General features: G+C 42.3%; 1 protein-coding gene across 3 annotated transcripts; it reads right to left on the bottom strand.

Moving 5' to 3' along the window:
- Positions 1–2448: 2448 nt before the first annotated feature.
- Positions 2449–98663, bottom strand: pdzrn3b (PDZ domain containing RING finger 3b). Of its 3 annotated transcripts, XM_069512784.1 has the most exons (10): positions 97762–98643; positions 91586–91672; positions 89071–89178; positions 10374–10627; positions 8774–8861; positions 6609–6707; positions 6406–6468; positions 5999–6100; positions 5532–5648; positions 2449–4824 (listed from the first exon to the last, which is right to left on the bottom strand). In XM_069512784.1, the coding sequence occupies exons 1-10, from the start codon at positions 98473–98475 to the stop codon at positions 3325–3327; spliced, it is 3132 nt and encodes a 1043-aa protein (XP_069368885.1). In that variant the 5' UTR covers positions 98476–98643; the 3' UTR covers positions 2449–3324. The 3 variants fall into 3 exon arrangements, with proteins under 3 accessions (XP_069368885.1, XP_069368891.1, XP_069368896.1); XM_069512790.1 differs by lacking the exon at positions 91586–91672 and having other exon boundaries at positions 97762–98663; XM_069512795.1 differs by lacking the exons at positions 89071–89178; positions 91586–91672; positions 97762–98643 and adding an exon at positions 22062–22272.
- Between the last annotated feature and the right edge of the window lie 45516 nt (positions 98664–144179).

Consider the following 144179-nt stretch of genomic DNA (forward strand, 5'->3'; position numbering starts at 1 on the left):
GATGCAGACCTGTGACAATGAATTCATGAACTATCTGAAAACTAAAACAAGCTGAATTTATGTTGGTATTCATTAAACAATTAAAGGCCTTTGGCATTAAAGAGATGGAAGGAACATTTTGTAGGAATTGATTTTGACTGTGGGGTCAATCAAAGCTTAACATTTATGTTAACAGATTAACCTGCAACATTGTGAAAAGATGTCAAAGTCAATTTGCTGTAATACTTACTTAAGTTCTACCAAGAATAGCATAATGTACACAATTTTATTTGTTGTTAATAGATTTTTATAATCCTATGATTTATAGATGTTTTGTTTCTGTCTGTTAGTCCTCTGATCTGGTATCAGAGAGGGTCTCATGAAATATGTTCTCAAGTTGCATCATGGGAAGTGTAGAATATGGGGTTTCATAGCTTGATCCAGTCAGAACTAAAAGTTTATACAACTTGGCCTTAACTGCTTCAGTTTTTACTATTCTTTTATTTGTGTGTGACTTGCAGTTCATCCAATCTAAAGTGTCCAAGTACATAATATGCACAGAAAACTATCAGTTATCTATTTTTGGTCACTTGGGGGCAGCAGAACAAGCAGCAAACTAAACAGTGATGCATTACAAAGAAGATAATGGCTAACATGTTAGCTAACATCATCTTATTTACACATCCAGCAGCAGTAGAGCAAAATGACAATGTATTTGGAGGTGTGTTTCTGGCTACCTGATGACCTTGAGTTTAATTTTCAATCTCTATTTGCTCTGTTTTGGTCTCTACCACAGACTGTATATAAAGATGGATGACACACTTCCTTCTACTATCCAGAAATGAGGCCAAAACCTTGGATACCAACGCTGCATCCAGTTCAATTGGAGCCATTCTATGCAGTAGTGAGGCCCCATACTGCTCGACCAATCGTGACTCAGTCACAGGTGTCAATCATGACATTACCCCCCGTTTTTATAGACTCAAATAACTAATAAAAGCAAACTTACAGGAAAAATGAACACATGGACATACACTGCATCAGTCTGACAAGTACCACTGTAAATGACAGAAACCATCTTTGAGAAATAATATTTCATTAACGTGGAGGAGGCTGGATTTTCTACTACATTGTAATGCTTTGGCCTCATTTTAGAAGACACATGTCCATTATATACAGTCTATGGTCTCTTCTAACTCCTCAGAGAAACATCTTCTTAGCAGCTGAATGCTATGTTCTCCATCTGTGTTTTTCTTTTTGCTATTTGTTGCTGCAGGCAGTGTGCAGTGTATTATCAGACCTTTAAAGTAGTGACAGCTACCGGGTGTTAAAGGAAATATGCTGTTTGAGAATAGACAAACCCAAAACAGCAAAGCTGTGGGCCATGAAAAAAATTGGCTTAAAGATGCTAAAATCATCCGTAGAGCTTAATGCAATAGAACAGTTGTGTCAGAGGATTTCAAATAGTTCATATTTATTTGTATGTTTGTTTTAGACATTTTAGCATTTCATACACCTGAGTTAGCAATAGTACTTGAGTTTGAATATAATAAACTAAATATCTGAATGCTGCCCTAATTGTTGTTGCCTCATTAGACACAAAAGATGTGTTTGATGACTAAGTTGTGTGGATCAGAAGAGACATGGAGCTGCTTTTGTCCTCAGTAATGATGCACTAAACTGATAATTGGAGGATCATATGGGACTGAGGGTATGAGGTCCCTCTAACAGATGGTCAGAGTCTGGAGTCAGATAAATAAACCATTAGCTCAGCAAAGAGACGCTGCCATGTGACGGTGCCTCATGCCACGTTCACTAACAACTTTCACTAACATGAAACCACACAGTGTGCTGTCTGATCTTGGTTTTACACGGATAGGCCACTTTTCCTCGGCTGAGGAAAAACTGTGGGCGATGAACAGAAGCCACCACTGTAACATCCATGTGTTGTCATGACGACAAGAGGAAAGAAAAGATACAAATCTTTGTTGTCAGCCTTCATGTGTCAGATCTTGACAGCAGGATTCTCTGCTGATTGGACTGATTCATGTTGACGCCAGCCAGACTGACTGACTACTCTGGATTTCACTTGAATCACAGGCAGTAAACGGACTCCTGCTGCTTCCATCACTGCAAGTTGGCAAATGTACATGAATCTGACTTTGATTCCAGAGGCGGGTTACACCCTGGACAGACAACCAGCATATCGCAGGGCCAACATACAGAGACAAACATTCACTCTAACATTCACACCTCGGTCAATCTTCAGTTGAGTCTCCAATCAACCTAACCCCAATCTGAAATGAGACAATGCAAAGATCCTACTGCGTTTCTACACCATGGTCCATAATGTTTTTACCGTCTATGCAGAGTTTTAGCTGTAGGTGGAGCATGCAATGCAGTTTCTTCTCACTTCTCAATAATTTTTTATGATGCAACAACGCTTAAAAATGACAAATCCCAACAACGTTTCAAAGCTCATCATATATAAAACAATAATTTATTATTTCTCTCATTTTACAAGACATCAAATTGTGTGGCTAACTAAGGATTTGTAAAGCTGTTATTCTGCTCAATACATGTAAACCCTAAGAAAGCAAAAGCGACTACAATGTGTGTTTCGACAAACAGACATTTCAGTATCAACAATGTGAGAAACATCTTTCTTTCTTCTAAACATACGTACAGACACAATGATATCATGTAATGTTTTTCTCCTCATTATGTAACAGATGGTATATATCGCTGGTGGTATCGACTTTGGTAGATCAGCACCCATAGAGAGAAATTCAAACTAAAAAAAGTGGATTTGTTACAAAAATTTTATTTTTTAATTTACAAAAGTCCTTTTGAAAAGGATTATGTGTTCTACCTTGCAGGAAAAATAGCATTGTTTCCATAAAAGCATTAAGTATGCATAACAGTAAAATACTGATAAGAGATATATAGTACAAACAAAATAATGTATAATAGTGTAAATGCTGGCTGTTTTATGAATGGCACACCGTCTTTACACACTTCTGAAAACCTTCCAAAATTATTCAAAATGAGCAAGCACAAAGGTAGAAAAGGTTATTGAAAGAATCTGAAAAATGTTTCCAAAATCATCCTAATAGCCATGTTGAGTTCATGTCCAAGTCCAACCCTCATCTACAGGAGCTCCTCTTCACCGCAGGGGTGGAAAATGTCTGTCCACAAAAGGCTTTCCTTATTTCCTATTTACAAAATGTTGCCACATTGAACGAGGCAGGAATCTCTACCCCATCTGGTAGTGTTCTATGTACAGTCCATTACACTCCAGTCTGTCCTCCTCGAGCTGGCCTGACACTGAACTCAAGGCAGGACTTAGACTGTAGTCACAGACAGGAGTGAGTTGTAAACCCTGGTGCCGTCTGGTGACTTGGTACCATGGGTCAGCAGTTCCTGGATTGTCATCCAGTTGTCGAATATTTTCTTATTCCTCTTTTTCATCATCTTTTTGTGGCTGAGTTCGATGATGTTGGGCTCCTTTTTGTCCTCCAGGTAAGTCTGCTCCTTCAGACAATCGGCTCGGCTCTGCTTCATGAACTCTCGGCGCTGCCTCTGCTCCTTGGCCCGAACGGCGTGCTGCTTCCTCTCCTCCTTGCTCCAGTAGCGGCCCATCTTCAGCTCGCTTATGGCGTCGTCGTCTGTGGTCATGCCGCTGCGCTCCTCGTGGATGCGGAGGGCGCGCTCCCTCAGCAGCTTATCCCGGATGGGGCGCTTGGTGATGTAGCGCGTGCCGTCGCTGCGGATCTTCACCTTCCACTCCATCTTAGGATCCAGGTCACTAGGCGTGATGGGGTCGCGGCACATGCTGACCAGACTCATCTGGCTCTGGGCGTACTCCACAGCTGATTTTTGCTGGATCAGCTGCATGTAGCTCTGGTAGTGCTGGGCGTGGGCGGGGATGTGAGCGTGCTTGTAAGGTGAGTGTGGATAGCTCCGCCCAGACTTACTGGACTCTCCCATTTTCCTCTCCTTGCCCTCCGCCTGCAGTGCTCCGTCTTGATCTTTGGAGGACCCTCTGCTGCGGCTTGGGCCAGAAGCTTCCTGCACGGGGGACAGGAGTGGTTTGAGCATCCTACTGGTAGAGCCGGATGCCCCGGCCTGATTCTCCGCTCCTCTGCGGAGCGAGTTGTCTGGAGAAAGCTCCAGCGTCAGAGGCGTGCTACGGCAGCTCTCACCAGTGTTGTAGGCACTGGAGCTGTCCTTGTCTGATTTCTCTGGCAGCTCTGTGATGTCTGAGAGCTCATGGCGATGAGCATCACTGCTAGTATTGTAGTTGCGGAAACCGCTGTTGTGCAGCATCCAGGACTCACGGCACTGCTCCCTCAGTTGCTGCATCTTGTGTGCGCGGACGATGTTCAGGCACTCCAGCTCGATGGTGCGCAGCTCCTCATTGAGTAGCTCCAGCTCCTTGTCCACACACTCCTGGTCTTGACCTCCTGCCCCTCCGCCCTGGCAGTACAGACCCTGGGCTCCGCTGCTCCTCATCTGGCACTTCAGCTCCAGGAGTTCCCTGAAGCGCTCGCACTCGTCAGCCGGGATGCCCAGGAAGTCGGTGTCGGTATAGTCAGCGGAGATGAAAGACTCACTGCTAAAGGGCAGGTCGATGCTGCCGAGTGTGTCCTGGCTGTAGGTCAGCTTTCTGCAGCTGCCCAGTGTGTTGGAGGCTGTGGTCTGGTCATCTCCGAGGTTCTCCTGCTCCGAGCTCTCGTCATTCCGCGTGCTCTCATCTGTGCGCCCAACCCCACTGTCCTTTTCATGGTGGTTGGACAGAAGCGTGGCTGTGTCGGTGGTGCCTCCATCCTCCTCGTGCTTCTTCTAGAAACACAAACAACAAACAGCTCAGAGACAGTGGTGCATCTATAGCTGCTTTCAGACATGCACTGGACTTATTTGGGGGCGCTGTATGTGAGAATGCAAATGTCTGAGTCAGTCACAGCGGACATTCTGCGAAGATTCTCCTGCCAGCCTCTTGGTAAAAACTATATGTCCGAGTGAAGCAGTGTGAGACAGTGATTTTCCAGAGGAAAAAGAGACACAAAAAGAAAAGAGGAGCCACATGCGCAGAACGCACAGATGAAGATGTCAACTTGAAAAGACTACAATATTTGATAGCTTTTGGTGATCAGGGCCAACGCCAGTATTTATACTCTATGTCCTGTCTCTGCCTGCTGAGCCAACCTTCTTCAAAGCTCCAGAGATTTCTGTGTTGTTCCGAATGTGTCTGACTGGAGAATCTCCTGCTGTGTTTTTCTTCTTGTTAAAAAATTTTTTGGGGGACAAATGATCAGAGGAACAGGCTTCCTGCTGAGTTTATGGGTGAAATTATACCAAAATGTCACAGGCTCTCTTTTGTGTAAATAGACATTTTTTGCTAATTACGACTGAGCAGCTGTTCAGCAGATCTGGCTCTGCAAAAATAATCTCTAGATGAACATACTGTATGTAGTAATGCAGATTGATTGTACAAGTTTGCTTCTGGAAACTGTTTGTGCGTGCGCGTCACAGAGTGAGAGTGAGTTTACCTGCTGAAGCATGCTGGCAGTGAACTGCATGGCCTGATGGTGCTGCTGCTCCAGCATGTCCATGTGGAGGTCATCCAGGAAGTCGTTCCTGTCGTCATCCATCCAGCCCTCATCCAGCTGTGACGCAGCATGGAGAAGATAAGCCTCATTAGGCGCAAACATTCATATGCAGAGTTGTGCTCAAACAGTCCTACTCTTGTTTGTTGCCATAAAAACATAATACTCACCATATTTGCTTCAAAGATTCAGCACATGAGGTTTTTATTGCCTTGTTATCATTAACCTTTACTAAGCTCTATAAGTTTATTTAATTCATCGACCAAACTAAACAATTTAAATGCAAACACAAAATCGCAAATCTTGAATGAAAAGGTGTAGAAAGAATAATAATCGTATAAAATCTGCCTTGACATTAATTAACAAAGCAAATAATTAAAAGATCACACCCGTGATGAGATCCTTATTACCTGCATCTCTGGTCTGGCCACCAGCAGGGAGATATTCTGGTTCCCCTCACTGGTCAGCAGAGCTACAGCATCCTCCCGGTTCTGGATCTCAATACCATTGATCTTGATGGACACAGACAGAATGATTTAAAAGCCTGTCCTTATTTATTTTTAAACATGGCTGTTTGTACAGTCACCAATAAATCAATCAAATGTTATTTGTATAAACCATATTCACAAATCACAGTTTGCCTCAGACATCCTCTGCCATCAAGAGTGAGTAAAATACGCCATTTCGATTATACTTATACCAACAAGCTTAAACTTAATACATGCAAGAAAACAGTTCCCAAAGTACTTTGAAATTGAAGTAGAATAGGAAGTGTGCAGGTGGGTCATTGAAAAACACAAGATTACAGAAATCTTACCTGGATGATTTTGTCCCCTTCTCTAATCCTGCCGTCCTTTGCAGCAATGCTGTTCGGATCAATCTGAAGAAAACAGAGAATAAATTGATAAGAGAATAAGACTAATCTCCATCTGTCTGTCCACTCAGACCTTTTGGGGAATATCGCTTCATTTGTGCTTTACTGTTAACATCATCATTTGAGAGTTACGGTGCACCACATACCTCACTAATGTAGATCCCAGCCTCGTCCTCGTCATCAGTCCTGTAACAGATGGTCAAGCCGAGCTTGTCTTGGATGTTGGCTCGGTACAAATCCACCTCCTGGTGCAAATGAACAAATGGACAAGTTAATATCCACGGCTTCTGAGATGATTTTGGTTTCCCTTTCTCAAAATTGAGAGGATAACATTTTTATTTCTGGACAGACTGAATATATCGACTATGTAATGGGATCACAGAGCAACAGTGGTCCATCAATCACTGTAATGAATCTTTCAGACGGACTAGAGGGAAGCCATTGGTTTTTTTAGAGGCCCACTGACAGAATGAGAGATGATGTGGCCCACTGCAGACGGGCAGAGTCCCGTCTCTCAGTTGTCAGCACCTGTAATCTCACAGATACAGAGAAAGATACGAGCAGTGCTGTTCTTTCAGGGCAGAGGACGGCCTCCGGAGGTTTAATTAAATAAAAAGAGCTGTCCAAGAAGAAAAGGTAAAGCTTGACATTTTGTGAAAAGAGTTAATTTGCATTCTTTAAGAGAGTTTTCAGGTTTTCAGGAGTTAGCTAGCTCAGTGCAATGATTGGCCTCAGGGGAGAACAGCAAGTAAAGTTCTATTCAACAGTGACAAAGCCAGCACCTATAAAGCTCACTAATCATCAGTTTACATTTCATTTATACAAAAAACAAAGTGTTGCAGGGTAAAGGTCTTTCAAATTATATAGTAATCACAGACTATTTTCAAACTAGTGATTTATGAATGGAAAATATTTGTAGCACCCTCCAATCAAATGCATTCGACTGTGTAAACAGAAAGAGCGTCACAAGCTATAATATAACTAACCAGAAATATCACTTTCAGAGGACAAAGGAAACATTAATATATTTATATCTGAGGTAGTATATTTCTCCATTTATACAGAAACAAAAAAAAAACCGCATTAAAAAGGTTGGCAGTTTAGTGTCAGGTCAGATCTGTTGACATTCATTTCACTCTTTAAAACAAACTTATGTTAGATTTGTCACTTGGCTCATGTAGCAGCAGTTGGGCAAATGTAGTAAGCAGTTAGACTCCACCTGGAAGTCACTCTGTGTAAATAATTCCTAACAACTTATTTTTTTTATGCAAAGATTTTGCAGAACATATCACAACATCATAAACGTATCTCACTTTCCTAACTAACAGCATGTATCCCAGCAGAAGATGCATGGTGCTAAAGAGGGAAATATATGATGTTGGAAAGAGCATAAAGTAATCTGCTCCTATACATGAAACTTTTGACCAGTATCTTTTAAATTAATTATTATTTTTTATTTATTTATTCATTTCTCATATTAACACATTCCCTAGTAAAATATATAGAGATCTATATGGGGGTGGGGGGGTTAATATCGCCATTATATGGAATATATAGAAACTGCTTTATCCTGCTCAAAATAATAGCAAAAAAGCTGCTATATGAGAAAACCTATTACTAAAATAATGATTTATAATGTGAGCAATTTTAATTCATTACTTATAGTTACAGACATACTATCATTTCTAATTCATTGTTGGGTGAATTAGAGACAGACACTTGGTTAGTCTGTGTTGTTCTGCTGTGCATCTGCTATTAATCGTCCTGAACGTCCCCTCTCGCCTCCTCGTCTCATACTTCTTCCGTGGTTATTATTAATATTGAGCAGTAGGTGGCTGGGGTTCACTGGGAGGGGGTGTGGGGGTTGGCAGAGGTCACAGAGGGAGCACAGCAGAGGCTTGATCAAGACCTCATCATGGCCTCATCCAGGCATTGTTAGCGTGCATCATAAGATTCATCACTGCAGACCCATTATCTGTGCCATCTAATTATCCACCGGGCCACATCTCCACTGCGCTGCGCCCGAGGAAGACTTATTAGACCTTGTCACTAATAAGTAATGATGTCACCGTTGTGCATCTGCTGGAACAAACCAACAACTCGATTCCTGTCTGGCCGACATCTCTGTGTATGTTTGTAGGTTGAGTGCTCCATCAATAACCACAATACATCAGGAGCTGTGGTGGCCAGCAAGGCCACTGCAGTGGAGACACAGAGGCGACCTCTGGTCTGCTTATGGACTAATAATGCACATTTGTCTGAATGTAGATCTTCATTGAGGAGACAGGGAAGGGATGGAGAAGCTGTTTACCTCATATTCCAGCTCCTCCCGTTCTATGTCCTGCTGAATGCCCTCCAGGAAATCATTCGGGTCAAAGTATGCATGTCCTGCAGGATGCCTGAGACAAGAGACAAGAGTGTAATTGGAAAAGAGGGAAACGCTCGTTTAACATTTACACAGTAAAAAGTGAGACAAGCAACACATTTGTCAATCTGGATTTAAATTTGGCCCCAGAGTTTGAAAAATAATTGAGAATTAGAGAGGGAGTAATAAGAAGTCAATGCAGAAATCAGTCTTGAATCAGATATATTGAAGCTACACCCGCAGGCTAATCACAAATTAACACGCTACGTGATTAATTTGACTCTGAAATCAATTATAGAAATCTTGAATATTCATTAAAGGGCAACTGCTGCTGCCACAAACAGTAGAATGAAGCCAGACTCAGAGCTGCAGGGCCTAACACACACACAAGACACACACACACACAGAAAGAGTGAGAGAGGGAGAGAAAATGAATGAGCAGAATCATCATTCTAATGTGGCTGTGTGCCTCGGAGGAGCTGTCATCCTCCAAAAGTGACAGGGACACTTTGCCTTCAGGCTTCAGACACACCCTGTGTGATCACAGCACTGTGGGCTTGAGGAAGAAGATAAGGAGCCACTCTCTTAATTAACTATTAGGGTGAGAGGTCTGATTGTGTCTGAGAGAAAAGTGACCTTTTCAACATAGCTGACATTTGAACCAATGATTTCCTGTATCTTCTCATTTAAAGTGGACTTTCTGGAAAAGACATGTCTTCGGTGCAGAGACAGGGATATTTACTTGGCACACCAGCAATTCTGCAACTCAATAGTGTGTTTTTTTAAAGTCTGGTTGAGGTCTGTGGACTCAAACTGACCGTGAGCTGGATTTCGAAAACTCAAAAAATAATGTTAGGAATAAATAATGCTGGTTGCGCATGTTGTTTGTGGAGAGATGAAACATGGTTCAGAAAGACTGGTTTGAGTCATCAAACCATTCGTTTGAAGGCTGATGCCATAACACAGCTATCAGAGCAGAAATCATTTTATCTTCTGCCTGGAGATGTACTTATAGGATGGAGTGTGAAGGCCACGTTGAAGAAAAAATGATCAGAGATTTAAAGAGTAAAGTCACAAAAGTGCATTATGAGAATAAAGTCACAATTTTACAATAACTAAGGAAAACATTTTTTATAGGAAATAAGCAGCGAGGAGAACCCATGTGTGGAGTTTCTCTCCTTCTAGAACCATAATCTTGAACCAATCTCAAACTATAAAACCTCTTTAAACAGCTCACAGATGTAACGATGTACAGTCACCGTTGACCAAACATTTCCTCCTCTACAAAAGAGTACTGATAGTTATGGTGGCCTAAGGTGTTGCTGATGTAGCAAAATATTAAGTATTATACTTTACATTCCTCATTTTAACGCAGACAAGGGACTAATGTCCTGATGGTAAAATGACTCGTATCCTAAAGTAGACTTAAAGACTTAATTCTCATAAAACCGTAATTTTTTTCTTATTTTTCTCAAAATCTCAAATCATACTTCAAGGCCATTACTGTTCTGTGAACGTGGTCTTTATCAACCGAGCTGGTACTTACTCCTCTGTGAGCAGATACTCCTCCAGCTCCATCATGGGTGGTGAAGGAGGAGGCAGCTTGGTGAGGGCCATGATGTGCTGAAGAGTGATGTCAGTCTGAGTGCTGGTGTCCGACACCTGGGTGTCAGTGGCGGGGCTGACCGATTTGGGGTGAGGGGCCCGGCGCAGGACCTGGACCACGATGGGCTCCTTGGCGGTGCGGAAGGCCTCCACCGCCTGGTCATGGGTGGCCTTGGACAGGTCCTTGCCATTGACCTGGAAGAAGGTTGAGAAGATGAGGAGATGAATTATACATTTTTATCAAAAAATACGAAATAATTGCGCTGATTCAAAACATGAATCCTGTTTTTTCCCCATTTGAACTCAAGAGGATGCTTATTACAGCAGACTGGACGATTAAGACCTCACATGAAAACCGTGCTCACACAAACTAGAAGAAGCAGCGTTATTCTGTTTGAGAAACGACTCATTACTGCCTCGGCTTGTTTTACAGGGTCACAGTCAGACCAAGCAGAATAAGACCTTAATTAGCTGCCGTCTCCTTTTAATTAATCAAGGTCGCTTGCCGAAGCTGCACGGAGGAGCTCTCATTTTGCTAACTAATTTCTCAGCAGACGACAAATTTGACCTCCCATCAGAGACAGTGGATCGGGAAGATTAATTTGAGCAAAATGTCGTGGAGAAGAGGCTAATTAAGCCTGGTTCGAGGCACTTAAAGTTCTCTGTGCGTTGATGAAAGATGAGAGCGGGCCCTCTCAAGTCCCCGCTTTCTACAGAATGTATCAGCGGATCCAGAGAGAGATTCAAAATGAAATGAAGGAGACTTAAGTCTGCACACACATTTGTGATGTCCAGAATGTCTGGATGCGTGCTCAGATTAAATCAAAGAATTTCCGCTTGGGCTCATCGTGTCACCAGGAGTTCACAAAGCAGCTACTGTGGGAACAAAAACCTGCGGATGTGAAATCCTGAAAAAGCGGTGGCATAATGAATTTTATAAAGAGCAGCATCAGTTGCATATTGCATTCTGGGTCATCCCACTGGCCCTTCGCTTTATCAGGATTTACAAAGAGCTACTGGTTCTCGTTCAGTCGCCACATCATACGGATGCTTTTGTTGGTTTGTGATTTGGGGATGTGTTGAGAGCTTTGATAGGATCTCAGCCCGCGGCTCTTCCCACTGCACAGGACTCTCCTCCTGTCCCTCCACACACACACACACACACACACACACACACACACACACACACACACACACACACACACACACACACACACACACACACACACACACACACACACACACACACAGAGCCTTCTAGGAATAACGCTCGCCATAGCACTGCAAGTAATGCATCTTTAGCATCCTCCCTCACTCCCTCTGACATTGAACATATGTGCAAGTACATGTTTCAGGATTCATTTTCTGATAAACACGTAGCTGGTTTGCTGCGCCTGCCTCCGGCTACGACTGTCTCATCAGAATTCATGTTGCATGTTCATGTTAGCTCACAGACTTAAACTGTGGTGCTGCACACCAAGAGTAGCAGCGACATTAAACTACCTCCAGGGGACGAGGGCAGCATATATACTAAACCTGACATTGAACCAGACTATGTACAATATTAGAACATATTTGTTTAAAGGAATATGTGTGTGTGTGTGTGTGTGTGTGTGTGAGGGGAAGGAGAAGGGCAAGGAAGGCTGGAGAAAGTGAGAACTTAATGCAGAAGTCAGAAGAGGGTATATGCGCCCACTAATAACCAGAGAAGATTAATGCTAATCTTGGGTCTGCAGTATAATTGGATCATCTCAGTGGACTCAAACTTTTATTCCTCCTACATCAAAACTTGGCCAAAAAAATTAATAGCTCATCTATTTGCAGTTTGCTTGGAATAATTTGACACTGAGAAAAGCCAGTTCCCATATCACAGAATAATAATGTGGAAATCCTTAAAAAACAACCTTGAGACTTGAGACCGCTGGCCTCTGATGAGAAGAAGAAATGGAAAACTGGCCCTGACTGTGAGCTGAAACTCAACCAGGACAAATAATATCACCATCTAAGAGAGCCATCTTAATTCTTATTTGTTGTTTCTGCTGGTATCAGGAATGAGCCGGCCTAAAATCACACACATGCTCACATCTTCAACACATCTTTGATTCCCACATGGAGCCACGATGTTGCACATCAGCTGAGGAATACAAGCGCCTTTGTGCTTTCTTCTCTCTGCGCGCAGGCTCCAACAGTCGAACCTGGTTGCCAGGAATCCCAGGGCTTCTTGAAGGCAGTGAACCAGAGACAAAGCCTTTAGCCCCCGTCTTGTTGAGCCCTCGGCATTCTGCCTCAGCGCTCTCAATGGGGGGAGTCTCCTCCCAGCTTCAGAGGGGGTCCCGCGGCCCCTATTCACCGCGCTCACCTCTGACACGGAGCGGCCCTTTGCGGTACACTGAGAGAAAACACACAACACTCCCCCCCCGACACAATACACAATGCTTCACCACCGCTGAGCTCTCCGACAACGCCACGCTAACCCTGCGCTTTAACACAACTGCAGTCCAGCTGCTTGTGCCCAACAGAAGAGTCAAACAAACGTGACTTTAACAGTTTCACTATGAATACGTTCTCAAGTGTAGAGAAAAACCAGGATTCCCACTTGAGCTGTTGTTCGTGTTGACACAACGCATCGGTGACTGACAAGCTGAAATTACTCTGTCAACCTCTGCTGCATCCTCTGAGAGGCGTCTCTGTTAAATCCATTTTAATGACAAGAGGACAGTACTTAAGTGTCTGTTGTGTCGCTGGCTGGTGAGGAATTTACACAGCTGTGGCTTTTGTTATTCACAGCCTATTTTCTTTAATTAAAATGTCACATTTGACCTCCGCAGCAACAGTGCACTCGGGGACCTGTGTCCCTGCCTGCGCACGACGACTTGGTTGAGTCTCCTTCAGAGCAATTCAGGATTTCAGCTTTTCTCGACGCCTCATGTGATAGTTATGTCAGTCGTCAGCACTCTGGGTAGTAATTAGGGGCAGCAGAGGTGAGCCGCGCTGCGAGGCCCCGGCGCAGTATCATCCCTGGAACGCAAATCGAGCAGGATTGAGATGTTGATCTGGGAGTCTGTGTGTATGTGTGTGTGTGTGTGTGTGTGTATTCCGTGATTGCTAATCCTCTGCCTCAGGTTTTCATGCATTATTTATCTATTTTATTATCTATTCAGGAACTGAGCGCTCATATTCATGAGAACCCTGGTAACAACAAAAACGAACACCCACCGATAACAGAAAACTGAATTTCATTTTTAAAGTTAATTACAGCTGCCACTTCTGCCAGGCTTTCAAATTCAAAACACATTTTTACAGAATGGCTTATACTTGATTGTTTTTTACTATAACTATTCTTTGCATTCATTTGCTTCTAGTCTCGTTTATATTTGTCCTGTTTGTGAAGCACTAATGGCTGTTTTGAAACATGCTTTATAAAAAACTATTATATGATTATGACAACTACGGCAGACTTTCTGATTACTAGGGTTGCATATCCTGTTAAAAGGTGAAATTCTGCTCAAAAATGTAATTAAAGGCGACAAAACTATACCCCAAAAAAGTCCCTGAGCCACCGTATCACTAACAAAACCCACAGTTCTAATGATTATCATACAGAACAAGGCATTGCGGGATATTAAGTCAATTCACAGCCTGCGTTGTGACATTAGTCTTTGATATGGCCTTTCAGTCGCCACGTAATCCTTTAATAAAGAGGAGGACATCATTACCGAGCCAGTCTTTCTGTTCCTTAGGGAAACGCACTGAGGTGAACAGAGTGGAAACTCTGCCAAGCAAACCTTTGAGAGCTGTGCAGAGAAAACCCCGGGAACTTCACTCTATAGACAGACAGTTTAAAGAGCTTCCAGAGCCGGGGCACGCTCGCCTCCTTTTTCTGGTTGGATACACCTCTTAGACGAATTCTTCAAAGTCTGAATTTTGGAACGGAGAGGAGCAGCTGACGTGATGGAGAGCATGAAGACTCAAAGTCTTATTTTCGTGGGAGGCCTGTATAGTTTGAGAGGCTGTGTGAATGTGGGTCATTCTTCTTGAAAAACATGGTTAATCCCTCTTTTATCTCACTTTGAAAACATTTTCATATGAAAGAAAGGAACCTGAGGGACCAGCCAATGAGAGCTGGAGGATATGCACACTTGTAAGTGCGTCTTTAAACGTGCACGTACTGTTCTTTTACCTGACTGGATGGAAATCTCCAGGGTGTGGGTGTTTATAACACAGCATTTTTTATTTACCTCAGTGCGTGAGCTTACTGAGGATTACAGAACAAAAATCAAAACTTCACACTGGCTGAAAGAGACACCACCGTTCACTTTCACCTAATCTGATTCCGGGACACTGTGTTATCCTGAGCTGATCAACCAAGAATCCGAATCACTTCCAGTAGCCAATGTGCTGCCTCTCTGTAATCTAATGAGGTGTGAAGTCAGCCCTTTAACAAATAGATGAGATGATTTTCAGTGCCAAGGATTTACGAGTGAAATCTGTTTCAGACTCTATTCTAATCTGCATCAACCAAGTTTTTAAGTGGAATCTCATCCATTTACCCATTAGCTACACCATTCATCCTTTCAGGAGCCAATCCCAGCTAACAGTGGCCGAGACCTGAGGTGCATGATGGACATTGGTCGATTCTAAATGGAAACTTAATAAAATATGAGTGAGCCACTGCACAGTAGAGCTGGGCAATAAAACAACAATTATAATTTCATCAATAGCAATATGATAAGAGTTCATTAAATATCGATATATTGCATATGCATTGTGTAAGCACACTTTCACTGAGAGATTCAAATCAATCTTTCAATGTATGATATTGTACTATATCATTGCCCAGCCCTAAATAAAAAACCCTCTGTATTCATACAGTGTTTTAATAGTCTTAATGGCCACTCAAAGAGCTTTACAATACAGTTTTTGCCATTTACACACACACAGTGCATCTTTGTGCAGTACTTTCTCTACCACACATCACTCACACACACTCTGCCAACACAGCCATCAGAGGCAATTTGGGTTTCAGTATCATGCCCAAGGACACTTTGGCATGCGGAATGGGGAATTGATTCGAACCGCTGACCTTCTGGTTAGTGGACGACCCGCTGTACGACATGGACGACCCACTCTGCCTCCCTACCACGCAGCAGGTTCACAGCATATATGACACAATGCTATTGTAACAAACCAGATCCACTAATAATCTTGTAATCACAACAGGCCAATATCATGTAGTCCCACTTGTCTGAAAAAATAAATGTGCTTTTTAACACTGGAACTATAGTATCATATTCCAATGAATGTGGCTGCCTTCATCAGCCTCAAAATTACGTGAAGCATTGTGTGTTACAGTAAAAAGGAAGAGCTCTCACATAAGCTGAGAACCAGTGGCATCTGAAGTGTGCAGGCCGAGTGCCAGGTGAGTTAATGGGCAGAGTTCATGGGAGAGGTAATATCAGCAAATGACCCTGGTTCAAGTCATCAACTCCTGCTGAACCAAGCTTCTCTTCAGAACCTCAGTAGCTCCACACACAAACACGCTCGTAAACTCACATGATAAACAAACCAAACGAGTGGTGACAGTAACATTCAGCTCTATGTCAGGGACAAGTCTGTTTGTTCAAGTTTTCTCCAGCAGCGCTCAACGGGGCTGCGCAGAGACGGACTCCACTGGAAGAAGACATCAGTCACACACCAAAAACTCAAAGCATGACAACGCCACAACAAATCCCTTGGAAGTCTCATATCCAGGGAGATCACAGTTCCCTCCGTGCAGCTGACATCCACGGTTAAGCCTGAGTCATGCTGTTACTGATACATGATGCCTGTGTGAGAAACACACTTCTGCAAAAGGCTCCTTTTCACAGCTTGATCATCCTTAATCATTCGAACGTGCCTCACAAATTGGAGCTCTTGAACAACTGCTCGCAGTACACGCAAGTGAAGCACTTACAAGGTGTATGTAAGCTTGTTTATGATCAGCAAACTCTTATCATGAATGAGATTAATGCAACAACCGATTGATGCAAACTAAAAGCGCTGAACGGCTGGAAACGATTCAGGATGACGCCTTTCCATGATCGCTGATGCGTCTGCACGAAGTTGAACTCATCCTGTCCCTGTTTCCTTGTAAAAAGATCAGAGTGCCTCGTTTGTGCGGCGCACCGTAAAAATAACATCTGTGACTTCAATATAGGTCAGAAATGTCCTGATTCCAATTGTTTCTGTCCAGTGAGTCTGTGAAGTGCTCACACATGGTATGGCTTCTTTGTCACTCTCACACTGTCTGGTAGTGTTTGCTGTCCTGTCATCACAGGTTTATAAAAATCACACGTGGTGTCTGGTGAGCCACCCGCTCGACATCTATACTGAGTGAAATCTGTAAGATACGGGTGAGGTACTCCTGTCATGGTATATGTCACTTTATATTGTATGTATAATATGATGATACATTTTCTTGTCAAAACCTTTTAAGATGAAAAAACTGGATGATCATGTCTGCTTTAGGCAAACTCAGTTAATTAAATATGTGAAATAGTTAATAATATAATACAATTTATCTCTTCTGAAATGTTTGTTTTCACAATACATCAATATGTGTTATCATATACTCAAAGCTCATTGGCAGTTTGTTTTCGGACTATGTTCCTCAGTACAGTAATCCTCTGTGCAGATAAAGGATCTTGTTATGTCTCTGTTGTGGCTGTGATCCCTCTCTGTCATTTACTGTGGACCAACAGTAAGAACGCAGGCTCCCGGGAGTGCTCCCCTGTGGCAGCCCGCCACCTGCTCCAGAGTCTAACAGATGTGACGCCGGCACACCACGGCTGGTCTTAGCCGTTATTAAAAACACACAGTGTCAGGCTCCGGTGGCCACTGGTGATCCCTGCTTTGTCTCCGTACACGGCCTGTGTCAAGCCTCATTACAGGAGCGGAGACGAGCGGGAGCTGCGTCTCAGGAGCTCTCTTTTCTCTTTGGTAACTTCTTTGATGACAGGGTTGTCTAAAAGTGAGATGAGGGAGGAGGTAGTGGCTGGTGAGGAGCTCTCTTGTACAAATATTTACATCTCATCTTTCTGTCTGCGTGTCAGACTGAGACCATCTGGCACCACAACAACATGGCTTCCTGAGCCAAGGGTGACATCTTTGCAGCCTTCAATCACAAACTTGGCTAATTAGGCAGTGGCATGAGTAGAAAAAGCTTCAGCGGGATCATTTGTAAACTTCTTAAGCTTGAGAGATGAATCAAATTTTGGTTTGACACGTCGTTGCTCTGCAGGTAAGAGAGAGAGAAGAATCGACAGAAAACGACAGATACACAGAGGGAGAGAGAGAGAGATTGTTGTCGGATCAGTTCAGCGCGGATCACAGCCTCAATGGTCGGCTTGTGTTGAGGCTCTAATTAAGCTCTGGCTCTCGTATGAGCCGCAGCACGGCGCCACAGCCATTACAGAGTACTTCTGGAGAGATTAAGAGCCCTAGGACTGTCAAACAGAGTTTCCAAGGCCTCTACCTTAAAGTCCCTGACAAAAGCAGCTGAGCTTACGTCTCCACATGGTGCTTACCTTTAGCTTTGAAGCAAAGACCGAGGGTTCACCGCTGTCAGAGGGGTCAAGTTTAAAAGGGAGCACCGAGGCCGGTGCAGCTCAGGCCTTAAATAATTACAGTGAAAAGGGAAAACACTTGTCTAAAGCACTGTGTTGGCTGTGTTTAAAACCTTGAAGTTTGATCTCCAGTACGGCTGTATTTGACATTGAGTGGTGTAAACAAAAAATGGACAAAAGTGCATTTCCTTTGAGAAAATAATGTATGCAGATAGAAGAGCTTTTCTCCATCTAAAGCGACTGTTACCATGTCAGCAGACTGTTGCCAGTGATCCTGCCAGGACTGATAAAATGCCTCTAGGAATGTGCAATCTGTTGACTTTTATAAAACAGAGCAAAACCATATTTTCATGCCTACAACATGGGAGTTAGAGCTCAGGTGTTTAATGAACTGGAAAGAGTTCAAGTGTGCATGGATTATTAAACCCTCAGAGAGATGGGGCAGACAGCAGAGTGGGCTCTGTGCCAGGCTCTGATCAGAAGGATCTGCCTGTTTTATCAGTGAAGGAGAATTAAGGCCTCCCAACCATCCTGCAGGAGGTACATGCTAAGGATGTGCTGGCATAGATTTCGTACATTATTGTCAACTGTGCAGCCACAGAAGAGCATACAATATAAAAATGCTTTGCATTCTCACTAGATTGAGCTTGATCATGAGTGCGTTAGAGCTGTGGCCACACCCAAGCTCCTCATGATCTCAGCAAGAATGAATCCAATGTTTAGTGGTTAATGAGCTCTCAAATTCAAGAGTCCATACCTGAGGACACATTTTAGGGTGCCTTCTCCTCTACTTAGTTTGGTCTGGTCAGTTTAGTCTGAGCCAACAGGTGTGAGAAGCTGAGAACAGGTCCCTTCATGGCATTTTATAATGTACATAAAATATGAAGATAGTGCAACACATACACTTTGCCCTTGGAGATGGCAAAGGAGGAGTCACTCAAAAGTCACACAAGTGACTGACAGCTCATCACTTACACAGGAGTCAGGGTATTCATTCACAAAAATAAAATCAATGGATATAACTTCTTGAAATTTACCAATCCAATCTTTCCCCAAATTTAAAATATGTGTACCACACTGTGTGGGACTTGTGGCAATCGTTTTATTCAAGATAACAAGGTGCCAGGATTTGTATTGGCACAAATAAAAAAATAAAACGCTGACTCAGCAGCCTGCCATGACTGAATGAATCTGCTGGTGGAAGCACTGAATATTATATTGACAATACAGTTAGAAAGGTTTAGGGTTAGTGTCAAAGCTGAAACTAAAACACCACATCCCTTCAATACGTCACTATCTAGTTTAAAAAACTGCTTATGACTAATATATATATATATATATCATGGTATTGGATGCAAGTTAAGCCAAAATAGTGTGGCCATTATTAACCAGTGCTAGTAATAGTAGTTAAAGGCTATGGGTGCACATTGCTGTAGGTCAGATGTAATGATTAAACATACAGAGTGTTTCAGAGGGCTGGCCGAGCTGCTCTCTGATGTGTAATGTGTGTGTGCTGCCTGAGATCGATCTTTGTGCTATAATTGATCAAAGGACATGAAAAACTCACAGTTTCTAATAAATCAACTTTAAATAGACACAATATCAAACTCCCAGTCACTCAGTCACTCAGTCACTGTGAATAGGTTAAAGAAAGAAAGAAATTCAGCCTGGGAACTTTACTAGGTTAACAGGTCAATACTGAGCTTTGACGCAGAATACAGGGGAAAAAGCATGTTTTTTTTCAAGCTTAACCATAAATAATCTACAGTTTGTTGTCTCTGCTGTCACATGTCAGAAGCTGAGGGCAGCTAAAAGACTTGGGAAGTTTAAACCTGTGCACTGACTTTAGCATCATCCATACTGAGACATTTTTAAACTAAAATATCTGTCCATACCAACACACCTGAAAACCAATATCACATGACCATTCATATATACCAGGCATGTGTGTACCGATGTGAACAGGAAGTGGATTCTCTACTCTACAGCGAATACTTACATCAAACGCTACAAATGACAAAGAACAATGGTGAAAAGTACGATTATTTATTATCTTGGACTGACGATGGAATGGAACTGTGAGCCTTTACAACGTTTTGCTTTCACTGCTGGTAGTGAAGTTGTGACTGATAAGAATCACCCAGAAAGTGAGTGCTGGTGACAGCATCAGTTTCTAAACATCTACATTCAGGCCTGTCCAGACTTCGACGGAGCCCAGAAGATTTCAAACTGGGCCAGCCGCGCTTCCAAACTTCTCCATTTTAGACTCTTGAAAACTTGTTAACGTAACAACAGTGCTGCGTTTGAAAGCCTAAACGTTTGGTTGCAGCCTTTCTCAACAGTGGCAGAAGCAGTAGCCGGGCCACTGGAAGATAAAAACGGAAGTATAAGTGCAAAGAGTCTGCCAATCCAAGATAATTGACACATAAGATGACACTGTGACCGAGAGAGAAGGCAGAACAAAAGATGTGACAGCGCTCTGCTAAACACCATGTTTTTGCTGTTAGTGGTCTCATGGGGGTGGAGGAGTGGAGGGCTTTCTGACCCCGATGTTAGCACCCATAATCCATTTATTATGCCACTGCATGACAGCCATCTTTTCTTTGAGACGAGCCAAAACCTTTTAGTCTTTTTTCCCCCCATGAAAATCAAAGCCAAAGTATTTGCAGGCACAATGACAGACAGCCCCCTGTTATCTTCCCCCTGACAGTAGTTTTTTCTGGGGGAGAATAATGATTGAGTTCCACAGAGAGCTTGATCATTACGTTCAGTTAAAGCAGCCACTCGCCACCCGGCACCCGGTGCAGCAAATGGAGATGTAATTTGGTGTGACAGGAGGATAACATTTGGCTGGGGTCCATTATTATTATTTTTTTAAATCACATTTGCGCGTATGACAGCGAGCTGCCCCGAAAGATGTGTCTGTCAGAGTCATACACGCTCTCTGCTGTCTGACAGGTCGCTGTTTTCACTCATTAGACCGGCCCTTGAATCCAAACACTCAGATGAATGAAGCAGCGCTCCCCAGTGTGTCGTCTCAAATAAAGTTGACAAAGCGGAGCCTGAAGGAGCAGAGAATGGCAACATGCTACATAGGGTTTGTTCCTGGGCACCACATGCCACTCACAGAGCAAGCGATACAGCAACATCATCATTTTCTACATGAATCTATCAACAAAACAGTATTTTTTAATAAAGTATAAGAACTGGAGTGACCGATGATAACCTTTTTATTATTTATTCACCCATCAATTACTTTTTAAATAAGGAAGTTGTGAAAAACGCCAGTCCAAGTCCAAAACCATGTGTTGAGGTTGATATTTTTGTTTGACCATCTGATATATTTAAATTTTTTTGCTGCCAAATAATCCATAAATAGTTTCAGCACTAATCAGGTTTGTAGTCTGAGGTCTTGTTTTAAAGAAACTAGAAAAAAAATCAATGAATGACAAAAACTTGTCCTGGACTCTCATGTGAAAACTTCATACATGTTAATGGTGCATCCCTAACACGCCTGCTCTATTTTCTTTGGAGGAGAAAAAAAAAAAAGAAGCTAAACAGGCAGAGGAGCGTTAAACATAAACTTTGGTGGAAAACCAAACAGGGGTTAAAGATCGAAAAGCACAGAGTCAGCATTCAGCTGACAATGAGGAGGTGGGCAGTGATCGGTGCACACACTAGCAGACGCATTGAGAGAGCTGTCACCTCTTCATCACCCCCTCCTTTAAGCCACAGCGCACCACCTCTCACTGACCCCTGCGGCCAGAGTTCACGCTGCTCAGCTGCAGGAGCTCCACGCGAAGCAACTTTATTTTATGCTTCTCCCAATCAGCCAGTGAACGCCCCCCCCCCCCCCCCCCCCCCCTTCTGCTCAGTGAGTAGAGCAAACTCACAGCAAGTTAACAAGTCGGAAAACACCATAAACTACAACAACATACTAAGCGAGAGATAGAGAAGCACAGCAAAACAACTAAAAGTGAGTTAGTGAGTAAAAAAAACTGCTGCATGAGGCTTGGTTACTGTACCTGGCAGACTTCATAGAGTAGTTTGTACTGCTCCTGAGGCTTCTGCAGGGTACAGAGGCTGCATCCCATGGTGGAGGAGATCACACCATCCAGGCTCCCCCTGCAGCCAGTCCAGGCAGGAGAAGAGAGAGAGAGAGGGAGCAAGATATTTTTCTTCTTCCTCTCCTCTCTGAAATGCCTCCCTCTGTCAGCTCCGTGTCTTTTCTTCCACTGCCACACAGCGACTTTGGCTGACAGGACTGACTTCCCCCCAGCTTGTGGCTCTATCTCTGCGCTCAGCCTCCTCTCTCTCTCTCTCTCACACACAGACACGCTGCCCCCCCCCCCCCCCACCCCTCCTTACCCCTCCTCACCTCGCACACACCCTCCCTCTTGGTCATTCTGCTGAGCTCACAGAGGCTGGTGCTGGGGCTCAGCTACGTAAACCCCCTCATGTTTATTAAGCATCCTCTGGTTGATCATTTGTGGAGGTGGGTGCTGACTTCATGCAAAATAAAGTCCTGTTAATTAATAGGCATCATTAGATCTATAGAATCAAGTGATGGAGAGGCTTCCCACTTCATGACGGCATGTTTCTCTCGCGGGGCTCCGGATGCTTGTTTGTTAACAGCTCCACGCTTTTTGAAATCCAGCTGCATATGCACCAGTACTACATGCAGGCATTTATCCGTGACAGTGGATTAAGGCGCTAACTCATCGTGACTTACACGTCCAAATATGTACAATGACTCTGTTGGAGCATGTCCTTTCTGTGCCCCAGTTAAATTCAGCACTTTGTGACCTCTGGTAAACTAATCCAGCAGAAAGAGACGCCGAGTATCCTTTCCTCGTGTATCTCTCTCCCCACACGCACAGGCAGCACAAACAAATAAGGCAGATAAATATTTATGCTGTCCCTCCCCGAGTGCAGCCGAACAAACTTTACCCAGCACGTTGACAACCCAGCACGGTTCTCTCGATCCTTCATGGAGTCTGCAGTTCTGTGTGCAGACAAAGGATAAGTCTCAATAGTGTTTGTTCCGGTGCCACACAGCCAACTGGAGAGCTGGTTACAATCCGAGGGGTTGCAGAGGTCAGAGATAGAAAGGTTTCCAGATGTAGACAATATGATGAAGTGTCACAGCAGCCCGAGTTCATGAATTCACCATATGATGCTTCCATTCCTGATTTAGTAGATGTGAATAACAAAGGATTGCTTCAACATAACAAAATACCTGGATAGATTTCATGGCAGCGGGGGGGGGGGGGGAGAGATCCTGCGGTAGAACCCTGACTGCTGGCGATAGTGGTATTTCCTCCTGCCAGATGTGTCCACTGATCCCTATCTATCAGCACCTCCACACCTTCAGACCTTCCCCACATTATTAGCCAGGCTCAAAGGTTTCCAGTCAAATAAATGTCAGGTTAGGTTTATGTAAATATTTTCAAATGCCACAGAAAACAAAATATGACGTCTAAGCAAAGGTCAAATATTAGAAAAACCAAATAAGTCAACTCAATTTTACCATATTTCGTAAAGGATACACTGTCAGAGTATCTTCCCACTAATTTCACAGATATCTGTTTGTCTGTATGAAGTAGACATATTCTGTGAAACTCTTATCTTATTGGCTTCACACAATATGTTCAATATTAAAATTTGAATAAACAGCACCTTGCGGCCAGTGGAGGCGGGGCATCACTGAGTCTGCGTACCGAACTAAACATGTCTTCTTCCGCGTCCTCAGATGAACTACAGCGGCAGTCTTCAACTAGCTTTTATTTTGAAAAGTTGTGAAAACTGGTCTGAAGATTGTGCTGATTGTTTAACAGAGCACTGAAAAAGATGACATGGAATGTATAGAAAAACAGCACTTAATGAAATCATTCAGACTTATACGGGATAAGTCACAGGCAAGGAATGAAAAGGATGATTCTGAAGTAGCTCCAGAGCATCAACACAGGCCAAGAGAACGGAACATTAAAAACAGCCAGGGCAACAGTTTTGTTAAATGCACTGCCACAGGCATATTGGCTAAAAATGCTGCTTCAGACAAAGTTTGTTAGAATGTCATCAGAATCTACCATTGCTAATCCCTAATTTTTATTTCACATACATACACACGGGATAGGAATTTAGCTAATGAGATTTCACTCTCCCTTTTAATCGCTTAATCAATGCCTGTCTTCTGTCCAAGTGCAATGAATCAAGTGTTAATGTCTGTCTGCAAATAAATTCTCATCCCTTTTCCCACAACCTGCAGAATCCTACAGGACGATCTAAAAAAAAAAGAATTATTAAATTAAGATCCTTATGGCAGAAGAAGTGAGGTTGACAAAAAGTAGCCTCGGGGCAAAGCTGCAAAGGTATCTGTGCGAACGCCACAATCATTCATAATCACTGCAGGCTTTTCTTGTCTGGGTTTTTAGGCTTAGACTTTCATCCACTGTAGCGTGGAAACTAATTCTACGCTCACATTAGTCGAACTGTTGTGCCTGGGGCAGTGATCAGTGGAGAGTTTTAGCCGGCGCTCTTGCCCGGCTAATCTTTCTTTCACACTGAGATTATCCCATTCACTAAGTCAAAACGGAGACAGCCCTCAGATATGAACAGCTGCACTAAAGGTTATGGCGGCTGTGGCAGAAAAAAAGAACACGTGTTGTGTTAATGAATAATCGGCAGCAGCAGAACATGGAGCGCAAAAGTCAAACTGGAGGAGCTGCAAACTGTCCGTCATTGTGTTCGATGATTTAATTTTGCCGCTGCTGATTAAATTTCTTGCTCTCGCTCGTGACAAGGCCTTTCTCCTCTGTCCCATGTGGTGTGGTTTGATCTCTGGGTTCAGCAGAGACACACACACACACACACTTCAGCTTTAGTTCATTACTGGTCCACACAGAGGTTCCAATCTCAGCGGGAGCAAGACCAAACAATAATAATGTCATGTGGTTTGTGATAATAAACATCAGCATTTGTTGTTTTTAATCTTCTTTTAATAGAGACTACAGAGCTAGAGGTTAAAACATTCACTCCCAATTACCAATGTGGTGCTCGGGTCCTGTGCATTTGATCCATGCTTGGTTGGATCATTCATATTCATAGCGACTGCCTGGTGTTGTGTCTGTGTCCCACTGGGGCCAGTTTAAGAGTCATGGCTTTAACTAGAGTCACAGCGGGATCAGGTGGCCATCGCCATGGCGTACATTATTTCTGTGTGGTTTATAACTCCCCAACACATCGTCTTCTCTGCCTCTGAGCTCATCGTGCTTAGAGGCATAGCTTCAAGAACAGACAAAGCTTATAGAGTTGGGCTGGGCTGCGAGGTATAACTGATGTCTTTTATTCTTGGTTAACTCATTAATCTTCTGACATCAAAATAGACTGTAAAATCAAAGAAGAGAATACTCAAAATGTTGTTGTAACTGGTTAACATATGTTTTTAAAGTAAAATGTTAATTGTTATTTTCCTTTCTTTTTCTATTTGAATTTCTCTAAACCTAAACTTGTTAAGTCCATCCATCCTTTTATCTATACCACTTTGGGGCTGCAGGCGGGGTACACCCTGGACAGGTCACCAGCATACCACAGGGCCAACATGAAGAGACAAACAACCATTCACACTCACACTTACACCTATGGTCAATTTAAAGTCTCCAATTAACCAAACTCCAATCGGCATGTCTTTGGACTGTGGGAGACACAAACACAGAGCCAACTAGCAAACTCCACACAAAAAGACCCCAATTTAAATAAGGACATCTTTGCTGTGAGGCGACAGTTACCACCACACCACCAACATATTACTTACAATAATATTTTTGACTTCTGCATAAATCAATTTGTTGCATTGACGCTCGTATGAAAATATGGCCATCACATTTTCATGGATTATCATTCAACTCCCAGTGAGATAGTGAATCAGTGTATTTCTCAAAATGTCAAACTACATCTTTTAAATGACTTTTTATCTTTTTAAACGACGAAGAGTTACAGTATGTGATCAAGGACTAAGTGCATAGATGTGACCCCCACTGTGCTCAGTTCACATGATGGCATCGCTCCAGACCCACTGGAATGAACACAACCTGACCTCCACACTTCAGCCTGCCATGTGGTAAAATGCTAAGCTATTTATCTCTACATCGTGGGAAGCCAGATCTGGGCGATCGGAGCAGGGAGAGGATTTAAGAGAGGAGGTCTTAACAGGGTGTGGAGACCAAGTCTGCAGAAGGTGACGACGTGGCAACATGTGAAGAAACAGGACACTGATGGCTGAGTGATAACACAGGGAAAAGGCATGGTGTCCGGGTCCGGTCACACGACTCTAATGCAGCGTCCAGACAGCAGGATGAGGGAAAAACAGGGGGAGGAAGGGTGGAAGATGTGGAGCGATAGAGGGACGGGGGGAGAACTAAATTGGCTACATATTGTTAATCCATGAGAGGAATGTCATGGTGTGGCATGTCTGTTGTTTGGAGTGTAATTGGTTTGTGCAGCAGCAGGGGGGATGAACATCACCTCACATCATGTTACATTAAGTATAAAAAAACACTGTCCTCTAGTGTTCAGAAGTTTGAATAGGCCCCCGAAATGACGAAAATAGGCTAGTAGCAGTTCAATATTGCGATAAATACATATTTCCTGTCTTCTTCAGCTAACCTCCTGGTCACAACCACATTGACACCAATTAATCTGAGGGCAGCTGACGGCTTAGCTGCGGCTTTATCTGATTGGCTAAATGGTGTGAATGCATGACCTGTGCATCGAGGGCTCCATATAATAAGTGATATGTTTGTTTAGGTTCTACTAGTAAAGGTTAAACAGTGCTACTGGTGTAGTTTTCAACGAGAGTAAAATATTCACATCTCACTGGCTTCCACTGGCTCCTCCCTGCTGTCCACTGTGTGTGTGTGTGTGTGCGTTTGCACGTGCATGTAAGAGAGGCTGCAGGGAAACATGGGGTCAATGACATTCAGCATATTTCTTTTTCCAGTTCATTTGGCCCAAGTGTTCAACAGAATGATTTGTTTGTAATTCATCGTGTTTCAGGCAGTTTTTGCATGTGTTTATTGCACATGTTTTTATCCTGGTGACGATTAATCATTCAGCTGAATCCACTGATTAACATAAACAGGAGGATGCTTGGGATTTCTGTTTATTCTGTTTATAATATGGCTGGATCAACATGCTACTTAAATAGTTGGATAAACAAAGGAGACCAATTTCTTTTCGGGCAGCAGTAACAGACTGAGTTGATGGTTTTCTCTTATAAGACCTCATTTGTACCTAAACAAAGAAGTGAGCTTAGAGTCATAGGATTGACACATACTGTATATGAAGATGGATAAGGAACCTCCAGTTCCTTGAAGTTAAAATATCCTGAATACGATGTTTCAAACCATTAATATAGCACCAAATAACTAATTTTAAAGAAACTAAGTGGAAGAATACACTTGAACAAACATCAGTGTGATAAGAACTACATTCAAATGACAGAAACCATCTTTGAGAAAAAGGGTTTTATTATTTTTATTATTAGTACTTTGACTTTGGTAGTTTGGGGCCATCCACTAACATGGAGGAGATGGGATTTATGACCTAAGCAACCAGAAGCAGATTTGGCTTCACTTTTCGGTGCCTGATAAGCAAAAACCAAATTTTAAAGCAATTCAAATGTTAAAGGTGCCCTGTATAGTAAACTGAGTGTGCCCTTCAGGTGTTGTCCACCAAATGTGTTAAATGCTTTTTCTCCATCATAAAATGTTTTCTACTTATTTTCAGAATATTTTTAAAACTAAATTGAAGTCTTTTCTCTCAGAGTCTTTGTTGGCACATTGTAGCATATGTTACCACCGCCTGTCAATCAGTGATGTAATGTGAAACGCAATTTTAAAGACATCAACCACTAGAAGTTAAAGTCATGAAAGAAGCATTCTTGCAGTAATCCATCATGCCTGCCATCATTAGTAAGAAGTAGTTCTGCTCTACTCATGTGAATGTGAAGAGCAAACCCCCATCGTGCAAACACTGGGTGTCTGCATGTTTAAGTGAACATGTTCCACCCATGTGCAGTTGGAGTGCTTGTAGCAGGCTGGGCTGATGCCACCGACAAAGTTTCCGGTATATTAACTGTCTGCAAACCTTCATTCAAGAGCATTTTTGTAAATATTGAGTATGGCTAAATGTCCATGACTATGTTACAGATAAAAACTTATTTTTATCTCTACACACGCTTTGGGATTTCACACACTGTTAAAAACACACCACCTTGATTGTTAGTGAACAGCTCACGAGCGAAGAGGAGCGACACGAGGGAGCGAGTGCTAACACGAGGGATGTTAAAAAGTAGATGTTGAAAGAAAGACAGGCGAGACAGGAAAACACCCAGGACCCACAGAGGACGGAACAGGACAGAAACAGAGACTAAATGTGTGGAGGAGTTTAATGAGTCTCCGGTTCCTCTCAAGTGTACCGCTGGGACCCGAGGATCAGTGTGTACGTGGATGTGTGTGTGTGTGTGTGTGTGTGTGTGTCTGTATCCACCTCTGTAACACTGGGCTGTGCATAATTTATCAGACAGCTGTCAGCTTTGTACTCCTATTTACTGTGTGAGCCAGATCCTGAGCCAACAGAGACTCCAGCCAGCAGGAATGACAGCCACCAAAACAGTTTAATTGGAGACTCAAGCCACTAATAATGCCATTACTCTAACTTCAGTTTAATTACTTAAGGATGAGGCAATGTTTAACAAGACTGATATGCTAAGATGCTGTAATACTGCCAGTGTGAAACTGGATGTTTTGGGACATCATTTATCTTCTTTTGTTAACAGGAGATGCAAATAGCCTTTTTCCTCCAAGCTCCCTGAGGTTGTTTGCGATTATCAACCTCCTGGTGGTTAAGTGCACATAATACCTGCTTTGGGCTGTATGAAACTACCTTCATTTTTTTGGGAGTTTGGTAAAAGAAATGCTTTAGGCATCGTGTTGAAGTCACTGAAGTATATCATGACACCAAAAAACAAACAAACAAAAAGATCAGTTTTAAAGAAAGAAATTGTCAAGTTCTCATAGACCACAACAAACATAACTCACAAAAGAGAACAGACGGCAGCTTTATGGCTTTGTCAATGAGCCAGTATTGGTGCCAAGTGGATACAGGCAGGATGGATTAAGTATAAATGACATAGACTTGGTGAAGACAGACTAGCTCTTTCAATCATTTGCTTGGCTCTGTCCCTGGCTGACTGCCCTGAAACCTACCTCCACCTATGAGACATCTGTATTTCGCTCCATAATAGGCTCATAGAATTACCACCCAACCTTTGCAATAAAAACGTCTTCAGCACTGTGTGATCATGAGGTATAATAAAATACTATTTACAGCTAATTATCTAAATGCCACGACATTCCTGCTGAAGGTAACTCATGGCGCTTGTCAACACAGTTATTAGGTGGGATATTAAAAAGGAGTCCATATTTCATCCCCTCTCCTGGACCTGGGAGCAGGGCTCAATGATGTGACTGAACTCCGTGGCTCTGCGCAGGGCTCTGCCAATTCTGGAGTCCACACAGAGTTCCTGTCACCAGCTTATTCCCCATGCCTTCATCACTTCTGGCTGCTGTAGCATGTTGGCAGCCACAGACACCAACGAAAGCCTCCAGCCACACTGGGCAAGGAAGACCATGTACACACACTGCAGAGCCAGGGGCTTACAAACTGAAATGGCTCTGGACCGAAACTGTCAGACACAATCAGATAACTTGGACAAAGGGTGTTAGCAAGCATGGAGTTGACAGCCATTCATTTTCAGATCATTTACAGTATTAGGAGTATATTTGGCAGTTTGGAATTGAACCCATGACACCTTACAGCTGTGATTCAGAAGGCAGATCAGGTCATTCTTTAACTACATGGTTGGTGTTTCAATTCTGTCCACATGTTAAAGTGTCCTTGAGCAAGACACTGAACTCCAGTTGCTCCCCAGGGACAGTCCTGTACCTTGCACTGTAGCTTGTAGCCACTGATGTGTGAGAATGGGTGAATTAGAGGAAGCTTTTAGATAAATGCTTCATAAATTCAATAAGTTTACTTTGTTAAAAATTGACCAAGGGGATTACGCAAAGTATTCTGGTTTGGCATCTGTCTGGAGGAGATTGGAGGCTCAGAGCTGGTGTTACACATTGAGGAATGTCCAATATAGAGATTAGCCACTGATGCAACACACTTGATGCCAGGTGCCTTCACACAATGTGGAACGTAGTTATCCATCATTTTAGACCAATACGATACAACCTGAGCAGAGTAAACGGGCAGGCCAATCACACAAGAACTTTGGTCACCAACCTTGCAACAGCTCATGGCATGGATGACACATGATGAGGAGATTAGTCTGACAAATCAGCATATGTGTCTCTCTTCAAAAGCAACATCATCATTTTGCAAACAAAAAGTGACAGAAGAACTGTTAAAATATATGGAGATAGAGGAGCTAGATAGATGTTTTTACAGGCTTTCTTTTTTTACCTCCACATACTTCGCCGATCACTGTTGAGTTGCTGTTCATGTTGGACTGTCAATTTTCAGAGGGCTACAAAAATTGTTGGACACAGACCCCTGAATTGTAACAATTTTCTTTTCCAACGCAACATTTAAGAAGTTGCAAGAACTTGGTATCAGGTTCTTCTCTGGATTTCAGTTGTACTTTAAGAACCAGGACACTTGCTGCAATATCCTCTGGAACTGTACACATTTAGGTCTTACAGCTGAGTTCACTCTCAATGACACCTTCTCATATGCTTATGGCAACTTTTCTCCATCAATCACAAATGATAGCACAGCTTGCACACACAGTAGGAACCTGAAACGTATTATGACCACCTGCAGGGCTGAGATTTAAAGGTTCTTCATAGGGCTAGGGAAATGACTGTAAATAGAACTAATAGCGGACCCCTTGACAATGTCTCCATGCACAGTACATTAGGTTTAGTTCCTGTGGTGGGAAAGCGGCAACACGTCAACTTGTTTGAGTGAAAGGTTCCTAAGAGTGACTTATAGCCAAAGGTCCATGTTCAGGCTTCAATCTCATTACATTACAGTGCTCTTCCAAATGAAAACCTTTGAGGTCATTGGGAGGTAAGTGACTGACATGTTGGTTGGCATCACTCAAATGTCTCAACACCCAGATAGATGACTGTGTTTAACTGCCCAGAGGCAGCTGTGACTCAATCCTACCTTTAGCACTCGACAGGATTTTTGATGAAATTGCTGGCGATGCTAACTGGATGTCTCGATCAGTCAGTAAATCTCTCTACCAGGTGACCTCCTGCCCATCAGCCAGGGTAAGGCAGTGACATCAGGGCAGTGGACGCCGATTCACTGCCTCCCTGTTGTTTTTTTTGCTGAGCCAGTGAACAATTTGAAAGCGACGTGCCCACTCCTCTTCACATGTGTCAGGCTCTAGCGGCTGCCAGATGACACATATTCTAAACGTCACTTACCACTTCATAGATGACAGTTACCACTTCATATGTAGCTGAATAAAACTCTGGCAGTGTGATTCCTCGGGAAAGGAAACACACTGACTGTAATCCAAATATTAAAAGTCTGCAATATTAATGTAATATAATCGAAGGTGTCGTTGTCTGGATAAACACTGTCTCTTAACCATTCTAGGACATTTAAGAGGTGTGAAATGGAAAGGTAGTATGCTGAGTGTCATTATTAACCAAGAAATCCCAGTGGATACCTGAGACAATCTGGTTTGATGATGAAGGCTGACCTTTTGAATTAAAACAAAATTGAAGATTCATCGTCTCTGCCACTTTGAAACGTGTCTTTAAGCAACAAATTAAGCACTGATACGGTGAATTGAGTTCATCTGTCCTTACTTTTTTATCATTTATTTCCTCTGTATAGCCACAGGGTTGGACAATAAAGCTTGTTCTAACCAATCTCAGTATTAAAGTTTTGAGATTGAAGTGTAATGTTGATTCGTGCTGTTAAACTCAAATGATGTATTCAGGGGACATTATTCTGTTTGTGAGATTTGTGTAGCGGAGCTTCAAAGGTTACATGTTCTATGCCCGGAGCTTTATTTTGGGTTACTGAAAATTGTAATCAGTGAAAACATATACCTGATTGTGGCTGACCTGCTGTTATTGTTCACTTGATTTTGAAATAATGGAAAATTGAGGTCCTACTCAAGCCGGAACAGCAACACTGAAAGTCTGCAAAAATGTTCGTACATGAGCTGCCACCGATTTGCTGATGTCATCAATTTAAAACCTGTACACATGAATTCACAACTGCACAGAATGAAAATAGAAGTTTGTAATGTGAACTTGTCAAATGTTTCACTTTTTTACTTGCAAACTGTATATCCATCTCACACAAGAGCCTAACACAACTGACGTTTTTATGATTAACATGCACATGTTTTAAATTATTTACATGCCGGTCACACTTGATCCCTTTTCTTTGCTCAAGAGAGAGGTCACGGTGTTGTTTAAACACCCTTAACACATATATACAACACATTTTGTTGATAGCCTCCATGTTTTTTCCCTATACTGACTTCAGAATGTTCATATGCTTTGAAGTCAAAAATCTAGCAGCCACTCGACAACTCAGTAATGTAAACTACCAAGGAGCATGAGAATGCACATTTAGCCGGCAACAGAAATCAGAGACTCGCACATATACTAAATAATAAGTAAGTAATTAATGTCATAATGAAAATTCAATAAATTCACCAAAAACAAACACGAAGAAGTAGGTGGTAGTCAGTCGTGCAGGGATTGGCTGATTAAGATCCTAATTGGTCTTCAGCCCTGGAGACAGAAACCACGACAACAGCAGAGTGAACCAGGCCGAAGGGCCGTCACGCAGACACAGAAGCACTTTGTTTTCAAGAGTTTTAATGATTTACATCACTCATTATTCAAACATTCATGGGTCGTGTATAATGAATTTGATTTGGCCAGCAAACTCTAAGGCTTCCCCTGACACATCTGCTCTCGACAATACAAACCAGGTTTGCCCAAAGCTAATTTAATTATCAACTGCCAGGAAATCCATGTGTGTACAATGTTTCTTCAATACTGATCCAATGATGACTCAAAACAGAGAGGCTTTTAACGAAGCAACTCTAATACCATTAGCCTGAGAGGAAATTAATTGGTGACATGTTTCAATAAATGTACTGCAGTGGTTGTGCAAAGTGGTGCAAATAGAATTATGTAGGGTGCCAATGTGTTATTACACAAGTGTCCTTTCACTTTACAAAGCACGCAAAAAGTTATGAATAAAATGGAAATGTGAATAGCAACTGCAAAAAGATGTTCATGCTATAATTTCCAAATTTTTCCAAATAAATAAGGCCATTAGAGCTTTTACCAAACAACTCGGTGAATTATAATGGAGCCTGTTTTTAGCCTGCACGTCTTTTCAAATGAAAGACATTACATGCCACAATTATAGACACAGACGGCTGCCAAGACAATTGGATAATGCTGATGTCAATATGAGCCACGGGTTGAAAACATTTCATGTCTGATTCAGTCAGTGCGGGGCTCAGTGTATTGCACATCAAAGTGGGAATTGGAAAATGGCCCCAAAGTGCAGGTTTCTGCTTTGATGCTCTGAGCATCATTAACCCAACTATAATTTCTCTGGCACTATTTCCACCAACACATCTTCAGAAGGAGAGTGTTTGATTGAAAATAACAAGAACTGTAAAATTCAGCTGTCTGCCGCCTCCAAACGCACACACACACACAGACACACACTTCTCTCGCCTAACACCCCACTCCATTTAAATGGAGGAGAAAAATGCGAGTGTGCTTTTAAGGAACCCAAGCTTGTAATTTCCATCTAGTTCCAACTTCATTTGCCGTGAAGTAACCTGCAAATGCAGCATTTACAGAGCACAGTGCTGTAGTGATGCTGAGAGGACCCTATGCATTAAGAGAGGGGGCTGAGAGGGAACCATCATCTCTTTCAAAAAAAGCCAGGGGAGAGAGGACCAAAAGAGCAGAGGGCAAACAGTGATGCTGCATGGAGGGAGCAGGGAGTGAGTGTGGATATACAGAGAGAAGGAGGGAGAGAAGGGAGAGATGGAGATATGGCTGTGGTTTAATGAGGAGACGGTGATTTTAGGAGCGAGCGGCGGGGAGGGGTGGTGGTTTGATCTTTGACCTATCAGATCCTTCGGTGTGGGTGACAGGACTGAGTTGAGACAGAGGATTGAGTTAATCAAGGGCAGTAATGAGAACAGAGCGCAGATTCATGAGCCCCCCCCCCCTTGAAAGCAACAATTATGCACCATACACCCCCTCAACCCCCTCATATGTGTGTGCCTGATCATACACATCATCTTTGCCTGTGGTGGTTTCCTTCACTATGACAGAAGGGGGCCACAGCAGACAGATATAGATGTTTGGAGCAGTGCCCCAGGATCACCCCACCCCCTCGGTAATGGAATACCTAGCCTTTGTCCCACTTTACAAGGACGTGTGTCTATTAGCTGGTCCAGACAACACTTCACTCAGTATTCACTGAGTTGACAGGGCTGAGTTATCGAGAAGTGGACATGTGTGATACAGAACATCAGCTGCTCGCCTGACATGTGTTCTGTCCCGCTCTTGATATGGGATGAGTTGCTGCTATTTTTACTTATTTATAAAGTTGGATATTTAATATTTTACAGTAAGTTGGACAAAACTAACAATTTGAAAACATCAACTTGGAATTTCTGTAATTTCATTTATACTTTCTCTGAGGTGGGTAGACTAATGGTAAAATGCACTTTGCTGTCATTATAAAATGGTCAAATAAAAAAGAAATACTGAAAATTAGCATTTACTATTATTATATTTGATATAATATCATTATTTCCAATTATATATGAATATAACACAAGTTTGGTGACTATCTTTGCCAAAGATGTGCGATAAGCTACGAGGACAAGAATGAATGTTACCCAATCCAATGTTGGAAAATCCTGTAAACACTGTTGTGGCACTTTGTTGGAAACTGGAACACTATCTTTGTTTTGATTTAGTGAGGATTAGGGATTTCAAGTTGGGACATAATATAAAATAATAATCTCAGTCATTACAGCAGCGAGCAGAGGTATAACAGGCCTTCTGTATCCCAGCAGACACCCTGACAAGGCCAAGAGTGAAGAGGCACCTTAAAAGGCTACGCTCTGTCTGCAGCAGACTGGTGGAACATGACTTCATTTTAAAGTCAGCAAAATCCCTTCAATCGCTTCAAAGTCCTGGCTCAGCTTTTAACACCTACAAAGGGAACATTGAAGTCCTCATAATGAGGATGCCACATGCCGATATCATCTTTCACAGGCTCCATCTGACCGGTGCCCCTTTTGGAGGAAGTCATGTTCACCGGTGCACATCCCTGCTTTTTTTTTTTTTTTTATATCACGTGTTTTCAATTACTCAATTCAGGAGTGCACAGAACCAAGTTGTTCCGTAATTCAATAAAGGGCACAAAGAGTCAGGCTGAGCGGGTGGGAGAACCCGGCATTGTCCTGGGACAGCTGAGTGACAGGGGTGAGTTAAGGGCCTCCGAGCACACAGTGGTTACTTTGTACCTGTCAGTCAAACTGTGACACAGACAGCCTGCCGGGGGACAGGGGGGACAACTCAAGAGAGGAGCGAGGTGAGAGGTCCTTGACCGAGGGCAGTCCCCCGCAGGCAGGTGATTCCCACCCTCCGCCTTAAAAACATCAGTTAACAAAGAGAGACACAGAACAGCTGGCTGCTGCAGCAGAGCAGACGTGTGTAGAGACAGACATGGACCGCAGGTCTTAGAGGCTGTACTTGGAAGTCCTGGTGCTTTTAATTGTCATAATATTGATTGCTGTGACCCAATTCAGGGACTGCATCCTGCTGAGGACTCTGCCTACTCATTCTATGATGGCCACATCTTTAAAGCCCATGTCTTCGTAGACCAAGTAGTCTACAAAGGCTGAACTGAAATGTTCTGGTCCACGGAGGATTTCCTATTTGTGTCACCAGTTTTGCCACTGGTGTGTAATGTATGTTAAGATGGCCTGAGTAGGATCCACCCGTTCATTCCTTCATTGCACTGGAATGGAAGAAAGGACCTACTTGCAGCACTGTGACACAGTCGGCCCCCACATGCAGCCTCCGAAGAGGGCGGCCCATGACACAGCTTATGCATAAGGTCATATTTTAGTTTAGCATGTTAGCATGCTAAGGATAGTTAATTAGCACTAAATACAAGTAAGTACAGGTGAGACTGAACCTCATTAGATTAGCAGTTGTTTGATCTTGAACAAAGACACTGGAGGTAAAAGTTGAATAATAATAGGATTCATACACTGACTAATAAGAATAGAGAAACATGCCTGTACTGTATATTACATTTTAACAACGCCTACAATTTTCTGTGTTGGCTGTTTCCAAATCAGATAAATATTTTGGTGGTAGTTAGGTAGTATGTGTTCTTCCAATTTTGCAGAAGACCTTTTTATTTTAATAATTAAAAAATTGCACAAACCCAGGTCGATAGACATTGCTTTTCATGGCCTGCACAGAGTCCCTGCACCTTTATAAATAAACCTGGAAACTGGCTCAGCGATACTAACCGAGAAGATAAATAACCTGAAAATATGTCCCACAATTTTGTGGATTACTTTCACGCAAGACTGGAGGCTGCTGTAGCGGAAGAGAAAACCAACTATATATCAATGTCCCTGCTTTTGAAAAGAGATACTCATCAATCAATAAGTGTACACACTTCTGGTCATATAGTTTATATTTAAGTAGTAATAACAGCAGTACAGGTTTGATTACTCAGATAAACAACTCTTAGATAAAGATAGTTTGTTTCTATTTAACTCTGTTATTCAGTAATGTGCTTCTAAACCATCTCTATTTGCAGTTTCTAAATACATCACAGTCAGAAGAGTCTGAGCTTTTCTTTCAACTCAGGTTCACACTCTTAGCTCTTTCAGCTCCATCTATCTCTGTCAAAGCTTCTCACAACAAACTACTCTTTCCTCAGTCCGCCACTTCCTTATCTTGCGCTCTCAGCTCACACACCATCATTCAAACTGCTTCCGAGCCAGTGGACGTCCATCGGCCGAGAAAAAACAAGAGATCGATATTTTTGCAGCTGAGTGGTGGAGCTGAGTATTGGTAGGTATTACCCAGTCACAGCTGGTTGTGCCGGCAGCTGGAGTGAACGGCATCAGAGAGCAGCTCTAACAGACTGAGACCGCTGGATAACACTAACAAACCTGAGGCTCAACACTGAATACACAAGTGAAATGTAAAGTAGAAAAGTGAGTAAACACTGACTGAAGGCTGCACCAGCAGCATAAAGATGATCATACAGAACATTTGGTCTTCGATCTGATTGTGGCTCATATTTATATGCGACCTGAGGTAAACCACATCTTCTGTGTTTACCTTTGAATATTTGAATTGAACTATGATTAAACACCTTCAAATCTGAGACGTAGGTTTTGTTTGAGACATGAAATGTTTGCCTTTCACACAAAGAACGTAGCGATAGATTGTTTTGCAGGGTATACAACAGAGGTACAGCGCTGTTTATTCATTAAAGAACAACTGGGGATAAGTGTGGGTGTACAATGACAGCTGATGAAACATATCCCAGCATAAGAACAAAGCATCAATAAACACAAACAAACAAAGTATGTATATATAGTATATAGTATATACAAAGAATCCCTCCTGGACCTGCTTGACACACCAAAGGCTAGTTGAGCTGTACATAATAATCAAGGATTTTCCAACATGTACAAAGATGTATCTAAAAAGGCTCCTATGCTCGAGTTGCAGGACATGATATCCATCAATCATGTTTTGTTAACTTATCACCAAAAGCTTTAAAATCTTGTTGTCTTCTATTTGTATGTCTCCTCTTATTCATCCTATTTGTATTCTTTTTGTTTTTCAGTTTTGCTTCCGTTGTGTATTATCAACATTCCCTTTTGCTTTTCCTGCTGTATTCGCACATGGGTTCACACTGATATCATATTTTCAAGACACGAGGGGACTGGCAGGACAAAACTCAAGAAAATGTCCAGAGGAACTGACTTGGATATTTGCATTCTCTCACATAGCCCCTATGGAAAAATGTCTGGATTAAATAAAAAAAAAAAACAGAACCAATGGGTGTTAAATGTATCTGTATTTATGGTTTAATAAATATGCCTTTATTCAGCATCTTTTCATGACAACACAGCTTCAAAGTTTCTGAGTTTCTAATCGTATGCAGAATCCTGACTAAGTGGATCAAGTATCAGCCATGGTGTAACTGGTGCACAATAAATACAGCTTATTTTGTTTTTCTGCTCCCAATCATGGGGGGGGGGCGTTGTGCCACAGTCCCTGGCCTTATGTGATCTCACATTAAAACGATTTCAATGAGCTGCATGCAGTGCAGTGATGCAGATGGTAAATGTGAGAAAACATGATCACTATATCTGGTAGATACTCAGTATTGACAAATACCCTGAGATGGGAAAAATGGGTTGATGTTTCCAAAATTATATTCTTGTAAGAGACCAATCCTCGAACACAGCTTTTGACTTTGACTTTTGACGAGCAAGAACAAAAAGCCCAAATCAACCCGAGCAAGCTAGAAAACAAGGAGAAGGTGTGTGTGTGTGTGTGTGTGTGTGTGTGTGTGTGTGTGTGTGTGTTTGGTGTGACCGTGTGTGCATGGGATGAAGAGACGGGCAGGCAGCATCTGGGAGAACAGCAACAATGACGCTAATGCACACGCTGGGCAGGACCCCAGTCACCAAGGAAACTAAATCTGTGTCTGACCATTACCATGGCAACCTGCATCCCAAAACTGTTGAGGGCTCTCTTTAAGGGGCGATGTCCCACAGTTAGAAGATTTCTCTCTTTAGGTTATCTGTCCCCCTCAGTCACCATCGGAATCTTACAAAATTAAAAAGAGCTTTGGAGAGTTTCCATTGAAATGCTCCATAACTGAACATTGTGCCATTGTGCAGTTGACCTCTGAGGTCAACCGGGAAATAATCTGAGATAATCTTTTACAATTAGCAAGGAAAGAATTTGCATGCTGAAATATCAGCCAATGTGCCAAGAAATCAAATTATGTTTTTCATGTTTTCCATTAAATTGATGCTCATTGGCCAGTCAGTAAAAACCAGCCTGCATCAACGGGCTCCCGTGCTCCAGTGGCTGTACAACCAGCTCAGCTACACACACAGTCATGTCACGCAACCCGAGCTGGGCCGAGAACGTGATTTACTCCATCCGACCGGCTGTAATGCTGCTCTTGATGTGTAATGAGTACGAGGGTTCAGGTGAACTGGAGCTTTTGTTCTCTCTCGGTGCGCTCACTTTAGTAATGAGATTAGTGGTTCAAATGGGAGTTGGGGAGGCAGAAGGATGGCAGAGCTGCAGATATATGGAGCGTGTGTGTGTGTGTGTGTGTGTGTGTGTGTGTGTTTGTCGTGGGGATGGGGTTTACATGCATGTCTGCATTGACTGGCCTGAAGGGCTGATCCACAAGCAACAAGGGCAGAGATTAACTCCCGATTACATCACAAATCTGCCCCAAGCTTCTGTCCTCTACCAATACATATTGTACAACACTGAGTTCGCACACACACTTTCTGGTATGCACACTCATCCATATTCCACCACTCAATGGGAGACGACAACAACATATAGCTTGCCCATGTAAAACACACATAATGAGGGAACCCCTCACAGAGAGACGTCAGGCGACAGCCTTCTTGCAGTTCAGACTAAACAACCCTCAGAAAGCTGCGACACTTCAAATATAATATTTAAGAGGTTTGAGATCAGGTACAATCCAACACATAGGGCCTTAATTCTAAAGATATGCGTAGGTTTCTATACGGTCAGTGCTCTGTGAACCTGACTAAAAATGAATTTGTTGTTAGGAGATATTTCCCGGTTCTCTGTTGGACGGTTCTGCAACTCTGCTATTTTTTGGTATGTGAGCATAATTTGCTTTAAATTGACTTACATCTTATACAATTGAGGGTTCTAATGGAAGAGTTGTGTCAAACAGGTATAAACTACACTGCTTTTTACTCATTCGCCACCTCCCATCCTCCCATCCCAGACACCAATTTCCCATCTCAGAATATTTGTAAGCTTTAGCAGGATCAGCACACATTCTCTCGACAAGTTTGTTCTATAGATCTCAAATTTAGCGTGAGAAGTGGCATACACATTTTTCAGACCCCATTTGAGTGAACACAACAGGTACCTGGTTTACTTTTAAAATCTTTTATGATCCTCTAATAGGTGAAGATGTGTTGAGTGTATTGATCTGTGATGAAGATGGAATATTGCACTGAGATATGAGGATTTTGAGCAAAACAAAATTTAAACAGTCTATGTTTTAATAACATATTTTTTATTGAGTGGAATATGCACAGTATGAGGGATCTAACTGGTCATTTGTTGTCAGATTTGGAGAGCGTCTCCTTTGTGTCTCTTTGACAAACAAGGAAAACGTCTTTTGCCCTCACATGCTTCCAACAGAGCTCAGGGGATTGTCCTGTATTTGCTCCACAGTGAGATGCATATTCATCGATCTCATTACAGCCAGACAGTCCTGCAGTCGAGAACATTTCTGAGACATCCACGTTTTTCTCTTTCTCAAACATCACACAAAGCAGTGAGGATTGTTTTGCTGTGGGGAAGTGGGATGAAATGAGGACAAGACAAGGAGGCTACTGATTTAAGAGAGCTCCTGAGTGAGCTACTGAAGAGTCATATCGCCACCTACTGGCAGTAGTGAGAAAGGTATGGGGGGTGAACACCTTGCTGAGTAGTCCTCAAAATGCTCAAAGCTTTGTGTGTTTTTGCTTTCATGTTCGACATGTACTGGATTTCACGTACTGTATGTCCAGTGAGTAGACAGACGAGAGGTGAGGGAGTAAGCTGTTTCCACAAATTCTGCCACAAGAAGACGTAATCTCAGAGAGCTGTCCTGTGTGTGTGTGGGGGTGGTGGTCGTGGCGGTGGGGGTGGTGTTTACCTGCTAGATTCTACAGCAGCACATCAATCTCAATGTGGGCCTCGCACCGCCCGCCCTCACTGCTTTTGGCATTTCATCACTCCTCCCTCCCTCATGTCCTTCCATCAAGTACCTCTCCAACAAGTTTGTGTGTGTGTGTTTGTATGTGTGTGTGTGTGTGTGTGTGTGTGTGTGTGTTTGGATGTTTCAAGAGCCCAGCTGGTTATGTCGGCAGTGGGAGGAGAGGGAAGAGGAAAACGAAGGGAAAGGAGTGTGGGGGAGCCAGGACCGTGGCTCCAGTCTAGCATGACTCAGTCTCAGTGCATTCATGCCTCTGGGGGGAAAACATGCAAAACATGGAGCAAAACACACAGTTCTCCCCCCCGCCTGTAATCAGAGCGTTCAGATGCTCACTTTCCCCCTTTAACAAGCATTCTCCACGTCTCTTAGCCCAGCTGCTCAGAGCGGTAATAACAGCAATGACAGGAGGGTGGCTGGAAAAGCATTAGAGCTGGGTCTGTCAGGGAGAGCTGGGAACAAAGACCTGTACCCCGGCTGCTTCCCTGCTCCAGAGGCTCCGCTGTGCTGCGACTGAAAAAATGTGACGCCCAGGAGAGGGAGAGAGAAAGAGAGAGCACAAACTGGACAACATGAGAGGGGCTGAAGCGTTTACAGCCCTGAGGGGGTGAGAGGGGTGGGGGGTTTGAAGAATGGCCCACCTGTTCAAACAGCCACAGCTATCCGGAGGAAATGAAAACTTCCATCTTAGCAGAGCTGCGCAGATCCCCTGCACATCAAATCCCCCTACACTTCCACACTGGCTCGCTCCCTATCACTGTGTTTCCACAGCTGGCTCCAGGAGCGTCTCTCTCTCTCCCCTGCCTCTATCTGCACATCTAGACCCGGCGCAGGACCAAATAAAAATCCCTCAACTCATTCAAGTGGAAAATTAAAGTCTTAAAACGTCAGTGTTTCCTGCAGTATGTCACATATACGTCTATAAAACTTAAGGTATGCAGGCCAACTTGAAAGTGGGTCAGCTCGCTGCCCCGACGCAGCTGTAATTATTCACCGGCTCGCTCGCTCAAAAAGACGGCACAAGAACTGTCTGCAGCTCGGCGGTGCAGCAGGGGTCGAAGTCCTGCACTGTGTTACTGTTGGTGAGTGGCAGAGAGGAGGGACGGGGGACAAACGTGGACTGTGACTGACCTTGGATGGTCACTGCTCAGGTCACTGCTCACACCGAGGCGTGGGATGACTCTCAGGGTCATGCTGGGTATGACCCCTCTGACCTTAAAGTGCTGTTTTTAGACAGTTAAGAATGGCTGCTTTATGCAGCGCCGACAGGAAAAAGAAAAACTTCTGACACTTTTATTCTCGAATAAAAACAACAAGAATATATGGTCATTTAAGAGAGAAGAACAAAGGTTTTCTTTAATATTTCAAAAATAATTTATTACTTTTATGATTTACTCATTGCTGCAGTCTCGACCATTTACTAGTTCACAAGGCTGAAGGGATATACAGTAATTTACTTTTCTGTTGCACTGGACGAATGAGAGCAGAGTTTCTGTTGCACAACTTTACCCTAAAGCAAAAGCAAACGTCTCGCAGACTGTAGGTATTAACCTTGAGTTTCCAGCCAGTCTCTGCCTTATCAGCAGATGCAGACTCCTGGCGTCAGACGGGGCAGACTGCCGTACCTGGAAATAAACATCACCTTAACTACACCCATCGCCAAGCAGATACCCTCAGGGGGAGGCCAATGAAATATCTGACAATGGGGGAACAGCACGCTAGCAAGTGCCATCAGCTCCTTTTACGAGCAACTAATGTACTCTCATGCCTGTCAGGGCTGTCCGTTATTACCATCGTTCACTTGGTCCGCTCAACACAGGCTCATCTGATGAGTCATGCTACGGAACAGAGGGAGGGGGATAAAGAAGAGGTGTTGTTAATGTATTTTGTCATCTCTTCGCTTCCCTGTAGGCACAAAGGCCAGCACCAATGGGTGAGACGGAGGGAAAGCAGGGACAAATGATTGAAGCACTGGCTCGTCATGGTTTGACAGCAAAGCTTTTGTGAGCTTCCACCAGAAACCTTAAATTACACCTTTCAGACAAGTCGTAAATCAGGCGCTTGTTGGTTAAATGCTTTTGTGTCAGACATAAAACATAAGCATGACAGGTGGGGAGAGGTGAGGCAGCTACTAAGAGTGTAAGAGTAGAGTGTAACTGCGGTGGAGAGCCTTCAAAATGGAAATTCACAACAACTGAAAGTGACATGCTCCTTTCACTAGGACTTATCTTTCCCGACAAGCTGCTTGCAAGAGTGAAATGGCTTTGAAATTGTAAGTAAGGACTGTGGCCACCAGGGGTCACTCCCTCCCTCCAGTGTTGGGTGTTTGCAGACTAGGGCAAGGCCAACTGGACAGCAGTCAAAGAGTGATCTTCACAGGACTGAGCCTCGATCCAGAGACACAAACCCCAGCCTGTAGCTCAAGCAGATCGCCCTGCATGTCAGACAACAGCTCCAGTTACATATCAAATACATATTTTAGGGAGCATATAAATACTTTATGGAACTGCCACAGCTGGCACTGAAACTCATAAATCCCTTTAAAAAAATATCTGCCAGGAATATTCCTTTGTCTTGGAATTATAACTATAGTACAACTCCAGGGATCTTTTGCAGAACAATGAAAAAAATACAGCTAACACAGCACAACACACTGTCAGACTAAATCATAACTCAAGTATAAAACCTACTTGTTATGCCAGAGTTACAGGCCACACCTGAGGAGGGGGAGAAACAAACACTAAGCGGAGGAAAAGCTCCCAGATTAACCTGTACCTGTCTCTGCAGATGTTGGGGACAATTTTAGCTCTTTTATTAAAAACGACCAAGAGAACAGCAGAGAGTGCGGGAGGTGGAAAAGTAAGTTCCTGGATTTCTAAAGTCTTTTGCTCGTCTCACCGGGCAGCACAAGGCTTACAGTTGACCAGGCCCATCATGGGCACATTTGTACTTTTCCAGCAGGCAGACAGGAAGCACCTGGGTCCGAGGCCGGTAAATGGCATGGGGGAGGGCTCCCCAGCTCCTTGACCCCACCCTACGCAACACATCATCAGCTTGAGTAGAAGGGTACCCTCTAAACAGCACTCCCTAGCTGCCTGTGTGTAAACAATCATACCTCGGCTGTACGAGGCGGTGGCACGGGGAGGGAGCTCTTTCATTCTGCTTCCACCCTCAGGCACAGAAGAGGCAGAGGAGAACAGCGTGTGGGAGAAGTGTCGGCGATGAGACCCACCTATTTTACACTACAACAAATGAGATGGATTTCCCTCAGCTGGGCTGGGAATCCAAGCTACCGCGAGCTGCCACTATAAAGAGGAAGGAAAAAGAGGGGTTGTGTGTAGAACATGACAGATGAAGGTCTGTGGGGGTTTCGGGCGGAGCAGAAGTGACGGTGGAGGTCAGTTGGGGGTTGAGCTGGGCCCGGTCGGCACTGAGGCATGCTGGGGGCAAGTTTCGGTGACTTTGTGGCTTGCTCCGGCTAGGCTTGCTGGGGTACCAGAAGCTGGCCACAGGAGCCAGAGGCAAGTTGCCCAATGTAAACAGCTTATTCTGGTGGTGAGGCCGAGGAGCTGCTGTAACACTGGCCGGTCATGAGAAAGGGAGGAGAAGAAGTGTATGAGGTGGAGGGGAAGGAGGGAAAGAGGGGGCATTGGGGCTGGAGCAGGGGGCCATGGTTCCAACCCTCACATCAATCTTTATCTATCACAGATTCCCAGGGAGAGAATTACACAGAGAATCGGCCCAGGTCAGGCGGTGCAGTTCACACCAGCACTGCTCACTAAAGCCAAACACTTCTTACATACTCCGTTCCAGAGGCCCTGAGCAAATCAGCTCTCATGCTTCTGAGAGCCAGAGTGTTGAAAATGAAGTCAGTGAAAATTAATTTTCCTGTTACAATGGACTTGCAGTAAGAAAAAAAAAAAGCATCACATCCAAGATTTTCCTCTTGCTCTTATACCCATGACCTAGCGTGAGAGAAAGAAATGATTCCTTGAAGGAAACCAAACTTTTCACTTTTGGCGGCTAGTGCTATAAAAGTACGCAGACTTTTGCACTTGTGTCGTTGTGGTTATTTCTGTTTGTCCTTCATATAATAAGGGTCCTGAACAAACCCCACAGTGCTGGGCAATTAACACCTGACTTTTTTTTTTTCATCTTCACGGCTCGCAAACCACTCAGAGGGCTATAATCTTTGAAGACTCTTCAACAGCTGTCGATTAGTGGTTACTCTTTAACTTTGACTAACAAGTTACAACTTCTGTGTGAATCGTACAAGAGTCCTTTTATGTGTTCATAAGTGTTTTAAAAGACTGGGACACAAGTTGAAGAAAAAAAAACAACAAAAATATTTCAAGAATATTGCTGATCTGACGTTCATTCAACTATTTCTTTAGCATATAAGCTGCTCTCAGAGATGCACTGAAATTGCTGAAGGGACTGTATTTGAGAACATGAATACCCGTGTCAGTTGCTCCAGACAAGAGCTTATCCTACCAGCCGCCTAGTAAAATGTACAGAAAGTGTCCATGGGAGCCCATGTGAGAATACAGCAGGAAAATGTCATGAAAATTCACAGAGGACATGTTATTGACGTTTCTAATACGTGATAGATGCAAAACTCAAAAGAATGATGTTGATGTGCTATAAACAAAAACTTGGGCTTTTCTAAGCAGAAACGATACGTCATGTCCTTCCCCACCTGAATGTTCTGCCTGTTTTGAACATGTTTGACCTGGACTATCTCCTGCTGCGTTCTTCATATGTGAAAGGCAAATGTATGGACGATTTCTGGAGTTCATGTTTGCAAATGGGTATATACTGTATAAACAATGGCAGGCTTTTGTTTGTGTCTGTCTGTTTTAATAATCTGTGACTCAATGTGATCGGTCCCATATGCCCCCATGCATTGGTGAGAGATAGAAACTCCACCTCCGACCAACAACATCTCTGACTCATCCACTGATCATTCCCTGTAACCCGGCTCTGATTAACAAATTAACGAGCTCAGGAATTTATTCAGGCTTCAGTTAGAGGTGTGGAGGATGCACAGCTGGCCTTTCAAGGATGAAGTCTCCTTTATACCGAGATTACGCAGCATTTAGCCCCTCTGGCGGAGGGCAAAGGCGGGGCGTTTTGTGGGATTCAGGGAGGAGAGGGTCGTCAGGTGTGCCTTTGCAGATAAGCGCAAAGCTCCTGGTAATGAAAGAAAGGACAGTTGCCACTCCCCTGGCGTTCTTTGAACTCCGATCACACGGGGCACTTCCCCCTCAAAAGGAGGCACCCCTGGATGCCAAGATGCACACACAGCCTCCCGGAGGTCGGCACTGATAAGGAGGATCGGGATTAGACCCATCCGACCTTGGGTCCTCTGTGTCTCCCACTCTCCCTCATGTCACTCAACTGTACACAGTCCTACTGCCCTTGCACCCACTAAGGGAATTTCATTTCTCACATTGGAGCCAAAGCCTCGACAGAAGCCAAAGGTGACAAGGGAGGTCTTGTTCTCCACTTTTCTCTCTTGATTGAGTTCCAGTTACGGTGTCTGCTGAAAAGAAAGTGCTCAGGCTTGTGATATAAACCTGTGTTGAGCTACTTTTGTTTTTATTTGTCAGCAAAGCAGAGCAAAGGTGACAGAAAAAGAAGGTCAGGAAAAACACTCCAGATGCATGCACACATTAAATTAGCAAGTAAAAAAGTGTGAAGGCTCTGTGAGACGCAGGGATGCTTTATAATCAAGTTTTACTCGCTGTTACTGCAAGGATGTGGGCCAATGGGGGGAGTAAGAAGATGGGAAACTCGGCAGCTAATTGAGAAGAAGAAGCCCGGAGCACAGAGACAAAGAAATGGGGGGTGAGGAGGTAAACACGGGGAGAGAGAGGTGAAATGTGCGTCAGAGCTGCGGGGGGGCTCGCCTACAGAGCAGCAAGGGATGTCACTGATGGACATGTTTGACATTGTACTAACAAGCAGCCTGTGGATTGCACAGCACACATATACACACACTGAGCCACACGGGCATGCCAAAACATACAGTGCAGCCCACAGACACAGAGAGATGATTGTATTTCTGTCCTTGTGAGAACATCTCACTGGACACAATCATCTCCTAACAAGAAACACACAACACGCTGAACATCTGTTTGTTTAACTTATCACTCTCCAGATTTTCATTTTCTCAAATACCATTTAGAGCCTGATTCTTTTGAGCACAATTTCATTCTGTGATTAGTTGCCCACTGCAGTTACGGTAATGTTGCCATACCAACTCAGACTGGAATTTTCTAAGGGGCAACGTTTCCGTCGAGACCAGTTTATTTGTCACACATCTTTGTAACATAGATGCACAGAAATGAACTAATTAAATCAAACAAAATCAAATAAAGTTCATATCTTTTGTCAAAGATACATAGTGAAAACAACAAAACAGACTTCACAACAATAAATGGTAATGAAATAATAATAATTGATCATATCTATAGAGTTGCAGAACTAAGTAAGTAAATGACAACATTTTTAATTCTGTTACTCATAATCACATTCACAGTCAGAGCTACATGTGCTTCTTTTTAACAGCGAATGTACCTGTCAGCAGTCTTGACAATACCAAAACGGTTTACACCAAACAGAAGTTTTCTCTTTGTTCTGATCCATGTACACAGTACCAAACTTTTCCAAATTTAACAGGAGCATCACCTCCTTGACGCACTGAGTCAATGTCGGATGAGGTGGAGCTGCGCCCTTCCAGCTATATCAGCATATCAGCAGTCTAAGGCAGTAATGCAAATTCGACTGCGTTTTTATGGAGGTGTGTTGCCCTTTCTCAGCCTTGACTGCTCCAAAAATTGCTTTTAGAGGATACCGTCTTGCTGCCTGAATTTAAAACAGAAGTTAAAAAAATAGCAAGGAACTGACAAGATCAAACCATATGACCTAAGGAAACTGGGGAATTCTTACATTTTCGTGTACTATGGGGTGAATTGGATTAAACGTTGTTGAATACAGAAATAAGAGGTGTGTAAAGGATGAAATATAGAAAATACTGTGTTCAGAACTGGGTCTGTGAAGGTTACAAGCTGCTTTCAGACATGCACTGGACCCTGCAGGTCCTCCTTATTTTCTCCTGAGGAGGTGCATGTGTGAACACAAATGTCAGAGTGAGAGGCTCCACAGTTTCCTACAAACTTTATCTGCCTGACTTCCCAGAATAAATATCTCCCGGGGAAAAAGTGCTCTCATGACATGTAGACAAGACACATGACTATCATGTGATCTCCACAGCAGAGTTAATACGTGACTTTCCGTCTCTGCCTGCTGCACCTGGATCTTCTCGTCTGAATACTGCTGAAGATTTGTCACTGTTGTGAATGCCAGAAAACCTCATGCTGTGTTGTGCATGTGTGAAAGGAAAACTCTGTGTAAACCCTGTAGCCAATTCTCCGGATTGTACCCGTAGGTCATGTCTGAAAACAGCTATATTGTATTTACAAGATGTGAACAGGGAATAAAAGTCTGCTTCAATTTTAACCATGCTTCTTTCAAACCATCTTGTCTGAGTCTCTAATGGCATTTTAACATTCAAGCCAAGCCTTATTGCAGGAATACAAACAAATCTTTATTCTTACTTGTTTCACAAAAATCCCAATACCTGAAAATTATAAACACCAATGAAAACAGGAAAAGATCTTCAGTGTGTTTGAATCTGTTCATCCATTTCCCAAGTACATCTGGTCTTCATAAAAACACACAACACTAACACATTTTTACCCTCTGAGCAACTCCCACTTGAATCAAATCTCGGTTCAGTTGCTAGATGGAGGGTTTTAAATAGGGTGAGGGATTCTTCAGCCAATCCCTGCCCTGGGTGAGAGGAATGTACCCTAGTGTGTGAGTGGCTCTGACAATGGGGGGGTTTGCACATTGTCGCAACAGAGGATTTGTATCCAGCGAACAAGGCTTCCTCCAGCTGTGCTCCAGTCCAGTGGGGTTAAATTAAAGGCAAGCCACACAGCTCAATGTGTTGGCACTCTTGTTAAACCCTGGATCGCTTAGTTACAACTGCCTGGCTCATTTTCAAATGATCGTCTCCCAGATAAATGTCAGCGAGCCTGTATTCATTTCCAAAAGACTTCAACAATGACGCTTCGCTGACTCTTGAAGCCGGCTTTAACAGATTTTGAAGGGTAAAGTGGCATTTGTGCCAGATCTGTCAGTATGTTCCCAGCCATTTACAACTTGCCGTCACTTCACATTGATGCCCTCCAACTCAACCCAACCCAGATCTACAGATGCCAAAGCGCTGCCATAATCGCCCTGATGAGCTGGAGTTGCTAGCTCATCATGGGCCAGAGCTGTAATCCCTGTTCTTTCGACCCCTCGCGCACGTCATCAGCTGATCGGCAAGCCCCCCCCCATCCCCTTGGCATCTTCACTTGACTTCGAGGCTGATTGAGGGAATTTGGAGGGAAATGGAATAATGGAAGTAAAAACTGAGAAAGAAAAACAATGCAGAAAGACAGAGAGAGAGAGAGAACACATGCTTATTCACAGCGACCCAGAGGAGAGAAGAGGGACTGGCAGCCAGTTAGTCACTGGGACTGTGAAGCACAATCGAGGCAGATGGCAGTGATAATGTGAAGGTGTTGGGGAGAGGGGGATGTGGAACAGTAAGATAAGGCTCATTATCACTTCTGTCTGCATGGCACATCAACCCTCCCTCTTCCATCACTGCCCGTACCTCTCGCTCTTCGTCTGATAACAGTGCATTCCTCCCCCCAGCATTGCCTCCCGGCTTCTGAGCAGCATGGAGCCCCGACCCCCTCCCTATCATGGGTACTTTTGCCCTCACCAATTAGAAAGACAATAATTCATTTTTTCAAATCTGATCCGGGCCCCTTGAGAATTCATTGTAGATGTCTAGATATTTTGGAGAAAGAATTTTGAAAACTGCCTCTGAGATTGTTTTCTCCAGTTATCTAAAAATGAATTCACCCATCTGTTTCTATCTACATGTAGCTGTAGCAGATCCAATACATGCCCCCTCACAAGGTGCAACCTGATTAAAGAATACATGACTTTTGTAACAAGATCATGGTGAGGTGATCCTACCATGACCTCGCTATTCTGTGCTAACAACAGTCCAAAACAAGCCTGGATTTATCAGTCCTCGAAGGGCCAGGCTGTGCTCTTTACCAGCTGCCCACAGAAGGTTTTATCATGACTGCTGCAGCTCTTTGTAACCTCCTGCTCAACCCATACACTGTGGATTCTTACTGGCAGCCCGGCCAACATAAAACCGCATTAACAGCAGGAGTTTGGAATATGCTGTTCAAATCCAGTCAACTTGACAACCGTGTTTTTGTTGACCCTCCAGAAAAATACTAATTTCAGATCATTTACCAAATGCGATCATAACTGTTTATAAATACTGAGGGGTACCTCAAGCTCAGCTCGGTTGTAAACCCTCAATGCAATTGGGGTTAGTTAGCAGCCAAGCAGGGATGAATGTGATCCCTATCTGAGGTCATGACTGCGTGGTTGTGTGTAAGGGAGAACATGCAAGCAAGCCAGCAAAACTATCAGCATTTAGGATGTGTGGTCTGGCCAAAGTGGATGAAGGTTTGGAGAGGAAGTGACTTTGAATGTGAGACTGCACAACATGCTCTGCCCCCCCCATCCCAATGGTCGGGTTGGCCGGTCCTCTAGAGAACCCAGTTCAAATGGTCTAATTAACCGAGGATAACCGAAATACACCCTCAACGTGATCTCTGGGTGACGCAGCTGTTTCTCCTCAAGAGAGGCGACCCTAATGGGCAAAGCAGTGATGATGTCATTCATCGCAGGCAATACGGGCATTGGATTTGGTCACGTACCAATGTCCCTGGATTTGAAATGTGGTGAGATCAAGGGTCAAAATGTCAAGTCTTAAAAGGGTTCTTCACAGTGAGAGTTCATTGCCATTAGCATGCTTGCAGTAATTTCCGCTGCTGCTCCTGTGGTTGTGCACAGACGGAACCACCAGGATTTACCGTTCTGTCTCTGAACACCACTACGTCATTCCTGCGTCAAACACTTTATTTGCCAACATAGAAAAGGCTTCTGGCCTGTAGTGGTGTAAGACGACAATAAACAGAACTAAGGAGAAGCTTGACATAGTGCATAAAGCTTTTTGACAATCAGTCTTTTTATTCTTTGTATTTGGCTCATTCCGTTGTTGTCTCTGTTCATTGTTCGTGATAAGGATGTCTACAACTTCCCCCACAATGTCAGCATAAACACTCTTATCTTTAACGGCCCCTTGTCGTCCACCCCTCCTCTGCTCCCTGTTGCTCCCAGGATGTGGTTGAGGTCTGAGAAAGGCAGGTGGGTTATGTAAGCAAGAGTTATGAGTCTCTACAGGGGAAGTGTGCAAAGGTGTGTGTGTGTGTGTGTGTGTGTGTGTTGGAAGGTAGTAAGGGGATGTGTTGATTTTGCTGAGATTCTCAGTGGTCTTTCTACTTCTATAAACCTTCTAGAGCTTCCTGTCTCCTTCACAGATACAGACAGTGTTCCTTTCACATTTTAGACATTGACAGCTGACACTTTTATCCAGAATGACTTAAAAAAGTAGAGGTTAAATTGAAGAATGACATTTCTAGACAGCAGAAGGTAGCTTGGGGAAACAGTAGAATCGTTGCTACAGAAAAGACAAAAGGATTTCTTCATTCCTGAACTTCTCAGTCGAATCTAGACAATGTGAAGATCCAGTTGCTCTCTTTTGCATTTCTCTTCCATCTTTGGGCCTCAACTCACGGCCCTTTAGTATAGATTACAGCCAGTGTCCCTCATCTGTTTACCTCTATGCTATTAACTTGTTCTAATCACATGCTCTCCCACTGAAAGTTACTCTTTGGCACTAGTTTAAGGATTATGCAAATGAGTAAGTCAATACAGGTTAAGTCTCTATTAATGCACAGCCAATACTCTCCTCCTGGCACTAAACCGCCACCAGTAAATGGCTCCTTTTGTGGCATCGGCACAATGGAAAAGGAGGAGCGATAGCTGGGGCTGTGTGTCTGTAATGAGCGGCCAGGTCTGACTGACGTGCAGCATTATTAGCATGACACAGGCTGAGTAATGGGAGCTCCCAGATTACAATTTACACGCTATCTTCTAACACCGCTCAAGAGCCTGTCACAACAACAGGTACCCTGGGGATATCACACATGTACACACACACGCACACACTTAGATGGGAGATATCATAAAGGACAGAAGGATTGAAAAACTGAAATTGTGACACTACTTACATTCTCGATCAAAAAAGGCTTTTTAAGGACTGGAAATCTTTCTTACCTGCAGACACAAAAAGAGAAAAAGACAGACGCAGAATGTTAAATGTATTTCTCGAGCACAGAGTTTTCATGTCATTTGTCTCCCTGTTGGTTTGGCTTCATTCTTCTCTCCCTCACAAAGACACAGAGGGTGACTGGATGTCCATATTTGGCCATGTGGGCGCTCCTCGAGACAGCCTCTGTTTAATAACACAGTGCCTGGGCATTCTTCCTCTCTCTCCACAGTTAACCCTCATCTTTAATAAACCCATACACACACAACACAGGCCAATGTACAAGATACACCTAAGTAAAGTTGGTGTTAAAGTAACATGTTACAAGTTACTTGTACTTTTGTTATTAAGTGCTACACCACCAGCCACTAGAGGTCCACCAACAATAAAATGTAAATAAGGGTCATAATTAGTTGCTGGCACAAGATTTTTATAGGAGAAGGGCACAATAATAATACAAATGCTAAATGATAATGTTTCTATTAATACTTATACTACCACTGTTGCAACATTTTATGCTGATACTACTGCACTAACAGTAGAAGATATTGAATGACATACAATATGGCTTCTTTCATCTGAATTCGGCATACTTACTGAAGTAAAATAAATACATTTAAAGTTGCTATACAAAATTGGTTAGCAAACTTAATGTCCCTGTCATATATTGATATTTTGTAAAATCAACAGTGTTTTGTATAACTATGCTGTACCCTGCGCTCTACTGTATGCCATAGTCTGACGTGCACCTTCATAGAAACATCACGCCAACCCAGACTGCAACAACTGTGATTATTTCTCAGTGGCCACATAAAACTCATCCTCCTTCTACCTTAAACTCTTTAATGGTCATATATCCTCTTCTCAACACTACACACACAGTGGCGTAGAAAAACCCAACCCTGAGCGACTTGCAGAGGGACACGAACACAGCAGCCCAAAAGTATAAAAGCTCACTGCAGCCGAGGTCGCATGCGTAGGTTCTGCGTCAATCCTACGCAGGAGTATAAAGCAGGCCTTAGAAGGATTCCTGGTGTCAGTCACCAGCATCGGAACCACATGGAAATTGCATGTGGTCACTTTTAAATCATATTTCCTGCTGTACATGAGTTTTGTTAATAGAAATAGGAAAAAAAGCACAATTGCTTCTATTACTGCATCTCACAACAATATGCTGCTGCTGGAAAACTATTTCAAATAAAAGTTCGGCAAATAGCATGGCTCTGATAGAGGAGCACACAATTCATGAGAGAGACAGAGAGGGGCTGGGCTTCCTCTTAATTCCCTGTCTAATTACTCGTCCCCGGCTCACCCCAGGTCAAAGACCCTGCAGGTCCCACTCTAATCCGTCTTCTCGGCCCACTTCAAAGAGCCCTGATTACAGGGAGGAGAAGAATGGTGCAACAGAGGGAGAGAGAGCAGACAGGGTGGAAATATGGGGATGAAAGAAGGGAAGGAAGGAAGGAAGGTGGACAGAGCCAGAATGGAAACATATCTTGTCTGTCTCTGATCCGTCTGGCGTGGAGGTCCGATCAGCTCCCAGCTGATGCGTCTCCACTGGCTTAGCTCAGCCCTGGAAGGCATAAGCCATGTGGGACTGGGCTCAAATCTGCTGCATTTGAGGGTATGAGGCTCACACGAGCGTGTGTACAGCCAGGTTTTTTTCCCATTGTCACATAAACACCAGGCTGATCCTCAGCGCACCAATAAAACCAAGCAGACAAATGCAGTATAATAGCGGTTCTGTTTCTGTGAACATCTGTCTGTGTTTTTGAACTTATTCCAAACTTCCATTGAGACTGTCTCAACTCTCCCATCTATTCCATGACTTGAGGAGCCAAAGTATTCAGAGCGGAGATAAGGAAAGGCTGTGCAAGCACATCAGGGAGAGTGAGCCAACTTTTTTCCCAGAACAACAGACTATACTGTTATCATAACCCCAAACAAGTATGTCCTGTACAACGTTTCTGTCTGCGCGGGTCTGATGACAATCAATCAAAATCAAGCTCAATCATTTAAATCTATAACTTGGAAAATACCACACACTTTGTTGTGCTTCTTTGAGCCACTTGATCATGTCCTGACTTTCTTTGTCTTTCTTCAGGCATGGTAACAATCACATGCTGTTCCTTCGAATTTTATTTACTGGTATTCCAAAACAAAGCAACCGATTCCAGCTGAATCTATAAAACATCACTTCCAGTGTTCCGGAGGATTTTTTTTCAAAGAAACATCCTCCCAGGGACTCGTAACAACGAATGAAAACAACTTTTGTACCAATTTAATCACTTTTGTTTTCAGAAGCCGAGACAGGCCAGATGTACTTGGTTAAGGAAAATAATGTGGATAATTAGTGCAAATGACAGCTTTTCAAATCTAAGAGACAGAAGTGAGAGGACTGAAGATAAAGAATCCCTGCCGGAGCACTATACTTCATCTCAACGATGCTCTCAGTACTAATATATATATATACAGTTTTACACCCACTTCTGGCGAGTCTGGAGGCTTGGAAACATGAGTACCAAGTATCATTTCAAAGCAGGAGTTTAAAGAAGAAGTGAGGGAGAAAACAGATGAGGGGAGTGAGGGAGAGCAGAGGAGGGACGGATGAGGGTAGGAGGACAGGCTTAAAAGGCTGAGAGCTCGATCTCTCTCTCTCTCTCTCTCTCTCTGTTTCTCTCTCTCCATGCTGGGGATGATCAGCGGCTGGAATGAGGCTGGCCGCTGGCTAGACTCGTCTGTCCACAGGTTTAAATTTAGGCTGGATCAGACGCTGCGCGGCCAGCCGGCGCGTACCATCACTGACTGCATTATCATTTCTCCCTACCTCCACGCAGGGAGGAGAGACGTGGCCACCCAACACTCGACCTGACTTGATGCATGCAGAAAATCTCATGACTCATAATCGGTGCAAAGTGAAACGTATTACCTGAACTTTGGCTGCAAGAGTGTCTGTTTACGGCTGATGAATATGTGTTTCAGGACATTTGCGATGTTTAACTCTCGCGTGTCATTTTGAGTGATAGCGGTTTAACAATGCGAGCACGCTTCCCACCGACAAATCAAAATCTTAACATGCTGTGTACATTATACTCTTAAGTTCTGGACCACCAGCTGAATTTCCATTGTGTATATAAGCAGACAGATGGTGGTTTCAACAGCAATTTCTTCTTTGTGTTCTCTCTGACAACACAGAAGACTCAGAAATGCATCAGCCTACTACAATGAACGATTTTGCAGTGTGCAAACAGCAGTTCAAGCCGGGGTAATGATAACAGTGAGATGTCTTATCAGAGCTTCTGATGTGGAAAGTCTGACCAGCATTCAAATCAGCAAATAAGGCATAATTGTGGACGGGCTCATTCAGGTCTTTGAGGCACACATCTTTTTCCATCAAAGAATACAAGGCTGGAGAGTATCTGTTTACAAGCTATTACTCACTTCCCTCTCTAGCTGCCTTGTTGTCCACATCTCGCTATCTTTTCTGTAATTGCGCCTTATTATGCCAGAGTGATAAGGGAATGATGAAACAGGGACACCGCCACTCATGTAAACATTTGGATGTGATTTCGGCTTGCGTTATCTTTTCTGTTCTCTCCCAGTGTCTAATGTGTGTGTGTGTGTCGGGGGTGTAAACCTCCGACAGGAGACGAGCCACAACCTTCTTGAGAACAACTGAAAAGAACAGACAGCATGGAGTCTCTGCAGCTGTTTCTGCGCGGTCGCAGAGGGGAGCTTTTAATTGAATGTGAATGTGAGTCGCACAGGCTTTTAATTTGGCCTCGGCTGGAGACACACACCACGGGTGGGGTGGAGCTGGGTGGGTGGGTGCTTGGTGTGGGGGGGTTGAAGAGAAGACAACCCCTGCCTCATCCTAGCCATCACCTTTTTTTTTTTACTCAGCCACCCACACGTCACACGCCTCTAATTACAAGTCATGGGAAAGCTGGGAAAACAACACAACACAACACTACAGCATGCAACAACAACAAGACACTGGGCTGTGCAGAGATCAAGCTCTAACATCCACCGAGCCTCAAATCAAATTAGGCAGCACGGACAAAAAAAGAATGCGGGGGAAAAAAAAGGAGGCTCAGCTGTATCCTTGCGTAATGAGCAGGGGGACGGAGACACGTGAAGGCTCCGGCGAGGCGGTGAGGAAGGGGGCCTGTGGTCAGTGTCTGTCGGCTACATAACAAGGCATGTCTATGTATTTAAACAGCTGTAATTGTGTGATAACTCCACAGGCTGCGTGGTGACGTGGAGCGGCAGACGAGGGCCTCGCCTCGTCTCTCCGTCCTGCCTCCTCACAGGTCGCTACAACCTCAGTGGAAAACATCGCATGACGAATAGATGGGAATCCAAGCACAGGGTCATTTTTCGATTCACTAACTCACAGTGCCTGCGCGACTGGCATATGGGTTTCATTTGCTCGCCGCTGTAGGTAAGAGGGGGAGAGGGACAGAGGGAGGTGGAGAGTTAATAGCCTGAGATAACTAAACTTGCATCAATGAGTTTCATTCTGGATTTAATGTCCTTGTGAGAACGACTCCTTCTTTCAAGTGCTAAGCCGACTTGCTTGCATTTGGAAGAAATGCAAATGCAGCACAGCAGCCAGCTCTGTTTGCCTTCTTCCTGAAATATGGGACTGTTTAATGTCACCGATGAGCCCAGTTTGTTGTTGTAGCGCCCCCCCCGCCCTGCATGTGTGTGTGTACACACACGTAACCACACAAACACAAGCAGACAGGCGGTGGGAATGCGGGACTTGTGTACCCGTCCCTGAAAAGCACACACACACACACACACACACACACTCAGCACTCCTGCACACCTCTGGGATCCTGAGACAGAGCACCTTTTCTACAGACAGCACTAACTCACGGGTGTGCAGTTAAACGGCCCCGGGGCATGGCAGTGGTGCGAGGGCCAAAGGCATGTAAACACCAGACGACAATGAGCAGACTGACCAGAGTGCACGCTTCTGTCATTCAAAGCCTCTTTACAACCCTGTTCCCACAAGCCACAGAGCTGCGTTGGAAAACAATACGCTTACTTTGCATCACTCACATTCTGTCAAGTTAGGCGCACTTGGGCCAAGCTGAGGGGATAGTAAAGCTCCAAACTGGAGGAAGGAAATCAGAAAAAAAAATAAAATCCTGAGCGTTAACTCAGTGGAATGCTGCCCTGCTCGACAAAAACAAGCCTTTGAGGAGTTTTGAGGTTGCTCAGTGTCAGAAAAGGAGGGAGAACTTACTGTAAAACTCATCTGTAAAACAGGATGCATCAGTCTGCTACAGGGAGAAAAATATCATCCGAAAAGTCTCATGAAGCATTAGTTTGGACCTTTTTCAAATTACATCTGGAGATGTTTAAATGTCATTAAAATATGTGCTGGCTGAACGGCCTGCATGGGCTCAGATTACAGCCCCAAAATGGCTGGAGAAACATGCAAGTCTAGCATCTCGCCTCATCACAAGTCTTTTTTTTTTTTTTTTTTAAACAGTCAGGCAGAACTTCAGCGCACCGCTTTATATATGTGAAATATTTACGCTCTGGTAATGTGAAAACTAGTTTGGTGGGAAAGTCGATCAAAGCCTGGTTTCCTTGTGAGTTTATGAAGGCAAGCGCAAGACGGAGCGAGGGGAAAAATACAGAGGTCGCGATGGTGGGTGGAAATGGTCGGGAGACTCAGCTCTGTGTGAGTGTCTGTGTGCGGCCCTTGCCAAGAAAAACAAGGCCAGAGCGACGCTGGGATCTGATTTCAGCGCGGAGGCATGGCAGGAAACTGGTTCCTCTTGGGGGGTGGGGGGTTTACACTTCATGTCCGCGCAGAGAAAAGAGAGAGACAGAACAATCGTCCTCTTCACTCAGCGCCCATCCAGCTATGATGGCTGACATACAGTCAGAGTCTGTGCAGGCGGCGGTCGGATTTTAACCTGCGTAGTACGTCATCAGGCGGGCACGAGGCCTCGATGCAGATCTTTGTGCCACGGAGAGGTCAGCTCAGTTCAGAGCCATGTATCTGCATCTGGATCACGACTCCTTGGCTGCAGAGCCGGAGGGATATAACTCAGCACATGTGCAGAGAATTAGCTCTGGCTACGCAGCGTTCAGAGGCTTAAAAACCCTTTGTTACTTAGCCTCCATGTAACACGCTACTCTGCATGTGTACAGCAGTCTTGATCTTATTTGTCACTGGCTTTGCTTTTACCGCTTCTAGGCATCTCACAATGACAGCGACTTCTACGGCGCTCTGTGGTGGCAGCACGCTGCTTGAACGCAGGGGCCACGATCGACTAAGAGTGGTACAAAGGAGGGAAAAAGGAAATGAAGCTGATGGAAAATAAAGGGTCTTTGCCTTAAAGGGTGTGAGGTACTGTGAGGCTGCTCTGGAAATGAGGGGGGATGAGAGACGTCTATGTCAGAGGCTCGTGTCAAAGGAGTCATTTTCTACACAAACAAAACATGTTGTCTCTTGCTTTTGTTATTCTTGAATCCTATTCCATGTACATTTTAGCACACTCCCACAGAAAGCTGACACAGTTTCCAGAGTTGAATTGAATGTTTCTCACTTTAAAGGTCAAGTATCTCAAGTATCGATATCAGCATCAAAAAGAGTAAAATTCGATTAAAGATGAAAATGAATGCCAGTTTGAAATATAGTATGTTGAAGCAGTCTTCTTATTTAGAGATGGACTGCTCTAATTAATGAATATATATAATATTAACATTATATTAATATATAACACACAAAATGCCTAAAATAATAAAAAATACACTTCATGACATACATGAAGTATGTGACTTAAACACTAGAGGAAACCTGCAGAATGGTGGGCACGAAAAAGATCCGATCTGTGCAAATCAATGAGGCAACTGTTAACATACCGTGGATGAAAGAAACAAAAATATCATGTTTCCATCAGGTTTTCCAACATCACTTGTGGCTTTTTAATTATATAGTCTTGCCACAACATCTTCTTCTGCAATCCAGCATCTGACAGGAGTTTGCACCGCTGCTTATCTCGATGCACCATCTGCTATGTGGACTGCATATGCATGGGTAGAGTTGTCCATTAAAGATGCAGGTATTTTTATTTATTTATTTATCTGTTTTGCAGAAATTCTGTCAAAATCTGACTCATACCAAACATATATTGATGTTTGACTCCCATCCCTTTGGCTACCATGGGGGAGTGGATATCTCCCGTACACGTCTGAGTAAAAGAATACTATTGCACTGAAGACAATGTTTTGGCCAAGTGTGTTGGAAGACCCCGAGGGCACGGAGAGCAAAAACAAACCAGGGAGGAGGAGGGCGGAGGGGGACCGGCCCCAGCAAATACAAACACAGCCATGTTGCTTTTAGCTAAACCCTTACATCCAGTACCACCGCCCCCAGGAGCTCACTCCAAAACTCACCCCCTGTCCACCAATAGCCGACCCCCTCCCCCAAACATCCAGGCTCCATGCTGGACAGCCCAAAGGTGGAAGTAATGACGCCAGATGTGACCAATCAAGCTGATAAAGAGCGGGGTCCGCTGTGGGCCGACGCACAGCTGTGGACGCAGCTGTGCCGTGGTTGTCAGGCCAACTCTCTCGCTCAGAAATAGAGAGAAGACGAGAGGTGGAGGAGGAGAAACAGCCACATTTTCCTGCAGCAATCTACTTAGAGCAGAGCATCAACATCTCGGACAGATTCATCCTTCACATTAAGCCCAATAAATACTTTATCGTTGCGTTTCTCAATTCTCCTTTTCTATACTGCTATCCTCACTCTTTCTTTCTCCTCCACCCACCCTCTCTCTCTTTCTCTCCTTCTCTTGTGCCGAGGCCTGCTGAACACATTAGCAAGATATCCTGTTCTGACAGCAGCCTTAGCACAAATCCAGCTATCATGAAGAGTTATGCCATCGTAGTGAGCTGGAGATTTGGAAGATATAATACGAATCAAACCAAGAGGGACCTGGGGGAGAAGAACGATGAAAAAAAACTGCTCTTATAAAAACAGCAACAATGAGGGAAAAGTGGAGAAGCCACAAGCTCGGAGACATATGTTCTGATTACGCATTTGAGATAATTCGATCTTAATCCGATTAAAGACTGAGTGTACAATTTTTCTGTATCATGCATATGTTTGTGGAAAAATAATCATGTGCACTGCAACAATGTCTTGCAGAGTTTTCATATTCAGAGTTTTACTTTGAGACTTCTGTGAAAAGGGTCAGATAATTCCCTCACTGCCACAGACTTCAGGGATTTTCTAGCAGCGGGGGGGGGGGGTTGAAACAAGGCTGAAGAAGCCAGATGGCTCCGACTAGTATTAAGAAAATGTCACTTGACTCAAAGAAGTTCTTAGAACAAGTTTGTACCGAGGGAACTTTTCAAGTATGTGACCTCTGAAGGCAGATTTTCTTTTGCTTGCTTCATGAAAAAGAAAAATAAGATTTTACGAGTCAGTGCTGGCAGAAAGAAGAAAGAGTTTTTCTTGAAGTACAATCACGTCTTCCTCTTGCTTTAAAAAAATAGACAGAAAGTAGCACAGGCTTAGTTACTCCTCGTCCTCTAGTTTATTTTCCACTTGCCTTTGTCCATCCGTCTCCCCTACTGCTTCCCCTTCACTGCCTCACAGTTCAGCCATTTTATGAACAAGCTGACCACACTAAGATGTAGCTGCAGCAGAGCTCAATCAGTAAGACTTTTTCTGCCTCATTCATTCAGAATCCTCCATCAATAGCCTTGACTGTTGGATGTTTACGGTAATCCAATCACATTCTGCCATGATCTCCATCAGCCAATTATGTTGTTGCTGAGGAACTTTAAAGCTGTTCTCTCTGTTGCTGTCAGCTGTCATTTCATTGATTCACTGTGACCCTCCTCCTCCCCAGTCACCTCCTGTCTCCATACCCACCATGGACCACAGAGGGGGGTTTCCTTTACTATGTGGCCACACACTCCAGTCAACCTTGATGACATCCTAAAGGGCCCAAGCACCAAATCATTTATATATCACTTTCTTTCTTCAAATGAAGTCTCTAATGATTGATGAAAGTTATAATAAATAACTAATAATAATTTTATTTCACAACATCTTACTATACATCATAAATAAACGCATAAATAAAGTAAATGAAGGTGTTAAAATCTGACTTGGAGATGCAACCTTTTTGTTTAAGATGGTATTTATTATGGACTGATCTATACAGATGTGTGGTTTGTTTCACTGAAGGCTCTGTCACCCACAGTGCTGAGTTTAAATGTTATGTGATGTGCACCGAGGCAGGTAAAAAAAACATTGCATTAGTTTGTTTAGAGCAGGCACAACTTTGAGGCTTGCAAATGGAACCTGACAAGATGGATGAATCTGTTGACAACTCAACTTTAAATGGACACAAAAAGTTTTAGGAAGCAGCCCGGCACAGTGTGATGTTTACAGTGGCTCACTTTTCCAAAAATTAGAGAGAAGATATGTAATTCATTTTCAAGGCAATTACAGTGATTGTCATGTTGCTGATTTAATCTATGTAAGGTTACCAACAGTGTAAACACAACCTGATTAAAAACACCTCGCTTTCAGCCACAGCTTTGATTTTACTAGAGCACCGTGCATATAATTAGATTTATGTATTTTTTTCTTTTTGATAACATGACAAGTGGTGACAACGGACACTTTTGCTGCGATACCAAATCCGTCTTGTTAATATAAATGAAAAAGAGGAGATCAGTGACAACTCTTGGCTCCTTGAAATATGAACACCGCAGCTACTTCAAAACACGCACACCTTTTCAAGGGACGCCAGACTAATCTAATCAATCACAGTAATGATGCAGATTTAATCAGCTGAGATGCTGCTGGGCTCATTCTTTTCCTCAGGCTTCATGTCTGGGACTGGTGGGAGGACAGGTTTGTGAAACAATAAAAGCTTTGAAACAAAAAGTTCCCTAAAAACAAGTGACTTCTATTTTGTGAGTCTGTCGGCCAAACTGTGCAAACGTCATTGAGGCTGCTCATGATTGACTCAGTAGCCTCAGAATCCAGGCTTAAGGACAACTAAATGTTGTATAAAGAAATTGGATTCTTGACCGAGGTATTTTTTTTAACGTCTCTCCCACAGGAGCTGATGCTGCTGCAGACCAATCACACAACAGGCGCTCTGTTGTGTGCTCGGCAAGCTCCTGGCCACCACTAGGCCTCACTGGATGAATGTGGACCTTTAAGAGTAAACCACACATACGCACACACAGTTGGAAAACAGTATGCACATGCAAAAGGCAGCTACAACTTTATAAATTAAAACCCCATGTCACACGAAGGATGTTTGGATGTGAGCAGCACGCCACTCACGACTATCACATAAACACACAACACAAGTAGAACCTGAGCTGTGATGGGAGAGGGAGCAACCGCACGCGGTGTCTTTCAGCGCAAGAACAATCCGGAGGAGAAAAGGCTTCTAGCGTTCAGACAGAGCCCTCTCTCACTTTCAGCCTCTGCTGCTAAAAGCAGGCCTCCAAGGTGTAAGGATACAAATGACCTAATCCAGGATAAACATAAAGCTGGGCGGTGGAGGAGAAGGTTTATGTGTCTATGCGAGTGAACAGCATGCCAGTGTTTCAGGAGGCAAACTACCCAGAATACCTCCTGCTCGCTTGCCGTGCAAATGGAACACCAACATCTGAAAGCGGCGGCTATTAATAAAGCCTGTTTATGAGCTGTCGCACTGCCTCTTGGATATATATGTTTTTTTTATGCACTCAGCACTAGTTTATGCAGGTGGTTATCAGGGCAAATCCACTTGAAGGCATGTGCAGGCTGAAGATGAAGTTACACGGCTATGTGCTCATTGGTGCTATTAGTTTCCACCAACGTCGATTGCTTTGACACTTTGTGCCATCCAAGCGTGGCGACAAAACAGATTGGTGTTGCTCATGCCAAATTAAGGGCTGATATACAGCTCCTGTTTCGAGGTGAGGTATCAGTGAGAGCGTGCGAACAAGCCGCAGACTTGTAACTTCAGGAACCAAAGACGATAACTGACATCTGAAAATGGCGAAAACACACCCAGCACCATGCAGTAACATGCAATACGGGTCATGATGGAAGCAGCGAACACTGAGAATAGTAGTGGCACCTGTTGGTGGGTGGGCACCGAGGAGGGAGCTGCCCCGCCAGGGTCTGGAGCAAAAACAGAACACACCCAGAAGTGCCGCTAATGTCATACATAACATGTCATGTCAGGATTGAAAGCAGTATCATATGTAACTTTTAAAAACTTTTAAATAGAACATCCTACCAAGAACAAAACAGAAGCCCAGAATCAATAAAACATAAACCCCGCTCAGCTCAGTACACTCAGTGCAGCCTTGGCCTGGGATGAAAAGACACATGTCAGCTCACTGACACAGCAAAGGGGACATAAAAAGATAGTTGCTTTAAAGCTAGGGTTGATCATCCTGGAAAAGTTAGTAAGAGCAAGCTACACTTTGAAAAAATGCAACCGATACATCCCACCGCCTCCCATCAACCCTCTCAAAGCTACACCCTCAAAAGACATGAACGTGCACTGACTGACAACTGCTAGAAGCCGACTTTTCTTGCTATCATCTCTGCTTCAGCTGTGTACGTGTCTCCAGCTGAAGACATGCGCAGTGAGAACATAGTGAGAGCACGGAAAAGTGCGGGCCAGCAGGTGAGATAGTGAGAGGCAGGTATACAGGCCAAACATTTCATTTGGTCTAAATCTCAGAAACAAATGACTGACCCTACCTTGAAGTGAATGACCTACTAGATCCTAGATCTTGTTTTTATATCAACAATGGGTCAAATGACTTTATAATTGAAAGGTGAACAGAGTATATAAGCAAAACTCTCTCCTGTATATCTAAGCCTGTTTTTGCCTGTTGCATCTCATTGTTTTGGGTTTCTGGCAGAGAATGGAGAAAAAAAATGCTCTTGTAATGGAAAAGTGGAGGAGCCGCAAACTCAGAACCATTGTGTACAATGTTCTAAATGTGTTTGCATGCATTCGAAATAATTTTTATCTTAATCCAATTAAAGACTGAGGAAACATTTTTCTGTATAATGCATATGTTTGTGGAAATATAATCATGTGCACTGCAACAATGTCTTGCAGAGTTTTCATGTTCATTTCAAAGAATATTACTTCTGTGAAAAGGGTCAGATCGTTCCTTCAATGCACCTACTTTAGAGATTTTCTAGCAGCAAGGGAGCTTGAAACAAGGCAGGAGAAGCCAGATGACTCCAACTAGTATTAAGAAAATGTCACTCGACTCATACAAGTTTTCAAAAAATATTAAAATCATTGCAAAATTGAACTTGGAAATGTCTGTGAAAAGGGTTGATACAAGGTTTCAGTTGGGTCAATTTCAACCAGTGAACAAAGGACAGAACACAAATAAAGATAAAGAAATTCCTTATCATTAAACTCAAAGTGTTTTAACGTAGAAGCCCTTACACTAAGATAGAGATTTAAAAACAAAAGTTTTCTGGGCCTTTGAACATCCTTCATTTGGGCAAGGACACACAGAAACCAAGATCATTTCAACAACAGATTTAAATCTTCAACCAGCGACAGAACTAAGTGTGCTGAAATTTAAAATTTGTTTCTAGTGAGGAAAATAATTTGAAGGGACAGATTTAAAAACACTAAAAGCGATTTAGGTCATTACTGGAGCCGCTAAGCATCGCTCTCCCTCCTCTGACTGATGATGTCTAACTCCAACAATGTGGCCACGCAGGGCAGGGAGATATTAATGATGTCTGTAAATACACCTCCTCTCCCACAAGACACACACACACACACACACACATCATCTGCTCCTTCACTCAGGCCTGAGTCAGAGCAGGGAGATGAGCTCAGCTCCAGCTGGATGCTGAGGCAAGCTTTAACTCAGTCATCCACTTCCCTGGCCCAACACAGCTCAGCACAGACCCTTACTGCCAAGTTTAACATGGCTGCCTGCTTCAGCTCCTGAATCAGACCCACTCTAAATCACCAGCGCTCCTACGAAGATGCAATTTATCATTTGCATGGGGTGGAGGGGGGTTTATATACCTAGTCTGCTAATGAAATAAGAATGGCTCATCTGTGTGGACATGAACACTGCTACAGTTCACGGTCCTCGGCAGGCTGCCCGTGCCCTGACTGGGCCGGCTTTAAGAAGATTTATACTCTCCGTTTGGGGAACGGGGAGATTTCTGGTCCAGGCCTAAATCATGACTGAAACGACGAGAAGCTAATTACGAGTGCAATGGAAGGCAGTGTGGGGACTGTGTGCTTTTTTTCATTAGGTCCATCTGAGCATTGTCTTACACAACGAGCCTCTCCCATGCATGGTAACTAAAATCCACAGTGAGCTTTGGTTGGAACTTGAGTGGCCGGTCAACTCCAAGTCAGATATTCTGCTGATAGTGGAGTGGCCATCAGGGAAGCTTTCAGTAGGCAGAGCACTGTACAGGGAGCTCAGAGCAAGTAGCTGTTCATGGTTTTGACAAATGTGTAATGTGCTCTGGGACTCATCCATGCATAATGTTGAATGGCAATGGCCCTCTTCTCAGCTCTGCTTTCCTACTGAGAGGAGTGGAGAACCGGTTTAATCTGCACTGCAGCACACCCTGCAGAATTGGAGAAAAGTCTTTCAAGTCTGCTGATTTTCAGAAGGAAGAAATCCACCAATCGATTACACCTCGGTCTGCTTCTTAAATAAAAGCAGCACAAAAAACTAAATCACAGCAGCTCAGACAATAACAAGCCACAAGTGCTAAACAATCACAAGCAAAAGATATTGACTGAATCTCTTCCCCAACACTTACAGCTCTGAAGAATGCTCATCAGCTAGTCCCCACCTGCTGCACCAAACCCAGGCCCACACCCTCCCTCTGTAACTAGGCAGCATGTGTTGCTAATTTGCAGGCAGTTGATGTTGATTAGCTGGGTTATGACATCCCGCGACCTCGGCTGTAGGCAACTACATAGTCACACATTCTCCAATTAGTCCTGTGGCGTTTGGCTATCAGGCTTTACGGGGCCATAAGAGGGAGTTATGTGAAAAGTCTGCAGGGCTTTACATGGATCCTCACACACACACACACACAAGCTGAAAATGGTTGCACATACGAATTCAATGCATGGAGGCACTAATACTTTTATCTATTTAGTTATGTACAGTGATGCTGCGCCTGTTTAACTTCACTCCACATCCAACCAGAGAGCTAATGATGTGCGTACAGCGTAATGTTTCACAACTCCCCACTGAAGCGCAGTTATCCCCTACATACACAACAAAGAACTCCCAACAGTGAAATTGTTGTTAGGTAACGTTGTTTTTGCAGGCATACTGTTGCTGAGAGCATGAAGTAATTCAATCTGTCAATCACAAACACAAAGTTAAGCACCACCTCATACCACTGCTTTACTAATTCACTAGCTCTTCAGTACGAGCAGCAAGCAACACACCCTACACATGAAATGTAACAACCTCTGTTGTTCAAGTTTATTAAGGCTACATTAGTCAACAAAGCATTAACCAATTCATAAATACATAGATAAAATGTCATAGCCCTTTCAACCTGAGGACAAAAATTGCTTGTCAATTAAACAATTTGTTGATCAGAACAAAAAGTTTGCCATCTGTTCTGATGATCAATCTGATAAAGCAATCACTGGTCATCACTGGTCATTTATCAAAAAAAAAAAACTGCCAAACACTGCAGTTTAAACTTCTGCACTTTTCTGGTTTATAGAATATGATATTATTAACACTTTTAGACTGATGTCTGTACTTAGAGTGTTGTGACAGTAGCTCTTCACATTTTCTTCACTGACCAAATAATCCATTGGGCCAAATAATTGATAAAAAACAACTGCAAGACTGATTTATAATGAAACTACTGATAAGTTGCAGATATATTTATATGTGTATTCAGGATATCCAGCATTGAGATAATGTTTAGAAATGCATGTTTTTGTTTTTTTTAAACATGGTTAGACGTAGTAAGAAAAGGCACTGACTCATTTTAGTTTTTTACTCGGTACATCATGTTTGACGTCACAATCTGAGGCGCTCTCTCAACACCCGAGTGTCACATTTGAACCTGTGTCTACTGCAGAGTCATTTGACTCAGGAGTGAATTTCAATTGCATCTATTACCACAGCAGACAAAAGCCAGATGTTTGGGGTGGGTGTTAATGAGTGGGTGTTAAGGTTTTTTTTTTTGGACCAGTTGAAAAGGGGCTTCAGACTCAAATGTTAACCTTGTAGGATCTCCAATGTCAAAAGGATACATCTTCTGAGAACCATGAATTTCTTTAAAATGTCTCACGATCCTTCCAATATGGCGACGGTACTCAGCTCCAAAATGGTGGACTCGACAGAGTCAACCCTGCAGCCACAAGTTTGACAGTATTTATTATATTTTATATTTACAGTCTCATAAGTCCAAATGTTTATACTCTTTCATTCTGGATGGCCCCAGATAATCCAGCAGCAGTAAATCTTGTTGTAGTATCTGGTCAAGCACACAGTAAAAGCACATAATTGTAGACTTGCAAGTCAGACTGCACAGAGCTGAGGCCAGCAGACGTCTTCCCACCTACATCCATTCCCCAAAAATGACTCCATTACTGTGACAAAAGGTAATGTTCTAGCAACAGTACTCAGGGCTTCCTTGGCCTGCATTATGGACTAGTGACAGATTTAGTGCGGTTCTTGGATCCTATGGGGCTGAAATGACTTTATAAAGTGAAGCTGACATTTTGAGTACGCAAGTGGAAGCCTAAAGTTAAGAGTTGGGAGCTGGGACGCCAGCACTGTTTCCTATCCAGGCGGACGTGTGAGTGTGTGGAGCAGCAGAAACCACCAGAACCTGATCTACAGCAGTACATGCAGTAAGTGTCAGGACCCTCGACTACTTTGGGTGGGGGGCTGCGCTGAGCTGAGTGGTGATATTACTGTGGAGACAACCTTGGCAAGCAGTACCAAATTCTCAAGTCAGCTTCCTGTGTGGGAAGCCTGGAGCAACCAGAGAGACCAGAATGAAAGTTGAGCCAGTCGTCCACAGGAGCCATCTCAGCCATTTTGGGACCTCAACGTTACATCATGATGGGAGAGCTTGCTTGTCTGGTTTGATGTTAACCACAAAAATTGAGACATGTTTGCAGGGCCTCAATGATAATTAAATTCATTCCATTTTCTATGGTGCACCTAAATGTAACTGAAGCCTTAAACCCAAAGATTAGTCCTGAAATAGATCCTCACTGAAGTGGGAAAAATAGAAAATTACTTCACTTCATAGAACTTCCTGACTCTGCTTAAACTGGCTCTAACAAAGATGAAACACCAAGAACTGACACCAACACCAACCACATGCAAAGAAGATTTAATTCCTTACAGTTTCAGACTCAGACGCACAAAAAAGAATAATATTGTGAGCAAGTTCTGTGGGTTTTCTTAGCTTGACAAGCTAGACCGGTTTTGTGCTTTTATGCGTGCGTGAGAGAGATTGTACCCCTCACCCCACCACCCCCCGCCTCTCTTGTCCGACTCCTCCTCTCTCCACCAGACATGCTCTGATGGAGAGATAAGTTGAAGGTCATCCTGAGAGAACAGAGGCTCCGCTAAGGAATGTCTGGAATGACACTCTCTTGTTCTGTGGACAAAAAGCATATCAGAGGCTGGTATGGTGTCATATGGGCCTGTGTCATCACCGTGGTCAGGGACTGATGACTTGATTTTCAGAGAGCACACTCGCACAGTCAGCAGGTTACAGGCACCAGACCCAAATGTTCTTTGATTATTCTCTTTAATCATGGAGACGATTACAAAATTGAACAAAATCGCCAAACTGGTGAACCAGCAAACCCAAACTGAAACAATTAAAAAAACTATTGTGTGGCTGTTTATGCAACCAACACTCTCGTAGTGGTGACGGAAAGCTCAGAGAAGCAGCACGAGGCGAACTAGTAACTACAACGAGAGTGAAAAGAGGGACACAGTTCTAAAGACTGATCTCTTTGAAGAACCATGTAAAATTAAATTCCTTTTACTTTATGCCAAGGTGTTTCTTTTCCAAACAAAAAGAAAATGAAAATCCAGATCCGGGTTTCATATGAACTTAGAAAGAGCCACTGACATCAAACTCATGAAATATGAACACGCCGCAGCTTATCGTGTTTGAAAACTGTTGTTTGAATGGGCAACACATCACGACTTTCTTTTCCTCCCACTCCCACAACATCCATTATTCTCAGGCTCATTACTCAAAACTATAAAGAGATCCAACTGATACATCAAGGCTAGAGACGTAGTGATAACTGAGATTTCTATTGGCAATGTCTAGCCTTGCTCTACTCATACACATTAATAATGTGTTTGAGACATTTGAGCCTCCCAGCTGCTCCCATCCAGAGCTGTGTGAGGCTGGATGAGTCTGCCTGTGAGCTGCAAGAAAATGAATATGGCTGCAGATCTGTCATGCAGCACCAGGCCGACCCTGCCAAGTTCTCTGCTGACATGTTAAGATCCAGTAATCACCAGAATCTACAAGCAGAGACATTATCATGGAAATCAAGTATAGATGGCTTCAGGCTTGGGAATTAAACATGATGGGCCATAAGTTATCTGCATGTTTTCATCAGCGAGGGATGAGACTCTTTCCAGCAGACCCTTCTGTGCTTTCAAATGAGAAAGGTTTATTTCACGGATTTTTCTTTTTGCTGTAGCGCAGCTCAAAGGAAGTGTGTGCAGTGTTTTGGGCCACACGGGGGCACCAATTGTTGATAAGCAGATCCTTGTTTTGTTCGTTGCTCTAGGACTAGCGTGCACACAGAGGAGCGAATGAACACCAGTTTGGCTTTATACACATTCCTGCATAGTGCATGCATGCCATAAATCACAGGAAAGGAAGCTTTGGTGTTAGCTGAAGCTGCATTTAGACATGCACCAAAGTCTGGACATTTTCCTGAGGAAACGTAAACGTACGAGTAGTTTAACCCAGACTTTTTCTACAACTTTTCCTGCCAGCCCTTGTCTGAGTGAGCCCATGTGAGAATACAGCAGGAACATTTCCAGAAAATTCCAGAAAGTGGGTGTGTTGTGCTAATTTCTGCTTGCCTGTATACCACTTTGAGTATTTCTTTGATGTTTCTGAATAAGTCCAACAGCTATTACTCAAAAATATACATTGAGTCAGTAGCTTCTTCTCCCACCATATTCATCATTCTGTGAATAAAAACTCTCTGCAGCAGAATTTAACCATCATATCCTGCACTCTGCATGTTCAGCCCAGGCATCGCCCATCACCTGAATGTTATGGAAAATGTCTTGTTGCTTTGAAAGCGTGTGACCCCGACAATCTCCTGCTGTGTTCTTCATACCCGACAGGCAAATGTTTCACATCTGAAAACTTATGCCAGAGTTGCAATACATGACATCAGCCAGACAATGGCCAGGTCGAAGAGTTGTAGGGTGCCTGGAATGAAACTGAACGTCACAACTAACAGTTGTTTGCATTATGTTGTGAAGTGTTTCCTGCTGAAAAATGACAGATGCAGCAGGAGCACTGAGTTCTGCACACATCTGTCAACACTGAGAGTTAAATGGTGCCGTCAGGTCAACTTGGAAGTTTTGAACACCTTAAAAATGTAAAAAAAAGAAAAAAAGCTGAGTCTCAATCTGAAATGATCTCAAGTGGAAACATCTCATCAGCAATAGACTTGCACATTAAATGATCCATGTAATAGGAAATTAAAATGGCAATTATGGACCTCAAACACTGGCCATGTCTGCAAGCTGAAAAAGGAGGCTACAAGACATTCATCAGTTTCAAGCTGCTGAGAGTTCTAATAGAAAAAAAATGTTACCTGCAAAATAATGCAGGTATCTGAATATTTTCCAAAAATTGTCTTTGCAAACCTTTTTATGAGGCAGAAAATGCATTCAGCATTTTTCATATGCTTCAAAGTTAAGAGCTCTATTTACACATGTCATTTCAAAGCCTCATTTGCAATTTAATAGGCTGTTACACTACGCCAAATATATACACCGACATTAGCCTGATCATTAATCTAATAGCATATGTCATGGTTGTCCCAGGCTTCATGCAAATCAGGGCAAGCACCTGAGAGGTAGTTTGAGGTGGGGATGTTACATAAAAAAAAGAAGAAAACTCCGCTGGGTTTATTTTTCAGGATACAAATCTGACTAATAACTTTTAGAGTAGACACATAAATAGAAGATGGTGTTAAAAATCATTTGGTTTCTGGTACAGGCCTCAGTGACACCTCATGCTGATAGAGGCCACTGGGCTTTTCCTTCACTTTGGTGGTCCCTGTGCTGCCAGCCCTTTACCACACTCACAATGGACCACACATTCAGCTCAAAGCAGGAAACATTGGGGCTGAAAGTGAGCAGCGGGTCAAAAACTGGACCAAACTGGATGTGCTTAGATAAGCAGAACTGGGGGGGATCTGCCCCTCGGAGCAATACAGCAGACAGCCTGCAGCCACTAGGAATAGGGAGATCCTGTTTTAATTCCACTCCTGCCTTTGTCTCCTCCGTTATTTTCTTTCACCAATATGGTTATGTGAGCCTTTTTTTTTTCCTGTGCTCCAGATGGGAAACTGTACAGGAATGTTTTCTCAAGCTCTCTTTAAGGTGACCATACATGCACCATCCCCTCCTTTGTCCCTTCTTGTTTTACAATATACAAAGCTCCCTTCACTGCCTCAACACAACCTTTGTGCAGACTTGACAAGATGGTGATGTCACACTTGATAATCAGCATGCAACTACTGAGCACAATCTGAAGTGTTGCACCTCAAGAAAAACCTGATCAACCGCCAATGTCTTAAACCACTACTCTGCAAAAGACATTACTCTGCAACCCGGGATTTCACTTTATTAGCTTTTTTCACAACCAAAACTTCAGCAATCTTTAAAAGTGTTCACAAAAGCATTTTCTTTTTTTTCAGATTTGGAACAGTTTGTATAAAAAGTCCTTTTCAGAATCTTTAAGGAGGTCACTAACACAAAAGATGTACGCTTTAAAACAAGACACATTTTTCCCACTGCGGGTACCTCTTTAGCACTGTGTCCACTCCCCCATGCTGATAAATGTTGTTATTGTTCTAAACTAACAAATCCTAAAAACCTGAGCGCTGCACACAGGCTGATTTATAGTTTCATAAAACTTAATACGTAAATGATGCATTCCTCGCCAGGCTATTTCCATACTGTTTTACCTTGGGGTTTAAGTTGTGGACGCATGAGTTATTAAGCTTGACATGCTAAGATGTTATTTCTTTACTTGGCTCCAAAGCAAAAACTTGATTTTATATACACAGTCCACGGCTTATGGCTAAATGTTGCAGGCTATTAATGGTATGTGGCCAATAGGGAGATCTTTGTGTTCTTATCATTGATTCAGCGCTGAATAATTTATAATTCTTCTCAGGTGCTGCTGGATCTCAGCTCAAAGTTTTGTCCTCTTGAGCCTCAAGTGTTCTTGATCACTTTGACGTGTAGACAGCCTCATTCCTTTGTCAGGGCAGAGCACTTTTCATTTTAAGACACGCTTGTTTACTATTTATAGATCAAGCTCTGGAACGGAAGGCACAAAGGCAAGATATTTCTGAGGATGTTTGAAAAAAGAACTATTTTTTTGAACAAACAGGCTAACTGACTAAAGTGAATCATGTGTTGGTGGGCAAACGTTCTTCCTCTGGTTCCAGCTGGATGAGTCTTTGTGATGAGAGGAGAGCAGTTTTACTCTCCGTGTTGACTTTTGCTCTGTGTAGGAGCTGGACAAACTGCTTAGTCAGCTGTGAAAGCCCGCGCAGCAGCCTCCTCGGTGGACGCCGCAAACAGGGGTAGCTGGGCGACACTATAAATGGGTGATGCAAGTTGAAGATTACCTTAACCCCTATTAAAGGGATGTAAATAATATGCAGCCGAGTGGCGCTTCTCCCCAAATGAACTCTGTTGTTTCTCACTGGAACCTCTAACATGAGAGTTGCTGATGTAAAACTGTGAACTTTATGTAGAGTCCTGAGATGGTAGCACACAGACACATGCTGGGAAATTCACACAACACTTCATTGAAAAAGTGTACTCTTTAACTTCCATGGCATGTATCTGTCAAGTTAACACTGAAAGGTATCAATTTGGTTTAACTGAGTGTATTTGGAATTCTGAGTCACTCAAAAGTAAGACATTACAATAACATCATTCATGGTGCAACAGGATGACATTCACTTTTCCCCCTAAAGTCCAGACTTAATATTTAGCTCCGAGCATTCCATATTTGGACACACCGACAAGAACCGAAGCATCAAAACCACTGAGTTGCATTTTTTCCTCAGAGAGTCATACTTGATTAATCAGAGGTTTGGAGAATAAAGAGAATAAATGTGCGCTCAAGATGAGGAGAGAACCATCTGAGCAAACACTGAAAGAGACAGTGTGGGAGACAGCGAGACGAGAGAGAGTGTGAGTCTTTCAAAGTCAAAAGCAGCTCCTTGTCATTTCAGCATGATGGCAGAGAATGCTCTTGGAAAAGGCAAACCAGGAGTGTTATTTCACCGCCCCTCAACACAGAGTGAGTGGAGTCTCCAGTCTGGCCCCCTAGAGTTTCTGCATCATGTAATTTAATTCATGGGCTTCAAAACACAGCAAAGAGAGGCGGGGACACATAACCACAGCAGCCATTTATGAATGACGGTGATTTTGTGCGTTTACTGCCAGACAAATGAGTGCATAAACATCTGAAAAAACATTTCCAGCAATTGTGAGGGAAAAGTTAATCCCTGTTCTAGTCTGTAAACATTATGTACTAGAATACGAGCTTGCAGCGAGATCTTTAACATAGCCCTCGTCATACCGCTACCAGTGGTGGCCCTTTTATAGCCCTTGACCTCATCAGGTTGGCATGTCAACACAAAAAGGTGAGTATTTGTACTTTCTGTCCAGCAGAGCCACGTCTGAACTATTCTTGGAGACGTCATGGTTGCATAAATGGATTTTTACAATTGCAAAAAAAGTTAGCTTTAACTGCCAAGAAATATTACTAACAGCCATCATATGTAAGGCAGCACATCGAGATGAATAATAGATTTAGAAGTATTTCACGGACGTAGAGAACTGCACTGCAAAGAATCTGGGTAGAATTATGTGTTCTCGGTGGATGTGAACTCTTCGATCCTGCCCCCATCCTCCCATTCCTGTCCTGTCCTTCATTCCTTGTTAGTATCTGCACACTGAAAGGAATTTAACTTCTGTCACTGCAATGCGTCAGAGTGAAGTGAAAAGTCGGGGGTAAGCCCAATAGGTAAGCCACGGGGGCGGGTGTGCAAAAGCCTTGGCCCCCATGTGTGAAGCTGCACCGGAGTACCTGGCGAGCACCCAGCCTGACATCTGATTAACCCCGGCCTAGTTGGAAGGCTTCTGTGAGCCGAGTCAGAGGAAGGTCATAGATGAAAGAGACGTCCGATCCGAGCTTTGTCAGCCAGCCCCTAATATACAAGCTTATATAAATATTGACTAAATTCGTAGGGCCATGTAAATTGTTCTGTGGAAAAGAAGCAGAGAGATAGCTCACAGCACGCTTGATGGAGTCCTTTAGGCTTTGAACGTGTTTGAAAGTGTTGACTTTCATCACTTGATGAATCGCTCACCCTTCAAAGGGATCCCATGATAATGAACTGTGTTTGCCCACTTGAACGGACATGTGAAGTACATGCTGATGGTACGGTTTTAATGCACCTTCAGGAGAGATGAAAACCAAATCCAATCGCAAATGGATTGTGATCGATGACAAAGGCATTTGTCTAGACACATTTTGAAGGAGCCTTCAAAAGGTTGGCTCAAGTAAGGATTTGTATATTTGTCTAAAAACCTGCCTGATGACTCCTTGACAAATGATGTTGTGTAAATAAACTTGAGAGCAGATACAGCCCGGCTTGTATGAAGTCCTGTTCTTACGGTTGGAATGTTCTGCCAGAGACGAGCTTACGAGACAGTGATGGCGAAAAAAAATATGTCTACAGCCAGTCACATCCAGCTACTCAGTAAGTCTTTAAACAAAGGTCACAAAGCGCAGCACATTTGGTTCAGATCAGTGAGGTCGTGACCCGCACTGGGTTTATTTGGACCTTTGCACCAAAATAATCACAGGGCTCTGACTCTGCTGTGACAGACATTAACAGTCTGGAACCACTTCTCTCTCTAACCCCAACCTGAATCGTGAATTTAGGGGTTAGTCTGTGCCATGAACATTTCCTAATTATTGTTTGAATTATGTTTGAGTTCTGGAAGTGGAAATGTTTCTTGCAGCAGGAGTTAAGGCTTTTCTGGGGGCAGGAGAGTTTGTCAGTACTACGCACTGCGGTTGTGGTGTGTCTGCAGGAGCAAGGCGGCTACTTGGAGGTAAGGGACTGGGAGGAGGTCCAGATGAAACAGAAGTTTTCATTTTTTTGTTTAACCTATACCTCTATGTACAGTATTAGTTAATTAAGCCGCACATGTGGTTCTTATTTTCACTGAAAACATGTGGTGATAATGTTCCCAAATATTACAGCAACCATCACATTTTGTAGCTTTTAGAAAGTGGAGGAAATTTGTGACATCTGACCATACAAATGTAAGGGGGGACTTTGTCCTGGGTGGTGGTCCCAGCGGCATTCGTCTTATGTTGTGCAAGGCTGTTGTCTGAACACACTGAGCTGCAGCCTTGCTGTTCAGACTGCACCAGCTCAAACTCAAAAATCTGATAAAGGCCTTGTCTTGATGTGCCAAGGGACAGCTGGGAGAGGTCTTACATTTCTTTGGCTCGGATTCAAGGAATTTGAGTAGTGGAGCACAACGCATAGCCTTTACCTGAGATACCTCGTTTAAATCTTCAACTTCAGACTACAGCAGCTACGCAGGACAGCAAACCATACAGTTAAAAAAAGACGCTGAGGGTTTCACGTCAGACACGAATACACTGTTTCATCTCTTCTACTAATAAAAAATCCAAGATAGAGCTGGAGTTGTGTGTGTGTTTTTTCTAAGCCATAAGCCCAAAAATAAAGGGCCTTGTGTAAGATCCGCTGTGTGTGGAAACCAAGCCCCGGCACTCAGCATGCCTTCGCTGAGAGACAGCAGCTGTTGGCCTGATATAGCATGGCTAGAGAGCGAGAGGCCACCGCGTGAAAACCAGCCTTGTTCTTTCACAGGCTCCCTCTCTCTGAGAAAGACTACAGGTACTCTTCTTTAATAAAGGCACAAAAAGACGTTCATAATCTGACTCTTGGTATTGATAGATGAAAAAAAGACATTTTGGGATTTAAATTACAGAATTACATCAAAGTGATGTCTGTCCACAGTGTTTTCAAAGACAAACTCGGCGATGCCATTTCCAAATTCTGCTATCTTCATCTGCCCTGCTTCAGGTGGCTGGATTCCTGAACTCTCATATTTTTCTGTTGTTTTTGTTGTTATCACCAAGAGAGCGTGTCCCGGCAGAATAGGGCTAGATGATGCTATATGATATGAAAACAAAAGCGAACATAGATATCTGCTGTGGATCTAGACCGTGTCTGAGAGATGATGGTGACCTTGTGCTTAGAAAAGTCAGACAGAGCAAATCGAGAATTCAACCTTAAACCTAAGCCAACAGACACTGAAATAAAAAAGAAGAAAATTAGATGACAAAACTCAGTTTCCTTTCGGATTAAACATAAGACAAGCTTAAAACTTCATCTTTATATGAGTTGTATGATTGCATTCCACGTTTATGTTACAAGAGTTTAAAAAGGTTCATCTCAGTTTATGTGGACTCATCGATGCACACACACACACACACTGGAAGACCCGCTGCAGAGGAGAAGCCTCCCTGCCTTACCCTCGCAAAACTATTTTCCATCTTCCCTCTTGGCACTAGCAGCCTCCTTCCATTTATTTTCAAGGTAAACTGTCACAAAAGAAGGGAGCGTGGAAACTGTAGTGACAAAAGGCTTAATTTCCCTGTGCTTAAAAGTAAACCCACAGCAGCAGGGCTTATGGTGTTATGAGCATTGAAAAAAAAAAAAAAGAACCCACAATGGACTTACAAAGGCCTATTGTCCAGCCAGGATAGGCATGACGTTAGAGACATTACACTTTAAATTACTTCACTTTTTTTCTTTTCCTGGTCTGCTCCAACTTTGAGACTACTGTTTTCATAAAGTGGCAAAGAGGGAAAATATTCTCTTTTAAGTTCGCTGGGAGCTCTCCCTCAGGGGAATATCCTTTACCACCTGCACATATCAATCACACATTTGGCCAAGCGCTCAGCTGGAATACGGAGAGAAGACGAGGGGGGAAAAAAAATCTTTGAGGATCTCACTCCAAGACGTAGACAAAATGGCTGGCACTGTGCGTCCGCTGGCATACGTCTCTGATTAAATGCTACATATATTCTTGCTGAGGTTCTAATCAAAGCAGGCCTCTGTTAGCGGGGAGCACAGGTATCTTTATTGACACCTTGGCGTTGACCTTGGCACGGGGCTCTGCGCTCTCAGCCGGTGGTCCCGGGCTTCTCCTGAGCCTGCAAGTTATTTTCCCTGCCTAAGCACCGTCGTACTAATCTACAGGAATTTGTGGACAGAACCTATTCGACCCCATGTACAAGGTGTACCATTTTAAGTAGAGGACAAAATGCAGAGTGGATCAGCCTGACTAGAGGAGACAAGTTATTAAACATATGCTTTTCATAAAATTGCACGCTCGGCTCTGTTTTTTTCACTGCATAACTCAACACCTATTCACAAGTGGCCTCTGAATGGTGTGATTCAAAACCATAGTAGCGTCTAGCAAGTTATTCAGTGATGACTCAGGGAAAAGCTGTTTTTTTCTGGTTACTCGGTGATACAGAGCATATGGCATAGATCACTGCATATATACATGTGGAACTAGAAGACAAGGAAGTGTGCTCTTACAAGGAAAGCACCTGTATATTCTCAGGGAAGGGGAGTATGGGGAGAGAGAACACTTCACTTCCCACTATAGAATAACTCATCCTCAGAGGGTGGGGTGTCTGTGGGACGCGCCTGTAGAACATCTCTCTCCCCTTTTTTTTTTTTTAACTCCCTGTCCCTGAAAAGCCTGCTCAATGAGCCAACCCTGGCCGTTCCTCCGGGCTGTTTTTCTAAAGGGAAGAGGAAGTCTTGAATGAGACAGAGAGGTAACACTTGAAAAGGAACATCTCTCCCAGGGGAACAAGAGAAAGGGCAGTTCTGAGCAGCGTAACAGACGGAGAACCACGCTTAAGAACAATGTTTTCTATTTGCACACATTTGCATGAGAAAAGGCAGCGCAGCGGCCGTCGGTTCCACTTGCTGGCTGCTGAATGGAGGGGAGCTTCAGACCTCAGGGAGAGGCTGGGGAGACTGGGAGCGTTGGCGACTCTGTAGCGGGTTGTGTCATCGGGATTAGTCAGTAAAGTGAAGGAGGAAAAACAGAGCAGGTGTTCATATTCATTTTACACTGCAGACTAAATAAACATGTAAAGTTAAGGCACATGAGCCATAGTTCTATTCAGAAAATGTCTGTTGATGTGGTCCAATTAGCTCAGATATCACTGAACATCTGTCATGTACAGGAGGGACAATTATGCACGGTGATGTCAGCCCTGTGTGTTTTGCATCTGTTGAGTCCTAATGAAATCTAACATCTGTTGGCAGCGGCCGTGGCCTCAGTGCTGCAGCGTGCGGAGGCTGATTAGGCTCGCAAGGCTTCACTACAGTCTCCAGCTTGTTCTGAAGGTCGGACAGGCACATGAGATGTGACGGAGCGGAACACTTTAGAAAAGTCATGTGTGCAGAGATAAACCAGGCAAAGTGGTGAATGTTGAAGTGGCAGAATACATTTGGTGATTTAGTTCAATTTAAGCAGTTGTTGAAAATATGGAGTATTAGAAAATAGGCACCACGACCAGTAAATACAGGGAGAATGTGCAGGGAAACTTTTACTGTCGTTTTCAGTTAGGAGAAGCGCTGTGCATAATCCACAGGGAGTCTACAGCTATAAAAACTTTACATTTGAGACTTTTTAAGACCTTTTAATTCCACTTTAAATGAAATTTAAGACCAAACTTGCAATGGAAAAACACACCTGTAAATTAAAATGTACTTTCCATTAGACTCTGAGTACTCATCATTCACAAGCCAATTATCATTAAACTTGCCAATAAGCTAGTTAGAAGGCTGATTGGAAAGGCATTAGTTTAAATCATAAGGTTAACTAGAGACAGCCTAACGAGGCAGAGCATACCAGAGCTAAGGATTTGTCTTCTTCGTTGGTCTGGCACAGTAGAGACATTTTCGTGGTGACGTCCCTGAAAAAAATAAGACTGATCTAATTTGAATGGAAGAAAATGTAATATTTCTAAGGCCTTTTATTTGTAAAATTGAATTTAAGACATTTTAAGATTTTTTAAGGACATGCAGCCGCCCTGTATTAAATCAAATAAGCAAATGTCGAGCAAATACAACGCTGCTAATATGCACATATGTCACTATGTAAGTGATGTGATTCTTCGTATCGTACAGGTCAGAGTAATTTGCATTAAGTTGAGACTCAGTGCTTCAGACTGCTGAGTGCACGCCGAACCCGCTGCACCACATTCATCACACGCCGTCTCTAACTGATCCAGAAGCAAAGGCAGCAACCTGAGGCACGTCCCCTCACCTCACAGAGAATGTAAAGTACCTTAACACAGGCCAACTGGTGCTTTAATGCTAAAATAATTAGCTCTGACCCTGTCCCCCTCTATATCACCCTGCTGCCATTGTTGACTTTATTAAAGATGTGAGGAACAGTGAAGTTTAATGAGTTTAAGGGTTTGTACTTCAGAATGGAATTTATTGAGACATTAGGGGCAGACACGAGTTGGAGAAGCATTAAGAGAAGTTTTAAAAACTCAGATTTCACTATTGTGCATTCATGTCACTGCTAAAATAGAAAAAAAAGAAGAAACAAAAAAAGAGTTGAACCCACAGAACATGATTAACAGCCAGTTGGGTTAAAAGTCATTGGGAAAAGAAATGAAGTCCACTTCATCATCTCACTGGAGCGGCGTCTGTAACGGTTCCATATGAGAGGGGAGACAAGCGCACTCTGGCACTTTGACTGATGAGTGAAATCTATAACCTATAATCTCTGGAAGGACCCATGTTGGATCACACAGTGCCACACAGACCATGTTTAAATCACTGTCAGCCTATGGCCATTTCCATAGAAACAAACATCTGCTGCCAACAAGTCAAGAGACGGAATCTGTGTCATAAAGTAGGAAAGTCCCTCAATGTATCATCACCATGTTGGGACCGGTCGTAAAACACACTCGCAGGAATCCAGTTGTTGTGTCAGATTAGTCAACTCTACGCCTTGTTCCACTGAAATTATACATAATGTACTTTTCTGATAAAATGTAACTGGAAAACTCTTGACTCAAAGCTGCGTGCTTGTCAACATCTTGTGATTTATTCTGAAGCTCTACCACTGAGGCGTGGCAGCCGGTTTCTCCACCTAATTGATTTCCCTGCATGGAGCAATTCCCTCAATTACCACTCCTCATTTAGTTTTTTATCTTTGCTATAATAGAGCTCTATCTATCAGCTCTAAGTGGAATAAACATCCTCTATACAGAACTAATGGTAAGTAGTGTTATTTGATCTGATCGGACGACTGCAGTGAAGTATTTTCCTCTGAGTGTCCCTCAGACAGAGATGAGTCTCCAACATTTCTGCCTCGTCCGCAGCACAAACCAAAGATTTACAACTTTGAAAATGTAGAAACAGTTTTAAACTGTGGTCTACACACAACATAAACATAAATCTGGTGAAAAATGTCAACGCTTTTATTAAGATGATGGTTTTGGGGGATTGTGCCACTGTTTCCCATTCCCATCGCGTTCCCTTGTGAGATACATGCTGTGATCACATTAAATATTAAGAAAGCTACTTTGGCGTGTTGAATTATTTTGGTGCAGTTACAAAACTTTTTGGGAGCTGTGGTTACAAGAGGAACGGAATAAGAATCGACCACAGTGGAGATGCACATAAAATGTGTGGTAGAGACATTTTGCTGCCAATTTGACAAAAATATATTTTGTATATGATTGATATGATATGAACATTTAAGGCAGCAACTAATTCTTATTTTAAATATCTATTAATCTATTACTTTGGTAAAATACTATATATGTAAGAGAAAATAATTAAATTATCCTAACTGAGAAACTGAAACCATGCTTTGTATTTTTACTTTAAAAGGTCTAAAATTACAAATTTATTATAAAATTGGTTTCACATCAATGTCATGATTGTAGTTTTAATATTTTACATCCGTGCAGAAATTGAGGACCAAATGCTATGTGATCCCATATTCCCTCACATAAGGAGCTGACAGAATGTAACTGACAACTATTTTTGTAGCTGTTCTGGAACTCTTGAAAGTTGGAAAATGTACATTTGCAAGACAATGTAATTGGACAGAAAGCTTAAGAACAGCTTCTGAATGAATGAGGAGGTAGGAGGATTCTTATGTCAAACATTGTTTTCAAGGTCGAGAACTTTAAAAACCTCCCAACTCAAATCTCTCACTACCATAGGATCATGCATGTTTTAATGTTTGTTGGTCATGGATCAGTGAAGAAACAATGACGTGTGTTTTTAGTTTGTTAAGAGCTCATTGTACCGTTTGTTTTAGTAGTTTTGTTCAGATTCCAAGGCGTTTCAAATGTTATGTTAGCACCTTAACGCTAAAACTGATCTGAGTATGTGTCACGAATTTCTTTATTATGATTATCTGTTCATCAGTCTATTTATCTAAATATGGTGCCAAACGTTTTGCCTCAGGAATTTGAACATGCTCAGCTCTGCCCTGCTGGACAGAGAGAGGGAGAGAGTCACTGGTAAGGACAGAGGTAGAAAGGCAGAGAGAGAGAGCGAGTGGGCGGTGATTAACATGCTGCAGTCAGGATGCATTTCAGAGGGGCACTGGGAGGAAACGACGGGCCATTACGGCACAACTAAGGGTCTGTTAATCAGCCTATTAGGGTTTAATTGAGGGTAGTTAATTAGGAGTCAGTGGGCAGTCTGTGCTCGGGGGTCAGGGGCTGACATGAGAAGCAGCTGGCAGAGCAACCTGAGCCGATTGTTGCTGATCCATTTACACAAGGCCTGTGATTGATTGGCAGGAAAATTAGCCTTAATTACAACTGTCTATTTCTGCCCCCGTCAAAACCTTTCAGGAGTCATAAATAAAGCCTCTAGCTCCGATGAACAAGGAGCCGGCTGAGACCGTGCTGGAGCAGAGCAAACACATTTACAGTAAGCCCAGACCGTACGTCTCCGTAAAAATCATCAAGTGTCGGCTCGCCTTTGAGGACGCAAGCTGTTTAAACTGAGTGGAAAGTACAATATTCTGTGTGTGGCGAGGGACAGACACAAAAGCCGCCTTTTGGCTGGAGCAAAGCATAAGCTCACCTCACACCATCTCTAGACTGGGACAACTCCACATCTTAAAAACTTTTTTTTCTCTTCCCCCCCCCCATATGGAGCATGGGAAAACAAAGATGTGCTTGTCTTCGCTTCTTAAAACCAGCTCAGCAAAGGGCAGCAGCATGCAGCTACCACTAGAAGCTGATTAAACTGACTCTTTAAAGTTAGATTTGTTGTTAATGTCCTGCTCCTGCCTCAGCTGGACCACGGGGCACAGGAATGTGGCTCACTGCTAGGATTGGCCCCGCTTAGCCTGGGGTGGATTCGTCCCGTCTATGGGCCAGACAGAAGCAGCGGAGCGGGGCCACATTCTGCCTGGCCTGCCCATCTGGGGAATAAACACACTGCCTGCGCAAGGGCCAAAATCTAATAAAGAGTCTGACAAAGGGCCGCTTCTTACCTCAGAAATGCCAAACAACATGTGATCCCCTTAGAGAAACAACTTCTATGTGTGTTCCTCATAGCCCTGCGGGTCAGAAATAACACCTAAAGGACTTTTGGCACATGTCCTGCTGTGGATGCCATGTGCTGCAATGACTTATTGGTGACAGTAGGAGTGAAGTCAATCGCACCATTCTCCCATTCACTATTCAACCAGACATGTTATTTATCTAGGACGATTGATGGCGTCCTAAAATCACCTTTAGTGAAACAGTGAAAGCCTGACTGACATGGATTTTTGAGAGCCGATACCAATTTTAGAGACTTAAAATTTCCCAATTAAACCACAGATTGTCCAAAATATATCTATTTTTAAAAATGTGTGATGATTGCTAACAAGTCGTCAAATCCTCATGACAAAGAAATGTGACAGATGCTTTTTTTCCAGGATATTCTACAGTTTAAATATAAACTTAAATAAATAACACACAAATACAACAAATAAAAAGAACATGAATTATTATAATATTTGTATGTAAACTAAACAAATGCACATATCTGCATCCGCATTGCTTAGTCTGTAAAATAGAAGTTTTCATATTGGCAAACATAATCTAATACTCATAGGCTCAAATAATAATATCGTCCAAAATTATCGACCAACTGTTCGAGGTCGTTCAGGCTCTGGAAACTAAATAAACTTCTGCAACCAAGACTGAACACAACAATCATGAGTGGAACCATCAGGTAAACAGTTTCACTCGAACTTGTAAAATGATGCTTGAAAGTAGCACTGTGTTATATGCCATAAAACACATACACACCAGCACTGATCATTCACTAAATCGACCATATAACTGACCTGACTTTTTCTTATGAGAATAATACCTGGAATGTGTAAAGGGAAACCATTAGCCATGATTGGCAGAAAAATGCAGCGATTTGCTTCAGACTTCTCACAAAACCCTTCAAATATCTCAATACTCCACACCCTCCAGAGGAATAAAGGCTCATTGACATGCACGCCTCCGACCCGCCTCCAACAGAGATCGCCTCACATTTCTGTCAGTCACTGCTAAGTGCTATCTGGCTTGGCTTTTAAGCTGTCTCTGGCCTGGTGATTTGATACTTAAGTAACTGCGGGGCAGTTTGAGGTGTTTAGTGGCTCACTGTGGGTAACCTCGCAACTCACACGGCTAATGACAAGAAAGAAACAACATGTGCTGCCTGAAAGAGGGTCACAGTAACATGTTTGAAATATAGATGTGAAATACCAATTTAGTTTAAAACATTTACAATGTTATTAACTTAAGCCTCATAGATTTTTTTAATAATTAGCAGTATAAGCTGTAGTGATATGCTATTAAGACCAGGATCTATCAAGCATAATAAAGTTGATCTGTTCATCAAAGTCTTCACTTTTATCCCCTCGCCACCAATAAAGTCGCTGAATTTAGAGCAGCCTCTTTTGCATTTCAGACACATTTAATTGTGACCCCTAGCATTGTTTCACCACATTCCTCCTGCACTTCCTCAAGCTAATCAAGCAAAATAAAAATAAATGCATAATGCATCTCAAACATGTTGAATTAACAGATGTAACCGCCAGTTAATCCAACTTGCATCATCTATTACAAAACTGTGCCAGCATAAACATGCCTGCTATTTTTGGCTCCAATTTTTAAGACACCCTGTCGCATGTTGAGAACTTGACACTGAATAAAAACATTATTGTGTTGATTGCTACCCTTCCAATTTTTCACTGTCCAATTCAAATGACTTTATATAGTCGGGACACTATCCTGTTGGTTAGCCCCTCATCCAAGCCCAAAAACAACACACAACCCCATCCTCCATATTGGAACAGGCATTTCCCAATGTCAGTTTATTTTAGAGTAGTTGTTGCTGTTCACCCTCGGCGACCTGGGAATGTTTGCTGAGGATTTACAAGGCGACATTTACAACAGCAGCCCGGGCGTCTCCATTCTCTTCCTATTTTCACACACAGGAGCCCACACAGAAAACATCCCCTTCACCCTGAGAGCTCCTGCACAGTCATTCTGCTATTGCAACATGGCTTTAGTCATATTGCACGAGCAAAACAGGCTCATCTTAGTGGGAAAATGTACATACTCAGAAATCATACATCCGGCAACACCTAATGTGAGGCGAGAGAGAAAACAAAATGCAAGGGTTCCATTAACATGGTATATATTTTCTAAACAACACGCAAGTACACAATCAATAAATCATGATATGAAAGTATAACATGGCTAAAGAAAAACCCCTCCATTCTCCACCAGTCCCACTATCAAACTGAATCCAAACTTTTTTATCTAACCGTGGCAGACAGATCCCGACAAGAAGGAGCAGAAGCAAACACACCTCAAGGTTTTTAGGAGAAAAATGTCTGGATGAACAAGGAGGCATTCATGTGCTGGATCATACCAGCCTGTAGCTGCGCTAGAGGACAGCCATCTGCTATCACACTCCCCCGCTAAGAGCCTGATATAGAAGGAGTAGCTGTGGATCATCATGTACATGTTACATCCATATAGACTTACTGGAACTAACACCTCTGCTGGAGGAAGAGAAAACAGCGCTACGGCTCTTGACTGAGCTGTAGTTTTTTCTGCCTCCTCAAGTGAACATGCTTTTCACTTCTCCATGTAACATGATTGTCCTTTTGCAGAGCAGCTGATCCCCACAGCAGTGGCTGTCAGAAGCAGCATTTCATGTGTTTGAGAAAAAGACAAACATTTTCCATTTAACCATCGTGGAAAATTACAGTATTGGTACTAAAAATCACGTATAAGTAGTTTCAGAGTTTTCTAATCTGTGCCAAAGAGGTTATGTTTTGTTTGTTTGTGAGCAGGGTTATGCAAAAACTACTCAACCAATTTCCATTAAAGTTTGTAGAGGGGCGGAGCATTACGCACGGGAGACCGCATTATACTGTATTTTGGTGGTTCCAAGAATTTTATTCCCCAATTTCTTTAACATTGCAACATTTCCTTTAATTTCTCAGACAATGAAAAAAAAACATGTTTACATCTTCACTTTGGTGCAGATCCAAATAAAAATGCACTCATCACTGTTATTTATATTAACAGTATGTGAGACAGGTCTTTTAAGTAACCATAACCCCGAACCCTAACCAGTGAGAATGATAACCAAACTCTTCCATTAGCTCATTGTTTTGGTTTTCCAGCCAGCAAGTTATTTTCAGTGGAAAATCACTGGATTAATCCACAGTTTGCTGCATACTAGCTTACGAAAAATGTGAAGGATTTAGCAGATAAAGAAACAGATATTTCCTGACGACCAAACCAGAGCTAAAAAGACAAAGAGCATTGGACTCATTCTTTGGGACTTCTGTAATATGACTCCAAATGAAATGCAAACGTTGTTCTGTGTCTGCTGAATATGTAAACAAGGAAGAGCTATTGTTAACATATTCATCATTCCAACAATGTGTCTGTGTTGTGTTTTGAGTTTGTTCCACTACCACAATGTGTCCAAAAGAAGAGTAACATTTTAAACTATATAATTCAACCACTTTTTGGAAACCATTTTAAAGCAATCTGAAAAGTTTTAACTGACAGACACATCTCAGCTTAAACAGACAAGAGATAACTCAACCTTTGCACGGAGGTTTACACTGGTGATTCAAGCCTTTACACTTTGTCAATGCCAATTCACAGTGAAGCCATCCATTAAATGATGGATTGATCATAACCATTGTGGCCAACAGCAACCTTGGTTATAATGAACCTCTGCGCAGACTGTAAGATTAAGAGCTGCATGTAAAAAACATTTGTAGGCTTCTCCTTTTCTAAAGCTCCACAAGATTTTAAACAGGACAACGTTACAAACTGCTGGTTTCAGCCCACAAGTTCAAAACACGAAGATGAAACTGCCTTTAGGTGCTTGGGATTAAATTCCTTTGATTCACCATTGTCAACCCCAGATCCAATCACCTGAGGTTAAAGATGCAACCCATGAACCCATAAACATGTCACAATGATGTTGCATTTCATATTGTGATCTGACAAATCATGACAAGGACATATTTTGCTTGAACAACCTAACAAAGGAAAAGTCTTCGAAATACGAACCACCTCTTCTATCAGGTTTCCCAGCTGATGAAAAGCTCCAATGTGGAACAACAAGTCTTTACTGTCTATACATTTCTATTTCAATGGCTGAATGATTTATTTTGTTGGTTTTTGTCCACTAATCCCTCATCTCTTGTAAAGAATAGGTCACTTAATAGGGTGCTTTGCTACCTCCTTAGGCTCTTCACGTCCTCTGCTCTCATGTGTTCTCCTTGTCGAAGAGATTTCGTGACTTCATTCACAATGGCTCAGAAACAAGACAAACACAAGTGCAGCATTATCCTAAAGCAAAATACGTGAATGGCTGTGAGTGGCTATCTCAACACTAGATCCACCAAAAGATATGGTCTCAAGTAACAAAATACAGCAACATCTGGCCCATTAACATGACTAAACCCAACCTTGTTGTGCTCACAGATGCACGCAAGCTCGTAAAAACAGACACTTCAGATGGACGCAAAGACACTCATTCATGTTCGTCATCTTGCTAGTGGCCCAAATGTCTCTTTTTGACCTCGAAACACCAGGATCCAAGTGAACTGCTGGCTCAACCTGTTAGGGGATCTCATGACAGATCTCAGGTTGCAGTGAGCTTTGGGACCCTTTATTGGGTTACTTAAATTTAAAAGAGGATATGTCACATCCTAGGTATGGTGTTGCAATGATTACAACATTATTTAGAACCCCAGGGTGAGGTAAGTTGTTTGCATTTGACTGCATGAATGACAGAATAGAACAGTCAACAAAGTCCAGATGTTGGCATCTTCTTTTCTTTTAAACACTTTCCACAAACATCTCTGCGAGCGATGTGATGGTCAAAAAGCTCCGGGGGCAATTTCTCTTTTGACAATAAGGCTTATGACAAACCATATTTGTCACCCTGCGGCGCTTGGTAATACACACTCGTAATCCACATAAATCTCTCTGTTCAATGCAGCCATTGTGTGAGATCCTGGCTGACAACTGTTCTATAAAAGCAACCTTTGTAATGTTGAGTTTCTCGACGCATCCCTCAAGTTGACCTCGGGGTGAGCCGGCTCTTCCACATGAGATTCTGTTTAAAGGCGAGAGAAGGACGCTACACGGCAGCACTGTCATGAGGGATTTGTCAGCGAGGAAGCGAACGCGGGGCTTCGTCTCACTCAGCAAAACCAAAGACAGACACCCTCGCCTCAGGTTTATCTCGGCATATCTGCAGTGATGCCCCTTAACAAAAGCTTTGCCTGAGTGTTGATTGGTAGAAGTATATGTTGAAACTTCAGCTGTCAGGATTTACCATCTCAAGCTGAAATAAAAGCCCAAAATGTAAAATGCTCATGCGATGCGTCACATTTGCTGCTTCCAGCCAGAGTTTCATTTCCAGAGGTCACTGGAACAGAAATATTGAGTGATGGTCTCGTGCTTCCTCGCTCTCGTCATCTTTATAGGGCAGACAGCAGCTGTCACATAATCCAAGTTCCACATCTACACTACATTGACTTCCACATTGTTTTCCTGCTCCAGGAAACACGACAGGGTGGCCTACACATACCTCTATTATTCTGTCGTGGATCTGAAGGCCTTCTTCCTTGTCCGCTGGACCATCCTCGACGATCTTGGATACAAAGATGCCTTCATTTGAAGTGCTGTCATTATCATCCTGTGAAATAAACAGCAGTTATTATCTCAAACATAATTAAAGCACAGAGCTCAAATTGTTAAGGAGAGAAGTAATGTGAACAAAGGGTGGGCGATCATCACCCAAACTATATCCCTTATTAACACATGATCCATCTGTATTGTGACCTTCCTTCCCAGTTTTGACTTGTACTGGAGAGAATATCCTGACTCCACTCATCCTGTGGACAAAATATTCCATTAACAAAATGGTCATAAAAACCAGAGTTAAACTTTCTTTTGAATACTAAACAAAGCAAAAATCAGTCAATCATAACACTGAACCACTGAATAACAAAAGATCTGTTTGACAAATTAAATAGAATAGATGCTTTTATCCATTTTTTGGACTGCTCTAATGCCTCAGTTATGTTCTTCTTGTCAGATGCAGATGGGTGCGGTCTGAGTGAAACACAATCATTGTCCGACAAAGTTGACAGATAGAAATATCAGACTGAACCACACTACTGACATTTGGACCTTTTAGGCACCAGCTCCTCGTGCTCTTGCTGTTATTTCACAATGGATAAACATATATTATGCATGAAAGAGATCAATTCTGGCCGGTCTGAATAGCCATCCAGGGGTTAATCTTTTTGTTGGTTTGTGAATGTAGCACGGATCGACACTCAGGTACTAAGGAGTAGGACATAACACGTTGTGATCTCTACAATTTGTTTGAAATATTATAAATCTTAATACATTAATTATGTAATTATAAATGTTGGATGTCTTTAAGATCGTGAACGATATGAAATCATCAGATCGCCCACCCATTCTGACATTTGAACAAACATTGAATAAATAAATCTACTTTTAAAAAGCTCAGGCATTTCATGTAAACATTCACGGAGGTTGAACTCACCAACCAAATACCTTTCGTGGGTGTGTCTATATTAAGACTGAAATATTCGAAACAGTCTGTATAAACGATAAATAGTAATAATAATGACATTATTTCTTTTAAGTTTATAGACTGATCTTTGCTCCAGACTGAAGGTTGTTGTTTTAAACATAGATAATAACCTTTTATCAATCTGACGTAGATCAATTATGTGTTATACTTCCTAAGCATTATATCAATTTATATAGAACATTTGTTATAACGCTATTGATGATCATGAAAATCTAAATCACAATAATTATTGACATTGTTTAATTGCCCAGCCCTATTGTTGATATTTAATAACAAAAAATTATTATTTTACTCACCCCTATTGAGTTGTACAGAACAGAACAATGGCACACAACAGCAATGTAAAGGGACACTTAAGGAGACCCCACAGTCACAGTGCCAACTCTAATTAGTAATTTCTGCTCTGCTTCCTCTTTCAGTGGCATCACATACAGTGAATTTACAGCAATGCTTCAACAAGCTCACTCCTCTGCCTTACAATTACTCCTATCTTGAGAGCTGTGGACAAACTAGCCCTTGTAGAGACCACAAAACCTGACAGCTGATTGCTCTTACCAAGCAATGCCAAAATAACAGCCACATGAAACGCCCTTGTCAGAGCCTACAGGGATATTAGCTATTTCCATTTTAATGAATAGCTTCTTACACAGACTGTTGATTTGAGGCTAGCAGCGAAAGGGAAGAAAAAGCTAAGTATCATCTCCACTCTCTTTTGGTTGAGTTTGATACATGGGTTCTGTCACAACAGCAAGCAAGACTGCAAATCTACCAGACCATGGAGTCGGGTACCAACAAAAAAAAAAACAAACAGTTTTTATAGTTTCCTGCAATAGAAAGTTGTGTTAAATATCACTACAGAAATGTGCGTCACTGTGGCTGTGGAAAAAGTGCCCCGTAACAGTTTGAGTGCAGTCCCGGTGCAATGGATACGGGGGAACACCATTTCAGTAGGACCAGGCAGAAAGGAGATCCATGTATGGAAGACAGAGTGGAAGCCAGCGTTAAGATATTTTCAACCCGTCACTCAGCAGACAAGCGGCGTCATTAATGACTTTCACTTCAGAGCCTCGAGGCAGGAAACATTGTGGCTGTGAAAGGTTCAGGGCGGAATAAGAGACCCTTTCCTCCCCTCTGTGTTTACCTCACCACCGAAATCCCCTCAATTAGAGACAAAACAACTGCGGTCGAAGCCATAATCCCAGATTTAACTCTCATAAAACTAATTATACTTTTTTTAATCTGTGATGCCAAATCCGCTAAACCAGACCAATATATAAACACAATAAAACTTGATAGATGCGGTCCATCTATCCACAGACTACAAAACACATGCATGACTAAGCTGTGTCAGTCAGTACACAGAGAGCTTGTGGTGCTCTTAAGTATGTGCTATTCATTCCTGGGTTGCCATATGACACTTGGCTGATCACCGAGGGAGATGAAAACCTCCAAGATCGCTCGGCTTTTAACCTACCGCGCATGGCCTTCCTCCTATGATGTTAAAACCCAGAGATCCGCCCTCACGAAGAAGGACAACCGTCATGCTTTTAGTCTCGCCTTCCTACGGACAGACAGAGGAGAGACACGTGAACAAAGATGTGGCAGGAGGTAATTCATAATAATCTATCATTAGCTCCAGGTGAGCAACAGATTGATTGAGCCGGCTACGTGGTGAGGAAGAACAGGACATAGAAGAATATTTCCTTATTAGCAGATAATTGAGGGGTTGAAACACATAAAATTACAGATAGAGCACTGTGCAGGGGCAGGAGCAAGTTAATGACACCATTCCCTGCACATTAAGGAGAGTAACTGAAAAGATTGGCCTAATGACACCTCTTTATTCCCATCTTCACTTGGGCTGAGCAGATAATCAATTTTATAGCAAAACTGCAATTTCGAAGAGGGCAACCTCGAGAGCTTCAAGATAACAACTCACACAGTTAACAATGCCCTACAAGCTGTAGGAAATTAAAGATTTAAATGCAGCTGTATATGTCACCGGCTATAATGACAACTGTTGCTGGCAAATGGTCTTGAAATGGATCGGGTATTTTCCCTCTAGTAGCTCAGCTCTAAACTTCGCCGTACTCCAAGCTTAGCCCAAAGAGTAAAAGTGACAGTTTCAAAGAGGAGCCGCCAGCCCTTCCCTCCCGCAAACCGTTGTCCTATGTAAATTAATACACCAGCAGACCTCTTACCCGGGCGCAACATGACATGAAGATCGCTGGGAAACTTGCAGAGTCAGCTCTTAATCTGTTTTTTTAAGCAAGACTTAGAGGGGAGTTATGAGGTAACATAATTTCAGCTGCCACTCCAGTATGCTGCTGCATAGTGGGACTAAATATAAAGCAGATATTATTGGCATGTACAGTGCCCTCACTGCCATATAGGCTAAAACGACCGTCATGTGCCTGTCGGGTCGTGCTGGAATGTCCACTCCTGCACAGTGTCATGGACACATTAGTGACACATGCTTCCGAATTATGGTCTCTACAGACGTTATTGTCAACAAGAGGAGAGCTGGCCATAAGGTGGAAACTGAGTAGGATATGACTGGGAATTTAACAAAAATAAAACGACAGGATAATTAAGCTGAATCTGCCACAAGCCTCAAAACAAGCCGGAAGAATTTTAAAGGTGTTTTCACATGTCGTCCACGAGAGCCATTAAAATGAACTCAGAGTAATTAAGCAGAGGTTTTTTTCCACATCTGCAAACACTCGAGCTAAACTCTGATCTGAGTGAATCTCTTCAGGAGGTTGTGCATTTCCTAAAACTTTAGGTATGCCTTGGTGGTAAAAAATGAAATGTCCTTAAGACCAAATCAAGATCATGTGGACATCATTTAGGGAAAACACGTGTCAAGTAAACAAACATTAAACTTTACTAGAGGAGAATAGAGAGGAGGAAGAGGAGGAAGGAGAAGAAGAAGAAGAAAAATAGGAAAAAGAATGAAGGGAAGTAGAAGAACAAGGAGGGGAAGAAGAAGAGGAAGAAGGAGAGGAGGAAGGAGAGAAAGAATGAGAGGTAGAAGAGGAGCAAGAAGGAAAAGAGGAAGGACAGAAGGTGGAAGAAGAGGAAGAAGGAGAAGAAAGAGAAGAAGGAAAAGTGTAAGAAGGGGAAGAAAGACAGCTGGAAGAAGGAGAGAAAAGGAGGGAGGATAAGAATAATCAGAATAAAGGAAAGAAGAAGAGGAATAAGAAGAAGACAAAGAAAAAATAAGAAGAGCACAGATAGGAAGCAAAGTTGCAGTGAAACTTCAGTCTGCTGCTCTCTGGTGACTTGGCACACTCGCAGTGAGCCTTCACCTCAGCACCAGTCACACTTTCCGAGTCTGTCCTCCGTCACACTGCCTTCTCCTCCGTCTCCCTCCTCTCAACATAGAGCATCTAATTATAGTGTAGGTACTAAGATCTAGAACGGAAAAGGAAATATTGATTCATGAACTATTGGCCTGAGAGCCAAGAGGCAGAAACTCAGTGACCTGGTCATCTGAGGGCTTTCAGCTTGGGCAGGAAGATACGATGGATTTCAAATCAATTAGGAGATAAGTACTCAGTGAAGATGATGCATGTGTTCAAAGGAAACAGCAGCATCATCAATTTCTTGAAGGGTTGTACTTCTACAAGCCATTTATTAATTTCATATCCAATTGACACCCATGCGTGAGAGATAACTAATGGAGCACATTAGTCTATTAACTTTTCTTGTAGATTCATGCTTTAAAATGAGTCCACAATTAGCCTAATCAGATTGGGCCCCTGATTACCCAGATCAAATTCAATGCAGCTTCAATCTGTCTGATGTCTTGTGATTTTGATAGATGCTCTTTATCACATCACGGAAAACACTGTCGTCCGCAGCAGCTACAGAGGAGGCTCGGTTCAGAACAGAGATCTATGGCTGAATGGAAAGTGTGACAGCAGTTCTAGCAGCCCTGAAGTGAACCATAGCCAGATCTGAGCTCTTTTTTGTTTTCGCTTTGGTTTATCGCCCTTCCTCGCTCACCGGAGAAGTTTAACATGTTTTAAAAAGGGCTATTTTTGGAAACTTCAGTCAGTTATTCCATGTAGCCAGGCCACCCTGATCTCCCTCGCAGTAGGCGTCTGATTTGAATGTCTTAAGAAAACGTTAAAACCCACCATCTGGCTGAGGAAGCGTTAAGACGGAGAGTGACAGACACTCAAAAACAAAGTAAAGTAGGTTACCCGTCAGACGTCGCATGAAATGATGGGTCTGTATTCACTCTTTGACAGTGATTCGAGGAACAAATATGTCACAGCAAATCTGCATTATAGAGCCTGCCCACCACAGACATTTAGTATTGTGGAACACAGCTGGAGAGGGATGCACTTCATTTAACTTTCCAGCTGCGTGCTGTTGTGAATGCTGGCTCGCTGTGACTTTGAAGGAAGCCATCATAAATGTCAAAACCTGAGCTTCCCTCCCGAGGAACGTTTAATAGGCCATAAATCTCGTCTAATCTGACTGATCACTGATCATTTAAATCACAAAAAAGAAGTTAACATGGATTTATAGTCGACTCCAGGCGTCTGCGGCCGGGTTCTGATTTATAGTCGAGGGTCAGATTTCACACGGTGACATCAACTGCACAACACTAGATGTACTGTATGTGTTGTATAGGATGAGGCCGTATTATATTTTATATTTCCCACAGTAAGATACACAGATTTGTAGAGTTGCAGTTTCATCCAGCTAACTTAATATGTAGGATCCTGTTGTGTAACCACTGTGTTTACATTCAGTCATTCTAAGGACGCTTTCAGACATGCACTGAACTCCGGATGATTTTAGGAGATTATCCGGGAAAGCTGTATCCAGGAACGCAAAGGTCTGAGTCAGTTGCTATGGACACTCTGCTGAGTTTCTCCTGCCCCAGCCTCTAAGTAAAAACTCTGCATGATGTCTGAATGAGCCCAGAAGAGGATTCAGAGTGAGTGGGCGTGTAAATCACGTGTTAAATTGAAAAAAAACAAAGAGAAATATCTCAGGATAAAATAGCCATAAACAAAACAAAACACATGAACTACCAGCTGAATTTACACGTTATATCCTGCCCCCTGCGCCTTCACCTGAACACTGTTCAGATTTCTGTGTGAACCTGTCTGAGAGGAGAATCTCCAGCTGAGTTGTTCATGTGTGGAAGGCAAACTCCGGAGAAAGCCCAGACCCAATTTTGCGTATGTTGGCTTTACACATCTGTGATCAAGGTTTTCACTTCCTTTCTTTGCTGTCATCAGACCGCAGAGGTCAGAAAGACTGAAACGTGTACAACACAAGCAGCAAGTCACCCTTGCTGTCTGCACATGACATGTCTACATCCACACATGAGTTCTTTTTTGAGGAGGCACACATTAGCTACAACGTAACCTTAGAGCCCATATGGTTACACCAATGCCCATTGAAACAGAAGCATAAATCCAGCTATAGGGTCTCAGAGAGTTTCCGTCGCCGTCTGCAATTTGCCTACCTCCCAGAGCTAATCTCACTTGTGATGCTGTTTCATACTGATATGTGTACATTGAGATTCTCCCACCGAACAATACTGTTCACTGATTGGCTGAAATGAAAGAAAAAACATATTTTTCAAAGAAACCACATCATCCACAAAAATGCTTCTCTTTCTCCTACGTGGAGGATTTCCGGAAGAATTCCCACATCTTCCACGGACAGTGCGTTTAAATTGTGTCTGCCTGTTTACACTGGGTGGTGGTAACACAGCACTAAACGTATATATCTCAGTGGAAGGACTTAGATGCCGCTGTCAAACCAACCATGATAACCAGCTGTGCTACAGGCCCAGCAAGCCTCTCCACACCAGCGTGAGCGATTCCACCATTTCCCTGCATCGGTGCTTTTGTTGCACAATTCACCAGTCTACCGAAACTCGTGTTGCTGAGGATGTGAGCCCATAATGAATAAATGAAATCACAGAGCCAGAAAAAACGACAGAGATAATTGAGAAAAGAGTGAAGTCTTTGTAAGCAGCCACTTGTGTGAGAAACTTCACTGGCAAAAACAGGGAATTAAGAGGTGGGAAATTAAATGAGCACAACACCGGAGAAGAAGATCCCAGTTATCCACATGTTCAGTGAATGGACTGATTACGTGGATGAATGGGAACTTTCATCCGCACTTCACTTTCATCCTTCAACTGTCAGCAGTGTCTGTTCAGTCTGTGCAACTTGTCCTGATTATTAAGACAGAAGTGTAGAAACACTGCTGGCCCTGTTTCAGTTTAAAGACTGTAGGGCTGGATGAGCAGAAACTGAGACGTTTGGAAACAAGGATGTGGACACTAACAACCGCTTGCTGATTGGGTCTTTTCGGCCACGACGTAGCCTTTGTTGATTCATCAGGCATCACATGACCCATTTACTAAGAAAACAACTGGCATTAGCCCCAGCTACCAGTGTAGAACCCAACATGGACAATCAGTTACGTGTGTTGCTGACTGTTGTCTTTGCTAACAGATGTTGTGTCGTTAAATTCTGCATTTTACAATGATGCGAGTGCTTACGTGGGTAAAAGATGAGATAAAATTCAAGTAATCTGCAACAATTCTACAAATAACAACCGAATGCTTCCTGTTTACACCAGCACCCACACGCCCAGTGTACATGAGAGGTCACGTGATGTGCGTTTTCAGGTGAGTGAGTATGGATGGGCGTTAAAACTGAGAAGAGGTTGTGTGGACAGAGATCGTTTTAGTTGAAAAAAGCAGGGGGGTGGGGGGAGGGGGGTTGAGTTCAAACAAAAACATAGAAGTATATATATATTCTTGAACCAAAGGCCCCAAAGATTTAGATACTTCTATTAGAGGAGAGTTATGAGAAAAGCTTCATCTTTCAACAGTGTAAACGGACGGGAACAATCATCAAATCTTTCTCAGGATCAGTTTCTCCAAAACATTGTCTTTTAAAGGGACGTTCAGGCCCTCAGAAGTTCTTCTATTCGCTGCTGGGGCCCCTATTGAAAATCTATATCTTCCACCACACTCACACAACTTCAAATGCCTGATGACAGAGGGGCTCCAACAAGCATGCTGCTACACTGGGACATACAGTAGAGCTGGAGCCTGGCTCTTGTTGTGTACAGAACTGCAGTAAATATTTGGCCCTGCACCCCCACCCAAAGACTGCCAGCTGGCCAGAGGCAGAGCTGACATCCCTGCCACTCACAGGGGGAAAACAAACTCCTGAAAAAAGTTGGTTCCACAAGAGAGAACGAGTCAGAAAAAAAGAAAAAAAATCCAGTTTGTCTTCCATTTGCATCTGTGATGAGGTAAAATATAAAAAAGGATGTAGGTCACTACTGAGCCAAAACAACATGGAGGCCCAACAAAATGAGATTCTGAGTCCCAGAATGCATGTTGAGGGAGACATTTTAAGGCCCATAAAGTTGGATCTTCAACATTTATAAAGCAGGATGACTCACCCATGTTGCTGATATATATTTGAAGAGACTTTTTTGTTGAGGTCTGGTTGTTTATGTTCTAAAAAACATGCATTGGTGTGTGTTTTCTGTGTTTTTTCTGGTGATTCTGCAGGTTTCTTCTCAAAGAGAGGGAGAAGTAACAGCGGATTCAAGAGGGGGAAAGTTCCCTGAGAGGGGAAAGTTGGTTACCTTGCAGGAGAAAGCCACGGTCTTGGTGAGGGAGTCGATCCTCTCGCTGTACTCGGTGAATTTCTTCTGATACTTCAGCGCAGTCATCTGCAGCTCGCTGTGCACGGAGGACAGTTGCGCCAGCAGCGTCTTCTCCCTCTTGTTGGCTTTGATGGTCTGCTTCTTGAACTCCCGGTCCAGGCTGAGGATCTTGCAGTGCAGCGCGCTGTTGTGCGCCTTCAGGGCTCCCAGGCAGCAGTGGCCGCCCGACGTCTGCTCCCTGTGGGTGAGCATCAGCCCGCAGCCGCCCTCGCAGATCCCCACCGGCCTGTAGTCGCACGTCTCCCGCGCATGAGCGTCCACGTCCCGCAGGTTGATCACCTCGCCGCATCCCCGGTTCCGGCACTTGGCCGGGCTGTAGTCGCACATCTCGGCGTGCTCGGCCAGATGCTGCAGCCTCACCACGGCATCGCAGCCCCGCGCGTGGTTGTCACATTTGATCTCCAGCTTCAGGATGAGGTTCTTCAGCGGCAGGACGTGGTTCAGCTCCTTGGCGGAGATCCGCTGACATTTGACGGGGCAGCTGCTCTGCTGCACCACCCAGGGCAGCACGCAGCCGGAGCAGAAGACGTGGCCGCACGGAGTCGTCAGCGGGTCCTCCAGCACTTTGTTGCACAAGTTGCATTTGAAGTCCGGGTCCACGGTCCCCTTGAAGCGGTCCAGCTCGAATCCCATGGTTTTCAAAAAAAAAAAGTCCAAATCCGAACTTGTGTGCTCCCACCCCCGCAGATCAGAGTCGGAGCAGTGGTTGTTTTCAGCTGGTCATTGGTGAAGCTCTCACACACACTCTGAGCTCACACACACACACACACTCTGAGCTCTCCACTCCTCTGGCTCTGCTCCGCTAATTGACACACACTTTTGATGCCTTCAAGCCCGCCTCGGAAAGTCACACTTTCCCAAAAGTTGGGAAAAAGTTTGTAACTCTGAGAAGAATGACTTTAGTTAACTTTTTCAAGTAGAAACAACTTTGTTGTGGTGGTATGAAGTAAAAAAAGACTCGATCTGGATAAAGGAGACTTGTTAAAAGTTAAACTTTAAGAATTTGAGCAGAAAGTTACAAAAGTTACAGCAGTAATCTATTCTTCAATATTCTAAGATCAGTTGATCACACTGTACTCGTGGTCTTTGTTTGAAAAAAACATCAAGTTCATACATGGTTTGAGTTACTTTAACAAGTAAAAGCAACAGTTCTTTCAGTCAGTGAAGGCATCACTCGTTGGGGCGAAATTTCGAATACCGTAACTACTATGGTAAGTGCGCAGATAGTAAATTAGTTTGTGATTGACACAAACAAATAAAACATTTGTCCAAACAACATAAAGGTCATTCATAAACAAAACAAACCCTTAGTAGACCACAACAAAAAGAATATTACAAGAAAGCTCAATGGAGCTATAATGTTGCAAGACGAGTGTGAAACATAAATGAGCTTTGTTGATTTTTCAATTCAATTCAATATTATTTGTACAGCACCAAATCATAGTATACATTATCTCAAGGCACTTTACATAGAAGGTCAAGACCTTAAAATCTTATTTTTGTTATGTCCTCTCAGAGTAAACTCAGTTTCATCGGAGTCGTGTCAATACTTCATACAGACATCCTGCGTGAGAGGGCACACAAGTATGTGTCTTTTGTTCTGTATGGGAGTCTTACAGAAACACACACACACACATATACATGATGTCCAAAGTTTGGCAAAAAATATATATTTGGTATACCACACATTTGTATTATTATTATTTTTTTGGTTGTTTATTTGGAGCCATTGAACACTCCATGGTTGCAATTGATTAGCTAATAATATTGGCTGACTAAAACTATAGAGATGAACATGAGGTGTTATAAATTCCACTCACTGTCGGAGGCTCTAATATGTCCTCATTTACACTCTTGGATTTGAATACAGTCAGATAGCCTATTGTGCTATTGTCATAGTTTCCCAATGCAAAGCTATAACTAAATATTCCACACATGAATATGTCTATATGATAAACTGCCAGATTGGTGCACACAGGCCTAAATATTAGATAAGGTGACATTACAGTCAGAAAGTTACAACTCAGAGGGTGAGCGTTCAGGCATGCACAACACTTGTGAAAACAAGCAACTTTGGAAGGACACTAGCTGTACAACCGCAAGCGAAGACTTTCATGTTGCGACACACTTTGACTGAGGAGGAGATCAGGTGAAAGCGTGGGGGGAAATCGACCTGACATCACAATGTGTGGTATGATAATGAATATTTGAGGTGCCGCCGTTGGATTTGTGTTTGAGCGCAGCTCTCACTGCATGTGAAGGAAGCGTGGTATTACTCTTTTTTTTTTACCACCCTGACACTTTGATTTGGCTGCATTTTCAATCCCAGCAGGAGGTCCTATAGTATTGAACGTATTTGAATTGTAGATGAAACTCCAGTGCGGAAAGAAAAGCTTCTGCTGCGCTCGGCAGAAACAGTGTCTGTCGGGTCAGACCCTGTCTCGATTAGATACCCGTTCCTACTAGTCGCCTCCTCTTTTCGGAAATCCAGTTTTATGCAATGCCATGCTCAATAAAACCTTTCCATATGTGCATATCCAGAACTAAAAACAAGGGCTTTTCAAAGACTTCATGGACAAAGTGTGACAAAGAGAGTCTGAGCTTGTGGGTAATCCTACACTGATGTTATGGGATGTCTTAGAAGGGATGGGAGAAAAAAACCTCCCTGTGCAGTCACGTCAAAGGTCCTTGTTCTGTTTACAGCCTGGTTCATACTGAGATTTGTGTGATTAAATGTTTCTCCCCACTGGTGCTCCCTGGGTCATGGCTTGATTTCTTAAGTAACTTTTAGTAACTTTTAATACAGTGAATATATGGTGTGTCAAGAAATGTTTTGGCAGATGTAGAAAAATGGACAAATACAGAATGGAAGGGAGTGCTGGCGTTTTACTTTAACACCTGTTTCTTCTGACAGTAAATTCATCTTCAGCAGGATATATGTATATGTTAAATCGTGTATTTTCTGTCATGGTAAGTTTTATGCCGTAATATTGTGGTCAGCCCTGCAGAATCAAACCAGCAACCTCCCAGTTATACACTTTTCCTCTCGACCTCAGGGCCAACCTGCTGCCTGTGATTTATTATTTCAGTGCAGGGACAAACAACCTGCCTGTCTGTGCTTGGCTGTTTACTGTGAGAGTGAGTTGTTTGGTGTGCTTGGGCTGGAGACATGTTTGCTCTCAAAATGGAGACAGAATAAATAAGCGGTTGTTTTCATAGAGCGTGTTGGAGTCAGAGCGAGCAGGAAGGTGTAGGGCAGAGTGAAGTTTTTGGGATTTTTGTGGTACAGTACATTGAGCAAAGTGATACAGTATCTGCAAGATGTCTGCAATGTTTGTTTAGGAATGTTTTCCATGAAGCTGGGTCAAGTGGCAACAGAGGGGGCTTTAGATGAGTCCATGTTGGGTCCAGCCTAAAAGACAGACAACACCCTGGTGGAGATAAGAGTTGATCCCCCTCCTCCAACCTAAACTGTGAGTGAGGGATCAGGACAGACAGGGTTTAAATGCTCTGACCAGACCCTGCAGGTCGAAATAGCATCTGAAGCATTTCCATGCAAGAAGTCAAGCTTCCAGTTTTGTAGTTTTACAGCCAAATAGCTGAGTCTCATTTGAAGGATTGAACCTTTTGGAAAATGTGCTTATATGCTTTCTTGCATAAAGACAATATCAATATTACAAAATCAATATGTTATCAGTTGGTTATTTACTAGAATAAATAAAAGTAAAAACTAGAATTGCACTCATTGGAGCACATACCTTCACCAAGACCCAGTAGTCATCTTAATTTAAATCCAGCTGCATCAAATTTCACACACTCACATAAAATTTATGAAAATGTAGAAAGAAAAAACAATCAATCTTGCAACACCACCCCCTCATTTGGATCTGCACCAAAATGTAATGGGTTCTTACCCACCACTAAGTTATACGATGCTCTATCCTGTAGTTTTTGTGTAATGTTGCTTACAAACAAACAAACAAACCCAACAGGGGTGAAAACATAATCTCCATGGTGCTGGTAACAACAAACTGGGATTTTGTGGGGATTTATTTACCAGATTATTTCCAGGTTATATTGACTTCCTGTCTTACACAAGCAATAAAACATGTAAATAGAAAGTTTTATAGGTGCTGGTTGGAAATTCTTCCCCCTTTTACCTTTGGACAGAGCCAGAGTACCTGTTATCATCTGCTTTCTGTCTTTATGCTAAGCTAGGTTAATAGACTTCTGGCTATAGCTTCACATTTAGAAAACAAACAAAAGTGTCAATATATAATATTTAGAAAAAGTATTGATCTTCTAATCTAAAGCTTGGCAAGAAAGCAAATAAGACTAGTTTCCAAAATGTCAAACAACTCCTAAGTTAGAATGGTCACAATAAAAAAAATTATCCGTCCACAATGACTGCACTGTTAACGTTAGGAAAAGTATTCAAAGTAATCCAGAATGTGACATATATACCGAGTGGCTCTGGGTTTTTATCTTGGAACCATTTTACTTGAGGAAGCCTTTGTTGTAAAGCAACAGAGAGATCTCAGTTTCAGCGTGTATGATGAGGGTGTTTTGTTGGCTATATGGCTTTGGAGTTGGGCCATTTAGTAATCACCACCACTCTTCTTTAGATATGTCAAAGACATGAGGGCCATGTGGGAAACTGCGAAGATGAGTTATTGCTCCTCGGGATGCCTTTTCATGTTCCGCTGAAACATGATGTACTTACAAAAGGAATACACTATCCATCTCACTGTGGTTTCCCATGCGCCTGTGACTCCCTCGGGAGTCAGTAATATTGTCAAAACTAAGTTGAGCCCCTAAATGATTTATACACCAATGGTATAGTTTGTTTTTCTTACAAACATCAGTGACTTATTGTGCCGTTCACAGGGGGGGGGGGGACTGGAGATTTGTGGCTCCTGCGCCTTGAGTGAATAAGTAACTTTAAAGGCTGTTTGTAAAGGTCTCAGGGTGACCTTACCTAAAGGCCAGGCTTGTGAATGGGAACAAATGACGCTACGTTCGTCTTCACGACTGACGACCTTGTCGGTGTGTTTTGACAGAGAACAGCAGCTCAACCATCACAACATCCTCACAGGCATAAACATGTGACTGTGTGAGTGGTAATGATTGCACAATGCAGGTGTCAGCAGAGGTGTTGTTGAAGTGCACCGGTGTGACGCTGTCATTCAATGGTTAACAACGCTGTGCCACAAGATCAACATCTGACTAAACACAATAGATAATCAAATGCAGAAAACGAGATCCACAACAGAGATAGCGAAGTGCAAAATATTTGCAGTTGCAGGATAGATCATTATCACAAGCTTCTATGAAGAAAAGCCAATACATACTTTTGCTTCACTTCCCCTGGTAGACTGTTCTGAACTCTCTCGGTGAGGTTCAAAACAGGATGTGGGTCAGGGAAACCCAGATTTACCCAAGAGCTAAACTGCACAAGTAGAAAATCCCTATTTTATATGAACTAAGTCAAAGTCTCTGAACAAGATCTGACCTATATCTGAAGTCACATACAGTAGCTAATTAAATCTTCATGGCAGAGACGTGCAGACAGAAGCACACAGACACTGTGACTTTGCCCTCTGGCTAAAGTGCCCTTCTGGACCAAAGGAAAATAATAATTATCATTATTACAAGTTTTATTGGCGCGACGCTGCTGCTGCTGTTATTATCGTAATGCTTGTGAGAGAACCTGTCCTTCACACCGTTCTCTCCTGGTTTATGCAGGAATGGACATGTAAGTTCTTAATTATTATGTAGGTGCTGTTATGTCAGTAGTTATGGCTGCTTTGGCATGTTCGCCCACAGCTAATTTATGGCCGTTCAATATTTGCATTTGTGAAATATCTCTATTAACCACCACATGTAGACATACAGTGCAACTAAATCTATTTGATTCTGAATAGAACAAATCACATGCGCTGATTGAACAATGTTGAAAACAAACTGATTGACCCTAATTGCCATCTGTGATAAACAGCATCACAATCCATGTTCTCAAGTATTGATAATGTGCAATCATGTGTTTTCTACCTGAAACTCCCAGCACAGCTTGATGCGCTCTAGAACTCGCATGAAGCCCTCAGCATTTTTTCAGATGGACTAGCATAATGCATTAGTTACAGAGGTTTCCAAGGCACAAGTGTGTAATATTAGGAACAGATGAGTCCCTCTGCGGGGGGAGGGAGAGAGGAAGGGTGCTTTAAAATCTCCAATCAAAAGTTCCTTTCTGAAGCTGTGAAGAGCTGCTGATTTTCGAGAGGCTCTGTTCTCACTGGGTCCATAAATAACAGTCAAAGTAGACTTGGCACATCTTATCTCTGCAGCTTATTACAGAAATAAACGTAGTTCAAAGATAAACCATGTGAGTATATTTGAGCTCCACATTCATTTAAAGCACATAAGACCTTGTATTTAAAAACATATATTTTTGATGTATCTTTATTAGAACAGGCCAAAGGTCAACAATGACAGTCCAACAAGGATTTGGTAGATTTAATATTTAGATTTACAACATATCTTGACAACCTTACCTCAAATCTTTTAATGGTTCTACAAGAATATAAGACTTTTGGTCCTGATTATCACTTAATCCCCACCATCAGGACACTTTGGACACTCCATACATGACAGGACATCTTGAACATATCTGCTGTCTGTGTATATCAAGGACTTGAAAGACACATAAGATGGGCCAGGGCTAGCTGGTTCACATGCTATCTTCAGTGGAAGAGAAGAGGGCAGGGAAACAGATGCAAAACAAGAGTTAACATCAGCATTGCTTTCCACTGAATCAGCTCTAGTTCAGTAGAGGAATGAAGTTTGATGCTGACTGTGCAACATTTCTTCAGACTGGTGAGTAAACATCTGTACAACAGCTGTAAGAATGTATCAACAGAGACAATGTGACGTTGTGAAAGGACTTGATTGTGTTAAACGTACAGTGAGTCCCCACCTGAATCTGCTGGTCCCCTCAGCTTTATGGAGCTTTAAGCAAGTCGCAGGTAATCGTTTAGCGTTCCTGCCCACAGCGTTACTGTTTGGGTTCACTCTCATAGCATCATTTCCCACCATGACAGCAGATGGTGTCTGCAAAATAAGCTCTAAAACCCCCTGTGCACTACCTGTACCTGCATGACAGAAAACAAAAGCACATAGTGGAGAATGAGTCAGATTAGATCTAAAGGGAGAGTGAATATTGGACTTGGTACACAAGATGGCTAGAAACAAGACTCCATCATAATATTCATAATCATAATAATCGAAATAATTGTAGCTCTCTTCACAACAACACAGACAGGCTGGTTATAATCAACGCTTATTGCTTGGACATGTTTCATCTCTTTATTACATCTTCACATTTAGTCACACCCCCTGCACCATAACACCATGGCACCGAAACACCTGACTCCAAACACCAAACACTGTGAGAACTCGTTGGCTGCTTATCGAGAAAAGAGGTTTAAAGTTCTTTAAAAGTTCTTTGGAGTGTTCTTAAAAGCCCATTTACCATCTGCTCAAACTTAAAACGAATGACAACAGGAGAGCCTCATGGCACATCGTTCACCTTACACTGTCTGCAGTCCCACAATGAACTTGGTCGGAGGGCACGACAACAAACAAGACATGTACTATACAGATACTAATACTACTACAAACTAATGCATATGTGATTAAAATGTTCTCGTCATTTATTGTCCCTTTTATCTGTTACATTAGATTTAAATGACATTTTAACCATACATCAAATTAAACAATTATTTCTTTAATTACTGATTTTGTCAAATTATGATGTTGCTTGAGAATTATTTATCAATGCATCAGAAACTTGTAATTTATGTAACAGCATTTACAATTATCATCATAAACTTTATTTATATAACACGCATATGCATCATATAAAAACAAACTGCTTAAAATTACAACATATAAAGACAATAAATTATGTAAAAACTAGTATCTTTAAAAAGTTTTAGAGCAATGTTAAGATTACGATTAAAAGAAAAAGCAAGAAATAAGTTTTGAGCACTTGATGAATGTTGCAGCTGGGTGTGTAAATAAGTAACTGTTTGTTAACAGGATCACCATCATCAACTAAAAAGGTGATGATGTGTCAGTGATGTTTTCACACCTTATTTCCGCTTCCCCCAAGTGGCCAATGAAATTAATTGCTGCAGGTTTAAAGGATGATTACATGCTTGAGCTGCACCCACTGATGCTGATTTAACAACAGCCGCCCTGCTCAGTGAACAGTCTGAGGTGTGGGAGAAGCTGCTCTTTGCTCTCATCAAACACCTGCATCAGGATGACAGCAGGATCGGAGGTGCAGATAAAAGCTGCTATGACGAAAGCTGTTTGATAATGAGAACAGCAATGAGCCAGCGAGCTGTGACTGGAGTGTTGACAGGCTCTCCAAGAGGCAGACTCACACAGCGTGAGTGCGATGTGAGCATGATTCCTGAGAACACACCACCCAATCACAGTTGATTGCTTTAATACCTGATAGTCAAAGTATGGATAATTACGCAAACAGGAAAGTCAGTAGGAGACAACAACATGTTTGGATGTGTCAGGTGTTACAACAGATCTTTTTCAAAATCCTAAAAACAGATTTAGGGGTTACATCTGAGAGCAGAGTCCTTATCAGTGACTTCAGCTGAGGGAGCGCATGAGTTCCTGCAGAAAGTGAAGCCAGATTCAACTCAACCGAAACAGACGATCTGACGCCGCAGGAGGAGGTCGCTTCTGTGCCACTCGCTTGCCACAAAGTCTCTAGGCAAGCTGTCCAGTGGCCACTCTGCCTCCATTTGTGTCACATTATACATGTGCAGCCGCCAATGAACATAATACTGTAACCCCGCTATAGAGCAGTCAGAGGCATTGGGTTAGAGGCATTTTTAGTCATCTTCAGCAAACATAGAATAATCTGAATATAATTACGGAGCACCACCAACATTATTATATTATATAATCATAATAATAATAGCTTGAATTTATATAGCGCCTCTTGAGAGGCCTGAGGATGCTTTACAAATGTCAGTGGGGAAAAAGGAGAAAAGAAAAAAAAAAGAGTAAACAGCAGAAAACAGGATAGGATATTATCATATTATATTCTTATACAAGTTTACAACTGGTGACTTATATTTGGGTGTGGTAATGATAATATAAGAATTAATTATAACCACACACACACACACACACACATTTATTATATCTTAGTTTTTGGCTTGTGTTCAGTTGTCCCTGTGTACGATGCAATAATATTTGGAATGCATCAGCTCAAGATTAATATTGGATTTCATAAATTTAGTGTGCAGACCTAAATAGAAATAGAAAGCATATGGTGTCATGCTGCTGGTATCTTCTGCTCAATTAATCTTGTGAGGATACAGAGCAGTATTTAAATAATTGGTGAACATGGTGGTGGGGACTATGAATGCAGTTTATTTAAATGCTTAATGTGACCCATGATTTTTGGAGCAATTGCAGGATGTTGGGCCACCAATAAACAATAAAAGAGAAAACAGAAGCAGAAGTGGCTCATAGGATTGCTTGGAGTCATACAACGTCCATGCTTGTTGTTGTAATGTTTGAATAATGAGGACATTCATTTTGCAAGTAGTAATACCACAGTGAAATTACAGTGACTATTATCAAAAATAACCAGTCCATTCAATTTTTCCATTCAAATGGAAAGTCTACTTTTTTGATGCACTCAAAAAAGTTAGTGAATACAATGACAACACAGAAACGTCAGATGCATGCTGGTCAAGTATAGGTAGATGATGTCGACAGCACATATGTCATACATCTTGAAGTCTTATGGCATTCCATTTATTACAATGTATAAAAAATCTCTGGTTCTATGTTTTATCACTTTTTCAAACATGTCAGTGTCATCATTCTGAGCCTTTAAAGCCAAATCAGTGGAGCACACTGCTCTTTTTTAAATCTTAACTTAAAAAACAAAATGTATAAAAAGGAAATCAGAAAAATTACACACCATTGTTTAGCGAGATCAATGAGCATGGCCAGTCTTTTCTACATAGAATAATTAAAACCATTCAACCAAATAGCAGTTGTTTCTCTGGGGAGGGTCTCAGTGCCCTTCCACAGTTAAGTGATTAGTTAAACATACACAAGGAGACAAATACTGGGATTAAATATAAGACTAATGGACTGACAGTGTCATGATTGCGTACATTATCAAGGACAAAAATAAACAGCCTGATTGGAAGCACCAAACCAGTTATTCCAGCAGAGCACCAGCGAGAGGGGTTCACTGAGGGATAACTCAATATACACGGAAACAAGGCAATGGTCTGTGTAAGTAACATTAGGAGCTAATCGGAAACAAGCCCCTTCTAATTAGCCATTACCAAAATAACAGACTGAGGTCATAGTTATTGCCTTCCCTTACGGGGAACACTGGTCCGGGTTTGACTCAATTTGAACAGTTGCTGAACTGAAGTATTTTTAGACTCGCAGCCTTCATCAGAGCAGATGCCCACATAATCAAGTGACTGCTTCTCCAATGTTTATCTATTGTCAAGTCAGATTCAAAAACACAGATTTATATTAATTGTTGTGTTTTGTTTTTGTTGCTCCTGCCACCATCTGAAGTTTACATCCTCTGGGTTTCCACAGTGATTTGAGAGATCACTTGCGAGGCAATTAATGTGTTTGGGATTGTAACGCTGTGAGAGTTTTCAGTTGATTAAGCTCTTACAAGGCCCCCAGAACCCATTTTCTGAGTTCTCAGCTACTATGAGTGATGTAGAGCCACATTCGGCAAATTCAAATGAGAAATTTCTATATTTGTCTTTTGGTTGTTTGTGGAAAAAGTGGTTTCTATGCACCAATCAGTATGTAGCAATGCTTGACAGTTGTGAGGTTGTTGGAGTTTTTGACAGTTTCTATCCCTGAGCTTCAACTTGTATTGTTATATATTTCATCAAGAATAGAGAACATTACAAGATAACGCTTGAAATTTGAAACACATGCTGCTTTTAGTCATGCACTGATCTCTCTGAAGAGGCTTTATGTGAGAATGCAAATGTCTGAGTGAGACGCTCCAAACTTTCTGCAGAGTTTCTCCTGCCACCCCTGTAGTTAAAACTCAGCAGTCCAAACGAGCCCATGTGAGAAAACTGCAGGAGATCCTCCAGAGGATTCACCACGAGCGAGTGGGTATGTTGATGATGCTCCAACCCAAGACGGACACAAAACGTCAAGATCAAAGAGCAATGTGACACATGAAGAAGACACAGGCGAAGATGTCAAGAGAGCTTTTGGTGATAAGAGCAGACGCTGATGTTCTTTAAACGAACTCACATGATCTCCACATGTTACATCCTGAATGCTGCACCACCACTTACCTGAACGGTCCGGGGATTTTTTTTTGCAGAATCTCCTACTGCATTGTTCATGTGAAAGAAATTTCTGATCCAATTATCCGGACACATTCCGGAGGTCATGTCTGAAAACAGGTGAAGTTTACGGGGCCTTTAAGATTTTTGTAGTTCAGTCATACACTCATTTTCATTGTCAGTGTAATCTACAACTATTCCTTGGTTTATTCTCATGAAAAAAGCAATGCTGAGGCTGTCAAACAAAAACTACACAACTGCACACACCAATGAGGATTTTTCTACAAGACAGCAACAGCTGTCATTTGTAAAATAAGATTATCTTAAAATATTTCCTTAAATAATTATTTTCTTAATATCGCAAAGAACTGACTTCATAACTTTACTTAAGACCTGACTTAGTGATCCCATCATTGCAGGGCTGCTCATTCTACTCTCACCGTCCTCCTTCACATGCCTGAGAGGCAAATACCTCAACTGCATTTGGTCCAAAGGAATCTGTGCCTGCCAAAGCTGCTGCTGCTCTACCTGGCCTGATCAGATGGGAATGGAGATAGCGTCTCTGCTTATGTTCTCTGGAGCGGTGTGAAAGCAAACACACCTCAAGTCCACAGCCGAAGACAACCTTCCTGTAAACACTGTCAAAAAAGAAAAAAGAAAAACAGGCCCACTCCATATTTGGATTTTTAGATAATGGCTGTTCTACTGAGGATCGTGGTGCACAATAAATGGAGCAGGTTGTGGGCCGGGGCCCAAAAATAACACAATGCAGCTTTGGTTTTAAAAATATTATGTGCAAAAATATGTTAATTCGTGTACATAACACAAATATCCTATTTAGCATTTTGGTTTGTGACCTACTTGTTATACACAAATGAGCAGGGCTTAAATAACTTCTGCATTTTGTAGAAGAAACTGAAAATGTTATTCGTGAGGCTGCCCTGATTTGTCTCTGTGACATAATATAGAGCAAATATGTAGAGTAAATATTGATGAGTGCTTTACAAACAGTAATATGATTAATTAAAGCTGTCGAGACTAATGAATACTCTACACATGAATGGGGAAGCAAATATGGGCAAATAAAACGTAAAGAAAGGAGGATAAAAAGGATCAAATCAATCCAATAGCACTTTTTTTGACAGGTGGAGGTCATCTGAGTAGTATCCAATAGAATCTCAGCATAAGACAAACAAGGCTGTCTGAAAACAGATAACACCCGAAGGGCCACTCAGTGATTTGTAATATTTGGGTTAAAAAGTACAGTTACAAATCACTGTTATACAACTGTGTTCCTTTCTGTAAACTGGGCTGTAGTGTTTCAGAAATGTGATTATTGTTGAGATTCGAGGATTATTGTGGGGGATAACACAAGCCCAGCATTTTTTCCCAGCATATGAGTTGTTTCCATGAAATTGGAAAACGGTAGGGGAGTGCTTCTGTACAAATACATGCAATAACACAACTATTGCTATGAGTCTTAAAAAGGTAAAACAGGAACTGCCCTCACCAAAGAAAGAAGGAACTATATGAGAAAATAGCCTGATAATTAGAAGGTGTGACATGTCAACATCTGTGAACTGGTACAAGATATAAGTTACGCAGCCATTCCATGTTTTTTGTAGTGCTGTTAACAGCAGCTTGACTGCACCCCTGGTGTATGAACAAATCATCCTTTATTGGTTTAGCTGCACGTGTCTGAACACAGCAGGTCAGATGTGTTTTTGCCTGAACGAGCCCAACGAACACTGTCCATAACTGCATTTTAGCATCAAGAGAGCAGACCGCTTATTAGCTCAAAGCACAAATGACTCCACTCTTAATGATCGCATCCACACATCCTCACATACGTCCTCCGATGTTCATCTCCTCAAACAGCGATGAGCGATTACTTTGATACAAGCCTCTCTATGAAGTGACTTAAAAAGGATGAGCTCATCCAAAGAAAAGCATTTATCATTCATCTCTGGCAGAATCCAGTTATTTGTGATTTTATTTGTCCATTTTTTTATATGTAACTCAAATCCAGTTGTCTCCACCTTGACCCGGATATTATTGTAATTCTTTGTGTGGTATTGAAACCATTGAAAAATGACATTTAAAATGTCACAGTGTTTCCCCCCTGGAATCAATGTCCTTTTTGCTCTGGACCTTACTTTCCAAAGTTTTCACTGTAAATATCATCCTCTGAAGATATAGTCTATCTTGAAACTGTTTAAAATGCATTCTTTACATTATTCAAAACAACAGGGACCTCATATTTTTTTCTGCCAACAGAGGTGAAAACATTCCTCCTGCAATTTGGCTGAACTAACTCTTTTGGACTCACAAAGAAATCAGAAGTGGTGCAGTTGATGTGTTTGGTGGGGGTGACTGTGGGGGTGGGGTTCTCCTGAGCTATCAGCATTATATGATGAGACAGGGTGAATGTTGAACTCTGCTCGAGCAGAACTAATGCACGCTCACAGAATCACACGTCCGTCGGGACGTCATTAGTACCTTTAAGAATGGCAGCTTGAGAACTGGGATGCTTATTAAAACCAGACCATTTTTTCAAAACCACGTGTGCATTCCATCGATAACATTATTCATGACACTTCAATATATATGACACCTTTCGAACACGCTCCAGCACGTTTGTTTTCCAAATAAAAACCATGAGCATGTAATGAGCTTGATAATGATCATTCAGAAAACAAGGTCTCGTCTTAAGGAGACGCAGTAATTTGCACTTTTCTGCATTTTGTGCACTTGAAATTAAAGTTCCATTTGACTTAATTTTGTTCCTATCTCAGATTTGTTATCAACACATTCATATTCATGATGTTGTGAAGTTATGTCTTCACTTTTCTTGCCTTTTCTCTATAATATAACATGGTCTGCAAAATCTTTGATGCTGAGTAACCCAGAGATTCAGTGAGAAGGCTCAACATTTGAAGTTTTATACACAGCAGCGATGTGTCTTCTGGTCTGTGTGAGCTGTCCATCTGGCTGCCCTGATGCCCTCCAGGTCAAATGTTGACTCTGCAGCGGGTCCAAATCAGTGATCTTCAAGGGAGACTAAATAAGGCGTTGTGCTGTAATCCTTTCATGCCACATACAATAAAGCTCTGAGGCTGCATACACAGGCCGCATACCAGATGGGGCTTAAATACCTTGCATATCCTGCCACTTTTATCTGGACGTTCTCCAGCGTAGCTTAAAGTTAGCCCGTGATGTCATGCCTCTCAGTGTTGTGGCCAGACGTGCTTTTGTTATAAAGAACCGCGTCGACGTCGGTGCTCACGAGAACGCAGCGAAACCACAAGAAAGTTATTGCATTGACATTGAACACGTTCTTACAAAGTAGAGCAGCTGCCCATTCCTACTTACAAATCTGCTTAGATTCATCAACTTTGTTCTCTGAGTGTTGCAGCAGAGAAGCACTTGCTGGGCTTCAAAATCCTAACATCTGTGGTAAATTTAATTCTCCTGGCCTGTATAATATGGAAAGAATTCACATAGTTAAACCATCGTGGATGACAAATGTAATAGCTGATGAGTTAGCTGCTCAGCAAATTATATTTTGGACCTTATCATGGGAAAATGGGGCCCACATATAATGAGACATACTAAACGAAAGATTAAAGGAGCATTGCACTGATTTTACACATCATAATGGAGAAGCTGCTGGAACAGTTGCATAATGTCACTCTGGAGGTTAGAGAAAATTATGATGTCATAGTGATTTCATCAGGATTATCCCAGTTTAGAGACAGATTTATATAATTAAGTTACAAACTGGAAGTGAAAAGTTTAAGAGACAGACAGCCAGGGAGAGTTGAAGGAAATATGCTACCCAGCTGCATTAACAATCCCAACAAATATTGGATGGATTGCTATGAATTTCTATACAGACATTCGTGGTCCCCAGATGATGAAACCATCTGTTGTTGTTGATCCCAGACTTTTGATCTAGTGTCACCATGAGGTCATTTATGGCTCTGAGTGAAATGTCTCAAAAACTGTATGGGTCGAATGGTCTTGAAATTTGTTACATAGATTCTTGTTCTTCCCAGTTGAATAAAATGACTTTGGTTTTCAGTTAACATTTCATGTCCACCATCAAAACAACATTTAAATTTGTATAACAATTTACTTTGTGACAAAATTCTTGTAAATGTTCAGTTCCCATCAGCCTCAGCTGTACTTTAAATGTGGAGCTATTTAATAAGTTTTTACATGCAAGCCCCTTTTCCACTGAAACAAATTCCCACAAACACCCACTTACATCTGGCTTTTTTCTACCAGTGGATACAATCGACATTCTCTTCTGGGTCTAGATGATGGCGCTGCTCATTTTCCGGTGCAACCTCATGATTTGATTTGAGCTCTTTACGTGTAAAAAGCCATGAACATTTAACTTTTTGCTGTTTTTAGATATTGGGGAACATCAATCTCTGTATGGTGCAAGATGCAACACTGGCAACACAGCGAGTTGGGAGAGCTTTACAGTTTCCGACAGAGTTTGTGATGTTGAACATGACTCAGCAGGGAAAAATTACACAAAGGCAAACTCCTCTTCTTGTAATGGGAAAGGAATCAATCGCCTTTTTTTAATGGGGATTTAACAACGTTTTAAAAACATATTTGCATTGGATTTATCCCTTTGGTGTAAACAATGTATAAAGTCTCACTTTGACTTTTAGTGACAAAGTCCTGTTACTCTGGTGTCCCCCTAACTTTAGGATTTTTACAGCAAAATTGTATAAGTAACCCTTTAAACACAATGTCACAGTATCATGTAATTAAGTCCACACAGTAAATAAATACATTGCACAAATATAGGATAACAATACAGATATTTGCAGTCTCCAACCTCATGAGGTTACGGAGTAAAAGAAGATGGTTAATCTGGCAAAAATCTGGACCACGTGAAAAAACTGAAATCCCCTCCAAAGCAAATCTAATATTACACATCACATACTGTGGCCATGATTGTTCCACCACAACTTCTCCAGCGCTGATGTTATTCAGACAAACATTCCTGCCTCCTTGATAGGAAAAAAAATCATAATTAAATGGATAACATAAACAATTTTGCTTGAGTGTGTCAATGATAATAGATGAGCTGACCAAAAGTACAGAGAAGGCACATCTGTGTATGATAAAGTGAGCAAACAAAGTGAGATATCATATGATATTTGAGTTATGAATGCCAGAACCATACGATGATGATTTTTCCAGCGATTTCAGGCTTTTACTGATTCCTTGCAGGCACAGTTCAGCTTGGCTCAGGACACTTATGTGAAGACAGGCTCTCATTACATGATATTAGCTAATGTGAGCCTGGTGTAAGCACACTGTTCTCCCTGTGGGATTATACGAATATACCTGCAGGATGCAAATCAGAGTTTCCTCACACCGGAGAGGATTTACTTTGTGAAATCCTAATGAGGGCATAAAGATTATTTACTCATTTCCAGGGACACATGGGAGTTTATAAATAGTAAATTGGTGCATGTTGAACCCGCCTGTAGAAAACAGATGCAAATTGGGGGAAAAAAAGGTGATACATTATCGGACCGCAACAGTTTACGGTTGTCTCCCACAATCCAGCTCTTTTCAATAATCCCAGCCAATTCGAATATCAACACCGGTTTCACAGATGTCCTTTAACACCATGCTAAATCAGAAAATTAACCACTTGAATGGTTCTTCACTCATGCATCAATTCTTGAAACAAGCTGTGAGGAGAAGAGGAAAAGTGGGATTCCTGCAAAGCGTGATATTCTTCAGTGTACATGCAACTACTTTTTTAGATTAAGCAGCCGCATGGTTTCCCTCCACCCCCTCTTCTTTCTCTGAACCACTTCAACATTAAACCATGGAAGATGAGCAGGAAACATGTGGCGTCCCCGTGGTCATCATTAACCTTCTGGAAAGGCACCAGCAACAACTGAACGCCTCCTCGACTGGCCACTGTTGCTTAGCGATGGACAATCAGTTACACAAAACAGACGCACATCTCAAAAGGTAGCTGGTCCCACATCAGAGATTGACCAGCTCTACTTTCCCCCAAGATGCTTTGTAAGAAAAGGAGGGTTTTGACTGAGCTGGTTAAAGAGCCAGATGAATAAATGACAGTGTAACAGCTGAGTGCAGGGGTTGAAAAGGGCAAACATTTGTAACCACTTTAGAGCTGCTGCTGCTGCTGCTGCTGCTGCTGCTGACGTTGCCTATGTGCACACAATCCATTAGACAAGAGAGAATTACGACCTTCCAAATAGTGATTTTTCCGTATTTTCCGAAATGACTTGTTTGTGTATGTGTAGTTTCACCAGCAGCATCTGGAGTGTCTCAGAGACGTACTCAGGGTTAACCAGACTGGTGAAAGCAACCAAACCTCCAGCCCAAGAGTTTGTAAACTCTCCCAACCACACATGTGGAGCTGGGCATCTGCTGCTGAAATTTGGCCTCTGTCATGTGCTAAGCCCCGGGTGATAGTATAATTAAAAAGGGCCCTGATGAACAGATGACATCGGTTCACAAATCCACTAGGAAAATATACTGAGCGGATGAGGAGCAGTGTCTTTTCTTTGTGTGTAACTCCTCCGTCAGGGAGGCGGCAGCGAGCACTACGGGATATGGGGCTCCCAGGGACCTCTGCTGCATGACATATGTGTTCCATTACAGTTCATTTTCAAACTTTCTGCAGGACTTGTGGCTTCACAGTCTGCTTGAGAAGGAGGATTAGGCCCTCCTGAAATTGATTTATTTCTGCGCCCTAACTGTTTATTAAATATAATTGACCATCAAAGTTGTCATAGACAGGAGGGGAAAAAAGGAGCTGCTACTCGTACCGCAGAAAAGCGAAGCTTTCTTTGAAAAGCTATTTATCTAAAGAATGTCTTAGTTAGAGGCTGGACTGGGAGGCAGAAAATAGGTCATATTTCAACCACTTATACTACCACACTTGGTGGCTGCAGGATTAATTAGAGCCAAAGTCATAATAAATATGGTAAGTTGTCTCAAGTGAAATAGTAGGCTTATACAGTGCCTGAAAAAAGAGGTCTCTCTAAAATAGGACGATTATCTTTAGATATTCAATATGAACATTTTCAGTGTCTCTCAGATTATGGTCAAACTGATTCATCTTCAAGTTCCAGAGAAATCTACATTTCATTCGATGAAAAGAAACCTAACCTCTGACTGGGAGGGACTGGACTTAATACAGGAACAGATCCCGACTGACTGACATCAACCATGTCAGCACTCAGAGCGTGTCACAGCCCTGGTGGTCTGACTGCCATTATCTGTGTCTTAAACAGACGCACACTGTAAAAAAAACGGTTAAAAACATTCAAAGGTACTTACTGTCACTTTTTTTTAAGTATAAATACATTCAGCAGTAGGGTGTGTATTTTTTGTATTTTTACATAGAATTCAACATAGTGAAAATGAAAGAATTCCCTGTGTTTTTATGGCATGTACACTTAATTTAAAAAACACAATTAACTCTAAAATAATACAGTAAATCTCTGTGGAATAACCTTTTTTACAGTATATGTCTGGTTTATTTAAGAGCCACACAGTTGTTGAGACCTTTTTTTTTCGCGTCATGATTTGGAAGGACCATCCATCTTTTATCTTTCAAAGTTAAAACAAATAAAATCCATGAAACAGAACAATGCTTATTGAGTTCCTGTCATACCACAGATAGTTTTTTCCCTTCCTGTGTGAATGACAAAACAACGAAATACTATTTTGGTGGCTGTCAGTGGAAAAAAAAGGATGAACACAAGACAGGACAAAGACAGACAGCATGTAATTGGCAATGACGATGTAATAAATGCTTGTTTTCTGTGTTTTTACTGAAAATGTCATGGGTTTTCAGCATTAAAACAAAAACAGCATTGTCCTGTCCTGTCACATTGCTATTCATGCAACACATGAATACTAATTAATCTTCTGTTACATCCCATAGCTGCTTAGGTTTGATGCAAGGTTGCATTTTCTTAAGTTTTGAAGAGTTAGAAGTGTGGACATTTGGATGAATTTTCTGAAAAATTCCAAATAAATGAAACAGACGAACCATGCAGGAGCTAACAATAGACTGTATATAAAGATGGACGACATGACTGCTCCCCAAAAGTGAAGCCCAAGTGTCTTGATTGTCACCTGATAGCTTGCTGCAATGTAGCTCATAAATGCCACCTCCTCCGTGTTAGTGGATGGGACATGGGCCAAACTAAAAGTTAAGTTTGGTTTTAGTTAGTTAGTTGATGCTATAAAACGTGGTGAAACATCATGATTGACAGCTGAGACTGACTTGCGCTTTGTTGAGAGCATTTATCTGCAAGGCCTTACTACTGCGGCTCCACCCCCTGAACGCTACTGTGCCAAAAGCGCAAGATGGTGGTGTTCATATCCATACCTTTGGCTTAATTTCTGGATAGAAGGAAGTGGAGAAATGCCATCCATATTTATTTAAAGTCAATAGAAATAACTAGTTAGCTGCTTTACTCACGCTGCTACACTGAAAAATTGGGCTTTGGATCACATCATAGCTTTATAAAAAAGGGAGATAAAGTTAACAACAGCATTCATCTTGTGTTATTTGCTCGCAAGTAAACTTCTGTTTAATTACTGACAACAGTAAGAAATAAGCCCTTTCTTCTGTTCAGCGTGTCACTATCTATTAAGTGAAGCATACAGTGCTGCTGAGAAATGAAGGTATGGGGCGAGACTATCTTTAAATGTCTGTGGATCATTAGCAATTACTCCCTAACTCAGAAGTAAAGTTGCATGTGCTTTGTTTGGGTGTGTCAGATTGATGAAAGCTAAGTGCCTTTGGGCAACATTAAGAGGAGCTACAGAAAAGCAACGTTGTTTAGCTAACACAAGTACTGTTAACTAGAAATAGCGGCAGTGAAAGTGATGAATTGGGCAGTAGACTTTTGATGTTGTTTTGGTGCCCACTTAGCTCCAGCTTCTTTTTTAAGGTATTGATTTCTTTATGTGGGGGAACAGAGTCTCCACAGAGTGTTGTGTATATCACAGCGGGTCTAATTGTGGCTGGCAAGTCCGCAACTAAAACAAGTTGAAAAGTTGTCCTGTCCTGTACTTTATCGGTTTGGTTGGTTGAATTGTTTCTGGCGTCCGTGACAAGCAGCAAGGATCTCTTTTTTTAAACTTGCCTTGTGAAAAATGAGTTGCATTCAAGCCAGGCTGCTCTGTGAAAGCCCCTTTTCCCCTTATTTTCCATTCTTCCTTCAATTTTCACCCTGTCTCACACTTGAGTTGAACCATGTTGAGATTTTTATGCCCTCTCAAGGTGACAGGAGAATAGGTCTGGGTTGTCTATGACTTTGAGGAACGTGACTGTCTCTTTGGTCTTAAATCTGTGTTAAGGACACACGATCAAGGGGACGCCATATCTTTTAGATTATCTCTTAGCTGCTCTGATGTGGTCAAAATGAACCGATGCCCCTTCAAAGAATTACCCAGGAAAGTCACATTCAACTTCTCACAATGATAAATACCATTAGGAGTTTAAAATTATTTTCCAGCGGGGGAGAATCATCGTGATGTATCCTTATCCATCATCATTATCTCATTTACGTTTTATGCCTTTTTAGTCGACAGAATCCACTCGTGCCCCTGACACAGTAGAAAACTAAAGCTGTAATGATCTGTGTCATTGATGAAAGCTCCCCACATAACTGAGCTGCAAGTGATTTCTCAGAACACTGACTCTCAATCATTTCCAACATCTGGAACAACTATGGAATACATAAACAAAGAGCTCGAGTGGGGGTTGGGTGCGACTGTTGCAAGGAATTCAAAGGAGAGCTGGGCAGTTAGACGCAGAATTAGTTGCGAGTTTACAAGATGGAATGTAAACAGGACTGATGGATGGGTCAGTAAAGCTCTCTGTTGTCCTGAGGAAGTCTGGTCAAGAGCTGCAGGACCCCCGCTAACGGGCCCAGATTATGTGGAAATGGGATCTCTGCTCTGGGGAGAGCATTCTTCTGCTCATGCTGCGCTTTTACAGTGTATCAAAGTCACATCTGAGACTTCCCCTGTTGGTTTTCTTCCCCCGACGCTCTGACCTATTGCCTTGCATGCTGCTGGGTTTGTAGATTACGTACAAGCAATGTTCAAACAGAGCATTCCTCTTTGCAAAGCTTATTTCAAAGCTTACCTCACTTAGTCCTGCTGAGGGCTACTGCAAGGGATTCAAGTCAAATAACAAAGTGGAGAGACATTTGAGCCTTTTGCCAAGTTGGAAATGATGGATGGGAACATGGAATGACAAAGGGATGATTTAAGTGTTGTTGTGATGCCATAAGATAACTACACTGCTCCAAAGAGCGCAACTAAAACCCAAGAAAATCAAAGAGGTGCTGACCGTTAAAAGGAAGTTAAAAACAGAACAAGAAAATGTGATAATATTCATAATAACCTTATTTATATATCACATTTCAAGGCAGTTGCTACAAAGTACTTCCAAAGAAGAACAATAAAAACAAGAGTACAAAACATACTGTATATGACAAGAAGCAAATTGATACAATTTCATTCAAATTCAAAGTGACTTTGGTTAATGCAAAACTAGAGATATTTTGATCAGCCTCACCTAGACTTTTTGAGCATGTCCTCCCAAGAAAAAATGTCAACATCATTTCTTTAAGGAAAGTTGTAGTCGTAGAAAATTCTAAGGGCACAAAGGAGGAGGTAAGGTGACAGTGTAGAGAGACAAGGGTGTATAGGTAGGTTCATAAAAATGGGAGATATCTGTATGTTTTACCATTTCCAACTGAGACTCAGTGTTGTCTTTTTTAAACCATGACCACGATTGTACCTTCATATTGTTGAACTGTGCTAGTGTCCTAACCAGTAGGCTTGAACTTCAGTAAGCAGGCTACTAGTGTTGTTTTTTTTAATCTGTGCAGCACTTTGCTTTGAGAAGTGGTATTTAAATAATGTCACCAAGTCAATTTTGGGCCCAAACCTTAGCCTGTATTAGAAAACACATTTTATACCTTAAAGTAATGTGTCATGGTTTTGGACGTCTATATATTATATATTAGTCTACCTCTCAATATTTTTCTGAGAAAATTGAATTCAATAGATTTGTATTTTCAAAGTGGGACTTCACAAGAGCTTAGAGTGTCTCTAAACTTACAAGACTATAGCAAAGCAACATCACAGCTGCATACGAGATGGCAAATATGTACACTATCTCACACTGACACATGAAAATAAGCAATGCCGACACACTTAGATGAAGAACATGATAAACATTATAACATCAGCATTTTAGCATTCTCACTCACAGCTGTGCCAGCCACTGACTTGCCAGCATGGCTGTAGACTCCTGGCCTTGTTACAATTTAATTCAAATTCAGTATCTCAGAGACACAGCATTCTGTATATCTTCTACATATCCCTCATATCCCTCAAAAGTTTTTACCACTTGAAAGTTGAAACGTCTCTTTCACGCCAAGCGGCTTCACATTAGAACCTGAATGGAAGGAGGTACATATTTATATCCATGAGTTCTGGGAGCTATTTACATACTCTGGAGATGAGCTTTCATGCCAAAAGCTAATTTCCCCTCCAGATCTGAATCAGTTCACAGGGTTATGTAAAATCTCACCCTGAGGATGACATATTAAAAACATCAAGCTTGGTAAAGCAGCAGGAGAGGGAACTATTAGTTTTTATTTTTATTTTAATATAGCTGCTCCTTATTATCGCATGTTCTTATCACACCAGGATTTTTGAGAAACATCAACGCTCTCATGTTCCCAGGCCAGAAAATCAAATGTCTTATCTGCACACTGCCCTCCACAGACAGATGCAGAGGTGCATGGGGGAGGACTGCGGCACGTCAGCTCCTGCAGACTGAGAGCTGTTTGTCAGGTAAGAGAGATCTGGGAACCAAGAAGCCATCAGTCAGGTCCCGACCTGTCTAATGAGACATTTCTGCTCCAGAGAAGTGCCACTGATATGAATGATGAACAATGCTCAGTGACACTGACCTATTTGGTTGGCCTTGTCATGTAATGTTTAATGTGGGATAAATTCAGATTTACAATGGAAGGGCCTGCTTGATGACAGCACTGTGTGCAACACAATGTCACCATTTAAACATTATGCTTATATATCAGCATAAATAGCTATTGTTGTAAATCACAGTAGAAATGCCTTTTCATGCTGATTGCATGCCCCTTTATAACTGAATATAATGTAACATTTGCATATCAAATTATGTCCCATACTGCAACTCACGTTTGCAATTCCTGTCCAACCATTTTTCTTCTTTTTTTACTTTACAAGATAAACAACTCTCTCCGAAAATTATAGCAACCAGAAAACCAGGCCTGTTATCTGTGAGACGAAACCTGGAGCTGCTGCACACACAAAACACGAAGACTGTGTTTGTTTGAATTTTCACTTCAAACCCAGCTGTGCTTTTTCGCAGTGATAACAGTCATGGAAAAGCATGTTTGCTTCCTTGTGAAATTACAGGAGCTTCTACCACTGAAGCTCTTACCTCCTTCACCGAGGATCAACTATCATCAGGAAGGTGACGTTTTTTCTTCTAGAAATCACGGAGGCCCTGGGAGCTCAAAGCACTGCAACTTAAAAGGTAAAATATGTTACAATTCTACATTAAAATGTGTTGATTATGTTATATATTTAGTTGACTTGTGTACTTACATTATCCAAAATGTTCAAACTAAGAGAACTCCCTTATTTTTTCAAGCTAACGGGACATTTCATGTTATTGCCTCTTAATTGCACCGTACCCACTTTACCTGTGGCTTTGTCCATCTCTCCTATAACTTCTGGGGCAAACGACAAGTTTGATGAGTTGTGATAATATTGTGAGTCATAACATTTTTTCTTTTTGTGTTATTGGTTGATAAAAAAAAAATCAGTTCTAGTAGCGGCAATGGTGGTAAGGACAACAACTCCCATGATCCCACACTGTGCCTTATTTTATTGTTTTGATTGAAAGACCCAGAGCAGCTGAAGTTATATAATGTACGTTTAAGAAGACACACAAATAAACAACGAGCAAATTAAGAACATTTGTTTAATCAATTTGACAACACATGAGCTGCAGAGACACACAGCCATTTCCAAATAGACAAACGTGTTGTTAAAACACACAACACAACCATAACTTAATCATTTCAGTGGTGATATTATGTTTTTTAAACCGCAGATCAACAACCATTGCTGGTACAATATACTTTTATCTTTCTTTTCCATTTTCTTTGTGGTAATACGAGTGTGGGTGACACAGCTCCTCATATATATCTTGACTTTAACACCCTCATCCCTTGTACATTGATGAGAGAGACACAGACCGCAGAAGTGGAAGAAGAGGAAAGTTGAGCCACCACCAGGGCCAGGAAGTACAAAACAGCTTTTTATCTGAGAAAAAAAAACAGTTCAACTCTTCATTTTTCTATTTCCGACTTTCCCCAATCAGTGCCCTCCAAAATCCATAACACTCACAGTATGTTACTTCCATCATAAAGGCAAACAGTCTCCTGTGTCAGGAGAGAGGAAGCAGTGAAGATGTGAAACAGATGTAGCGCGAGGTGGAGAGGTTGGCTGGTGAAGTGGTTGACGACAGCACTGAAACTGGGCATACAGTACACCACATACACTGACACTTACTGACAGAGGGTAGGAGACTATCACAGTGTTCAGTCTAATACTCCTTCAGTGACTGTGAATTCATGAGGATCATTTATTAGTCTACTCACAGTATATATGAGCACAAAACCTGCAAATGACACTGTATAGTATATGTTAATCATGCATTTCCATCTTATTCAACTGTCTGCACAACAATTAGGACATAAAAGAGCAGCAGTGGAATATCTATGTTAAATTTACACAAGGGAATATGACTGCGTTAGATGATTGTCCTGATTTGGAGAACACCACCCATGATCACGCCCTGAAGGAGTAATCTCCTGCAGATGTTCTCTAATGCTTTCTCCAAAAGTGTTTAATTTGACCTTTCGACACAGCTAAATGAGACCATATATCATGAACAGTGAAGAAAGTGGACTCTTCTCTTTATGAGACATAAAGATAATATGGGTTTTTAGAAGTACTCCCCTTTGATCAGACACCAGTTCTTCTTTAGCTCTGTATTTTGAAATGAAATGTACATTGTGGATTTTTTACCACTATTAGCACTATGGAGCGATGTTTTATGAGAGGTTCTCAGCTTTGCTTGTATCATTTATGTATGTGGGCAAAGTACGAACACAGGTTCAAGTTCTGCTGACAGTTGGTGGCAGTAACACGCAAAGAGATGTACTAACGTGCATTGCTGCAGCTCCTCTTTTAAGCCTCTGTCTGAAACACTTGGTTTGAGCTCCTGTCTCTTTAAGGCCCAGAGACAGGAGCTCTGGGCCTCCCCATAAAACCTTGTGTGCTCTGATTGGCTAGCTGACTCACTCTGTTATGATTGCTTCCAGTGTGTGTAGGAAATGTTGGCCTCAGCTCTGATTTACCTGACTTTGTTAAGGGGCTTGCGAGACTAGCTGTTAGCCGTGCATTATGCAAATGTGAGGCACTGTGATGTCATGTGACATCATGATGATGCAGAAGTATCAGCTGGAGACTGACGAGGTGTTTCAGGAGTTTTCAGGAGCGAGTCTCGTTTAGTGCATGTTCCTGCACTGTTGCTCCTCTACTGTTGATCCACATTAGCTCCACAGTGTTTTTACACTTTAATTGCCTATTTTTGAGAGATTTTACTCATTAACAAGTGAGTTCTAAATTTATTCGCTAAATACAGTTTAGCATTCAAATGAAATATTAAATTGGTCTTTAAATAGAAAGTTTGAGTTGAGTTTGTCTCATCCAAGATGACTATACCAACAGTCAGAAAGTATTATTATTAAGTATTATTAATTATGTAGTATAAGTACCAACAGATAAAAAAGAATGGATGATGATCTAGTTAACTCTCAATAAGATACACTTTTGCAGGTTAAGACTTTTTGCCCTGACTATAGCTCCAGATGAAATGTAGCCACTTCGAAGATCCTAGAAGTAAAGTGATCCCTGTACGAAGAACAGGGCTCAGATCAGTATGTTAAAGAGTTGCTTTGATCAGTATTGAGCAGGGTATCGTTCTAAATTTGAACTGACCTTCCTCTTTAAGCGTGAAACATTGGGGGCCAGATGCTGAGGGTGTTGACCTTGCCCAGGCGGCTTTACCCACGCAAGGTGATGTGATCCCCTTGGGCTTAACACCAGTATGACTCTGCTTCCTGTGTCAGCTCCGCAGCATCTGTTCCTGCTTAGCATCAACACTTGCAGACTTCCAGCAGCCGTATCTATGTGCATTGTTTTAAGAGCTCTCTACCTTATTAGACTATGACTCTGTTCCCCTCTGCACAATACTCAAGTTGTCAAGATAAACTCTGGTTTGTCCTCTCAAGAGTCAAACTGGTAAAACACTAATGCAAACTGCCTTTCTGTTATTTTGTGGTTATGTGTGGAAATCATTGTGTGTTGTCTCTGTCCCACTGGGGGTATAACAATGACTGAAATTACTTGAGGAACTGCAGTGAGGTACCGAGCGTTGGCCCAGGGTTAGTCTGACCTGACACGTTTCACAGCCAGTCATGACGCTGATGAGTCGGAGGGCAGCTGGAGCAGAATAGACCCCCCCTGAGGGATGGACTCCAAAGGTCCTCTGTCCTTGACTTTAGGGACTCCGTCTGCATTGATTCATTCTGTCACGCTCATCTCAAAAGGATGACTACGGCTGCTGTTCTTTCTCAGATGCCACCTGGCCTGTGTCCTCCCTGACTTTCTGACCTAACGCTCAGACTCCCCCCCCGGGAGGTTGACGGAGGCGGCTGTGTTCAGTTGGTACAGCATTTTGTAACGCAATAAGCTGTATTAGTAGGCTGGCCCTAATCTGTGTTAACATGTATTTCATATATGAATGAAAATTGGAGAAAAACAAGCTTTCTTCTACCGCTGAACAGCCGCATTTACTTGAAACTCTTTGAAGGGCTTTTAAAAGCTGAGAGGCTTAATCAAAGGAGATTTGCTGCTGTTACTTCACTGAGGCTTGTACACGGGCATCCAGGTCAAGTTGGTTCCTACATCAGGCTCCGACCACCTGGGCTGAGCCGCTGCGCATGTGAGTGGAGATTGGACGGAGGGGAGACAGCTAAATTAGACCCTGCAGATAGCGGTGGAGGGACTTTCCTCGCAGAATCGGCAGGGAAATGAGGAGTCAGAGAATCAGATGGAGTAGATTTGCGGTCCTGAAGCCAGTGCGGCCGGGGGAAAAATGTGCCTCTGATGATAATGAGTCTAACAGGGCATCAACTACACCCTCACCACCGCTCTGCCTCCTCAAATCTTGCTGTGGAGCTACTGAGTAAGCCGGGCGGGTAATCAAACTCATATCCTACAGGAGTCATGTTGTCGCTGCTACTTGTGCTGCAAATACCTCTGTCCCAGAGGTGCATTCAAACAGCTGAGCCCAGACACGTCTTTGTGCATCACTCAGACTCAAACAGCATGGGACTGACACCATCCACGCATTATTTACACATCTGAGAGCCTCCTATCAGGCTGAGGAGGGCGAGGGAAGAAAGACACCAAGTGAATTGAGTTTATCAGCGAATGTGCTTTATTGTGATGGAGTTAATTATCTCCCCTCTTCCTGAAAGTTTACAAAATAAACAGCAACTGACCTGAAAGTGCTCTCCCCCTGACATCACACGACACAGCCCTGCAGAAGTCCACAAACCACTAAATTACATAGCTAATATTCCCTCTGCTGGACTGTTCAATGTGAATGCGTTGTAAGTGAAAAATCAGCTAAAAGTTGGAGAGTCGGAGACAAGCCGGCACCAAATAATTGAACGTCACAGCTCAATTAAACGTCAAAGTCATGTGAGTGTAAGTTAGCAGCCTGGCAGTAAACTTTGAATGTAAAAAAAAAAAGAGAACATCTGGATGGGCCACTTTTTCTTATTAATGTGGATTCTAGGTTTCACCTTCATGTTGTTATTTACAAGTCAGCGTCAAAGTAACAACAAGTTTTGCACAAGCCAGCATGAGAGCGCAAGCCCCATAATTGCCAAACCACTGGAAGAGGAAATGTAATCATATACAGAATACAAATTATGGCCCAATAAAGATTAGGTAACAGCATGAACAAATTAAAGTGCTGTGAAAACGGAAGGATTAGAGCAATTACACTCATTACACAACATCCATCTCTCTGACCTGAGTCTGGGCTGAAAAACACTGAGAACAGGAAGACGGAATCCATAAAAGTGCATGGAGGAGGAGAAAAAAAAAAGACGGGAGGATTGTGAGGAATGCTGGAATCTCTTAATGCACACATCCAGCGTGGAGTCAGAAAATAGCAACGTGTCTGAACAGCAGTAGGAGGAATCATGCGTGGAGGTAAAGACACAGTTGCCGTAGAACTGCCTCTCGCCGCGGGGCTGCCATAAAAGACGATGCAAGTGATACCGCCGAACACAATGGAGAAATGTTAAGTGAGAAGACAATGTTTTTAAAAGGGAACATCCGCTCCGTGAGTCAAATTGGAGTCGACAAACATGCTCTCAATCTTATCTGGGCCAGGTTACTTGACAAGCAGCCTCTGGGATGATGATGAGGAGGCTCGGAAAAATAAAAGCCTCCCTGGCGTGGAGCCAGTTATTTGTTGTTCCCTCAAATTAAAATCAGCTCTGCTCAGTTAAACAGGAGGGAAACCTTCCTCATCAGAGACGGTAATGACACGACATTATCTTCTATTTGCTTTTTTCAACTTTGAATGCTAATTGTGAGCCTGGTGTTCGTGGCCATCCATGTGAGTTGAAGCTTCTGAACACCTAAATTATAATCAAACTCAAAAGCAAGAGTGGAAATTTCACTTTGTTCAGGGCGATGCTGATGATTTGCTGAGGACGGCGTGATGACGATTACAGTTATGATGGTAATTAAACGCTGGCCGAGGAGGTGGCACTGGTGGTGATTATGAGTGCTGATTGGGATAATGAGGACGATAACGATGATAACGACTATTACAATAATCGGCTGAGAGGGGAAAGAAGGAAGACAGACACGGGGATCAGTGTTTTCATATGACCTCATCTCATTAATGTCTCATTAGGGAACATTCAGGTTGGGCTCACTTGTGTCAGGGTAATTATTTTGAAAGGTTACAGACACATAATGAACTGAGTACATGTGGAGAAAGATTCAGATGCTGCTCAATGGAAGATTGTGTGACAGAACAGCAAAAAGTCAGGAAGTCAGCTCACAGTTTGTCTGACTTTACATGACTCCTTGTTCTTTGGCGTCTGCGGAGCCACCGTGGCTGATCTCTACAAGCAGAATCTAGCTGTGGCGGCAAAACAAAAGAAATCTGGCCGTCACAAGGTAACTGGAAATGCATGACGATTGGACACGTCGGCCTCTCTGTGTATGTTATGCTGTTGCTGGTTTAAATCAACACAACCCCTCACACTGTATTTTCAGGCTACCTCTCTCTCTGAGATGGCCCAGTTAAATGGAAAACAGCAACGAACACACAAACACACGCACACACGGAAAATTCTCCCTGAATGTTCTGCTGAATCGCAGGGAACCAGAGGACGCCGGCGCTGTTTTTTTTCTTGTGCGTTAACCCACTCATGAGCTGCTCAAGGCATTTAAGCTCACGCACATCCCTCAGAAGTTCAAGGGGAGACAAAGTGAAAGGAAATCTGAACACATGACCCTCTTAAAGGATACGCCTCAACTGGCCTTTTGTAATGGCTTCGCTTGACAGACACCAGGTGCGGGGAGAAAAATAAATTCTTTGGAGCTGAAACTCAACCAGATTTTAATGGCTCTGGGTGAGTTTCACATTAAAGACAGCGCTGCACGATAATGCACATTTGAAGAAAAGTTTCCGAATCCCACAAAAGAAAAACACAGAGAGACACAAAGCGAGCAACTAAAGAAACTTGTAATTGATTAATCAATAGGTACATTTTTACCTCAGTGTTTGTTACCTCTGCCATTGAGGTTTTCATTGGCGTTCGTCTGTTTGTTTGTTGGCAGGATTACCTACAAAAACTACTGTACTGATTACCTCTAAGCTTGGTGGAAGGATGCGGTATTGGACAGGGAGAAACCCATTATTGGATCTTTTGGTGTGGATCTGGATCAGGGGACAGATCCAGGAATTTATTTTTACTTTCTTAAACATTGTTAGGGAAAAGATGTTTTTCTAAATTTTCCTTGATTTCTCAGGGAATAATTCATGGATCTTGATGAAAAAAAAATGTTTAAGGGAAGGATATTTATGGTTATGTGCACTTTCACTTGATCCAAATAACAAATTTGGATCAAGTGAATTCAAAAGTGGTTTCATAAGAGTTGGGTTTTGATGGAAGTATATGTGCTCTACTGACTGCCACTCTAGTTTGACTTGTGTTATGGGCTTGACATAAGCTCAAGCCAGACCAACAAAATGGAAGACAAAACATTCAATTCAAAGGTGAGTGTGGTGCAGAGCAGGGAGCTCATCTGAAAGCCAGGATGAGCAGGTCTTTTATAATCTGTGAAGCAGTGGCCAGCTGCCTCCACTTCACTGATGGCCTCCAGCTCCACCCAAACCAGGAACCTGCAACATGACACACACAACTGACAGAGGCCCTGTGGCCGTTACTCAAAAATTATATTTGGGAAAAAAGTTCAATTTGTTTTGTGGCCGTGATTGTGTCCCCTACTTTACTGCTCTTTAGGGGACATGTATTTTTGGTTCAGGATGAGGGATCTGATTGGTGCTATATGGAATAGATCTAAAAATGGTTTGTAATACCCACCGGCCGCACTGGAAGTTAACCAGCTGCAGGGTCTGATATGCTTGCTGCACGGACACATCTAGGATTTATTTGTGCGAAGACCCCTCCTTTGTAAAACCTGAGATGAACACTGCACTGACTGTGTGGGAGCTGGTGATGACTCATCAGTATGGTGAAAAGTAAAGCTGAGTTAAATGAACTGTAGTTATATGGAGTTTTTGTCAGAGTGCTTTACATTGCAAGTCACATTCACACACATTTATACAGTGGTTTAGTCTACGTGCTTCATCTCATTCACAGGCTGCTGACACACTTCAACATGCACACTGAGGGAAGTGGGGATTGAACCAGCGACCTTGCAATAATTGGAAGACCCACTTTACCTCCAGAGTCACAGCCGCCCCAGGTCAGAATCAATGCTAACACCAACATCCCCTCAGGAATCTTTAATGCACCAGAAAAATCGGACAGCCCTCCAATTTTTTTGGAGTAGAAACTAGTTAGCTCAGTTTGCTGCCTCTGCTAGTGGAGTGTAATATAGCAAGATGGATTGTGGTGAAGCGTGAGAGGGAAAGGCAACCAGAACGAGAAGAGAGGAGGATGAGCAGACTAGACGAGGGCACCGTGGCAGATTCCCTTTTGTTCTTTTGCCTATAAATAAAATCCAGTCATCCAGTCATCATCAATGTTGATCACAGTCACAGTTTCTGCGACCAATCACTGCAACTTTTCTGCAAATTCTATTTCTGATTCTAAAGATGGAGACAGAAATCTCTCATATTTAACAACATAAGTTTCTGCAACAGGGTGCAAGGCCATTCCATGTCTCAGTGTGGGCTAATTGGTTTGCACCATGTCCAACGTTGAGGTGGAACACAAACGAAGGTCAACCAATAAATACTTTGTTTTATCAAAAACAAACCTGTTGTATTTAAATCTAGTATTTAAATGTGTGTGTGTGTGTGTGTGTGTGTGTGTGTGTGTGCACACGTGTGCACACTTGTGCCTGTGAAATCACGAATAAAGTCTTGAATCACATTTTTTGAACATGGTGTGGATGCTTTAATATAACGAAATATATATTTTTTTGCCATTTCCATTTCTACCCAAAACATCATCAATACAAAAACAACAAACATTGCATATTTTATTTCTTTCAGAAAAGCTGCCGTGAAATCAGAGATTTTTTAAGCTGCAAAAATCCTCAATCAAAAAAATCCTGTGAAATCCTGGAGGGACCGTACTGTCCAAATTCATTACAATAGATCCTCACAAATGTTTTATGCTGTAAAGGAACATACATCTTAAATCAGTAGCAGTTGATAGATAACACTGTGTAGGCTTGTTAAAAAGAAGTAGAGGAGAATAGTGATTATGAAGCACCACACAGAATGGGAACATGGAAGAACGCCACGCAGAGGCCTGAAGCTTAGACACCATTTCCACAAATAAACAGTTTTATCCTCTTTGACTAAAACTGAAACATTTAAACAATGGACCCAGTATCATTAGAGTTTATGTTTCGTAATTAAAACACAAGCAGTTCAACTTAAATATTCAGATTTTTTTTTTTTAACAATGACAAAAACCATGCACACACACACACACACACATTAAAGAGAAAAGAAAGACAGGCTCTAATAGGAGATAATGGATTCTGGGTCAACACCTGGTAATCCTTACGTCAGTGAAAGGGAGGGCCTTGACATTTTCCAGAAAGTGCCAACAACGTGCGTGTAATAAGAAGGTCAACTAAATTTCAAACACGGGGCAGGCTGGAACAAAGAAGCACACAGGCTGAAAATGTGAAACCTTTCAATGTGAAATTGATAACGAATATATTAGTGCATCAAGTGGTGAAGAAGAAAAGCTGAAAAATGAGTAATAACTTCAGATTGTGTATCGTTTTGTGTGAGGCAGCTACAGACTCACGTTGGAAATTTTGAATAAAACTTTTAATCACTGGGTTGGTGATTTGAACATCTAACCAGATAATCTTGTTTTGGCAAACAAACAGCAAAATGTTCTGCCTCGGCTGCATTTATAGGTTGGCTTTGGTTGCCTGTGCGCCCGCGTGCACGTGTGTAACCAAAATCATTAAACGAAATAGCACATGTAGCTAACGTTTCAGACGATTTCTCTATTTATAGACGTGTAGAGGACATGGTTGCCCCAGAAGAACCTCTCCCGCGGGACTGTCTGTTCTCTGTCCAGACACAGTAGATTTGGTTTGACTCCTTTGCAGGCAAATTGAAAATCCCAGTGTAATTCAGACGCCAAATTAAAACAAACAAGCTTCAAAAGGAATGGCGAGCCGCTCGTCTCAGCCAGTGTGTTGTGTTATTTTAAATCCCAGTCTCAATCTGATTGGCCGTGATTCAGGGCGAGTGAGAGGCTGGAGATGATTGAGGACTCCACGCTGCTCTGACTGTGAGTCTGGCAACACAATGACGCCCCCTGCTGTCTGCCTGTAACCACCCCCACCCCCTCAGCCACTCACCTACCCTCACACAGACACACACATCATCATCACATACCACACACCCTGCAGCTCCAAACCACAGCAGGCTACTGAGAGGTCCTCCTGGCATGGGGAGGACCTCACGGCTGCACACGCTCTTGATGTGGACCCATTGTAATAATGAACCCCTCGACCCCTCGACCCCTTCGCCTCATCACAGAAAAAAGAAGAAGGAAAAACCCTCATGCATTCCTTATGAGGCTTGGAGAGAAACCCTCCGAACCACATCTGGTTTTGCTTTGCTGGTCTTAAGAATACGGTTTGGAGTAAATAAATGGGGGCTTGCACTGCTTATTTGTACACTCTACAGTGAAATGACAAGGGCTGTAATTGGTTACTTCCATAATTGCATTGAAAGTAATTTATGTAGTGCCTTGGGGACTCCAAATGAGATAAAGTGAAATGATGATAGCAGTGAGGTAAGTAAACATTTATTGGATCTTCTCTGCGGAGCCTGTCATTCCAGCTCCAGGAACATTTGTGCAAGCAAGCACTGATGGAATTGGTAAGGGCGGTGGCATGCTGGAGTGTGTGTGTGAGAGAGAGAGAGAGGGAGAGAGAGATTGAGACACTGAGCGGTGCTTTTATGAGAGAGCCACTGGAGGGCAGTGAAAGTACTACATGTGGCAGGCAGCATCATTCCCGTTCAAGTGTGTGCATGAGAGCCCAGTAAACAATCAGTAGGGTGTGAAAGAGAGGTCATGCATCATTGGCCTAGAAACACAAACATGGCGCTCTGCCTTGTATGCCCCCCCTCCTGTGTTTCTCCTTGGGCTCTCCTTCGTCGTGCTTTCCCGTGACCTCCGTGAACCTCTGTGATTTTAGTCGACGGCGGAGCTGCTGGGTGGAAATATTCAGACTGTGACTGTGTCAGCTTTTGTTGTTTGTGATACGGCAGGTATAGGCTCATGCAGCATATGATGTGCAGAAGAAAGGGGTCCAATGTTACAAAAGCCCTGAAAGAGAGTTAACGTAAGCGCCTGTAAAAAAGAAATAACAGTTTGCTGCTGCTGGTTCTCTGAGGACCAGCTCTTTTGTATGTAAATTAACTGAGACAACTGTAGAAGGAAATAATCCTGCTGTTGTAATAACAACAAAATGGAGCCATGGAAGCTAAACAGACGTATAGTATTTAACTGCTCCGTTGAATATATCTTTCATCAGGCCTGGATCGCCTGCCCAGACTTTCCAGTGACTGGCAGCCACACAAAACAGTTTGTGGTAACAGCAGCGATTCTGTACAAAAAGCCAACTCTGTATGCAAAGATGATCTGTCTTTTTTATAATGGAAAAATATCACAAGGTGTTTGCCAAATAACATCTTATAATGGCAGCAAATTTGGAAAGCCTCAATTTTAGGGCTGTAATATAAAATCTTTAGAAATTTAGGGGGGGAAGAAAAAGCTTCTTTTTTTTTTTTTTTACTGCCAGATCAAATTCCACACAGTTGGCTACTCTGCTTCCCAAGAGGGTAAATGTAGCCTACATTGTATAAAACATTCAAGGCTTCTAAGGTGAAGTTACATTTGGAGTCAAAGTATGCTGTGGCTCAGGAACCCGTGGGCTCCCGGGGAAATCAGATTCATGTTCGAACCCTTTAAAGTTAGAGCTTAAGCCCCTTCTTGTGTGCGACACCTTCAAAAGAAAATGTCTCTTTTTAGTGCAAATCACAGCGCGCTGCTCAACAGCTCAGGTCACATGCTGCCACTCATAAAAGGTCACACATGGAGCGGACTCAGCTTTTGCAAAAAGTCTTGGTCTGACAGCGATGGACAGCTGATCAACTTGACACCGTTCTTCTTCCTCTTTTTTCCCCCTGCTGTCATTCACCTGTTTATTCACATTACATCAGTGGGCAGCCCCTGTGGACTGCATCATAAAGTTGACAGGTATAGCGTCGCTGTTCTACTCCAGCCTCGGCCCAGCAGCCTAACCTCGTTCACTCCCATCCTGAAACAGCGTGCGCGGTGATTGCTTTTGTGATATCCTTTAAAAGCTTGAATGTCCTTCGAAGTTGTTTAGTTTGGTTTGGTCATGGTTTCCTCTTTCAATGCACATCACCCCGGTTCACCCTGTCTAAGCAATGAACTATTAATGTGAGAGGCTGACCCATCTCGCAGGCACAAAAATATTGGAAAATTTTTTTTTAACATCTCTCATTCTAGTTATATAAGCCACAAGCAGTAATGCATTCTGTACTGCATAAAGATTGGCGGCAGAGCCATCAAGTCAGTTTCCTAATGTGGATCTTAATGCCCTTGAAGTCAAGGGAAATGATAGACACACTGTAATTCAGATTATGATTACTCGTATAAATAAGATCTTAATTATGGGAAAGCATTACTTTCAGTGACTCAATCAAACACATTGAGAAACGTGCGACATAAGTTGTTTTGAAAAAATTAGCTAATGGTTGTAATAGTGTGGATCTCTGTTGAGGCCTCAGACTACATCTACACCACTACTACTATTTCAATCTCTGTCCACATGAGTGTTTTGGCCCATATCAATTTTCATCCCCGTCCATACTAACCTGCCTGAAAAGGCACATCACGTGACCACTCGGAAGCATTTGGTTGACTCAGATTCCTCGACTAATAGCTTGTCTCTTATACTGTACATGCAGCCGGTGTATCATTGTAAAATATAGAATTTGACTTATTCAACATCTGTTTGCATAACAGGGTCAGCCACACTTGTAATTTATTATCCATGTAGCGTTCCACACTGTTAGCCGAGGCTAATGCTGGTATTACTTCCAGAAGGCGGTCATTTGATGGGAACCTGACAATCAGCAAAGGCTACATCATTGAAAAGACCCACTGAACAAGCGGTAGTGAGTGTCTATGTTTATATATATTAAATAAATAAATATAATTACCAAAAATCTCCATTTCTTCCCATTTAGACTAAAAGGCAGCAGCGTTTCTCAGGAGAAACTTCTCTGTTTCAGCGGCTCAAAAACTCCGGATAAGTGTGGACACCAGTCGTATCTGTTGATGCATTTTCAAATGAAAACATAGTAGTTTTGCTGTAGCTTCACACAAAATAATTATTGTGCTTTGTGTATCACGCAGAGAACATGGCTAGAACAACAACAATTGATTGACAATGGTGCCGGGAGGATATCTGAGGGCCAATTTGCTGAAGAAAGATCTGGCATCTGAGCAGCTGATCCCCTCAGATAAGAGCACAAATCTCATTTTCAGCTCCTTACAAAGAAATATACCAGCCGGCCATGCAGGCTTTGTGTTTTTTTCACATGCTCATCCTAAGGCTGGTGTGGGGGAGCCATCACCGTTCAGTTTACAACAAAAAGGTATAATGGCTAAGACAATCTAAAATCCATAGTTAGTTATGGAGAAATACGAGACAGATGAAATCCAATGTGTGCAGAGATGTGTTTATACTCTCACTGCTTCTCAGGGAAAAGAAAAAATTATTTTTTTCAGAGAGTCCATCCAATATATCACATATATTCTAGTAATCCATTCAGTCATAAAACATCTTTTTTATGCATCTGCACAAAAAGGAAAAACTCTTGCAGGATGCAAATTTTTGTGCAATCTCAATTTCTCTGTAATATTAAAGTAAATTAAAAAAAAAAACATAAATCCTGGAGTTGGAGATGGAGTAAACTATATTTAGGCTGCATCTACTCTAAATCACACTGGAAAAGGCTGTAGTTTTAACCTCTGCTGTAATTTTAACACACTCTAAAGCAGCCATGTCCTCTGATTTGATTTGTTCTGCCATGGATAGTCACAACTTAAATAGGAGCTACTTAGTCATATCAGGGCGAGCCTCCACATTTTAAGTAGACATGCTGTAATTTGTTAATCCAACTGAAATAGAATCGAAGCACAGTGGACAGATGTGTCATAATGAGGACAGACTCAGCCTTCATATTGTCAGATACAAATTAGAGTCCCGAACCCTGTAATTGTTCAGCCAAACCTGTTGGGTCCCAAGCTGCCCATGAAGAGGTTGAGTCTGATTGACCACAAAGAAAAGAGGTTGTGGTAAGCTGGTTGTCCTGGTGACAAGTTTTAACAAAGGAAAGATGACATGAACTTCTCAAGCTACTCCTGCAGCATAATCCACTTCTCCACTATCCATCTGTGTGATTAATGTTTCACCAAAAACATTGTTCCCTTCATGAAACTCTATAGCTGTGTATGTAACATAGACTATATATGAAGATGAACATCAATGATGCCAATAGCGTCTCGATTGCCCCCCTGATGTCTGGCTGCATTTCCCCCGCCTCCCCCATGTTAGTTCATAGGACATGGGCCATACTGTCAACATACACGTCAAATCATTTTCTCTAAAAGATGGTTTGTGTAATTTGAAGTAGTTCTCATCACACTGATGTTTGTCCAAGTGCTTCTTTGATGCCATAAATACAGGGTGAAACATCATGATTGACTGCTGACACTTACTCACGATAGGTCGGGCATGTGTATCGACGGGACTTCACGACTGAGGTATCATTTGATTGCTACTGTGCAGACTAATCCAAATGATGTCCTTAATGCAAGATGGCAGCGTTTGTATCTTGGATATTTTCTGGATTATGGGGACGCATCGTCCATCTTCATATACAAGGTGCAGTATGTAGCCATATACTTCCTGAACACTTACAATTCAAACATCATGAGGAGACGAATGAAAAGACATATGTGTTCTGCTACAGAAATTTGAATTTCAGTTTCTGAGGATATAAAACAGCTTTGCTGTGAAGACTTGTTCTCCCAAGTGAATCTCTCTCTCCAAAGGTCGATGATTTGCCAAAATGTGCTTCTACTTCTTCTACCCTCTTTGAAGCTTTGCAGCTCCATCAGAGGCATTTAGTCTGATTTCAGTTAAGCAATGACTGCTGGAATGTGCTTCACATACAAATTGGTGCAAGTCTGGTTTTTAGAAATTTCCATCAACCTATTTAATATTACTTTCTAAAATGAAAACTCTGACATTAAATGAGAGCTAATTTGTAACAAGAACTTCTCTGGCATCAATAAATCAAACCAATAAAATAACTAAAATGTCACTCAGTCGAGCACATACCTCCAATAAGGTCCTCATGTAATCACATTGAAAATCACTGGAACCAAATTTGGATCTGCACATTTTGTTTCATAAAAATGTTTGAATTATTCTCTGAGAAATCAACAACAAATTTGAAAGCACCGTATCTTTCAATGTTAAAGAAAGTAAAAAAAAACCTTCACAAAATTTATTTTTTTCTTTGCATAATCCTACTAACAAACGAATAAATAAACGAACTGAGATGAAAATGTAACTTTCTTGGCGTAAGTAAAAATCCATGTTTGTGTTCCTGAACAGAATAACATGTGATCAGATCTGAAACATTGTCCTTTAATAGACATCATTTCCCATCCATAATGCTGAATTGACACAATGTTGGAATAAGGGGAAGAACAAGACCCCCCCCGCCCCAATTTGGGATTGTTCATGCATTATTCAAGGATATTAGCCCTGATGGTAATTGTAGTCACTTCAGATAAATAGCTTGAATTCACTTCTTTTGTTGTGTTCTGTATTTGTAGCAGTAAGTGAAACAAAAGACAAAGTGTGTGTATCACATAATGAGCTGAATGGGTTGTGTTAGTGTTAATACTGGATTTTATTTTGATGTGACTGCTTGCGGTGGCACATGTGCAGCCATTCTCCGATGTTTGTTGATCTGTTTATAGTTCTTTTCATTGAGTGGGAGACATTAACAGTATCCGATATTTGAGAGTCTGAATTACAAGCCTGACGTGCACAGTTTTTCCCCCTCGGCTGCTTGTAGTTAAGACTTAAACAAGATTGTGTGAATGCAGCATAAACGTCACAGTTCAGACATGTCTGTAGCATTGGAATGCAGTAGAAGAGGGTGGAGTGGATAATATGGATATGGGCTAAATCAAGTTAAGATGGCTGTAAGTATCCGTTCTACAGATCTGGTGAATTTTCATGGGAGCTATAGCTTTTTCTGTGCTAATCATTTGATCATTTAACTTTGTCAACATCACAAAGGTTTCGGCAGCGAGCTGTAAGTGTTGCCAGAGAATGTCAATTCTCAATTCAAGTCGACTACAGATAAATAGTCTGTTAACTGCCAACTTTTTACAGGCACACATCTTTTCAGCATACAGCTGGTGAGTGAAAGATGTAAAAAAGATGAAATCTCCTGTAAGGCAGCGTTCTTTCATCCTTGGATAGATTCTCCAACATTAGCTTTGTTCTGGCTCCATAAACATGTTTACACCACCAGTGAGAGACCTACAGTGGATGATGAGTAGTGTCCCCTTGCTAGTTTTCCATCTTTGAAGTGCCATGCTGCATCCCCAACGCGCCCGCAAGAATACGGTGCTGAGACTGACAATAAAGGGGGAGAAAAGAAACGAGTTGTGCTAAACGTTTGTACCGCGAGTGTCCACACTGCACATGTTTGTCAGAAAAGTTGGCAAAAACAGGGCATATCCATGGGAAACTGTGGTGCCTTGACCATACAGAAACCCTGCTGATGCCACCAGATGATACTGATTCACCAATGCTCTTTGAAATCACACACACTCTTGCAGGGAATGGCTGCACTTCCCCCTTTATGTTCCATCTCAGATTGCTTTTAAAGCACATCTGCCATACTATCGGTCTCCTTTCTTCTTAACCGGTGGCAGTATTGGGGGCTGACTGTGAGATGAGCACAGAGGCTCAATGGAATAAGACTGAGAATTTGCATGAGGCTGAGTGGGTGTGTTTGGCTACATTCACACTGCAGAGCTTCCCCCTCAGTTCTGAATCGCTGCTTGTATCTGATGTTCTTGGATCAGTGTTCCAGTCTATTCTAGGATGCATCTGATACCAATATAAGCTGACAGCAGCATCAAAGAGAAGACATGAAAAAGTTGGCATGTATATATACAGCCACTATACATCTACCTGCTTGTTTTGAACACAGTTTGGTTACTGTCAACCTTTGACTCACCTAAGACATCTCACCAGATACTAATCAAGGCAGGTATTTCACATTGCTGCATCTGCGATTATTGCCATTTTCTCAACTGTGTGTGTGTATGTGTGTGTGTGTGTGTGTGTGTGTGTGTGTGGTCCAGGTATGACTCATGTTGTGGGGACCTTAATCAGTTCACACACTGTCAAATTATGGGGATTTGCCTTTGGAGATAAAAAGTAAGTCCCATGATGTAAATCAGTACATTTAAATTTGAAGACATGTCTTCAGGTTAGGTTAAGTTTGGGTTAAGGTTAGGTTGAGGTTAAGGTTGAGGTAAAGGTTTGGCTGAAAATAAATCAATCTTCGGATTAGGTTAAGGTCAAGTCAAGGTTAGGGGTTAGGCAAGTAGTAACTATTGTTAGGATAAAGAAATCAATATAAGTCAATGTAATATTCTCTGAAGTCATGGTGAAGACACGTGCTTGTGTGTGTGTGTGTGTGTGTGTGTGTGTGTGTTTTTTAAGTACATACAGGCTCCTTCATGCCCCAGAAAATGATTTGTTGCCACATTTTATACAGATCAGAACTGCTCATTATTTTCAGGATTTATTTTTCCACATACATAAATCAGAGGATTTATTGGGTAGATTATATTAAAACGTTGAATGTGGAAAAACAGATTAATGAAATAAACAAATATTGCAGAACCCTGAGCTGAAAAACTAACATTTTAGGGCACCAATTGGAGGGTTTGCACTGCATTTGCAAGTTCGCCCAAATTTCCTATTCACTTAATATTAGTGGAAGATTTTCTGAGGGGGGTTCAGACCTTGTTTACTTGTTTTCTAAGCAGATCATTAGCCGGGTTTATGTCCATAAAGTACAAGAAAATGGCCAAAAGGAGATGCAAATTAAGGCATGTTAGACTAGTGCAGAATAAGAGGGCATGATGAAACAGTTTAATTAGAGACCATGAGTCAAACCACAAGAAGTGTGAAAACACTGAAAACCTAATGGGAATATGTCATTCATGTTTGATTTATGTGTTGATGTGAGGAAGGTTACAACCTCCTCAGTGCTACAGACCGATGTGATGTTTATGTCGGCTGTGTGTTTCTCTTCTTAGCCAACATTATGTATAAGCATAAGTATTTTTACACTGACTTTAACCAGGTTTTTCATGCACAAATTGAAAATGTGCATAAAGACAGATGTATAGAAACACACTCATTAACTTTTGATGCAGAAGGACACAACAAGATTAGTTAGATTAATACATTAATAAGATTCCGTTGAACTCAATATAGACCTGATAAAATAAATCATTGAATGTATTTTTCTGTAAAAAGCACGGAGGAGTCTTCATTTTAATGCAGTCTCAGTGTTGGCTTTATTTACCCCCAGTAGAAACCATTAGATCAGTGTCATATGTCAGGAAAATTATCTAAATAGAGGATGCTTTTTATTGCAGTGTGAAAACACAGCGGCATGCCAGCATGTGCAGGCGTGTGTGGTGCAACCACTTCAGTAACAGAATGTGACTACCCTTTACTTTACGCCCGATGAAGTCCAAGCACATAAATGTAGGGCAGAGCTCGTAACCCTTTGACAAGCTGAGTTAGTGCACATCAAACCAGCTGTGCCTTGGCTCAGATATTGAGAAAATGTGAGGCGAGAGCTCCTCCCCCTATCTCTTTAAAGTGCCCAAATTATGACAGAGAAAAAAAATACAGCACTTGCAGCCCCAGTCTGATAAAGCGAGATTGAAACCTTATCGATCTTTGGGTTACTTGAAAGCAGATATAAAACATCCTGAGCAGAGAGGGCTCCAGTGATGCCAAGCACAGAGGCTGAGATGCTGGATTCCTTCCTGCTCTTGTCACAGCATCCTTCTGTGCCCAAGGCCTCCTATCGCCACGCACTGTGGTGCCCGCAGTTAGTGCGACAGCTGGTCTCCATGCTTGCCTCCACTCTCTGTCCCAGAATACCCAGCGACTATGTTCTCTCATCAAGTCCTGTGAGCCAATCCAGACTTTCATCTCCTGACAGCTGACAGCTGATGCGCCTCTACAGATGCTAGTTTAAATCATTCATATAGCTCTCCACCGCCGAAGATACATGAAGATCATGAAAAGCACTAACATGTCTTTTTTCACTTTTTTTGGTGGATTTTATGGATTGGCCCTTACCTAGTTCATTAGTAAGACAGTGGGGGTATTTTCAGAGTGGCGCAGCTGTAATGCAGATATGACACAGCGCTCATAAGCCTGATGAAGCCTTGGCTCATTGCAATAGGCTGCGAGGCTCAGGGAGATTGCCTACTGCAGAGTCACGGGGCTTTGGTAGTTTCCACTTGATTAAACCCGACTCAATGCGCTCAGCGCTCGCTTTAATTTAAAAACTGCAAGGGGAAAAAAATGTAATGAGAAAGTCAAATTCATAGATATGATGTAATTGACTTTGCTGAACATCTAGGAATCCGAAAGAGTTTGATTAGTGGAACCTAATCACGGTTTAATTTGTGGACTTAGACTCGATATATCTCCCACAGACGATCCTGTGGAGCGGTGGACGGAGGAAGTGGCAAGAGAGAGTGATTGAGATGTCATCTGTGTAAGCATCTCGTCCTGCTGCACCTCTCCGTCTTGTCCTGCCAGATTTGATCTCCATTTTCAGATTCTCATTCACCATCGCGTAATGTACCCTTCCTTGATTGCAAGCTGCTCCGCTAATAGAGTGCATTGTTACTCAAGCTGCTGCTGACAGCCGAGCGAAGCGCTCGGCGTTATTTGTCGTGATTCTCCAGCTCCATCTTTACCTTGTATTTGTTATATACCAGCCTGCCTTTCTGTGGCATCCCCTGCCGCAGCTGTCTGACTCATTTCTGTTTTGTCTGTTTTCATCTACTCTTTTCTATCTGCTGATATTATTGTGAGAAGAGATAAAACGAACCATTTATCACAGAGTATTTTTACTATTTGCTTTGCAGTTTTCCATGTGACAAGTTGTTTGTACTGGGCTCTAGTCTCGTGTGGTATTTTAGCTTAAATAAAAATTCAAACTTGGGTCTATGTTTTGAAAGCGCGTGTTCACTCACAGCAGAACGTGTTCAGACAGGTTGTTTACAGGGCAACAGTTTACAGATTATTAACACTTCATTTGGAGGAATAACTGAAAGTGATTGCACTTACATGTCATCAACTACAATGTAGCTATTTATCTAACAGACCATAAGGGTAACAATTTTAGCACTGCCTGTATTCTTATCTGTGAAGTACGTTTAAGCTCCATTTGTAATTGCATAATCATGTGGACTGGATGCTTTTAATTAAGAGGCCGTGTTAATGTGATGTAAATTTAACCAACCACTTTGTCTCATCCTTCAAGTCTGTTCACATGTAAACAATCTTAGATCTCAATAATAATATTTGCAATAATCTCACTAGTACCTTTTTACATGATTTTGTTGTAAAACTAGTTTTTCCACTTGCAGCCACAAGGGGCAGAAAGGAGCCCATTAGCCTATAGTGAAAACAGACTTGGACAAAGTCAAGCAAGACAGAGCATTTCAAATATTGGGACAGTCTCCACTGTCAATAATTCTGGGCTTTGCAGGGGGCGCTCATGAGGTAATCCATAATGAATAAGGGTCTATGGAGCTGTGTCCCCAAAAAGTACCATTTATCAGGAAACTTTTTTGTTTCCACATTCAATAGAAGTGGTAGAAACAATATATAGTTCCATCAAATCAGATTTGTGCATTTTCAATCTCAGTGAAATACATTTCTGTAAGTATTTGTGACAAAATGCAACCCAAGCCACTTAAAGACATTTTGGTTTCAGACATCAGTATTACTACAACATTACTAACACAACTTAACTTTTGGCTGTCAAACTCGATGATCCTCCTTATCTGCCTTTAGATGCTTATTTGTTTTCATTTCCTGATTTCACTTTCCTTAGACTGAGAGTGCCATAGAGGAAAAGTATATTCCTGTTTTTTCAATGAAAGTCCGATTTATAATGAATACTAATTTTACAAAAACGGAAATAAAATTGAGACCTTTTGTGTAGAAGGAGGTGTAAATACTTATTTTAGCAATCTAGCTTCATTCACTTCAAATAATTAAGGTCTACATCATGACTGCCATCTAGGGTGAATTGCATTTTTGGTACATCCACATTAATAGGAAGAGGACAGGCTCTCCGTAAATGGGCTCAGAACACTTTTGTTTTTTTACATCTAACTATCGTTATGTTACTATCATATGGTAAACAGTAGAAATATGTCATCCATATTACAAAGTGATCCACCAGGAATGCTAGCTTGTGTTTATCTGACTTGCTGGAAGGGGAGCTCGATCTTTCTGGCTCCGTTTCTGGCTCCGTTTCTGGCTCCATTCAAATGAATGTGGAGCCTGAGTTGGTTTCACACAGGTCTGTTGTTGATCTGAATGCAGCCTCAGACGACTAAAATATTTGGTTCTGGTTCAGGTAGGTGACAGAAACAGTTGGTTAAGGTTAGTGCATGATGAGGGAAAGATCACTGTTTCAGAGACTAAAAATAGGTTTTTGATATGTGTAGGTCTGACAGTGGATGTAAACTCAGTCACCTGTATGAAAGTCTGAAATGCTACACACACAGGGCCTGACCTCTACATACGGAGCACTTTATTTCCTCCACTGGCACAGAACATTTCACCTGATCGTCACTACGAACTTGGTGAACTAAAAAAAGCCAACGAGAGTTGCCAGCATATCGTCAGGCTAACTTCCAGAGAAAAAAGCCATTGATTCTCACATTCACACCCATGGCCGAATTCCATCCATCCATTATCACTTATCCTTTGAGCGTTGCTGGAGCCAATCCCAGCTGATATTAGGCCAGAAGTGGGCTACACCCAGGACAGGTCATCAGTTCATCACTGGAGAAAGAGAAAGACCAGGATTTAAACTGGGAACCGCACAGAAAGAATTTGTGAGGCAACGGTGCTAACCAATGCACCACGGCCCAAACCCAACACCAAGGTTGTATGAAAAAATCATCTTACTGCAAGTACATGATTTGAATTCTACTTACCCCTCCTTTAATTTTGTTAGAGACACCTATGTAGATTAGATTTCAGATGAGATATCAGATGACATCAGCAGGAACTAAGGGGCAGAGAGAGGGAATGACCTGTGATAAAGGTCCTTATTTGGATCCATGCCCAGGATTTTGCAGTTACATGGTTATAAAGCCTTTGAGCCTGAGACCACTGGGCCTCCAGAACTCCTCCTGTGTGACATTTTATCTTGTGTTAATGTCGTTATCCACAGGCATGGACTGCAAAAGGTCTGCAACTAAACTCTGCTCTCACATGATTTTTATTTTAATATATTTTCCTCCTCGAGCCATTTTCTACTTCACATTTACTCTGTTAATCTGTGTCACAGCAAGAATAGATTTTTTTTCTTCTCTATTTTCTTCATTGTGATTGTACACATGCCACAGACAGCTAATTCGGAGCCCAGTGAGGTGCAACAGTCCGCTGCCGCTACTCAGTTAACAAGGTTATTGATTTTGGAAACCACCCTCTTAGTATGGTCGCTCCTCAGAAAAC

The sequence above is a fragment of the Paralichthys olivaceus genome, chromosome 2, assembly GCF_024713975.1.
Source record: "Paralichthys olivaceus isolate ysfri-2021 chromosome 2, ASM2471397v2, whole genome shotgun sequence".
Lineage (NCBI taxonomy): Eukaryota > Metazoa > Chordata > Actinopteri > Pleuronectiformes > Paralichthyidae > Paralichthys > Paralichthys olivaceus.

Excerpts from the sequence above, each read along its gene's own strand:
- pdzrn3b (XM_069512784.1), bottom strand. The coding sequence starts at position 98,475 with ATGGGATTCGAGCTGGACCGCTTCAAGGGGACCGTGGACCCGGACTTC. Across the intron at positions 8,862-10,373 it reads GAGTATCTGCTCACAGAGGA|GCATCCTGCAGGACATGCAT; the intron begins GTAAGTACCAGC and ends CTCTTGTCTCAG. Across the intron at positions 6,708-8,773 it reads GGGAGGAGCTGGAATATGAG|GAGGTGGATTTGTACCGAGC; the intron begins GTAAACAGCTTC and ends CATTTGCACCAG.